The sequence below is a fragment of the Manacus vitellinus genome, unplaced genomic scaffold (assembly GCF_001715985.3).
Source record: "Manacus vitellinus isolate BGI_N305 unplaced genomic scaffold, ASM171598v3 scaffold_2_pilon, whole genome shotgun sequence".
Classification (NCBI taxonomy): Eukaryota; Metazoa; Chordata; class Aves; order Passeriformes; family Pipridae; genus Manacus; species Manacus vitellinus.
The window spans coordinates 33,902,807-34,038,059 of NW_021940208.1; the positions used below are offsets into that span (position 1 = coordinate 33,902,807).

Sequence of the window (135,253 nt, forward strand, 5' to 3'; positions counted from 1 at the left end):
TGGTAACAAGTGCCAGCCTCATCTCTCCCATTTTCCTCTACTGCCTTTCATGGTTTTAGTAGTGGTCAGAAACATGACTGAAGTAAACCAGATAAGTACAGGCATCCCCAAGTTTCCTATAATGCTGAAAACAAGGAGAGGGCATTTCCAAAATGTCTATTTCAAGTTTTATTAAAAAAAGTAAAAAGAAAAAAAGAAAAGAAGTTGCTACAGGATTAGAGGTGTAAACTGGATTAGAGTTGAGAACAGAAAGCAATAGTAATTAACACTATTTTTAAAGAAGGTTTAACAGGTGTCCAATTTCAAAAGATTGAGAATCTGTTCAAGGAAAACACACCGACTAGGAGGAAGCACACCGGGGAATAGACAAATACTGAGGAGATTACGAAAAGGTTTTAGGAGTAGATAAAACTGTGGTTTGCTGAAGGGAAAAGAGGTGACTGGAAGTAGAAGATTAGAAGATTGAATGGTACAATAAAGCTAGATCAAAGGGAGTCAAAAAGTTACAAAAATCACTTGCTCTGACATTTTCTAGTGCTGATGACTGAAAGGGTAGTAGTAATTTGAGAAACAGTAGGTTTTAGGCTATAAAATAACTAGAGCTATTGAGTTGCATTTGTAGTGTAGTTGTACTTATACACATGTTAATTCTACATTGCTTTCTGACCTATACCATCTGGTACATTTAAACAAAAATGCTATAATAATGAATTTATTTATTGTTTCCTTAACCCCAGCATACCTAGCTAAGTCAAAATTTGCTTTGCTACTGACTTCCTCTATGATATTACTTCAGCTACTGAGTAGTTGTAATGCCTTGGATATTTTAGCAGCAGTCAAGGTTGAGAGACACTATGAGAGGTGGGACAAACTGGCTTACTGGAGTGTTGGCTGTAGAGGATGGAGCATTTTACCATATACCATTTTGGAGACTTTACATGAAAGAAATCAAAGGGTACATGAGAATGTGCTTAAAATTTCCTGGGAAAACACAAAGAAAACAAAATATGATAATACCATTTAAATACCTTAAATAACATTATCTGAGTGACACCAAAGTCAGCTATGTAGTATCATGGATGTAACTGCTGAACTATAGCAGTCCTGGCAGCTTTTGAGAATCAACTGAATCACGTATTTGGGTGTATAAAATTCTTAATCATATTCAGTATTCTCTAGATGTTGAATAAGAAGCAACAGAAACCAAGAACTAGTTGGTGTCTTGGCAGTCAAGTAGGAGAGACTCCAAACAAAGAAATAGTTAGAACAGATCTCTGAAAATGAATATACTCTACTTGAACAGATAGATGAAGCTGGGCAATAAAAACAATCAATTTTTTTTCAAATAAAAACAATTGAAAGACTACCATTTGAAGTGTCAACTAATCTTGATAATTTGTCTCTTTCAAAGTACTGTAAAAGTTGTATTATTACTTTCTCTAGATGTTGATTTTCTGAGTGCAAGGTATGTAAATCTCATTACCTGTGCAAAGTAACACAATGAACTTGTAAACTGTAGTGGATTACAACCTGGAGGATAATAATTCAAGTGAAGAAAATAAGCCATTTTGACATAATTGGACATTTTTCAACTGATTTGAATACAGTCACAGCCTTACTGCCTGCATCTAAATTTTTAAAGCCTAATAGCATGTGTTCAACAGTGGCAAAATGTCTATTTATCGACAGAAGTACAGTAACAGAGTACCATCATATACCATTATTTTTTGTAGTACTCTCCCAGACTCCAATTTTAGTGCACAGACTTTCTTTGCCAGATACAGTTTCTCTGTGTTTTGGAATCCTCTTTGGATTTTGGTTTCATAAACTCATCCAATCTTCTGTGTAACCAATAGATAATTTTAGCATCTTCAAAATCCTTCAGCAATGAATTCCTCAAGTAACTGCCTGGGGACTCATTAGCTCTTCTTTTTTCTTGAACCTGACTCTTTTTGCCTTTGTTCAGTTGCTTCTGGGTCTCATACCTGAAAAGCCAGTGAACAATTAAGCCGTGTCTGTCCTTTACTAATTATATAGACCCATATTACACCTTCCATCTCTAATTCTTTTAGAGAGTGAAGATTTGTGTCTTACTTTGTCATTCCACTTCTGGGAGGCCTTGTGTTTAATCATTCTGCTGCCCTTGTCTGAGTGTTTTTTGGTACTACTGGCTCCTTTTTTTGAGATAAGTAGCCTAGAAATGCATGTTCAGTCCTTTGTGTCACTCTGAAACTACAGATACGCATACATTTGCATTAGTGTGAGTGAAGCAAATTTTGTTTGACAGGAAGTGGCATAGTAATTAGAGAAAATTCATCTTATCTTTTGGGAACCATGAGTCCAAATCGTTTGCCTTGTCCCTTTTTATAAAAGAAGAGTTACAGAGTACTTTTTTTTTCTCTCAAACCAACTTGGCAGAGGTAGCTAAGGCACGTGGGAATATAACTGGTCGTGACTTATTTAGGCATAGACAAGAAAGGAAGATTTGTAAATTATCTTGAAGTTTGTTTATGGCAGTGTATTTCAATGCTGGGAGCATATCTTCTATTCTTCTAACTGAAGTAAAGATCAAACAGCTCTGAAAAACCTGAATCATTATCTTGTAGAAATGCTTGTTAATGCTAGTAATCAGCTCTTTTAGTTCCTGTACATGTGTTAAAATTCTCCTTATTACTCACTGTAGCATATGGATTTAACGCAAATTGTAGAAGAACTTTCACTATTCACTTGAACTTTCACTGGTTTTGCACTCTAATGAGTCTCTGCCCAGCTGAACTTGTCATTCTGAGTTTGTTAAAAATGTATCTCAGGCTGTGGAACTGTAGAATTTAAGAGAATAGGAATTTACTGAGTCATATAAGACTGAAGATAAGAGTAGGGAGACTACTCACTGAGCCATGGAGAATCCACTGTTCTTTTCTCGCTAATTACATGTATCACAAAGTTACAATCCCACTTTTTCTTCAGACTTGAAGGGTATATTTTAAGTGTATGTGTTTCTCTTCAAGACAGCCAAAGACAATAAATAAGAGATTCTTTAACAAAAACTTAACACTTCAGTTGGTTTTCCATTTTGCCTGTTGGGAAAAGGAGTCATCATTTAAGCTCATTTCTCTCACATCTACCTGAAAAAAGTAGAATTTATAATATTGTACTGTTGAGATGCATTCATAGTCAAGTTCCTCTCAGTTGACACTGACAGAAACATAACCCAGCCATGGGCTAGGACAATTCTGATTTTCACCAGAGTAATGTTGATAGTATTGACATAGATGGTACTCTCTGACAACATTTCTCTGCCCAAAACCATGGGACATCACACATTTGTGCTACTCTTTCAGAAAGAAAAAGGCTCAGCCTGTATTGGTTCATTTGGGTCCTTAGCAGAGGCTTCAGTCCTTCATGTACTGTTCTAGTGTGGGTCCCTTCCACTGGGAGTAGTTCTTCAGGAACAGACTGCTCCAGCACGGGTTTCCTCCAGGGTCACAGCCTCCTTTGGGCACATCCATCTGCTCTGCTGTGGGGTCCTCCATAGGCTACAGATGGATCTCTGCTCCCTCATTAAATCTCGTGGATTGCAGGGGGACTTCTCATTCACCAGTTTCTCCCTTTTCTTCTTGATGTCATTGTACTTACCTGCAATGGTCCAAAGCAGATGTTGTTTATCCTGAAGAAACACATTTTCTAATGACACTGTTATTATTGACAAAAGCACATTATAACAAAGGGATCAGACTGATTGGTTGCATCTTATCTAATTTTAGGAACATGAATAAAGAAATAGACATCCAAAATTTTAATTATTCATTGGTGTAAAATTAAAAGTAAGTATCTTTTCATTTTAAGGCTGCTTGGGATGAAATAGTATTTACACATACATTTTGGAGGTAATTATCAACAGAAATTATTATCTTGTTTATGAGAATCAAGAGTGAGTCACAGAGAAACAGGGGAAGAAAGAATTCCTGTGAGCCAGACAAGACAGACCTCTGCTCCATCAGCACTGCTAGAAGCGTATCTAATGAAGGAACAAACCGCAAAGGCAGACACTGGAGATATATTCCCAAGCAAGGCATCTAGATCTTGCAATTGCCAAATATGGTCTGTTTATGCTCATCATAAATGTTAATGCTATGACTAGAAGAGAAGAGGGAAGAAGAGGGCAGGACAAAACAGCAGGAGTCATTGCAGTAGAAGAACATGGAGTAAGTCATCCTTCCTGAAATGGATTGCTTATGTTACAGGACATGAGGCTATTTCTCATTCTTATCACCAGATTATGCATTTGCAAGGTGTCGATAATAACTACGGTCTTGGAAAAAATTACTGTACTTTATACAGGGACATAAAATTTGCAGATGAGCATGGTTGGACTGCACATTTCACTTAGCTGACTGTAACAAGAAAAAAATACCAAAAAGAAGAGTCAGAACCCATGCTGAGTTAATGGTTGAACTCAGTGATCTTAGAAATGATCGTAGAGGTTTTTTCCATCCTTAATGATTCTATGAGTCTGTAGTTTGGATTTTTCATAGTACTTTTAGTATGTGGTACGAAAAGTTAAGAACTGAAAGACAATATATATAAAAAAATATTGCCAACAGTTACTTCCAAGACAGAGACTGTACCAGACTTACAGCAGGGAACTCTATAAAAACCCCTGTAGTATGTGGGTGGTGCTACTTTTGCCATTTATAGACAATAAATATTATTTCCCTTTTCTTTAAGAAAGAACACTTAAAATTGCAAAATAGTTGTCACAGTATAACCAAGAAACCATCTTTTAGAAATGGTACTGTATTGCTTGTTGTTTATAGCTAAAGAATCGAACATTAAAAAATTACTTTTTAGGGACAATATTTCTAGATCTTTCAGCCCCAGTCATATTTAAATACACGAAAAAAATTACTTGCAATTAAAAAAAGTTTAAAAATATGTACAGCCTTATTTGAAAATAATCACATCTATATTGTTCACACAGGTACCTGAACAGACCTCCAAATTCTTCCTAGAAAAAACAAACTTTTTTTCATTGAAAATTTTTTCCTAAATTACTACCTAAGGAAAGTGCTGGCTTGTGAAACGGGTACCATCTAAATAGTTTGGGAGAAGAGATTCCTTTTGTGTACAGCTTCCTTTCATTAGCAATTATTATAGAAAACCAGCATTTTTCTTACAGAGTTACCATTCAATAACTGTATATTTCTGAACATTTTAACTTAATATTCAGAATTGTTTCAAACATTACATAAGATGAGCATCTGTTTTGTAATTTCGAAAATCTCTATGTACTGGGCAAAGCAAAAATTAAGTAACCACATAAATTTTTAAAACTTTTTTTTTGTTTAATTCATATAATGATAGAATCATAGAATGGTTTGGGTTGGAAAGGACATTAAAGATCATCTAGTTCCAACCCCTCTGCAATGGGTAGGGACACCTTCCACTACACCTGGTTACTCAAAGCCACTTTCAGCCAGGCCTTGAACACTCACAGGAATGAAACATCCACAACTTCTCTAGACAACCTGTTCCAGTGCCTCACCACCCTCACAGTGAAGACTTTCTTCCTAATATGTAATCTAAATCTCCTCTCCTTCAGTTTAAAGCTATTACCTCCTGTCCTATCGCTATCTGACCATGTAAAAAGTAACTCTCCCTCTTTATTAGAAGCCTCCTTCAAGTACTGGAAGGTTGCAATGAGGTCATCCTGAAACCTCCTCCTCTGAAAAACCCCACTTCTCTCAGCCTGTCTTCATAGGAGAGGTTCTCCATCCCTCTGATCATCTTGGTGGCCCTACTCTGGACCTACTCTAGCAGGTCCATGTCTTTCCTGTGCTGAGGATACCAGAGCTGGATGCAGCACTCCAGGTGGGATCTCGTGACAGCAAAGTAGAGGGGCAGAATCACCTCCCTTGTCCTGCTGGTCATGCCTCTTGATTCAGTCCAGGATTGTCTCAAAATAGCAAGGCATGTACAAATACCACATCATATACATACATGTAGGCAACGTCTCAACAGTTTAGTCACTGAAGAACAAAATACTGTCTTATAAAGTGGTCACCCCTCTCATTTTTTCTCAGTCACAGTAGATGGACTCATATGAGCTCTTAACTTTTTGGGTTTGTTTCTCTTGTTTTTTTGTTGTTGTTTTTTTTTTTGTTTTTTTTTTAAATAGGCAACACAAGTATTTTTGATTCAGACCACTATGTCTCTGTGCATTTTGGATGCATGTACAAATACGTCCAATGGCTTCATCCTAAATGTATTCTAACTTGTGAATATTGACTTCCCTTTAAGTCTTGAATTAGGTCAATCTTCAGTTTCTTCATTAAATTCAGCAGTGGCAGTAGTGGGCATTTTTCCCCCAGCAGGAAGGAGAGAACATCTATTCTGTATGCAGCTCTTGACCCAGGTAAAATCAGTTTCAGAGTCCTGATTCTGTGAGTCACTGGGCAATGTGACTCACTCAATCTCACCCAATGGTATCTTGAATTCCAGCCTGATGCTTTTCTCACCAGGTAACTGAACAGAAGTACAGCTATTCTGAAATCTTTTGTTCCTCTTCCTAAGAGTCTCTCCTAAGCATATTATATAAGCATAATCAGACTTCTTCTTGACACAAGAACAACTGTGACTATATATGAGTGTATATATAGTTCTGCAATATGGAGCTGCTTGTATGAGTTCTTTTACTCAGTTCTGCAATATTTATGGATTTTTGGCCCTTTTAATGGAAGTGAAGGGGGTATGAGCCATTCTTCTGGAAGTAAAACATATTTGTCATTCTTAAATAGGTACTTAGGAGTTAACATGTACACAGTGAACTCAGAGGCTCCTTTACTTTTAATAGTTCATGATGAATGTCTTAATTGTCCCATGACATGATGAATGTCCCATTTAAATGTTGCAATGGGATCTGTAAGTTCAACAATTCCACGAAAATTTTTTTAGAGAGGCTTAAGTTAGATTCACTGACTACTCATTTATTTCCTTTTAATTGCCCTCCCTGCTTGCATTTTGAATGAAATTAGCTTTTCATTTGTATTAAAAGTTGCTTTTATATGGTGGTTCTACAAGAATAAGAAATCTCCACATGTGCAGGAAGAAATTCTCATCTGAATACTTTATATTACTTGGCATTCAAGGACCTGAAAATGTGGCATGTTTCTTGAAATCCTATACATAATTTTGTAGCTATATTCTAGGATGTATTACTCAGTCTAACCCAGATCGTTGTGTAGTTTCTATCTTGGATTTTTGCTTTTCAGGATACGGTAGACAGGGAGTGATGCAAAACAGAAAGCTTGTAAGTAAATGTAGCCAACAAAATGACCTGAAATAATGGTCTCCTTAGAGGTTTGCTTCATGTAAAGTAGCACAACTCAAGAAAAGATGAGAAGGCTTTCATAAGCTGAATACATTCAATCTTTTATATGCCTGTGCTTTCACAACGTCACTTGTAATGGCTTTATACAGCAGAGCCTTCAGAGTACCATTAAACCTCACTGAGATTTAAGTGCTTTCTGAATCAAGGTTAGTATTCTTCTAGCTCTGTTTGTAGGACTGTTTTTTGTGAAAACACATATACTATTTATAGTCATATTCATGTCCCACCTCTAAATTTAATTCATCACAGGTGCCATTTTAGAAAAAAAGACATTGGCCCTACTCACAGTAGCTGTGTGTGAGCAAATGAAGAAATGGTAGAGAAGAACAAAATAAGTGTTTGTTTTCTGCATAGTGTCCCCAGCAATGCTTGAGCTCCACTGTCCCTTGGGCCTTCTCACCAAGGTCTCAGTGCTAATACACTGCCCCACAAGATCTCACTGAGGTAACTCACTCAGGCCAAAGATCTCCTGCTTGTGTGTAAATCTCAGAAAGGCAACTGAGACCTGTGCCATCCATACTTTAGATACAGGCAGTAGAAGCCTCTGGTTCTTTGTGGCATGCTCCCATTCAAAATCTGTTCTTCACTTTGATAGACATAGTTCAGATAAAATAGGAAACATGGAAACACTCAGGCAACCATTAGGCTTACTGACCTGAAAAAGGACCTGGGTTTTTTTTCACTTTTAGGAGAGGTGGAGGAAGGAATGTCTCCCAGCTAGGAGGGGATTTCCTTTTGCTGCTTTCTCCAGTCAGTGATCTTAGCATCTGAACAAGTCATGATTGGTAGGACAATCCCTTAGGGTGCCATTTGGCTTTTATGGATAAAATTCTAGTTAAGATAGGATCAAATGCTGTTGGCATAGCATCACAATTATTTTTGAGGAGTCTTAGGGAACTCCATTGTTGGAGAGCTTTTTTTGACTTGTTCAGTCTTTCACTGGTTCCCTACATCACAATCCCAGCTATCTGAAACCCAGCTCCTTCAATACAGATCTTAGGCAGACTTTGTCTCTGGGCAGTGCTGTGAGTGTTTTCTAAATCGTCATGGACGACGGTCACGGGAACTTAAGGAGATGGGACCCTGACTGAGTATGGTGAGTAAAAGCTTTTACCATCTGAGTTGGTAATCATCCATGTTCCCTTATCAGGCAAAAAATATGTCCATCATGATTGGTGTCCCACATTAACAGAATCTCCCAAACATATATGCTCCTCTCTGCAGCATGCACAGGCATGAACAATGGTTTTCCCCGTCCATCGTAGTTAGTGTGCCCCCTCTGAGCCAGGCTGGGGCTTCCATACTGGGATGGTTCCCAAGTTTATTCTGACAAGTCACCACAGATATAATGAAAATTCATAAAATCATGTTCCATCTAAAATACCAGAGGGGTAGACTTTCATTCTAAGTACAGGTCTTAAATATGCAATTTTAAATTCTTCGATAAACTGGTAGATCTGGAGAATTTTTCTCTTATGTTCTCCTTTCTGAAGCTGCTTTAGTGCTGTCTTGACTGTGTCACCTTGTTTAGTGATAGCAGTTCAAGTTGCTGCCTCTTATAAGATGATGATACATTTGGCAGATTTCATCTAGTGTGGCTGGTGCAGTCTTGTAATAGAATGTAATCTGGTCTTCTTTACAATTGGAGAAACAGATGTTCTCAGGTAATAGCTATTTTCCTTTGCTGTTGCTGCTACTATGATGTTGTTTTCCTTCTCACTGCATGCCCAAAGGTATCTATAGATCTTAAATGCAATCAAATACAGCAAAATAGCCTCAACAATATCTTGTAGGCTTCAGGAGAGAAAGAGATGTGATTTGTGAGATTCCAGATGGGTGAGGGAGGAAAAGAAGAGGACATGGCCTCTTTCATGGTACAGCAAGAAGCATGGGGCTCAGAGAGTGCTGATGATGGGCAGCTCCATGACTTTGACAGCTCTCCTTTTCCTCCCCTTCTCTACACAGCAAATCCATGAGTAACTCTTCATCAGAATGGTGGCCAACACTTTCAGTCAAATAAAAGCTAGTCTCTTCTTTCACGCTTGGACTAAGACATTAAAGACAGGACTTCACCTCCCTGAGCCATCAGCTGAATTTAAATACATTTAAATTCAGCCTCAGACCTTGTTAAAGAGAGATAATCTCTCATTCAGGGAACAATTTCATCTGAGGCTTGCTGGCTTATGGACATGGAGAATACAACAATGAGCTGACAGTATGGCTGTCAGCACCACGCCCCTCAGGGTAGCAGGGGGGAGATCCCACTGGCAGTGCTGTAGCAGTAACAAAGTGCCATGTACTTGAAGACAGACCTGAAAATAGACACATTTTCTCATTTCTATTTGCAACTGTTTTAGAAGTAAGCCTTCTCACAGGGACTGTGAAGTCCAGAATTGTACCTGGATAAATACTATAATTCCTTCTTTATCATGTTTTCTTGAGTAATAACAGCAGACTGTAGAACCTCCCCGAATGCATGTCTTGCAAGGACTATTCATTGAAGTGGTCAGTGTGATGTCACTTCAGTGTGCTATATTTGAGTGTCAGTGCCATATATCACAAACATGAAAGTAATTTCCTTTAAGAATAATCAAAAGAGTAGGAATGAAATTAAAATGAAATGCTTTCCCTTTCCTGCATCTAGCTTGTGCCTCTTCTGATATCATCAATTGAAGCAAAATGTTCCAATAAGTTTATAGTGAGTTCCAAAATATTACAATCTTACCTTTATTTGAGCTGCAATATTAGAGCAAATAAGGGAAAATGTAGCAATTTTTATTCAGTATTTCTTGATTTGCTTTTCTTTGTGATTAATCCTCAATATGTAATACAGAACTGTGTCATTCCTAATTAATTTTTACAGTTAAATATTGTTTAACTGTTACATCTTTCACAATTACTGTGAGAGGAAACGTATGTCTTTTGCTGACATGTTCCCTGTGAACAGACCTGCAATTCCTCTGCATAGATCTGCTGGTCAGGCAGAAATGAAGTGTGACGCTAGCTGTGTCTGGCCAAAGGTGGGCATTGTGGTCCTCAGCTCTGTCCTTGCCTCTGTGCTTGGAGCCTAGGACTCAGGAGAAGGCTGCAAATGGTTTCACTCAAACCTCTCAGCACATGTGAGCAGAAGATTCAACAGCAGCTAAATTCTCTCTAAGCACTAAGGCATCCTGCCTTCCAGCCTCAGTGGGTCAGAGGCTTTTGCTTTCCATAACAGGGTGGAACATTTCTTGTGCTATGCAGATCCTTTAGTGATGCTGCTGCAGTGCCTTTTGCAGTGCATCCTGGGTTCTTGCTAATTCTTTCTTCAGTATAAGTGTCTTTACATGAGCAAAACAGCTACTGAGGAAATGAATGAGTGTTGCATGGTTTGCCTCTTGGTTTATTTCAGGAAGTTAAACATGGGCACATGGGACTTTTTTTTTAAAATTCCTGGTTCCATTAAGGTGTAATGAACTTTGCCTGAGGATGCTTTATGCAGATCACCTGAATCTTTTATAGCTGCTATTTGCATATTTTATATAAAGAACCTTGAATTTCTATGTGGCATTTCTCTGACTTCATCAAACAAATATGAAGTTCTTCCTTACAAGAACTAGTGGGGAAATATATGAGGGACAGAAATTTCTTTTAATATAATTTGTCATCTATTGGACTTAAAGACTATGTGAGTGCTTTTAATGAAATCACATTAAATGTTACATACGCTATATTTGTAACCTTACATTTTGATCCACAGGTCTGTTTAGTGTCTCTATTTCAGTCTTTTACAACGTAATTATAATTGATTTTTGTCTTTATATATGTAATCATAACAGAAATGCCATCATTTTTATAGCATATATAAAATATATTTATAAATATCCAAATATAATTATAATAAATATTCCAATAGGAATGCAGATTTTTTATATGGTAGGAGCACCTTCGGTAATTATAGTTTTTTAGATAGTTCATATTACAGTTTGTTCTGTGCCCACAGATTTGTTATTGTGTACTTAAAAAACAAAAAGTTAAAAAAATTTACATCATTGCATCTGAAATCTGTAATAGAAAGAAATTAACATAATCCATTCTGCTCATGAGATTCATGAATTGTCATTCAGTGTAAATCAAAGTCAGTAATAACTAAGAGACAGTAAAAATAAGACAAATTAAAATTGCATCCAACATTTAGCAGAATAATTGATATCAGAATTTTATTTTGGATGAAAGCTGCAGGGGGAGATTATTATTTCAGAACATTGAAATAATCAATTTAGATATATTTGGAACAACATTTCAAAAAGTTTTAGTTATTTGATTTTTTCTTTCATTTTAAAATTATTTAAATGCACTAATAATGTCAGAATTGTAATTTTTTTTTTTTTTGCTTTTGAGTCATCAATGTAGTCTCTTGTCACACTTCCATCTCTCAGCATTTTATCTTTTTGACTAATACTGAAATAGTCTCATTTGGAACAAAGCTCAATTTTGAAGCTTTGAAATCCACTGTAAAATGGCATCTTGATCCTCTGCAAAGCCTTGGTCTGTCATTTATTAATGACCCCAAACTAAAAGACTTTGTCAGTATTTCAGCTTATAAATTTCATCCTATTTTTTTGGCAGCACATTTTGTAACACTTTATCTAGTAAGAGTTGATTTGCACATTCATTAGCTGTTTGGACTGTTCATTTGCTGACAAATTTTTAATCTGAGTTATGCATTATTGACATAAAACATGTTAAGAATGGAAATCTGCAAAGAAGAGAAGACCCAAATAATGCACTCAGACTAACCAGCTATTACAAGTATTGTGCATTTCAGTCTGGCTTTCTGGGCAGCTGGGGCAAAGCTGCCACCTCTGGTGCAGTCTTTCCATGCTGCTAAATTTTCCTGCAAAATTACTTTGTGATAAGTAATAGAAAAGATGAACAGAGAATTGAGGGACAAACTGAATTCAGATTGCTCTAAATTTGCATGTTTCTAAAGAACCCAGAGCTCTGTGCCTCCAAGTTGAAGGTTTTCTGTACCAAGAGAAGAGAGGAGGAGAGGGGGTCAGTACACAGGCAGCGATCTGTTCATATTAGCTTTATTTTCCTGAACATTTCCTTGGGTTGTTTCTGTGCTGGGCAAGACAGCAGAGATTATTAGCTAGTACAATTTAACTGTTATACCTTCTCTCTTCTCTGAGAGAGGTTAAATTAAATGGTTCCTGGAGCTCTGTCTGCAGCAATATTCCCTGCTTGGAGCTACACCAAGGTGGAACAAATATCTACACTGGGAAATGTAAGAACAAATTATCTAATGAAAATTTAACTTTGAAATTATATGAAGAATCACAGAATCACAGAACATTCTGAGCTGGAAGGGGCCCACAAGGATCATCAAAGTCCGACTCCTGGCCTTGCACAGGACAGCCCCAAGAATCACACCATGCACCCGAGAGCGTTGTCCAAACACTTCTTGAACTCTGTCAGGCTTGGTGTGTGGCCACTTCCCTGGGTAGCCTGTTCCAGTACCTAAGTACCCCCCAGGTGAAGATACTTCCTAGTATCTAACCTAAACTTCACCTGGCACAGCCCCATGCTGTTCCCTTGGGTCCAGAGAGAAGAGATTGGTGCCTGCCCATCTGCTTCCCCTTGTGAGGAATTTGTAGACTGCAGTGAGGTCTCCTTTGTCTCCTCTTCTCCAAGCTGAGCAGACAAAGTGACCTTACCCCCTCATGCCGCTTCCCGTCAAGGCCCTTCACCATCTTCATAGCCCAAGGAGGAGACGGAGGGAAAAAAATACCAAGAAAGAAGTTTACTTTTATTGGCAGATTTGACAACATGGTGTCCCAGCTATGGTCTCCACAGGCTGGAATTGTGTTGATAACTAGCCTTTATTTCCCCCATTTCTGAGTCAAGCTCAGCTGGTTGCTGCACCATGCTATATGGACCTACGTATTCACATCACAAGCTGGAGCTTATGCTTAATTCAATGACAGCAAATAAATCCAGCAGCAAACATAGCTCTGACTAAAATACAGAGGAGAGAGGAAGATGTGTGTCTATACACTGTTCCTGTGCCATGTACATATACTACATAGGCACTGGTACAATCCCTGGGAAAGATCTGTACAGCTGTGTGCGGGCATTCACACCACCCAACACAGGGGCAGTAGGTGCTTTCTGGTAATTATGAAGGACTGAATCCATCCTAAACCTACCAGCACAGCTTCTGAGCATGTCCAAAGAACAGGGGTAGGTTATGTTTTCATGTATCAGCACAGCACACACTGTTTTTATTCAGAAAGGCTACAGGGAGTGTAATTTATTTTAGATTATAATTGCTGGGTTTCTCTTCTTTCATACAAAGGAAATAGAAAAGCAGAGATTATTACTCCAACTTTAATTAGATACTTCCACACCCTCTAGCTTTCAAGTTATTGTTTTTCCAGTAACTTTTCCAATCTCTCTTGCTCTTCTGTTGAAGTAGAGGTAGTATGTAACAACTACAGCAGTCCCTTAACAAAATAAATTCTCATCTAAACTAGTTGTACCTGCTACTAGTAGTTCATACACATAGTTCTGTGTGGAAAAAAAATGAAATTTGTGTGTTTTGTGTAGAATTAAAATTATATAAATTGAACTTCATATAAGTAGAAAATAATTTCTGTCTCAAAAACTTCTTGTCTTAAGCTATTTCTGCAAGCAGAAGTATTTTTATGCTCATGGCAGTGGAAGATGATGCAATAATTCACCTGATTATCAGTATAGCTAGTGATCTCAAATCTGAATTTGATCAAACCAGAAGAATAAGTACACGTCAAAAGGTCATGTTAAAAAATGTTTGATTTGCTAGCACACAGGTTTAAATAGAAAAAAACCAAACTAAACCAACAAAACAAAAAATGGACTCCTATTGTTCTCTACGAAGAAATACCGTAGAAGATGGTTCTAGAAATTACTAAAATAATCTCATCTGTGTGTATTACTTACTTTGGAAAATTCTGGTGGGACTTAAGAAAATAAAGATTTTTTTCCCAGCTCTGATCTGAGAAAAAAACAAGCTGGAAAGAAAGCTGCTCATTTCTAACTCAATTGTGCTTCCCCTTGAGGGCACTTCTTGAATCAATGTCTTTCACACCTTATTTAAAAGATATTCAGTAAAGAAAAAACATCAATTGATGTTTTAAGGCAAAAGTTTATGATCATGAATTTAAGACAACAATTCATCTATTTTATTTTAAAAGTAAGAATTGCACCAAAGACCCACTCTTGGAACTGTATGTAATTGTATCGTATTTGGTGTTCTGTGTTAATATATTTTGACTACTTGCAAAGTAATTTATCACTCGGTAATCAATTTAGTAATCGTTTCTGCTTTGTGTCCCATTACATTTAGTAATTAAGTAACAGTCACTGTTTTGGGTTCAAGGTCTTAATTTCAACACTGCCTTCAGTAATGTTCATTTGGAGACGACACACTATATCCACTCAGTGAGTAAATGTCACTGATTCGTTAAAAAAGCCCCACAAAAAATCTCAAAGCAGTTTCTTAAATACAATCTTTATTAAAGATGAGAAGTTAAGAATTTTGACATGATCCAGAGAGAGGGAAGAAAATATTTAATTCGTTAGAAGCCTTCAGTCTTTCCAACAGGCTTCTTGCTTAACTTTGGAGAGATGTCTTTTCAAATATTTTCCTCACATACTTATGTCATTTAGCTGGATGAGAAAGGCTGTACTCACCAAAACCCACAGTATACTTGTAAAAATGCTATGGCAAGGGACAAGTGCTTTTGTTGGCAAAGAATATACCATTAGGGAAGTACTGGAATTATTTTGCATGAAGAGTCCCCTGAAACATGAGACTTATCCCACATCCCAGTCTTCATGAAGCATATTTGTATCCAGGGTACAGTCTTCTACAGAAGGAAATTGGTGATGGCTCTCCTCCTAAACCATTGTCTTCTTCCTACCTGATAGTGAGGGTTTTCTTTCTCCACACTTTCTCCAGTCTGCAGTGGATTGCACCCTCTTTCTACCAGCTTTCTGCAGCTTCTTTTCCTGGGTGCTGGCATGTGAACTTCCCAAGCCATTTTACTGGATCATGATTCCCCCTCTCTGCAGGTCTCCTGAATCACACTCTGACCCCTTGCAGACCTGAATTAGATACGGCTTTCCATGTGAGCACATTTTATTTCTCTCAGTTTGGACTCATCCTGATTGTTGATCAGTGATCTCAGTCCATTACTGAATATATTGTAATTTAAACTAGCTGTTCAGTAGAATTTCATTATAAAATCAATGGTGTTTTTGCCTCCTGATTTAATAGAGGTAGATGCTTCTCTCAACTAAGTGGCCGTCTGAAGGTTAGCTGTGGAAGAGCTTTCTGTGCTTAGAACCAAACAGGAAATATGCAGTAGTTTCAGTAATAAGCAACTATTTTCACAGCTTATTGTCAGGGTGCACATGTCATCTGGTTGACCATGATCTTTTTTTTGAACTACAAGGTTGTTTCTAAATGTTTATTTTCGTAGTTTCCTATGTGGTCTTACTGTCTCTTTAAGGCTGTTGTGTGGGAATGAAATGTTTAGTACTGAAGGATCAGATCCAAAAATAGAAAAGAAATAGTTCTGAACATAAGCAATGATCTGGAGTACAAAGTCTAATGATGAATATAATTGTTAAAAATAGGAAATGATAGTATAAATGCTACTGAAATATTTGTTTCTAGTAACAACTTACTTGTTCTGTCTCCAGTAAGATAAGTGTCCTGGAGAAACTGTGTGAAAGAATGTGAAATTGAAGGTAGTAAATTAAAGTTTCCCACCACCATGTTTTAAAAGCTATAGTGCACACTCCATTGCAGCAGAAAGTTTGGAGAATCCTGCTTTCTTGCTGCTCTTAGGGCCAAATTATTTGCAAAATTAAAATCAAAATTTGCAGAACCTGACATCTCTTGGAATTTTCTCTTTCAAAGCTTTACAAGCTGAAAACCCTATTAATAAATGTATGGGATTTAAAATCCAGTTAATTATTTACAATTCCTGTCATACCTTGAAGGTGGCTCTTCCTAAATAATGTGTAAGAATGCTTGTGACGATGTTTCATCCCACATGCCCTCTTTCTGGAGGGGTGGTATGTGGGGCGGACACTGATGTTTCAGTTTACAAGGCAAAGGGTCATGGAATGTTTTGAGTCTTGATTTAAGCCCAGGAACAAACCCTGCGGCTGCTTGGGAAGAATATTCTAAGCTGAGAAGCAAAACATTCCATGGTCCTTAACCAACTGAAAACATCAACATCTGACCTTCACACGGTGGTATGAATGAAAGATTTAAAATCTGAGAATTGTAACATTTTAGATCTGAATTCTCCAATGTGCCTGGAATTGTCATATGGTGATGCTGTAATTTTAAGTTACATGTTGTACCAGGAACATTGTGTTCACCTAACAAAAAAGGGAAAAATATATTTTCCAGAAGGTCTTAATTCCTTTTGTATAGTAAGTATGTAAATGGCTACTGGATTTTCCAACAAAGTTGTTAATATAAATTCATTTTATATTAGATGAAAATAAAAAGAAAATTTCCTTAGAGGTACTGTATTACAGTCTCACAAAACTGGTAAAACACGTCGAGCTTCAAAGTAACTACTTTGAAAGATGAATTAAACTAAAACTTATTTTAATTAAGGTTTAAGTTACAAATAATTGATCAAGTGTTAAAACTAGGCATGTCACACTTTTTATTTTACAAATATAATTGTTGAAGTTTTTATAAAGGTTAATATTAATTCCACTATGCAAAACAACTCTAAATCTATAAATATGTATACTACAGATCTAAATTACCATCTATCCAAACACAGTTTAATACATGATTAAACCTTCTCCTGCTGCCTTTCATAACTCATGTGTCCCACATGGAAAGAATTTGTAGGCTAAATCCATTTTCTGGATGACATACTAAAAGTCATTCTACTTCATTTAGGCATGCCAAAATCTAAACAAATCAGGGTTAGCCTCCCTTGTAGCCCACAAGGAGGAATTAATTCAGGAGGAATTAATCTGATCCTAAAGGAAGTACCTAAGATGTGTGTGAGGAATCTGTAGCAGCCTATTTCACTACACTGACTGTAAAGGAGGACTCCCCTTAGTTAATCAACTAAATTTAAATAAGACTACTGTAGACAACTAAATTTAGAAAACTAAACAGGTGGGAGGAATTCCTCCACAACAGTTTACATGCCAGTTAGAAATGATGATCTCACTGTCGTGGGAAAAGATGAAACTGGCTGTTTGTCTTGGTGGGAGTGAAGACATAGTATCAGGATATGGGGAAGATTTCACAATTGCCCCATTCTGTGTCTTGAGAAGCTACTGAAGACAGGCATTAGTCACTCCAGTATGTTCCTCATGCAGTTCACTTTAAAACTGATTGATATTTATTGCATTATTATCTTTTCATGATTAGATTATTTTCTTTGCCCGTGTCCTCTCACTAAGGTTGAAATAGTTTGTTATGTTCCTTCGTTTGTTATGCTCCTAAACTGGGTACACTCACAGTGTGAATTAATGGCCAAGGAGCATGAAAAGTACAGGAAAAAATCTCAGTTCTTTTTTCCAAGTATGTTTCTGGCATAGTCATGTGATACAGCACAATTTGTAGTTCTGTTTCCTTTTTCATACATCTTCTGTTACATTCCAGAGTAACTTGTACAATAACCACCACAGTTGCTTTGTGTTTTGGGTGTTAGCTTCTAGGTATTCAGGTAAAATAATTTATATAAGTAATGAGGTATGTTTTATTTGTTAACTAGACCATGGTGGAAGTTGTAATTCAGAACATCTTATTTTAGCTACATTTTTTCTTGATTTACAAGCTTGGGATGGAGAAGTTAGAAATATTTACCAGTTGGCTGACAAAAGCTTAGAACTTTGCACTTGGCAACTGATTTGTTTGAGATGCAGAGTGAAGGTGTTATAGGAGTGGTAATTATTTGTAGTACATTAACCTGATGCAAGATGACAGCCTTTTCCCATAAAGTCTGTACTGCAAATTTGATGAAATAGTCCTTGGAGTTTTGTTATTCTGCAAAAGTCCACCTATTAAAAAAAAGTCATAACTAGATCAACTTTAAAGGTTGTTTAAGCAGCAGGAAATATCTCAGATCCCTTTTACCTGACAAGCTACCAGATGGCTTGTCATTTCGGTCTCCATTCTCCACCTGCATTTTACAAAGTACACAAGTAGAAGATTCAAGTCATATGAATGTCTTTTCAGAAGAAATATCCGTGATAAAGATGTATTTGATCCAAACAATCCCTGTAATTTAGAATACTGCTATGTCTACTGAAGCAAACATTTAAGAAGGACAAAGCTTCCTCTCATGTGAGGAGCTTTTTTTTACATTTCTTTTAGTAATAATCAGAAATAGTATCACAATACAATGTAGCTCTATTTAGGCATTTGTAGATGGTGTGTGGAGAACATGATCTTAAGAAAAAGAATATACAAAGCATCTTTATTCACATTCAGCATAGTGGTAACAGTTAAGCAGATTTGCTTTTAAAAAAATCACATGGTAATTAATTCAAAAACTCTCACAATTTCCTAGATGACAGAGGTGGTTCAAACTTGCAAATGAACATAAGCAATTGGAAATCCCTCAATTATAGGAGACTTTTCCAGATATGTTTTTAAGCATGCAATAGTTTTTCTTGTCCTACCATCTGAAGCAGTATTTCATTACCAAGGCTAACTTGCAGAATTTCTGAAGGATAGTTAAAAAGCCAGTGAATCTTTCATAGTATTCTACTCTTACCAGTCCATTATATATAACAGTTACAAAATTAGAAAAACAACCACAGAGGTTTGTTTTCAATCAGGAAGGAATAAGAAAATAAATTAGAGGTAGCTGGAGACAAGTCACTTTTGACTTGTTGTTGAGGTCAGTACAAATGGGGGATAGAGTTTAATAACTATAATTTTTAAAGTCTGTAGAGTCAGCCAAAATAGAATGACTTTTTTTTAATATTATATTCCACTTACTTGATCTGTACTATAGAATGCATAGAAAGCATAAATCCAAACTCTTTTCAATGCATGTTCAAAGTTAACATTACACACTGGCAGAGCAACATTTTGCTATGGAAAAATTATAAACAAAAAGTTTGTAGGGCAAAAATTAAATTATAATTTTCAGTTCATAGTCTCAATTTTTAGACCATGTAATAAATTTGAACATACTCTGATTACAGTCCTGTTATAATTCTAACACTGCGCTTGGTAAAAGGCCTACCTGAAGGTTTCTATTTTAGCTCCTGAGCCTTTAGTGCTAGCCAGTGCTGAATACAGAACTGAACATGGCTCTTTCAAGAAAGTGCTATAAGCACTAGTCTTTGGTATCAGGCTCTTGTCCCTTCTCCCTACTGTAATCAGTTTTGAATTTCTTTTTCAATAGTAAAATTCAGAAGGAATACTGAAAAATATGATGCTTCAGAACAACACTATGATTAGCATATTTGTGTATAAACCATCTCAGAATGTTCAGGATTTGACCCAGTACTCTGAACACTGAACCATTTTGAGAACATCAAGAATAACATGTCCTCCTGGTTTGAAAGGAGTGATCCAAGCTCATTTTCCTGAAAAGCGGATTATAGTGTCTTACTTTCAAGAGAAAGTCTGAGTGTCTTACTTGAAGAACAATTTCCTCTGAATTTGTGGAAAAGGGGAGGGAGTGGGGCAGGGGGAGACCTGTCTTTTCACAAAGAAGTGGCGTTTAAATAATAGAATCATAGAACAGTTTGGGTTGGAAGAGACTCAACACAGAGAGTAAGAACTTACTCATGTACTAAAGATCATGCTGTCATATAGGTAACTGAACCCTTCCCTTTATAAGGCCAACTGCTTCTTAAAAAAATTAAGCAATTCCATATACCAGCCACCAGAACCCATGGAAATAACTGGAATACTGTCAAGTACCAATGAAACAAGGGGGAACCTTTTTATGTATTTAATGATCAGAGCAATTTATGTCAGCACTAGAGTTTCAAATCTGAAAACAAGAGATTGAATAATTGTAGCTGTATCTACATTACTCTAGTATCATAACAGCAAAGTACCCTTTTAGTGTTTTTCCCTCCTGCTTTTCCTTCTCCTACCACACTTTGGCACTGCAGAGCGGTCTGGAGATTGTGGACTAGATTCCTCCACAGGATCCAAAGCCAGATCATTCACTCCAGGAGCATTCCTACCACACTCCAGCTGCTAACACTCAGCTTGCATGACCAGGATAGAGCTCATCTGAGGTAAATCACCTGAAATACAGGGCTTTCAGCAAGGAGATCTGCTGCTACTGTACTGTGATATTTGCTGAGGCAGATACAGTCTTATAGTGTCTATTCCTCTAGGCATGACAGCACGAAAAAATAATGCTCAAACTCCAGTGCATTGTCATGACCCACTGAATGTTTGCACATGATTTTGAGGAGCACAAAGCAAGTCTCAATAAGCAAACTAGTACTTTCCTTCTGCCTTAGTTCTGTCACATGCAGATCTGCGTGGTAGCAGGTGGTTTTCCGAATATAGCTGAGATAGCACAGCTCTTTTCATGGCACAGGTACACCTGTTCCTGCTTCCTCTTTGGTGGTTGCTCTTGATCAGCCTTGCTTTCCACAGTTAAAAGCAGCGTGGCAGAGATTAGCTATTTTAGCAGTCACACATCTGCTCTCATCAAATCAGACTGGACTTGTAGAAGTAGATCTGATCACCAGCCAATTCAGTTCTTCGCTTCCACCTTCTCACCTGACACAAACTGAATTTTTGCAGATAGGCTGCTAGCAGTGTTCTCAAGAACACTGGCTTAATTTCCTTTACACTTTCTATTCTTGGTTTAGTCTGGTCTGAGTTAAATTTTTTTTTTTGGAGGAGGAGAGGTGTGGATAAAACGAAAAGTTGATTGAAGAAATGTGAAGGTAAAGGTAGGGATAAAGACTCTTGCTTCAGAGGTGAGACATGTCACTGAAGCCATCTTATGCTGTCACATAGTGAAAATGTGACAGCAAAAGGTTGTGAATGCACTAGAAAGCTTTGGCCATTATCCCCTAGCAAAAAACAGACATATATCCAGTACACTCCAAATCTTTCTGGTTAATAGATGTCACAGATGAAAAGAACTTGGATGAGTGGTTGTCAGTAAACAGGCTGTTAGCAAAATTTACTTAAGTAGGTCAGTGTGACTATAATTAGAAGTAATGGGGTGAAAGTTAGCAAAGTAAAATATGAGCGAAATATCTGGAAAGCATTTTGAGTAGTGAAGTGTGTTGGACTGTGAAACGTTCTCTACTGGTGTTGAAATACATACATATGTGCTCATCATTTATATTCCGTGCTGGTTTGCCTTTCTAATGTGATATGATGATCATGTGTCTATGAAAATTATTGGAAAATCTTGGCACCTTTGATTTAATCCTAGCAGTATATATCTCTAGTGGGGCAAGTAGTGAGACAAATATCATAGATCAGAAATAACCAGATGGCAGGCCAGAAGGGCTCTGAGTTTGCTCAAATGTGGAGTAACAGGGTACCAAGCTGTGGGATGATAACACCTGGTTGCCTGTTAGCACTTTGTGTCAAGGCAAGACTTTAATTTCCCCAAAAGTAGAGCAGCGCCTGCAACAGCCTCATGTGTGCCAAACAATGGCTGCTAATGTATTATATCTTCATTTTCTCATCAGGTATAGATTTAATGGGAGACATTCTTGATTTTAGTATTAGTAGCAACAAGTGCATGGCAAACTCCACACGTGTAATGAGGTGCAACTCCACAGGTATCTCCCACCCACTGCAATATGTTGCCAGCAGTTTTGAACTCTCAGTCTTTGTTGACCCGCTGACACCACGGGGAAAAGAGACATGCTCCTTTCTATCCCTCTGCCCCAGTGTGTGGCTTTTTTATAGACTTCAGAGGCAGGGAGCATACTGACAGTAACACCCCTGGTGTTGCAGCTCCCTTACTGCAGACTGCATTCTTTCTTCCCCAGCTGACATCTAAACTCAGTGTGCTCCTTGGCTTTCTGGTCAGTAACTTGGCAGAGGATACCTGCCCTGGAGGCAGCCAGTTTCCTACCTGTCATGACCTTCACATGACCCAGTTCATCTCTGAAACCCTAATGTATCATCTTGTGGGCTCAGCATGCGGGATTTGCTTCCAGACCCACACAGGGTCTACATGCAAGTGCCCATAATAAGTATGCTAGGTGAGAACATAGCCCATGTAGCTGACTGGCATATTGATACCTCAGGTGACTTGAATCACTTTGCAAGTGCTGCTAGTTCTACTGACTAAAGCTGTGATAAAGTTGGCTAAAAGGTATATGTCTAGTGACATCTGAGATGGCATCCTTCTTGGATTCTACCTGTGGACAAAGAAGGATATAGTCTATCTGGCCAGTGCCCAGGGATGTCTCAGGCATGTAGAATATCTTAAAGGTCATTAGTTTCTCTGTTTAAAAAATCTAATCCTGTCCTTGTTATCCACCGACAACAGAGGGAGTTTTGGGGGCTTATCTCAAATGTCGATGTCTACATTTAGACATTTAACGTAGGTGTCTTAACCCTGAACTGAATCCCACTCACAGTTTTATCTTCCAAAAAGAAGTAGTCTAAGGACATGAGATTGCCTGAAGCAAAATGCCAAAAACTTGCTAGTAAATGATTGTCAAATATATGCAGCACTTTGACACAGCTTTCATCCAGAGAGTTGGTTGCTTTTCAGAAATAAATATAAGTATGCTTTTAGGGTCCCCTGCCACTGGGTGTAATTCTCAATTCTGTGTTATTTACCATATTCCGATGGACACATTCAGTTGCATGATCCACTACCCATTTCTTCTTGTTCTTATGTTGTTACAATTTCTTTTCTGGCCTGGTCCTGTCAGTTGCTATGCCACTGCTAAAAAATGGTGGACATTTATTACTCTTACAGATCTCTGTAAAATGCAGGATGAAGATACTCCTGTTCAGTCAAACTGAGTAATTGTTTCTGAGAAGTGTTTTATTAACAGCTGGTTTTTCTACCTTGAGGTTGACCTTATGTTTTGAGACAATTAGCTTGATTAAGTTCTCCCTGACATGCCACTGTGCAATGAGCTTTGGAACTACTCTGTAAAGGCAATATCTACTATCCTTGAATTAGTCCCATTTGTCTCACTATCTAAGCAAATGAGTGTGATTAGTGTAGAAACAGTTCTATCCCTGAAAAACAAAATTGCTCATTTTTACTATGAGAATGGTTACCATGGGAATGGTTCCATTAAAACCTTGTCCAGCATCTCCTTATACAAACAGAGGTAAGTAAGCATTTAAGTACAGTATGTGCCAATGGCAATTCAATTTTCCCCCTTGTTCCAAGCAGCGAGGGTAGAAAACTGAGGGATGCTTCAGTAACATGCTATCCATGACATCTGATAGTCTTGAAATTTTGCTGCTGTAAAAAAAAGTTGCTTTGAATATTTTGATTCCTAAAAGGAGTCTTCTTTCCATTCACAAGCATTAATTTTAAAAAGGTTTATTTTCATTTGTTTGTCCGCTTTTTCTCCTCAGAGCTCTTGTAAAACAGTATCAACTGCTTTTATGATGGATGATATTATGTTGACAGTTCCTGATTATTTGTTAAGGGCTATTACATGTCTGGAGCTGTAGCTCTCAATGGAAAGAATGTCGTAATTTTAGATTTCCTTGAATAGAAACCACTGATGTTTTTAGTACCCAGAACATCAGGGCACTAACCCACTTCAGCAGTGAGCAGCATTCAACATAGCTGTCTGTGGATGTCCTGGGGGTTAATGGGAGTCCTGTGAAGCAGCACAGCTCATCAGGGACAAATGGAGATCCCTGCCAAGGACACCGCTTGAGGTGTGGGGAAGCAATGGCTGGAGGGCACGTTGCTGTATCAAAATTTGTTAGCTTTGCTTTCAGGGAAGATGTTACTGTCAGGCCAGAATAACCTGTTCCTTATTTAGTTAATGAACCTCCTGTGTGTGGAATTTCTAAGAGTCATCGTTAGATTTTCATCATTTTCTTTGCAGTTTCATGTGTTCTTTTTTTGGTTTGTTTGTTTCAATTGCCCTACTGTTCTCCCTAAATACCTATTTTGGATATTTGTTTTTTCTTTCATCAGGTCCTGATTTCTCCATATCCTGATATGTGCACTCTTGCATACTTCATAGACCATCGTCTGTCTTGGTTTGCCTCTCATTTTAGCAAATTTTTCTGGCAACTACAATTCATCTTGGCCTGGGTCTCCTCTCTTGCACTTTCTTGAAAGCTGAAACCATTTTATTTGGTGTTAATCTCCTAAATTCCAAAATCTATGTGTAAATACTTTGAGATGTGTTCTGATTTTATAAAATACAATTTTCTAAGAGCCTGCATTGACTTGGATGGAACCTGATGTTATTTTTTAAAAATTATGTTAAAAGGTGCTTAAATTAAAGTTCAGAAACATTATGCTTTGGAACAATGTGCTGAGTGTTCAAAACATTGGCCTGATCTCATATTAACATGGCAATTTAATAAGTGAGAAGATGAAATATAAAATGCTGCAGCCGTTAGATAGTATCTAAACCTACGTTGTATTTACAAGCTCCTTTTTTTCTTAGTAGCTACACCAAACTGTTCTCATTCACATTAGTAATATTACTTTATTACAGGAATAAATTTTTTCCAGAAGTTCAGTATCAAAATAGCATTATTTCAATTTCTTCCTATTCCCTGAAGTCAGAAAGAAAGCTGAAACCCTTCTTAAAGGGAAAACAACAATGCAGGAATGCAGGTAGTCTGTCTATTACCACTAAAGATAACCTTCATCCTTTAGAAGTAAAAAAAAAAAAAACCTGAAAAAATGGAAACTCCATCACTAGCAGCTGTGTTTTAAAGAAATTCATACACTCAGTATGTTACTAACTGTGCAACGTTACCATACAGGGGACTATGGAGAATGTAGGATAGACCTGCACAGTGATGAATAATGTTAATAGCTTGCACATATGTATTTGAAGGTCAACTTCTTTATGCAGCTTAGGGTCAGTTTCATCTCTCAGAAAACTAATTTCAGGGAAAAGTAGGTATTACTTCCTTTACCAGCTATAATGAATTGTACGTATATATCCCTTGAACATGAGTGACCTTCTTTAATATTTTGGGACAGTTCATGAGATTTCTAGTGGCCACCAATGGTTTGATATGTTGGTTTAGCACAGCATCTGAAAGGGGACATGTGCCATAACTCATGGTGCAGTCCCTTATGTGCTGCTATTTGTACTTGTACATAGAAGAGAATTAGAGTAAGAAAAGAGTTTCCTGCAAAGGGAAATCTTTCCAAAATAAAATTGTCCCATAGCCTGCAGATAGGTTATTTATGTATCTGGTTTACAGTAGTGACAGGAACCTGCGTATCCCACATATCAGGAGATATTCCTGATACTCCTAATCAAGATAGGGCGTGCCGTCTTTTGTACATTTGTATTCCTTTGGTTTTGACCAAATGCAATTTCTTATTTGCCATTTTTTTCTTTTCAAAACAAACTTTCCGAACATCTTTGGTTCAGAGACTTCTTCAAATGCAGATGTTCAGGCCTAGATTCATATGCACCTATACCAGTCAAAAGAAAGAAATAGAGATTTGACTGAATTGTTTGCAGCAGAACTTTCCTTCTCTTTTTCTGCTAACTCTAGAAAGACAAGATAAATACATTCCAACTTAGAAACCTTAACAAGCTGTCTAAATTTAGATATATTGCATCTAGGTACAGCACCACTGCATATGGTTAATACCTACAGTATTTACCTCTTACATTCACTGGTATGAAGTGGATGTCATTTTACTTATTTCAAAAAAAGAGTAAACACTATAACTTTTAGCCTCTTGATGATCGCTTTTCTTTTACCTCACTGTTATTTATATTCCACCTATCTTACTCGATAAAATAAAATGGTGATGGGTATATTTAGAACAAAGTTCTCAAATATAAAGTTCATGCTGTTCACAGGGAAGGAACATTTGACATTCATAGCTACAAGAGGTCATAGAGTCAAAGACTTACTGAGTAGTAACAGAGTCAGAGACCTGTGTGAGACATCTAAGTAAAGAGAAAACTGACTAAAACTGAAGCACTGGAGAGGAAGAGGATTGCTAGAAGTAAAGAAGTTCTTACATATATGCATCATTGCAGAATTAAGTACCACAAGCATTTCTGTAATAATTTGTAAGTATAGAATTGTATTGTAAATAAATTGTAAATAAAGAATAATTTGTAAAATTATTTTTTTTCCTTTCACCAGACGTTTATTGACTGAGAACAGCTTAGGAGGGAAAGAACATGGGTTATTGGCAAATTGAAGGTTGATGATTATGATACAGACTTGAACAAGAAGATGGTAGGTTTAGAACTTAATCAAGTAAAATATCTAAGCCTAAGATAGAAAAGTATTGAAATCATTGTACAAGAATGCAGAGAGGTGTATCTTGGAGTAACAGCTACACTTCGGTCACTCAGAAGAAGTGGTATGACAAAGGCATAGTGCAAACATGAAGGAGACAGAAGGTTAAAGTCAGCTGACCACTTGTGGATGTCTACTGCCAGTTAAATGCCTGAGGGTACCAGGGGTGTGACATAAGAGCTGGAGGGGACCAGTGCTCTTTCAGGGCAGCAGCTGGGAACAGGTGGGGCATCCTGGGGTTTTCAGGTGACACCAATGTGCGAGGAATGGGCTGGAGCTGTAAAGAAGCCAGATTTGTGCAGCCTGGCAAAAGGAAGTCTAAAGAAAGTATAGTTTTTTTCCAAATATACTGGAGGAAGGATGATCCTGTCAGTAGTCCTCAACAGCTGAACTTAATTTAGGACTGAGGAAGTTGTCATGCCAGAAGAATGAGGCTTTGTCACTCACAGAAGCAGTGGAGGGGAAGGCGGGCCAAGCGGGGAGATCCCAGATACTTGTAATAGGGAGTCTGATTTTTTCAGAGTCAGATTGTTTGAGAGAGCTGCTTGTGTAAGAGGCTGGGTTTGGTGGCCCAGGAAGCCTTTTCCAATTCAGACTTCTCAGGACCAGGAAGCCATGCTGATTTTGTCTTTACCGGCCTTATGTCAAAGTTCAAATGAGATATTTTTAGTAATCCTTAGTCTGTGAATCTCTCATAGCATCTGGTCTACTTGATAGTTAAAGTATTGTTTCAAAGAGTTTCTTGTAATCAAGTTTCATTTTCCTGAAATTTTAATGTCACTTCCTGTTCTCTTCAACTTTTATTTGGTTGTCTTGCTGAAGAGGCATTTCTACATTAAGAATCTGAGTTAGGCTAGCTTGTGTTTAGAAGAACTTGTCCCTCTGGCTCGAGGTGCAGAAACACAGGTGCTTCAAAATGAAGTTGCTTACTCCCTATTTCCAGAGATAAATCTGAATGATTACTTTTTAAACTAGATGAGCGAAAAACTGCACTAAAAGCATGCAGAATTAATCTTCTCCCAGTTGGAAATCGTGAAAAGATGCATTTTCCACAGTGAAAATTTTATGTGTCAATTATTTGGTATTTTCCTGTCTGTCAAATATATTTTTTCTGTGAATAATATGCTGGAATAATGAATTATATGTTTGGGAGAGGAGTCATTATTTACAGTAATGGACTTTACATAATACTTCAGAAAGCAGTTCATAAGTAAGTGTTGAGCTAGATTTGTTGTTTAGATTTTCAAGTGACCTGTTTTTTAAAGTTTCTGTGTTGTAATGCACCAATGCATATCATTCTGACCTTTTCCCACACAAAGAAGAAAATACAAACTTCCTGAAGAGTGCTCCAAGTATTTGAGCTATTACCAATCTTACATAATTACTGCTGGGTCACAGATCTATAGAGCATTATAACAGACGTGCCTTTGTAAGCCAGGGAATCCCCATGACAGCTTTCTGGTTTCATCACCCCCTAGCAATGAGAATTCTCTTATTGTTACTATTTATATTTTTCACTCCTGTTCTAACTTAGCATGAGACTTTTAATCCTGAAATGTTATTTGGGCATAAGCATAAATGACAATTTGGCCATGTAGGCAAATTTCTGGAAAGAACTGTTCCCCTGGATTTAAGAAGCCTTATATAATACCTTATCAAGCTGTTCATTAGGGCATGTTCTGTGCTATACATTTAAAGGTCTTGAATTACATGAAGCTGTCATTTTATGACTTCTGGTAAATAGGAGTTGTCAGAGTTTTGGTTTTCTATTCTATTCTTTGAAGTCTTTATTGCTACAAGGGCAGGAAGGGCTTAGTCATCACATAAGTATACAATATCTTGAGAAAAATGCTAGCATTATTTTTGTCAGGCTTTGGTCCAGATAGTAATTAGGTTTTGCTGTTAGACTAGTTAACTAACCAAATTATACATTTGACAGATTTAAATAAAATTCTTTTGTTGGGTGTTTATCACCAATGTATAACCATTTTTTTCTAGACTTGTATAACTACATTTTGTGTTATCTAACTAATTAGATTGTGGAACATCATCTACTATTGAGTTTAAATGGTCTGTTTAAATATAAATTTGATTTTGATTTGATTGATCATTATAATTCTTTTTACTTGAGTTAGTGGGTTATTATTGGTAGGTGAGCTTACATAACAAGTTTTCTTGATTTTAGTTTTATGAAGTCCTTCAGGAACATGTATCAAAATGCACTGACTCAAGTGTCTCTAAGCAGTGAGAGGTCAGAACCACTAAGGATGTGGGTAGAAAAAGGCCAATAAATTCCAAAACCTGAACAGTTTCTCCTAACTAGCCTTTATTTATTGCCAGCTTTTGTTTTATTTTAGTTCAGCCTCTTTTGAGGCTCCCCACAAAATACACATACCACTCTGAGGGCAGCAGCCAGTACTAAAGTGCTTATGCGAGCGTATATGTTTGTACACAGATCTCTTCACAGCTGGCTTAGATACTACGAAGTGTTGTAACTTATCCTGAGGGTGGCTTCGCTTGTACATCTGAAAATGGACCCACAATGGAGAGTTTTTATTAGCAAATCTTTACTAGAAGTATTTGGGCAGTTTGCCCAAACCTTCCCTTTTCTGGCCAAACTGCATGCTGCCTGGAACTGCATCATGTGAAGCATGGGAAGACGTGGTTCTGTGTGAAAACGTACCTTGAAACACAGAAAGATCACTGCCACTTATAGCGTAATTCCCACAAGTAATGCTCCTGTCCCATATTTCCGAAGCTAACCTGCATCCTCTCTCCTTTCCTCCTCAAATGAACTTGTACAGTCAGACCTTTTCTGCCCAACCATAGTTTGATTTCTCAGCAGAAATTGTGTACTTTCTTCTCCTGTGCTTTCCACATTTGGAGAAAGGCCACCCACTCTCTCCAGGAGCAGGGGACAGCCCACTCCCCACATCTCCTGAGAATTGTTGCCATGCTGCATGACTGCTGCAGTATTACATCCACAGGGCATTAGATCAGCACTACTGTTGGAAATGCTGGAAGGCAGCCTTATGTGTAGCCAGATGATACTGAAGTACTTTCTCTTGAAAACTATTTTCGAGTGCTCCTTTAGTTTACCCAGGGGAATAACACCAGCCAAGGAGACAGGAAGGTCAGTTCAACTGGATGATGCAGTCACTCAAGATCATTATCTGTGTTATTGCTGTCTCTATCCTTCCCACCTCAAACTAGGTGCCTACTGGGTGTAGGCTGGACTCACATCGTTCACGCTCCATCATTTCAAAGAAGTTCATGTCAGTCAGTGGAAAGCAGACTTTGTCTCCTTTGCTCTGGTAGCAGGCTTAAATGCTTCACTATTCATTCCCATCTGAGCAAGCACAAATAGCTCAGGCTTCAGAGTCATTCCCATAGATTCCCAAGGATATTTGCATAATTCTACCCATCAGCAAGAGGAAACAACACATCTTGTTTTTTTCCAAACAGTATCTTTTTCTAGTTTAAATAAAACTGGGAAGATGAACTAATTTAATATTGTCATCTAATGATACTTCTGTGAGCTAGTGGTGCTCTTTCATGGGGGAGCTATCTGATTTTTCGCTCATAAAGTAAATAAAATTAGGCTCAGTTTTAGGAGTTTTTGAAGAAGGAAGTTCTTGAATATCTCTGATGTTAAAAATTATGCAGCTTTGCAATACTGCATTCCTGACCCCAAATCATCCTACCCCTCTATGATCAGTTAGTAATTTCTAATGCCTCTCTTAAAGGTTTTTTTTTTATACTTTGATATTTCTCAAACCTCAAGCTGATACCATTGCTGACCTTAAAGGTCACTGTTAAAAGAAGAACCTGTCATTCTCAACTATGATTTGCTGTGACATTAGCCCCAGAAATGCAAATTTTCTTCCATTTGGCATCAAATGAACTTACAGAACATTCGTATGCTATATATGAAGCACCATGCTTTAACCCCCCCCAAAATGCTATGAAATTGCATCCTGTCTTAAAGTTTGCAAAAAAAAAAAAAATGCCAAAACCCCTAAGCAAGTAGTCTGTGTCACTGCATCAAAGGTTTATCACATTCAGTGTCAGCATTTGCACTCTCCTGGGACTCAATCTTTTAAGATGCTCATATAAAATGGTGGTAGAGTTTATATCCATTGTCATATATCCATTGTACCTTGGCCCCTGAAAGTTGTTCTTTATAGCTGATATCCTGCCTTGCTGATTTTGAAGCTAGAACACAACATGACAGCTTGCCTCCCATCATTCACTGCAGCTGTAAGTCATCTTCTTTGCTTTACTGCAACTTGGATTATAGGGTACTTAAACCAGAGAACAAACAAGAGGTTTAGCTCTTTTCCAAAGTAATCAATGGCCTCAGAGGGAAAGTACACCATATTGAGCTATTCAGTTTATCTCCTGCATGCATGACTCAGTGTTAAAAGTCCAAATTGCTACTTTTGCTATTGTTAGCTTTCAAGTCTGAAGCTGATTGTAGTTCTAACAATGAAAAATTACTTTCAGGTGAGGATACTGTATTGCCAGCTAGAGCAGTTGTAAAATAAACAGTGCTAAAGGTGAAACTCCATCACCTGCAGCTGAAGTTGTTTGAGCAGTCCCTGGAATCAATCCAATTGTTGTCTCAGCCCAATGAACATCTTCCTATGAAATTTTCAGGCAAAGTGTGGGAGTTAGCATGGACCCCAAATTATTCCCAATAGACAGTTCTCATTCAGCTGTCCTATTTTTGGGTGAAGTATGTTTAACAGTATAGGCACGGCCTATCCAGTTGATCTCAATGCTAGAAGCATGTTTAAGTTATTTGTTTAACTTTGGTTATATACCAGTTTCTGGACTGATGCTGGGTTCAGAGATCAAAGACTTACTTGAATTTCTTTTGTGCTTGTTGAAATGAAACAATCTATTCTAGTGACTGACAGTGAAGGAACTTTATGCTTCGTTTGGACTGGGATTTATCAGAGCTACAGTCTTGCTTTCCAAAATGCTCTTTGAACATCATTTTTACTGTGTATCAAATAGGGTTCTGTGTCAGATTAAAGCTGGGATGTCACACGTCTATTTTAGAAAGAAAATTTCATACTTTCATGAACATAGCAAATGTCAGAAACTTTCCTTTGCCATGAAAATTGCATATAAAATAGTTTCAGAAGATAACAGTGAAATCAGCATGTTATTCAATTGTTGTAAGTTTTCTGGTTTCCCGAGTAGGGTGACACCATAGTAATGAAGTTTTGGGGAATGGTTTGTTTGTTTGTTTGTTTTTCATGCAAATAGTCTGAAAAACAAACTCATGAGCAAAACCAGAAGTGTGCTTTTGATGACATCAGAGAAGAAGCTATATAGTATATATGCTGCTATAGTAACAGTGGTCAATGTTGGAAATAACGTATTTTTAGAAGGGTAGTGTCAGTGAGGGTTTCAGAAATTGCACATGTGGATACTATGGAGCACATCCATGTCCCTCCAGCTGCTCATCTGCTGAAGAAGATATGTTGTCATTGGTCTTTTCCCGTCTCTGAAAGGGTTGCAATCCGTAAGCACAGTTGCTGTGACTGGCAGTGGAAATGGCTTGTCACAGAGGCCCTTGGTGCCTGTTAATGGGTCACTCCAATACGTCTCCTGCACCTGGCTATTGATAGTGTTTTGGCATAGGGGACAGCATGCAAGGGAAATGCAAGTCAGGGTTTCCTGGAAAAATAAGGAAGATATGGTCATATGTGTAGAGGAAGCAAATATGGCAAACACAGAGGTCGGATAAATGCCAAGGAATTCTAATTGCCTTTTTTTTTTTTTTTGAGCTGTATCTTTGATGGGGAAATTTCTATGTACCTGGAATTATAATGTGCATGTGTGTGTATATATATATATATACACACACAATATAGCACCAGAAGAAAATGTCCTATTGTTTATTTAGCATCAGTAAAATTCATAACATCAGACTTTCTTAGAATTATCAAATTATTAAATAATGATAGAGTGCAAATGTTAAAGGTTTCAAAGAAGGTGAAATGTTACTGTTCCCACCTGAAAAAAACCATTCCCATATAATTTGAAATAGTTGTCTGTAGTAGGTGTAAATAAAACTGCATGTTAAGAAAAAAAATGTTGTCTCATAAGAATCTATTTTCTGTCAAAGTATTACAGTTTCCTTTTTTATATACTTTTCCTGCTCAGGTGCTGATGATATTTCCTTGGCATGGCAGGAAGCACTATGTAGTTATTTAGAGAGTTATTTTGTCTTTGTTTCTTTTGAGAAGTCTTTTTATTATGTGTCTGATGTGTGGACTCTTTGGAGACTATAGTTACAATTTTTCAAGTTTTGAACCATATTTTTTTTTTCTTTCTTTTTCCTCACACTGTTCTAGTGTATTGGACCTCTTGGTTTTTTAGCCTCTAGTTCCTGCAGAGAAGCTCAAAGCAATTGGAGACTTCCTTAGCTCTGCTGGCTACTCCGAGCACTTACAGCTCTCATGATATGCCCATGTAAATTTGTCATATGCGTGCATTTACATGTGACAGCACAGTAACAGTTGTCATACAACACTATCTACCTGTAAACAAAACAAACAAACAAAAAATTATTTTTGTAAACACCCATGAACTATTATTTCTGATGTTTACATCACCTTCCAGGATCATACTGTATCAGCAATTAATCTCTGCTTTCCAATTGCATGTAAACATAGATTTTTAGTTAATACAAAACTTTATGTATGGATGATTGTCCTAGTTAGGACAGTTGAGATCAGTTCATCATGGTGGGTGTAACCCAAAACTGTATTCTATAGCCTTCCATGTCATTTCCCAGAAACTAGACTATTGTTGTCAATAGACTATTCGCACCCTCTGCCCATAGAGCCTGACTCCTCAGGCTATAAACTAGGTGTTAAGAGGCCTGTGAGATAGGAGGATGTTTCTGTCCTCACACCCTTTGTGGAACTCCCCGCCCTGAGGGGAGCACTGAACATTCCTGCCTGAACTGGAGGATATATAATCTTGGAGTTTTGGAACATTTTTCAACCCACTCGTGGGATCCAGAGGACGGCTGCATCTCATCGCTCTCAACCAGACTTAGACCACCACTGGACTGCGATCACCAGTTCTGGCCAGACTGCAGCAGCTCTCCCACCAGCAGGTTCTTCCCCTCTCCCTTTACTTTGGACTCAAACAGGGCCCAAGGAACACCACTTTGTTCAGGCCCCAGGGCACTGGGTTATACATTTGGGTTTTTGTGGGTTGAGACCAATTGTTGGTTTGTATTATTGTACTTACTGTATCATTTTAATAAATTGTTATTCTGACTTATAATCTCTCCTTTGAGTTGAGTTCATTCCCCCTGCTGGTTAACTTTTAAACCAGCACAATGATATTTTCAGGAAGTGGTGCAGGCAAGAAGGCTTAGCAGAGCACAGCTATTTGGAAGAATGACAATGCGTGCTTTTAACGTGTCTCTTTCAGAAGAGACAAACTAAGCTCAGATCTAATTTTCAAGAATCATGTGAAGGTAAGCAAAAAAGGTTCCAACAAGTGTTTTCCTTATGGCATACAGTGAGACAATAATACATCTTCCTCACACTTATAAAAATAAAGAAACAAGGAATCCCCAAATGACCCTAGTGAAATTATGGTAGATCCCATCCATAGGTTGCTTTACTCTTCTTCTACCATAAGCATCTCTATGATGCCTGGTTTCATTGATATAAGTTAATTCCTAATTTGACTCACAATGAACAGGGAGATAATGATCTGTTTATTAATTTCTGTGCTTTCAAGAGAGAGAAGTTTATAGCCTTGACCTTCCAGTTGCAGTCCCTCAGTTTGCTCCACGTGTCTATAATGTGTGTGCATTATTCAATGTCTGCCTGACAGATATGAAATAGAGTCATTATTGAGACCGAAGTCATTGTGAGGTGGCAGCTGGACTCAGGTAGGATGCCCTTCGCATCCAGTACCAGACCACAATTTGTGAGCAGAGGAATGAAGCTGTAAATCTCTATGGCTATCATGGGAATGTAGCAGCCCACCTTCCTGGTAGATACCTACTTGTGAACTTCTACACTTAAGTCTGTTAATTTGGGTCTGAACATATACTTTTTTCCTTCTTGAATCCAGTTTTGAAAGGAAATAATTAAAATCTAACTGGTAAAATAAAAGTGCATTAACCATAAGAATGTGATATCTGTTCCAGGAGCATAAAACTGTGCAATGAATCTGAAGTGTATTTTACTTAGAGTGAGATTAACAGAACATTATCCACAAACTGTGCAACCTCTAGTAGCCCAGATTGCAGACCGATACCATTTTGTTGGGAAAATTGGGAAACGTCTTGAAAAGGATTGCAATTCCCAAGCTCCTGTATTTGGATATGGAGGAGAATTTTTCTCATGTGTCTCCTTTGCTTTCTTCTGCCTGCCTCAAGTCCTGTTGATCTGCTCTGAAAAACAAAGAAAACAACTCAGTAACAGCCTTCGTACTTTTGTACTTACCTCTCATCACACTGCATAAGAAGAGTGGAGAAGATAAATTACTATGTTCCTCACTTACTGTTAGTGACTTTTTTTTTGATGAATCAAAACCTAAAAATAATAAAAACATATATTATCTTTTTAAACTAGGATCTCAACAGAGATTTTAATGACTACAAGGAGTAAGGAGTGGAGGAAAAGGCAGTGGTTTACTGCAACTTGCATTATCAGCTGAGATAATTTCAAGAAACTGCAGTTCTTCATCAGATAAACTGTTCAACCTCTAATTGAACAGCCGGGGGAAATATTTTTTGTGTACTTTTTGCTTTGAGGTCAAATTTTTCTCTTCCCTCTTTCCTCTTCCTTTTTTTTTTCTTACCCAAGTAGAAGAAGAAAGGAGAAAATCATTCTGTTAGAAGGAATTATTTTTGCAAATTCCTTGAATAAAGTATCCAGAATAAAAGGACAGACATTAAATGCTTTTTTATAAGTAAGACTTTGGAGTTGTTTTATAGCTGCTATGTTTTTGTATTAATTCTGGTTTAGAACTGAAGAGTACAGAATCAAAATTGTGACTATTATCTACCACTCCTTGGAAATTTATCTCCTATGGATTTTGTTTTTTCCTTTTGAGTTCTGAATTTTAATTTATACATTAGTAAGTGCTGCTTAGAAAAGCATTTTATGTGAATGTTTTTCTAATAGCATATGAGATTGAATCAAAATCTTCGTAGGGAAGCTCACCGCTGAACTGTGCAAAATAAGTCTTCCCACAGATAAATAGGTAATTTGAGCACTAGGAAGATGTGAATGCTAATAACTATTCAAATTCTATCATATTCTTTCTGCCCAACCTAAAGAAACAGGTAGGAAGGGCTGTATTTAGTTGTCTACACACAACCCTTAAATGACACATGGCTTCTGTAGGATATCAGAGACATTTTCATGGAGGTACCAAACGTGCACAGACTTCATGAATGACCTGAGACATGCTGGAGTACAGATGACGTAACTAGAGCATCTCAGAGAGGCCTCAGAAGCTTATACGGGCAACTGAACCAATCTCTAGGTGACATAGCCACTACAATCAAGCTTAAAAGATGTGAGTGCCCTTAAATCTACTGAGCAGTGGCAACTGTGCATGAGCATACTCTTCAACTGTGGGAAACATGAGGTAGTGGAACTGAATGAAGAAATTAAGGATGAAATGGAGCTACACTTTTGGTGCAAACTACATTGTATCGTGTCATTTCATGTTTGCCACAGGTCTAAGAAATGCATACAAGCAAATGGTATGCTGACAGATATGCTTTCACTTGGTATGTTACAAACAAGCAATATTTTGGCCTCTACTCTTGCAGATCTTAGACGTTCTATTGATAGTATGTGTTTCAACATCACTTTTTAGCATGAGTTTTAAATACCTGTATATTGCAAATATTAATTTGGTGCACTGTACCCCCTGAATTATTGACTTAATCTTTATTTTCATCTTGCAGAGACAAAGTATTAGAATGGCATAAAATATGGCCCAGTTCTACTATAAAAGAAGCGTCAATGCTCCCTACAGAGATCGTATCCCTCTTCGCATCGTACGGGCAGAGTCTGAACTGTCTCATTCAGAAAAAGCCTATCTGAATGCCGTGGAGAAAGGAGACTATGCCAGTGTAAAGAAGGCTTTGGAGGAAGCAGAAATTTATTTCAAGATCAATATTAACTGCATTGATCCCCTGGGAAGAACTGCACTCCTTATTGCAATTGAAAATGAGAACCTTGAGCTCATTGAGCTGCTCTTAAGTTTTAATGTGTATGTGGGAGATGCTCTGTTGCATGCCATACGGAAGGAGGTAGTTGGTGCTGTGGAGCTGCTGTTAAACCACAAGAAGCCCAGTGGGGAGAAACAGGTACGTGCAGGATTTTCTCTGAGTTTGTGGTCTGCTCTAATGTAAAGATAAAAATTGGGCCAAGGGAGTAAGCAAAAAGAAAAACAAAACCAACCATCATCCTTGCACACAAATATTTAAAATCAAAAAATCAGTTACGTTGATGCTGTATGCATTGTATTAATCTGTGTTTAGACATCATAGAATCACAAATTGTTTTGAGTCAGAAAAACCTTTAAAAATCATCTAGTTCCAACACCCTGACATGGGCAGGGACATCTTTCCCTAGACAAGGTTGCTCAAAGCCACATCCAACCTGACCTTGAACACTTCCAGGGATGAGACATCCAGAACTTCTCTGGGCAACCTGATCCAGTGTCTCACTACCCTAACTGTAAAAAATGTCTTCCTTCTTCCCAGTCTAAACCTACCCTCTTTCAGTTTAAAACTGTTACCTCTTTCTGTGTCATTACAGGCCTTGGTTAAAAGTCTCTCTTTGTCTTTCCCATAAGCCCCCTCTGTATAATGATAACATTATTCCTGCTGGAAAGTCTTTAATCATTCAAAGAAGCAAATAATTCCAAAAAGAATAGTACTGGTAATATGTGGTCCATTTGAATTAATTATGAAACTCCCATAAAAGTCAATGAATGTTTCAACCCCTCCATGGGGAGGTCATCATCTCCCAGCTCAGCAAGGCAACACTGGGAGGCATGACCGAATTGATCAGAACTTCAGCCCTGTCTTAAGTAGTCATCCATCCTATCAAGTACACCTAAAAAGGTACAAACTCCTCTCCCTTTCTCCTGTCTTCTCTCAAAGGAAAAAATCATTACCTACAGGCTCATTCATAATGTGATACCTACTCTGCTTTCCCTTGCACTGCCTTGAGAGACATCTCCAGGAAGTAGTTAGCCTTCTCATTTTAAGAAAAGAGTGGAGACAGGATAATATGGCCCATTAATTCTGATATTCATTGGACTCTTCTAGGAAGAAAAACCTTAAAAGTAGTTATAATATTGTATTATATTTTCATCAATTTCAAATTTTATGTATTATTGATACTCTATAAATGTATTTCAGTGAATAGTATGTTGAATGATTACAGCCCTTTCACAGATAATGCATACAATATACTTTAATTACAGTATAATGTACTTGGTGTGGATATAATTGCAGATAATAGGTAAAAAGTATAATTTTTGCTGATAAACTAACACAAATTCTATGCTTTTTTGTTATGGAAAGAAAGAAATATGGTAGGTCTTTGTACGATAGTATATGCCTGTCTTGTCTTCTAGACAGTAAAAGCAGAGCTCCTTTAAAATGACCAGAACCCAAAATGATTAGTGCACAGCCCCATGCCAAACCAGTCAAAACACCTGTCTCTCCATTGTCCAGCCTCTGTAGTGGAAGTTGCCATTTGCAGAGCAGAGTTCATGTCACTTAATGGTAGCCATCCAAAGATAGGTCTCATCTCTGATCTGGCTCCTTGGGTTTCCCTTTGCAATGGAGAAAAATGGAGATCCCTGGAAAGCACCTCATGATGGCTTTTTCAATTACATGCTTTATGACAGCATAAACCACTTTTTAGCTTTGCTAGAGAGAGTCTACAAATTCACCTTAAAATAGCTGCCTAAATTTTAGACTGTTCTTCAGACTTTCAGGGCTACTTTTTCATGCGTACCACAGCTACTATATTGAAAATGCTTGAATACAAGTAGTAAAACTTGTTTTAGGTGAGCTTCATGCTATAGCAGTCAAAAGGTAGGATTACTTTTTGGGTGCATACTACAGTGTTAAATTAGCCACAAACTGATTTGCTCCAGTCTAGAGGTTAGATCTCTGGGCTGAAGCTTAAGTTTGTTGTTTCAGTGCCAAATTCCACTGCTGGCTTGTATGAATAGCTTTGCTCCTTCTGCTCTTTCTTGGTTTCCCTGGTTGCACTTGATGGGGGTTTTACTGTAAAGCATGAATATTATTCACAAATTGTTTGAACAGAGATATCTCCTTTTGTGCCTGTAAAAGGCTAGGCTTGCCCATTGCCAATGCAAGTACTGCTTGCAAGCCAGTGCATGCAAAAATGGGCTTTAAACAAACAGGTTATTTACATGTGTATGGTGTTGTGTGCACTGGGGACCCCAACAACCATTAAGCTTCTATGGGTGTCATATGTGTAGGTAGTCATATTGGTTCATTATTAGGCCAATGGCATGCTGAAGAGAATGTAATTGTGAATGACATTTTTGCAGTAATTCCACAATGAATTCACTGTTACCAAAGGTACCTGCTGGCTGAAAAATCATTGCAATGGGCTAAAGATATAAAATCTGGACATTGAGAATTATAGACTTTTTTTTTCCCCTGGAGAATCAAGTTCCTTTTGAAACTGTTTCAAACTACAACTTTTTTGATTACTATTATTTGTAAACATTTGCCATATTGTTTAGATGATGATTCATTTTCAGACTCTTTGCTTCTTTGTATAAATCTGGTCATGTGCGGTAAAATCCTGGCCCCTTGAAGTTAGTGGAATTTTTGCCATCCATTCAGTGAGGTCAATATTTCACCCTTTCTGCTGTTTTTTTTGGTTGGTTGGTTGGTTGGTTTTTTTCTCTTGATGAAAAGTTATTCCCAGAGGGGACAGATAAGAAAATAAAGAAAAATGCATGTGCTAAATACAACCAAGCACAAGAAACAGTTTAGGTTCCATAAACTGTTGGTGATAAAATTATTGAACATTGAACTAATTGAACTTATATTTTTAGTGATAAAATTTATGAATATTCAGACGCTGGAAAAAATCTGATATGATTCACAAGTAAATGAATTAGGTCTCACTATATTTTTCTATTAATGAGGTAATATCCTACATATGATACATGGCTAATTTCAGCTTCACCTTATACAATAATGTAGCTATATTTGTAAAATGAAATCATTTTTAATCATAGAATTTCTTATATAATTCAAGAGCACATTGACAATGTCAGAAAGCTAGAAGAAAATGTCTTCTTGTACCAACAGAAAGCTACAATTCTTCAGGACTGCTGAAATGTATCTTTTGAAAGAAATGATTTTTCTCCAAAATTTAATTCTTTAAACCTGTAAATGTTGAAAAAGAAAAGGGGGGAAAATGTAAAAATGTGTTAATTCTGACCAAGAATCAATACATATAGTTAAAATAATATGGTTTTGCATTTTTTTAGGTTTTCCAGCCAACATCTCCAAATTAGGAGATGCCACTCAATCTTACTCTCTAACACTTTCTCCTCAAAACAACCCCAAACAAACAAAAAAAGAACCCCAAAACACCCTAACAGAACCCCAACAAAACCCAAACCATAAAACAACAGTCAGATCTTGTTAAAGTTAAATCTAAATTCTCTAGTCTATTGACTACTCAGCTGTAGGGCTCTACGTAATGTCCGTACATGATCTGCTTTGCATTTCAAATACCACATGGATTATAGTGGTTTTAAACTGATTATCAGTATATGGATACATCTGGTGCCACCTGGTGACTGCAGATGAGGCATATATGTTTACCAGCTTTGAATTGTCATTGAACTCCTTCTGTTACTCAGTTTGTGAATGAGGTTTTTGCGCTATACATTAATACAACTCAGGAAAAGGTTATTTTGTCACTTGCATTATAGTCATTATATTTTCTATGCTTTTTTAGCTGTACCAGCTGCTAGAGCACATGTAAAAGAGAATAGCACAAATTAATGTGAATGAGTTGAGGAAACTTGTCCAAGTACTTTTAAATTACCATTCTGCAACACCATATGTCCTGAATTATCTGCCAAGTCACTTGTTGCTTACTCTGATGGATAGCTGAATGCCAAATTAAAAGGGGGGGAAAAGTTATTCTTTTAAATTTAGTATCTGCAGAAAATGTTTTAATCTTACTAAATTGCATGCAGCATCCACAGATGGGATGGGAGTTACCTTTATGTAAATCATAATGCAAGTCCATGGCATATACAGTTTTTTTCATTGGGTTTCATGGATTTTCCTGGCAATGTCTTAAAGGCCTAAGAAAGGCTAAGTTCAGACCATTGTCTAAATATTTGGGAAAAAAATATTTATTAAAAGAGAAGAAAACCAAACCTCTGAGACTTAAAATATACAGACAGACATTTCTGAAGGACTGAAAGATGCATCATATGGGTATCAGAGACAGGGTATAAGAGTCTGGCATGTGTTTAAGAACTCGTAGAAGATCCTGATACCTTAATTATCATTTCAGTACCTTGCTTGCTGTGGTTATGTGCTTTTATGTTACAAGGAATGGCATCTGAAAGAGATGGGTGAGGTCATATGTAAGAAGATAGCAGCTCTGATGCCTTGCAAATCAGATGTAAATCCAGGAATGCAGTGAAAGGACAAGGGGAAATGGCTTTAAGCTGAAGGAAAGTAGATTTAGATTAGATATTAGAAAGAAATTCTTTACTGGGGGGGTGGTGAGGCACTGGCACAGGTTGCCCAGAGAAGTTGTGGATGCCCCATTGCTGGAACTGTACAAAGCCAGGTTGGAAGGGGACTGGGCAACCTTTTCTAATGGAAGGTTGCCTGCCCATGGCAGGTGGGTTGGAGCTAGCTGATCTTTTAGGTCCTTTCCAACCTAAACCATTCTATGATTCTATGAATCTAACCCAGTCAAACATATTCTAATAGTGCTGTATGCTCGCCAGGGACATTTTGGAGTTCACAGAGTGTGTGGTGACAGCATCTTTGCTCAGACACCAATCCATCGTTCCACATCTGAGTGTTGAAAGAAGTAGCAGAAAGTTACATGGTGGTCTGGCCGACACTCTGATCTGGGTAATGGGCAGACCAATTCCTGAGAGCTTGCTCTGGCATTTATATGCTATTCAGTGTGTTAGCAGCCATTGCAAACTCTTGGACAGGAAGAGTTAATCAGTTGGATCAGTAGGAAAGCTTGCTATCTTGGGACTTTTAAGGAGGTGGGGAGAGAAGGGGCATTATTTTGCTGTCACGGGCTAAAGTTATATTTTATAAATCTTGACGCATGTAGCTGATTGATAATTATTTGAAGTGTGGGAAGGTAGAAAAGAAGAGGAGGTGTTGATAATACAAGTTGTCTTTCACTTGAATCTACTGATGCAATTCTCATCAGAATAAACAATGACTGATCTTATGCCAAAATGTGTTTCAACATCTGATTTTTTTTTTAACAGTGTTGCTATGTAGTTGTGGAGAGAATGAAAGGATGTGGGAGAACAACCAGGGTGAGGGGTATGGTCCTGAAGAAGAGTCAAGAATGTTGTACAGTATACTTTCTAGGCCACTGGAGCACGCTTTTATGTGGATATTCAGGCACTCACCTAAATCATCTGGAAAGGGATACAGACAGCAAGGCTAGATAGCTTTGCAGGCAAAGTGCCTTCAGTCTGGCAGCACTCCCAGAAATAGATAAAAGGTCTAAAGGTGAAAAGTCAGAAAACAGCATGAAAGCAGCACAAAGCCTGAAGAATCATTTTCCATCCTGAAATGCTGGCAGCATGGATTCTGCATGTCTGACAGAGCTCCTATCAAGCCTCACAGAAGCTCCTATCTCCTTGCAAATTCCCCACATGTGGTCACGTCACCCACTCTGTTCTTTTTGTGACTCTTAGTATCTTTGGACTACTTGAAATAGCCCTTTGAGGAGTCCCAGTGTCCTGAGATGAAGCCAGTGCTCTTTGGAGCTGCACATATTGCTCAGCTTCAGTCTCAGTCAGGCTCCTCTTAATGTGTACAGAGCTTTAATCAGCTTTCGCGTATTATTTTCCTTCCAAGCCTCATGAGATATCATTTTCCCAGCCCTGCACTGCCACACAACCCAGTGGTGTACGAGGGAAAGCTGCTATGTCAGGGTTGTTATTTCATCCTGGTAGCAGCATAGGCCATCATGAAGGAGACCAGGGAATGTACACAGGTTGTAGGCCCAGCACACTTGCAGTGGACTTTAACTACAAAAATATTGAATCTGTGTTTTTTTTTAATATACCTTCAAATTCTTACCTAGTTACTGAACTGGGAGGTATATTGGTAAATCAGGGGCAGAAAGAAAGATTTTATGAGCACTGCATGATGACCTGTAGTTTTCTTATCTAAAACACTCTCTGGTAACTTTGGAAAATACCAGTCTCAATGACTTGTGTAATGCTTTTTGGCTGTTGAGATTAAAGCATCATTTTTGTTTTGAAAATATCTCCCACAGAAGTTCGTGAACTATGTGCCTTTTTTTGAATGTTCTGATTAATGACAGTCTAGCTAGTAATGAGTATGGAGGACGCAATGTAAAGATACTTTTTTGGGCATAAAGTACACATTCTTGAAGTAGAAAGGGAGAGCACAAAGTTGGTTCTTCCCACTCCTAGCTGCTTGAGTGGGTAGCTGAATATTTTTTCCCAGATGCATCTGATAAGATACTATTTTCTGACAGGTTTTAACATATTGATAGACAGAGATGAATGGAAGAAGCTGTGTAGGATATATTTCAGTTTATAGGTATAATAGCCTATCCACATGTTCAGTCTTTCATATAATCTTTTGGCCACATGAAAAAAACGTGTAGCTTGTAAGGACAGCTGTACCATAAAGGTGGAGATGACTAATTGTATGTAAGATGGAGATATGGATTTATAAAAGTATTTTTCTTTGATTTTTGGAGAGATGCTGACTGTTTTCAAGTTCAAAAAAAGCTGCATATAAATGTCATTATGTCTTGGCAATAAATCCAAACTGTATGTGTTTATATGAATCAGAGGTAAGGTGGGTGGGTGAGTAGAAAAACCTGTGACAATTACTCAAGAAATACTCCAGAAGCTGATATCCTGGTGCCATCAAATAGAGCTGCTAGCAATTTCAATATTGAGGTAGGCAATGTGTTCTACAATATGCACCCATCACCTTGTAACAAATGCTAAATCATAATATTCCAAAGTTGAAGCAGTAGCAAAAGACACGTCAAAATATGGGGAAACATGATAGCTTCTTGACCTGTACAAAATAATGAGCAATTTTTTATTGGCAACATAAAAAAATTCTGGCTAGCATGATCCTTACAGATAGATTCCTGAAATCTATGTGGTGGTATTGAGTATGACTTTCACCAGCTGTGAATCTAGTCCTTTATTTTAGCAGTTTGCAGAAGTTCAGAAAATATTGATGATAGCAAATACAGTTTTATTTTAAAGAGAACTGGTGAACCAAACTTCTACCTAAACTTGAAGTGTTACAGATTTAGAAAGACGAAATACTTTTCTGTCATTATTTACTGACTTTGTCACACTTCTTGTGTGAAATGAAATGAAAGTATTTTCTACCATGAGGAGATGAGTGGAGATTAGGAATAAATATTTGAAAATCTAAAATAAATCAACATGTTTAGAAAAAAAATTCAAAATCTTTAGAAAGTTAATTAAAAATTGAGGTCTGTGGAAAAGTCAGATTTCTCCTTGAGAAGTCACATTTTCAGTGCTGATTTCTTTTCCCTTCTTTTTATATTTGTTGATTTCCCCTTTACAGCACTCTCTCAAGTTTTAAAATCAGAATAGGGATAGCATAAAAATAAAAAAAGAAAATGTCCAAAATCTCTGCCTTCTACAGTCATCTTCATGGTCCTGTGCTGTCATCTTCACAAACCTCTCAGCCTAGCATCCATTTTGCCAAACCTACCCATTTTCCCTTCCTGACAACTCAACAACTGCAAAGATAGTTTCAACTAAAGATTTTTACAGCCTTTCAATGCTTGAAAATAGATTAAGAATCAGCTCCGAGGCCAGTAGTATAAATCTGTTAAGAAGACCAAGAGGTTAAACAAATAGAATTTTTTTGAGGTAGTCTTGTCTTCTAAGGTCTAGAAGTCCCCATTGCCAATTACCTGTACATTCGGCTGTGCAATTTAACTTATGAAGTTAACAAATTTATAAGTATTAAAAGAGACCAGTATCTTCTCTGCCTAGAGCAGCCTCTCAGTGAAGAGGACGGTTAATGATTTTGCCCTTGATACAACAGACTGAGATCTGTGCTACATATAAATAAATGTATACAGTTGCATGTATGTAAGGGGGTGGAAGTCAGCTCCCCATTCAGATGCCTGAAGCTGAATGCAATGTAGCAGTAGAGCTAGGGGTCTGTGCAGAGATGTCTCCTGCTTCAGGGCAACCTGCCTGTCCTCCGCCTGCACTGCAGAGGGATGAGACCCTCCAGTTGGTCTTGTGTCACATCTGTGTAGATCTCTCTGATTCTCTAGAGTGTCTTAAGCAGTACAGTGCTGTTTGAATCAGTCTGTTTACTGCTCACATAAAAGCCAGATAGCTGAACTCTTAGTAAGGTCAGTGATGAGCAAGAGGGTTAGCTGACCAAATGCAAGTATCTATTGTAAGCTAAGAAAAATAGTTCTCTGGGCTCCACTCATTACATCAATTAGGGGCCTAGCTCAGAAGCTCACATGTAGTGGATAAGTGAAATATGAGGCATCCTAGAATATGTGTGAGACGGGTGGGCCTGGCCATTATGACACAGGACCTGTGGGCAGCTGAGATGATTTTCCTAGGTATAATAGGAGCTTAAAAACCGAATTAACATATACAGCCTATAATTCAGTGTTTAAATCTAGACATAAATCCCATCCTGTAGGTTCTGCAACCTATCCGCTTTCTGACAATGTCTAGTTCAAAAATCTAGGAAAGATTTTAGGAACAGGACAACCAGAGCCCTACTGTTGAAAGAGACTCAAAGGCACAGCAGTTCCTTATGGACACAAACTTCCAGGCAATCCAGTGCTGAACAGTGTCTACCAAAAAATATTTTCAAAGAGCCATTCTAGAATTCTTCGTTGCTATGAGGAACTACCGTGCTGAAATGCAGTTACCTTGAACTTGCTTATGGAAATACTTCTTAAATAAATTGTATTTAGGAAGTTGGAAGACTTCTAGTTGGAAGACTAGAATTTAAAAGACTTTTTAACTGAGTCAAATATGCAATCATGCCTAATAATCTATAAAATCTTTCCAAACCTTCAGCCGTGGGAAGATCCTATGAAAATTTAAAAAACAGAAACACACCACTGTCAAGAAGCTTGCTCATATATGGCCCTGCACACTCCACCATCAGCTTTGCACTTGTCACAGGGCATCCCTTGTCAAATTGCTCTGTGAGCAGTGAAATGTATGGAATCTGATTTCCACATAGCTATGTGCATCATGATTGAATTTTCCCTGTTTTTGATGTTATGAACAGTCATCAAAGCTTTTGAAGAGACTGAGGCACTTGTAGTATCCTCTTTTGTATGAATTCTCTGGTGTCTACTCAAATAGTTGTGCTCATACTCCAAAATTTTCTTCAGATCTCAATCATCTGTCTCTTTTGGAAAACTTGCAGGAATTTAGTATTTCTAATATTCCTTCCTGTTAACATCCACCTAGAGCAGTCCAAAAAATTCAAAAGTCACACTGGACTGACTGACAGAGTCCATTAATGTGATTACAGAGGCTTTCTTGTCTTGGGAGACTACGAATTTAGCCTGTCAATTTAGCAACTGTTTTCTGGATAGAGGATGTATGTCTCGCATACTGTGCTGACAGAAGTATTTTAATTGTACTTTATACCAGTGTCAGGTTCCATATCTTCCACATCTTTGCACCAGACTGGCAGGAGGCAAAATTAGTTCCCCTTTCAACTGAGCTACTAAAACACTGCTGGGGGTTGGTAATAAAATATTATCTAAGTTTGCAGGCTTGTCACAATGTGTGAGGCCTTCTAGAAGGAAAATAAAAAGGAAACCTGAAATATCTGCCCTCAAAGCCTTACATTTATGTACTACCGAGATACAACTGAATATTTGCAGAAAATGCAAAAAAGTCTGCCACCATTTTATTTGCACCAACTAGTTTTAGACATCTACTGTAAGTACAAACAATCTGGTTGATAACATGAAATTTCTCTTCCCTGCTCAATTAGACTTCTCCTTATTAAGCCTCTGTTTACTACCATGCACTGAACTGAGTAAAAATACACTTACATAAGCTCAAAGGAAAAAACTTTCCATATCCTAAAGCACATTAGGAATACCTCTTCTCCATTCATTTCTAGGATTCACCATGTATATAAGATCTGTACAGATCGAGATTCAATCAGCTGGTAAATTAAAGAGCAATACAATGCTAAGACTAACCTGAAACAAGGAGAGCTCACAGTATTGAATGATTTGAACTAATTCATTCCCCTTGGCATCAGTTTCAAAGACTTCCTTCTAGCAATCTACCCTTAAATACCTCTAAGTAACTATTTTGCTTCTGGTCTCTCACTGCACAGAACAGCTTTTAAAAATGCATATCTCCCATTTTTCCTTTGATCTCTTTGCAGTGGAAATCCAAAGGCAATATTTTTATTTCTAGCAATCTTCTATTGTTTAACACTACACGTTTCCAAAACCTCATAACCATTAGGATTGTTCTTTTGATTCTTGTGTGCAGAGAGGGTCTTAAAGTGTTTCTTGTTAAAGAATTGAACAAAGCTAAGAATATCACTAACCCGTGATAAAAATTGGTTGTCAATGCCTCTCAAATACATTTTTCAGTCCCAGCACATCCTAGCATAGTTGCATCAGACTTAGTCTCCTCTGTGTACTTCAGAATAAATGTCCTCTTTGCATCTGTGAAATATGGAAAACTTACAGTGTGGTTCAAAAACTAGAGCTGCTGCTAAATAACAAACCACTGAATAACATACCAGGAATACTTATGAAATATACTTATGAAACAGCTTACTATGAAATTCTTCTGCACCTTCTGAAGATTTAGGAGGTTTCTTTGTCCCTGCCATACTCTTTTATATTCCTTTTTCTTCATATTTTTAAAATAGAAAAAACATTCTTCTTTAGGTGTTTTGCAAATTTGCTTGATTCCCACTGTGTTATTTGGGAGTATAACCATTTTAATTTTCTCAAACATGAAATTTACTCCACAGCCATGAAGATATCTCAAATTACTTTGCAACACTAAATAATTGCAATAAGCTGTAAAGAAGTTTAGCTACTTCCCACCCTCTGAGAAGGGCTTGTATCTCCTAAACAGTTTGTTGATACCAAGGGAGGCCACCAATCTATTACTGTTCTTTCTGCCAAAGCTCCTTTTGTAAAACAATCTTTCTCATTCCTTAGCCAGTGGAATGCCTTTTCTTGTGTCTAGATCCATGAAGCTCAGGGATAAACAAAGGATCCAGATGAGATTTTAAGAACTCTTCTTTTTCTGATGTTTCTCTCAAGACGTCCCTGTAGAAGCAAGCCAATTTTCTTCCACCTCTCTAGGTAAATATTGGAGCCATTTTGGGAGAAGGCAAAAAAAACCAGGTAAAAACAAGAGCTTTCCCACACTTTTCTAATCAGACTAGAGACACAGGTTCTCAGGAGGTGGAATATCAGACATATACTTCACTAAAATGATATTGCCTTTATGAACCATTCTGTGTTTGAGTAAAGAATCTGTGCATCCATTTAAAAACCATTCAGATGGGAGGGACCCCACTAGGTTTACTTGGAACATTCAGGAAGTTTCAGTATTGGCTTCATTCATCATGCAAACCTTGAGAGAGGTGTATATGAGTTTTAACATGATGCAAAATAAATAATTCAAGTTCTTCTTTAATCCTTTCCATAAGATCTCTTTTCTTTCTTAGCTCCAGTGTTTTTCAAAACACTTTAATTTTTTTCTTTCACTGTCCCTGAATGAAAACAACGATGTTTGCTTGTCACTTCTCATTATGAGCACTCAAGCAATGCCCAGAACTCTTATTGGAAACACTGTTCTACCTAGTTTCAAGAAGATATGTGGTGATATAGCGAGTGTAACTTTCAGAGCTGAAAACGAATTCCAAATATCCTGACACTCTTTTATTGAATGTCTACTTTTAGCAGTTTTCCACCCTTGCTCAAGGTACTGGCATTGACTGATGGATCAGCATATCCATCCACTAATAATGGTCATAGGAAAACACTGATTGAAAATGACTACTTTTTTATACAGACTGTGTTTTGGATCAGCTCTCAGAGATACAGGGAGGAGAAGAAAGAGAATAAAGAAGAGAAAGTGCTGAAGCCCTTTGACATCCATCTCACAAATGCATGTCCTAAATCTATCAAATCCAATATCTTTTCCTCTGCTTCTGTCTGGAAACTTTTATCAATTCATTTTACAGCATTTCCTTTCCATTCTCTATTCTCCTTTTTCAAATTAAAGAAATATATACTTTTTTTACATCAGGCAGGATCCTGAAGAAAAGAGTCAAACATTCTGCTTGTAAGCAACTAGAAGAAAATATAGACACGAATAGTAGTCTACCAGAATTTGCAAGAACAAATCCTGTCATAACAATATAATTATCATTCATCACCAGATAGCAAGCTCTGTATGTTGGGGGAAAGCAGTACATATCATAGAGTCTGAGTTTTGTAAGACATCGTGTACTGAAAATACAGCCTAAGGAAACCACACTCAGGGTAGTTCCTGATAGTATATGGTGAAATAGGATGAATGAATCCAACAGAGGGATAAAATTAGCAATTCTGCAGGGGTCTATACCAATAAGTACATTCATTCATGACAAATTAGATGAAATAGAGGGTGTGTTAATTCTGCAGACAACACAAAACTGAGAGGGATCACAAGGCAGGACACAGAATTCAGGATGGTTTTGGCAAACAAAAAATTACTACTGTAAAAAAATAAAACAGTTCAGTGAGAAAAAAGGCATGGTTCTAAGTAGGGCAGAAATAATCAACCAAGTATTTATGGGAATTGAAAATAATTAAGATAACAGCTCTGCAAGGGATATTAAAACAAGACTGATATAAAGACTGGACAATACCATATTACTGTGCAAAAGTTAATACCACATCTGATCACATCAAAATGAGCGCAGATCATAGTATCCTAGAATCACAGAATGGCCTAGCTTGGAAGGGACCTTAAAGATCATCTGGTTCCAACTCCCATAAGAAAAATCTGAAGGAATAAGTACTTTAAAAACTGAAACTATTTTAAAGAAATAAAGTATTCTCTGTATCCACATTTCACAGAACAAGAATTTATGGGCTTAAACTGCACGAAGTTGAAACAAATTAAGTATTGGAAACATTGTCTGGAAATGGTACAACATATTCACCCACCACTGCAGGGCTTTAAGTAAAGATTGGACAAATTATTTTCCTTAATATGTTTCATTAATGCTTTTTGTGCAGTGTGGCTGTCACAGAGACTGGAAGTGATCAGTCCATGCTATGACTATTGTGACACACAAATTGCTTCAGCTGTAATAGGATGAGCATAAAAATGCATTAGAAAATGATAGGCTCATGTCTTAGGTAGGTTAAGTGTAACCAAAAAAAAAAAAAAACCCAACCAACCTCCAAGGTTTTTAAAATTCAGCTTGTATTTGAAAAAGATGTAATGAAAATAACTGAAACTTGTAAATTTAACTTTTCAAAATTCAGACAAGCAAAAAATAAAGCACTCCTTAAATGTGACAGGGATTTTGTATTAGCTATGGCAACATCCCTGTTCCTAGTAATGTCTCAGCAAAGCTGAAAGTAAATTTTCAGCAAGATAAATGAACATGATATTACATAAAACACAGTTATCCTTTGCTAACAGTAATGCATATTAGCCCCAAATGAGAACACTTAGGTGTGATCATTGAAAATATATTATCACATATGTGATATACATTGAGAAAGACTTACAAGAAGTCAAAAATGGCAGCTTCCCTCCCTACCAATGGGAGATATATTAAAAGTAATCTCCTAAAGGTAACACGCTCAGCTTTAGCTCTACATGCTTTCTTCTCACAAACCCTGGAAAAGTGTCCAGAATGATGAATCCAGTACTTTTGAAAAATACCTGTCTCATATCTCAGCATTACAGGTTAGGAGACATGAGCCATGGTTAACTGTGGGTCAGTATTGGCATGAGATAGCACAGCTATCAAGTTTTGAGTTGGTTGGCATATGGTTTATGTCTGACAAATAAATTCTGTTGAGCTGTATGCTAAGGGAAGTGTTTACCTTACCCAAATTAAGCTATATAAAAGTTGATATGTGTCTTGAGTTGCATATCAAAGCTTCTCTCTGCTAGATGCCTTTCTTGGCTGACATGAAATACAATCTTTTCATAAGAAAATTTTAAGGACATTTTATAAAATTAATAGTTAGAGTTTTCATAATCATATTGTATAACCACAGTGATTTAATGTGAAAAAACATGTTGGGGGATTGGTCCTTCTTATTGTTAGATTATGGGCAAATTTTTGAATAAAGGAACATTTCAAAATAAAAAAAAAAATCCAGAATATTTTGTTCAAAAACATCCACATTAAAATATCTGATTCTTTAAGTTTGTTTTGTTTTTTTTTTTTTTATTATATCTACCTTGCATGAATTCATAATTGGAATTACATTAGGCTCTAGAGAAAAGAAATCTGGAAGTCAAGCATTAAAGACCTTGACAGCATTGAGGTGAAATGTGGGCATGAGAATGTTAAAGGACACAATTTGTAATTAAATCTTATGAAAATTTGCATTCATAAGAAGTTACAATATTACTAAAAAATTTACGTTTAGTCCTCAGATTGTTTTTAGTCAATTTATAGTGCCTAAGACCCATGCATACATCTGTTTCCTGCATCTGTTTCATGTCTGTTTTCTGTATGTTTTGTGGTTACATCTGTTTCCTATGAAAAAAAATAGACATGGAGGCAGAGTATTATAAAATGAAAAATAATACTTCAGTACCACAGTAAGAGTGTGGTACTTACTTTTAGGAAATGTAATGAGTTCAAAGACAATGGAGAAACTGCATGTGTAAGAACCCGGAAGACTACAACTCCCATGATTCCTTGTCCCATTATTCCTGCCGAACTGAACCCTTTCCAAGGAGGGCAGGGAGGTTGCCTATGGAAAGCAGAAAATAACAATATAGAAGGTGGCTGTTGCGTGGTTACTGTCACACACGCTGGTCTGAAACGATGCTGTCCCTGAGCTCAGTTTGGCAACTTCCATCCAGATGTCTGCCTTACACTCTTGATGGCCGCACAGCATGCCAACTGTGCAATGCACAGCGAGCAGGAAATGTTTGGCCAAAGGACTTTGGCCAAGTCTGGGGCTACCATTGCAGACCTGCAGCTTATGCGGTCTTGTGAGGATAGCTGCAACATGACTTTCAGGATTTGCTGTTTAGAGACCCGTCCAGTACTGTGACAACTGAATTCAAGTTTTCTTGACATTGTATCTCCAAGTGGTTCAATTTAGCTGGATATTTATTAGTGACTTAGTGCATGTGAAAGGAGTTGGGGTAGGAGAGATTTTTGAACCCTTCCTGGTGGAACTAATTCCTTTGTTGTAATCAGAACGTATTTCAGCTGATAAAATAATGATACAATAATAGCAAACCAAAGAAGAGCAGAACTCAACAAACCAGAATGTAAATCATGAAACTGTATATGCATAGGAATAACTTGTGTGCTGTGGACTGTACTGAAATGTAGAGCTAAGAATTTTGAAGCTGTTTGGCTGATGACAGCTATAGAGCAATAGTGCTGAAGCAACTGACACCTCGATGACACACCTTTATAATTTTAATTTCCTTATATAATGTAGTACTGCATGAGATGACATCTATTCATCTAATGTCATATGTTCTTTTTTTCCTTTGCTTTAGGTTTTTCCTCCAATCATGCTGTCATGATTGACATCACTCAGAAATTTATTCCCCTAACTACTTGAAGCCATTGCAGGATTTGCTTTCTTTTATAAACAATAGGCAAAATAGTTGTAAATAAATAACAAAGACAGGAACCAGGGAAACTGTTTGCCCAGGGAAATAGATTTACACAGATTCTGAGCTCTTGCACCTAATCAGTAGGTAAATGGGCACTGCAGTTTGAGTTTCCAGCAATGAAAGCCATTATGAGATATCTAGATGGAGAAAAAGACGCAGCTGGGGTTCACATTCTACCTTTTCCAAACTAACTTTTAAATTTTTCTGTTTCCTGGATGTCTGAGAGATCATCATCTATCAATCTCTACTTTGATGTCATGGGGACAGGAAAATGTCTCAGACCTAAATAGCATTAATTTAACTTAGATTTCTCTTCCTGTCATAGCAAAGGAGCTTCTCTTCACACAGACTGTACAGGGAACATAAACACAAATTGGAGAGGACTGTTCCACTTGGTATCTAAAAGGATTGTTAGATATCCAAGTCAGAATGATTCATTCCCACGTACAGTGAGTGCAGGGAAAACAAGTGCAATAGAAAACGCTTGTGTCCTTAAGCACTGAAGTGTACAGACTTTGAGCCATGCTCTCTTATTTTTCTATTTTGTTTTCTTTTTGCCTACTCATCACCATAAGATATAACAAGTATACACAGTCACCAAACTGGTTTGCTCAACCCTATAAATAGTGCTGAAGTAGAAAATTTTCAACAAAATTTTAAAAAGACAAGAATCCTTTGACCTGGCCAAATTTAAACAGCCTCACACTTAACACACTAACTCCAAAATTTACAATATAGTTGCACCACTGCTGAGCCTTGGGAAGTTACAGTAACAGTCAATGACTGTAAGACCTAGTAGCTCCCCGTCCTCCAGGATTTAAGGAAGATTCATATGTTTTCTGTGAGTGTTCTGTCAAAGCTTCACATTGCATGGCTAATGTCAGTGTGTACTGGTTATTTGTTTTGGCTTCTGTAATGAGAAGTATTTTTCAGTACTTTGAAAGTAAAATTCGTTATAAGGCTGATAACTTAAGAACAAGTACTCTGGGTCAACAATTAACTGCTGAAATATTCTGAGTGCCATAGAGCACTCAGAACTTCAAAGACAAGTACTTCATTTTGCTGCAGATGAGGGAATAATTTGACCTTACTGCTTTGACATTCTATCTTTGGTTTAAATTAGTAGAAAATCTTAAAATAGGAAGTAAAGGGTCAGGGGTTAAAATAATGATGTAATTAAAATTGAAGTCTTAGGGTTTACCCTTTAAGTTTAAATGTTTCGGTAAGTTAAGGCTGAAATGATTTAATACACGATTCTATATTTGGGTAAATTCTGATGGTATGAATTCCAAAATGCGTGCATTAGCCTTGATATCTGAGTTAGCTTAAGATGAAAGGTTTTGATAAGCTATGAGAAAAACAAGCAGCTTTTGAGATAATGGACCCTATGTGTAAGTCAATCATTGTAATGTTATGTTGTTTGAAGCTGTGTCTTAATTTTTCAGAGCTTGCAGCTGATGATATGTTTAAGATAGCCTTTGGTTCTGGCAGGGCTTGAAGCAAATGTTTGTTTAGTACTGTCAGAAAGTACAAAGCTAGTGACATGCAAAGTGACAGAGTAATACTCTGAGCAGTCAGTGAGTTTGAAGTTAAAGCTTTCTGTCCTTGGGTTTTCTGCCCTTGTAGCTGTTTCCTTTGCTCCCTGGTACCCTGAACCTGAGGCCATGAGGAAGTCTCACTAGTTGTGGCAGACACTGTCAGAACACAACACATGCCTCTCTGTAAACGTTTTTCAGATCTATGATGGCCAGGAATCTCCTTTCTACTAATGCAACGTTTGAACCTCTTCTACCATTTTAATCTCCTTCTAGCTTCAAAAGCGTTGGCCGCAGTTGCAATTTAGAGAGCAGGCAAAGTCTGTGTATGCATGCAGTGCTCTCTTTTTTCTAAGTCAAAGAGAAGGTAAATCTAAGACTACAATAACTAGTGAGAATTGGGATTGAAATTGGGTCTCATTTTCCCCACTGACTCCAAGAACAGGTGAGAAAACAGACATGGATTTCAAGCCCCAGTCCACACTGGACAGAAATAATGAAGCAATTTGGGCAAGCGGGCATCCCCATGTGGGCTCTGCATGGTGTTCAGCCTAGAGGTGACAGATAATGCAGAGGTGCCCTGGAGGAGACCTGACAGAGCAGTGTGGACAGAGCCAGAGTCCTCTGAGAAGACATATTCCCAGGTTGTGTTTTTTGTCCTGACCACAGCTGAGACCAGGCACAGTGCACAGACCTTCTGCTTGTTCTTATCCCCGAGTGTCTCCCCCATCCATACTTACCTTCAGCATATTCTGAGCTGGGTTCCTTATCTCCTGAGTAATATTAAACCCATGTTTCTCTATATGTCTTCACACACAACAGTATTTTGTTTGTGAGGGTGAGTGAGCTAGCTCAGTCATCCCACAGTCCTCTGATAAAACAGACTCTGTGCCAGCCTGACCCAGTGCCAAGCCAAGCGTGCATGTCTGAGTGCATGGGAAGGGAGAGAAGGGATTTCTCTGCCTGTTGACTCCACATACCTTCTAACAATCCGGCACAGCTACTCGAGGTCAGCAATACACTATGGACGGGCAGGGATTGCTTCCCTAGAAATTTTTGATTACAGTCCTGAATTCCAGATCTCCAGTCTTGACTTTCCACCCCATTCTACCACTCCCATTTGAGGGGCCACCTCCCAAAGTAATTCTCTCATTCAGCTACTTAATTCTTCAGGTCCATGTTTTACAGCCACAAACATGGGAAATCTTAGATGTGGACACTGTCCCATTGAACAATTGTGAACTGTTTTACATGCAGAATAGCTAAAAAACGTACAAAATAGACAATAATGAAGATTAGAAAGGGGGTTGGAGAGGAGATCCAGGATCTATGGATTTTTTTATATATATTTTTTATTTATTTATTTATTTATTTATTTTATATCCACAGGATACCATTTATTTTAAACTTAATTGAGTTTCTGTCAGAATCTGTGCATTTAATTTTCTCTTCTTTCCTTCCCAAGGCTCTAAACTCATTTCAACTCATTCTTATGCTGTTCTCACATGCTTTACCTTTTTCCTGTTAACTTTTCTTCTGTGTATTTGTGTTTTTTTTCCACCTGACAACATGGTTGTGCTGCTGTCAAACATTTTTTCCTCCCTGCAGTGTCCGTCTATTTTCCTAGCCTTCAGATACCTTTGAGTCAAATGTTTTCATTTTTGTTTCCTCCTAAAAGAGCATCAGTCAGAGCACCTCTCACATGTGGATTGAGTTTGTACTTGGTTATTGAGCTGGGGACCAAAGGCAGTCTGTAAGTGATGATGCCAATACCATTTTTTATTGACATTGGCTAATTACACCTGTGTGCTTAACCTTACTGGTCTAACTGGTCTTGACTTGGGAAAGACTTAAGAGCCTGGTAGTTTAAAATAAAGAAACAAGCTTAAAATGAAAGTCTTCTGAAATTCAGTCTTCTGAAAATACAGAAATACACATCAAAAGAGGCTTTAAACATGATCTCTTGGAACCCTTTTCCTACTAACTCCCCTTTTTCTACCAACTTTGTCTGTAAATAGAATATGTTGCTTCATGCATGTGAATGTAGAACTGAGCCTTAAGATGTTAAGCTCTTTGCAGCAGGTATCTGTTTCTTCCTCTACATAGTCTTATTTTCAACATTCTGTTTAAGAAAACGTTTATTTTCTTTCTCGTTTACTCGTCTATTTTATTTTATAACTCTAACTTGCCTGTGTCCTGTTCACTGCCTCCTTCAGAGAATAATGGTTATTCCCCCATGATTCTTTCTTCCCTACAAAACTGAGATGAACCATGGAGAGATGAGAAAGCGTTTCCATCTTTCTCACTTCAAGGGACCTGACAGGAGCATTTGTGTTTGACTCTTCCTTGTTTATCTAATAATTTGCTCTAAAGAATGGTTGCCCATGGATTTTTTTACATACAAAAAGGTTCTATGAAAAAGCGCTCCGTGTTTATAGTAATTTATTAGCTGGAAAAAGGCTATCTTAGCTAATTTAATTGTTGCGTTTAAAGTGTTTCCTTCAACTCTGGCCAGTAGCAAAGATCCATCAGTTGGTGTATTACCTGGTAAACCATTTGTAGCTTAATTTTCTATAACTCTTCTTCAATGAAGAGGCCTGTAAGAGTTTTTGCCTTTTTTCACAGGTGCCACCAGTGCTTCTGGACAAGCAGTTTTCAGAATTTACGCCAGATATCACACCTATTATTCTGGCTGCCCACACCAACAATTATGAAATCATAAAGCTACTTGTGCAGAAAGGGGTTTCTGTGCCCAGGCCACACGAGGTCCGCTGTAACTGTGTTGAATGTGTCTCAAGTTCAGACGTGGACAGCCTCCGCCACTCTCGGTCCAGACTCAATATCTACAAGGCTCTGGCGAGCCCATCGTTGATTGCTTTATCCAGTGAGGACCCTTTCCTTACTGCTTTTCAACTGAGCTGGGAGCTGCAGGAACTGAGTAAAGTCGAAAATGAATTTAAGTCAGAGTATGAGGAACTGTCACGGCAATGCAAGCAATTTGCAAAAGATCTCCTGGATCAGACACGGAGTTCCAGGGAATTGGAAATTATTCTTAATTACAGAGATGATAATAGCTTGATAGAAGAACAAAGTGGTAATGATCTTGCAAGATTGAAACTGGCAATTAAATACCGTCAAAAAGAGGTGAGTGTGCTGGAGAATATTTAAGCATATTCACTAGTAGTAATGTGATAGATAAGAGCCTGAAATTCATCCTTTTAACTGAGACAAATTGCTGCTTGTCTTTTACTTTTGTTTGTTTGTTCTACCAGATTTCTGCTTTTTGTATAGTTTTAATTAGATGAATTTGAGTAGTTGTTACAGTTTGATAGTATCAGAATTTGAAATGTTCTCTTATAGGACAGATTCTGTGAAACTTCTTTTTATTTTACACCTGATTAGACATAGTCTCCAGTAGTTGTGCTCTGAAGTGCTTTTCAGTAATAGGATAAGAAATATCAAATTACCTTTAGCTGTGTCTGACAGAAAAAGGAGGCTATGTGCTTAAACACATACTACAGGTACCTCTATAGAGAATTTTTCTCAAAAAATAGCTACTATAAATAGATATTGGAACAGAAGATAAGTAGCAATGCATGATTCCCAAAAATGTCGACATCGAAATTCTCTTTCATAAAGAATCCAAAGTGGAAATACCTGGGTATTGGTTTCCATGATAGTTGAAAATTCCTAAGTTTGCCTCACTGATAAATGTACAGTTGTAATCAGAGGATGTCTGCATATCTTAAATACTGAAGTTCTTTTGCATGCAAAAGCAAAAGAAGCAGATTCATGTCAGAATGTGTTGTATGATCTTATTTGGAACCTGTACTTACAAAGTCATCTGAACTGTGGAAGTCTATAGGCAAAATAAATGCTGTTAGTAATTAGTACTTGTTCATACAAATTATGGCAAACACTTAAGAAACTTCTGTGTTATATTGAGCTAGTCTGTGTTATATTGAGCTAGTCTGTCTATCACTGCTAAACCTCTGTTCTGCAAAATATAATAGTAAATGTGATAATATATTAAGTGTGTTAGAAAGGTTTGCAGAAATAATAATTAAATGTGCAAATGATTCTTTTGTCCATTTGAAACACAATTTAGTAATCCTAAGAAGCTACCATTAAGGTAAGGACCTACTGAAGTTCTGCTGGAAAAATTCTCATTTGGTATCTGACATCATAAGTCTTCTAATGAGCATTTTTTCCTCCAGAAAATGTATGATTTTATGTTTTATAGTATAATGTTTTAGAGAACATATCCACTGCCTTCATAAATTATTTTCAGATGATATTTTGCCAGACTTAACAACTACTGTTTCTGTTTCTTGAAATGCCAATGCCAATCTTGTCTTACAGTCATTTAAGAAAATCAGGCTTGGACTTCTGTTTTCTCAAGGATTCATGCATCAAAATAAAATTCTGACCTCTCATTGTTTGTTTTTTTTTCTTTTAAATCTTAACAAAGAGCTTGAATTTTCTTAATTTGAGATAGAGACAGTGATAAACATATGTAGGGTGAAATATTTTTTGTAGTTGTGTTCCTGTGCTTAATTAAGTTGCAGTAATACAGCTGATTACGATTCTTCATAATAGCAAACATTAAAACAATGCTGATTTTGTGAAACAATTACAATCCACTGGATCTTTTATGCTTTACATACATTTTTAATTTCTATAAATATTTCCCCCTATCCCTACCACTTGAGTCTCAATGAAGTAAAATCAAGTTTTATTAGATTCTTTTGCTGTGTTCTTATATGTATTCCATACTGGGTGATGGAGCAAACAGTAGCCACTGTAACTATTCAGTCATTTTATTTCTCATTACTACAACAATATTCTAGTAAGTGCAGCTCTAAGATCAAGAAACTTACCTCAGGCATAACAATTGCTTGGATTCTGGCTGTCCTGGTGCATACAGATCATGAAGAAAATACATCAGATGGGTCTTTCTATTTCTTGTGTTAAGGATGTTACAACTGACACTGAATACAGCAGCCTCCAGGGTCTTTAGATTCTTTCAGCTCGGGCACTAGAACCCAGCCAGAAGCTCTTGATAGTATAACATTTTAGGCAATATAGTCACTGCTTTTGAAGATTATTTTCAGATGGTACTGTTCCAGACTTAACAACTACAATTTCTATTTCTTAAAATGCCCCCTCAATGAAACAGCAAAACAGATAATAATGCGTTGTCTTCCCCTCTTATCTTACCACTCCTAACGCCTCAACCTTTATTCATGCTATTACCAAAGGACATTATAACACCATATTGGGGCTGAGTTCAGAGTTCCATGAGTAAGAAATCACATCTGGTTGTCCGGAATGTCCAGTTGTAAGTCCAAAAATGGCATCTGAAAGTGACAAAATAGTGATGAATGTGGACAAATAAAATTAGAACATGTGTCCTTTTATATTGTTTTAATGATTTAGAGCTCAGGAGTTAAGGATTATTTTTTTTCCTTTCAAGTTGAAAATAACACCAAAAAGTATTAGAAGCAATTCCTTTGGGCATTGTAAACAAGTGGATATGAAACATATTAGAAGTAAGCCTTGTAAAGGAGTGGAGTAGGCTTTGGATAATATGACTTCGTTTAGTCTCCACACACAGGATTGGGTGGAACAGAATATTAAGGGTACTTGTAGAAGCAAACAAGTGGATGCCGAAGAATTTTCATTGTGTAAAGAAAGGAAAGTTGACAAATGTGAAGAGATCATTACCAAGCTTGGAGTTGTTGAGGAGCTTTCCAGATAACATGGTGTTTGAAACGTAAATCTAGAAATGCCTTGTAATGAACTCTTAAAATTTAAGTGATTAAGCATTGCTTGGTGTAGTGGTCTGCAAGCCCCTGGTACCACCTGTGTTATTGTGTACGGAGATGAAGAAAGTACATTCTTTCTCAGAGCTGTCTCCATTGTTCATATTCACCATTTTGCCTCTGAAGTGGACCTTCGACAAACCAAAAACCTTATTTCAATTGGATTTGAGGTTCTCTTCAGTAAAAGTTGCTCATCTCTGCATTTCCATTCCTTTCTCACTTGACATAATACTGTGATTCTCATTCATATACTGGCAAAAGGCATCTCAGTTGTATCAATTCTTAGTCCATAGAGTCATGTCAGAGGTAACCCACTGTGTATCATCAAGAAAGAAACTTCCCCGATAAAACCATCTATGTTCTTTCATTAATAACTGATGATACTGAAAGAGATTTATGCTTTCAAGTTTACACTGTGGGATAATGTCTGGCAAGACTGTGGATAACATCTGTTCACAGTTATGTGGCAGAACTAGGGAGTATCTGCCAGGATGTATGTTTTGCGTGCTTGCCCACAGTTTCTTTTTAGCATAGCACATAGGATAGAACATCCAAGGTACCTTTTTTTTCTGTTCATGATGCTGTTTGATTTTAAGCACAGACACATTGCTGATGCTTATGGTGCCTGTTTCTGACACCTACTGCTACCTGGTCTAAAACCAGCAGCAGAAAAGGGAGATTCTCTGAAGTCATGCAGCCACCCTGCATTGGGCACAAACATTTTATTGTCCAATTATATGCTGTATAATATTATCTCAACTAAGGGAGAGCTTGGTTTTATAAAGGCTGTCACAATTTCATTGCTTTGGATTCTGTTCATTCTATTCATTCTAAGCACAGAATGTGCAATGAGAAATAAGTTTCCCATTGTTCTGAACCAAATAAAAATGTTATCTGATTTAACTGCAGCTTCACTCAAGGATGTAGAAGGGAACTCCCCAGTTCTGTGTATGATTCACAAGAAAATCTGAGCTCAAGTAAATTTCAAGCCTCTGGTGCAAAAATGCAATTAAGTAGCAGAGAATAGTAGCAGTCTTTAATGATTAGAAGACAGTTATCTTTGCCACTCATTGTGAACTGCATGTTCTCTCTCCTATACTGAGAGTTTTTAATAGAGAAATCACACCAAAATCCCAGTGTCTCTCACTCTTTAGTTAACTTTCTTTTAGCTTTGGTTCTATTTAGGTGTTAAGCATATAACTACAAAAATGTTAAAAAGTGCAATGCTTACTAATTTTCCCTTATTTGTGAAATAAAGAAGAGAGGAGATAAATAGACTGAATCAATATCCTCTTGTTTCACAGTAAGTTTAATTAGTGGAATTTAAATACTTATACAAGTAATTCATACCTCTATTTCATTTCACCTCATACTAACTGTCTCATGCCATTTAAACTGTAGCTGTATAAATTTAAACATAGTAACAGGATGAGGTTATAATTATTGGCAGTACTGTCTCATTGTGCTTTTTTATTAGACATTCTGATATCAACACGGAGGAAATATAAAATTTAAAGTATGTAACTTAACCTTTTCTCTTTCACTTTTCAAAGGAATAAATGCTAGGTGGTTTGGTTTGGTTTTATTTTTTTCTTTTCTTTATCGTTTCCATTCTTAGTTTAGGCTGATCATCTTTCTCTTCCTCACCAAATACAAGATAATTGGTAAATTTGGAATACTTTATATTATCTGGATGTAAACAGGTTAAATTCTACAGATTTCAGTTTGATGCTCTGGAAACATTTTAATAAGCTTTTTTCTGCTTTTATTTTTAAAAACCCAAAATGAATGCATAGTTTATCTAGCCTCCTTGCAGTGTTATGTATCATGTTGAGATGTATCTAAAGAAGGAAGAACTGAATTTTCTAAAATTCTGGAGGGGTATTTTTCCTGATCATGAATTAACTTTTTAAAAGGTTTGATTTAAAACATAGAACTATCTCTAATTTTTCACTTCTCCTCATGTTTACCAAACATGCAGCTGCTTAACTACTAGATCTCTTCCAAATACCCCTAGCTGACCTTCTAGCAGCTTCCCCTTCCCAGGGGCAGCCCTGTTTTGCTGAGTTGTGAGCAGCTGCAGACCCTGGACTGGCAAAGGGGCAGAGTTAAAGAGGGAGTAGGTTTAACAATTTCACACGTTTAAAAACATTTAGATTTAACAAGAGTACAGGCTTTATTAGAAAGAATTTCAGGGAAAATATTTTAGGGAAATCAGTTCAGACTAGATTAAATCTTAAATACAAAATATGATAATTGGATTTCATAGCTCAGTCTTGTTTTCTAGAAAAGTTATGCTACATGATAAAAAAGAAAGTTGTTTGTTTTGATAATAACCATCTGTTTGCTTTTGCTCTAAAGAGGACTTTTTAAAATGTAATCATCAGTTCTTTCTAGTTTTTAATGCAAAATACAGACAGTGAAATAGAAATGTTTTACATAATTTCAAAAATTCAATGAGATTTTCAGTAAAAAAACATGTCAAATCATTTCAAATGTGTAATTTCAGGTTGATGTCTAAACACTTTATTTCAATAAAGGATTTTGTTTGTCTACAGTTTCTTCTTACTCTACTTGGACTTTAACAGTTTGGAGAATGAAATTCTTATACCTAATATTATCCATAGCATATTACTATAGAAACCAATATAAGCATGATAGAAAGCAAGAATTACCTTTTCAAAATTACGTCTCTCAGCAATGCCTAGAAAAAATAATTTTAAAGTACTGAAACCAAAAATTACCATGTTCTTAGTAGTGTTTTTAATTTTTATTATAATGGATTTCTCATTAAAAATCTTTCAGATGCAAAAACCTGAATTACTAACTCTGCAAGTAGGAATTACTTTGGAAACACAGTATCTTAAGAACCATCCTATGTTTAAAAAAACCCCACACCTGAAACATAAGCAGGGACACAGCAGCCATGTGTAGCAAGTCACTGTGTATATGAATATTTGTCAAAAGACTGCAAAGGTGCACTCACAAGTCTCCCTGTAAAAAATAACAAAACCTCACAAAAAACAGACTCTGATAATATTTGGACATTTTTGACACCAAAGGAAGAGATGTTTAGTCTAAGAATCACATAACTGAGAGGAGTGATATATGCACATTTGGGTCCGTGTATCCAAAAGACCCATTTCTGCAGACTCTCAGCCACAGTATTCAAAAAGTTTGATAAACATCTTTTCAGGCAAGAGCCAGGTACTCTAAACCAGGTCCTATGTTTGCTTTGTAAATCATGTAAAAATCTCTGTGTTTACAGATAAAGACTCCACAGATTGTTAAATAGTATGAATTATGTAAGTAGCTTATCCGCTACACATACTTAAAGTCTTCCTCTAATTGATTATAGAATCATTTTGGTTGGAAAGGACCTTTAGGATCAACCAACCATTAACCCAGCACTCCAAAGTCCACCACTAAACCATGTCCCTAGGTGCCACATCTACATGTCTTTTAAATACCTCCAGGGATGGTGACTCTACCGCTTCCCTGAAGAGCCTGTTCCAGTTCTTGACAACTGTTTCGGCAAAGAATTTTTTTCCTAATATCCAGTCTAAACCTCCCTGATGCAACTTGAGGCCATTTCCTCTCATTCTATCACTCATTACTTGGGAGAAGAGACCTACAACCACCTCACCACAACCTCTATTCAAGTAGTTGTGGAGAGTGATAAGGTCTCTCCTGAGCCTTCTCTTCTCCAGGCTAAATAACCCTAATTCCCTCAGCCACTCCTCATAAGACTTGCACTCCAGACCCTTTACCAACTTCATTGTCCTTCTCTGAACATCCTCCAGGACCTCAATGTCCTTCTTGTAGTGAGGAGTCCAAAGCTGAACTTAGAATTCAAGGTGTAGCCTCATCAGTGCTGAGTGCAGGGAATGATTACTGCTCTGGTCCTGCTGGTCATACTATTCTTGATACAGCCCAGTATGTCATTGGCCTTCCTGGCCATCTGGGCATACTGCTGACTCATGTTCAGCTTCTATCAACCAGCACCCCCAGGTCCTTTTGTGCAGAGCAGCTTTCCATTAACTCTTCCCCTAGCCTGTAGTGCTGCATGGGGTTGTTGTGACCCAAGTGCAGGACCCGGCACTTAGTCTTGTTGAACCTCATACTTTTGGCCTCAACCCATCAATCCAGCCTGTCCAGATCCCTCTGTAGAACCTTCCTATTTGCCAGCAGATCAACACTTCAACCCAACTTGACATCTGAAAATTGCATTTGATCCCCTCATCCAGGTCATTGATAAAGAGAATTAACAGTAATGGCCCCAATACTGAGCTCTGGGGGCACCACTAGTGACCGGACACCATCTGGATATAACTCCATTCACCACCATTCTCTGGGCCTGGCCATCCAGACAGGGTTTTTTAACCTGTGAAGGTTAGCCGAACCAGGCCATGAGCTTCCAGTTTCTTCAGGAGAATGATGTGGGAAATGGTGTGAAAGACTTTACTAAGGTCCAGGTGGACAACATCCACAGCCTTTCCCTCAACCAGTAAGCAGGTCACCTTGTTATAGAAGGAAATCAAGTTAGTCAAACAGGACTAAATGAAGTGTGGGTGTCCCTGTGGAAGCTATTCTTATTGCTGCTAAGAAAAATGTTCTTAAATCACAGGGCACATCTACTAAATACAGCATTTAGTTGTGGTGAAGCAATTCTCCAAGAGTATGTGAGCAAATTCCTTATATGGTCAAAAGACAAAGGTATGCACAGAGGGGGATCCTGTCTGCTCAAGATAAGACTTGTAAGTTAACTCCAGAAACATCTCTCTCTTGGCTGGGTAGGGAAACAGGGTGCTTCAATTAGAAGAATTACTTCACTAGGCACTGAAAATGTAGATGTGAGTTAGACAAGTTATTGCATCAACTGCAGTTTCTACCCTGTGGTAACAGAGATTTCAAATTCTGAAGACTTAGAGCCCACCTAAGGGGAAATGAATCTCAGCAATAACTAATTAACAATGTCTCAGAAGGCATCAATAACCTTCGAATGCTATATGCTACACACAAGCTGCAAGCCTCTCATCACAGTTTTAGTTAAACTGTTCATGAACTGACAGCAATGTCTTTTTATTTTGAACCCTTGCTAGAAGTAATTAACTCAAAGAGGAGACTTACTGTTAATGAAGTACAGTGTAAATATCTCATTTCTGTTCCTTTTCCATGTCTTCCTTATAAGAAATGGTGCTGGGATGTCTGCCTCAAATAGGAACAACCAGTATTCCAAACCTCTAACCAGCAGTGCACAACTCTTTGGTTTGAAGGCATCTCTACTAATGCACCTAAAAGTTTCCCTACAAACCTGGGTAGATTTAGCACCATGAGCTATTTTTTTTTCTACTTAGAATTACAAAACATTTACTTGAGAAATAGAACTTCAGAGAAAAAAAAACTTGAACAAGGTGAATAAATAAATTATACATGTAAACCTATACATGTAGGTTATACATGTAAACCTATAACTTTAGGAGTTTACAGCCCTCTTTCCTCCCTCCATGTAATTTCTGGGGATCTGGCTGTTTTTCTTCTCACCCCTGCAAGAGCATCTAGCCCACAGCTGAAGTTATTTAGCTTGTCTGGATGAGGAGCCCCAGACTGAGCTGTTGTGAGATTTGCATCTTCTGGCTGTCTCCATTCCTGGTCTCCATTCCTGACTTCTACCAACCCTTCCCTTGTGCAGCTCTTTCCTCCTGCTCCACACACCTTTTGCCACAGTTGCACCAGCAGCTATGCTTCACTCCCCACTGCAAGGTATTTTGGCAAAGCTCAGGAGCTTCAAATAATTCTTATTATTTCAGCCCTGGTAACTGCCCCTGTAGCATAAATAGCTCATACAGGCATCTAACTCATAGAGGAGTATAGTTAAATATTTCTAATTTTCTATTCTTTCTATTTTTCCTGTCCTTAGATCACAGGACAAGGTTAAGCAACTCCTCTTGCATGTCTCATAGGAGGCCTTTACACAAAGCTTTCTGTCCTCCTGTCCAAGAAGTAACTGTGCCCTTCCTGTGCTAGGTGTAATTGGGCTAAAACTGCTTAACCAGTTGAGGCAAATCTGAACATGTTGACTGAAGCTTCGGCATGCTGTTATAGTGCAGATTTTTTCACTGCCTGGCTTTCTCCATTAAGATGCATGTTTATTGAACAATAAAACAAGAGAGCCAAAGCAAACTTGTTTTAGGCCTGTCTGCTCATTCTTTTAATCTATCTTCTCATTGTTCCACCAGATGTCTACAGAACATTCCTCTCTTCTTCCTTACCCCTTGATTTATTGTAAGTCTTAGCTATCAAGATTAAAATAGCGAAGGGCTTCTTCATCCATTGCCTCCATCAATGTGTACAACCATTATCAAACAAAAGATTTATGAGAAAAACAAATGCCTGTTAGAGAAACTCACTCTTGTGCCTCCAAAGAGATCAGAACTATGTTTGATTGAATAGAGAATAATATTTTCTAAACTTTACAAATCCAGGAGTTAAAGTAAAAAAATTAAGAGAGATGTTGAATATGATACTGGTATGACAAAAAAGAACTTGTGTTTTGAAAGTCATATGATGCTCAAGTTTGAGTGTTGGCATTTGAACTTCTAGGGTTTTTTTCATACAACTAGATGTGTTGTTCAGGCTAAAAAGAAGAATAGTATGTAATTTCTGTAAGGTGGGTAACAGTGGGAAAAAGCTATCTTTTTTTAAGTCTTGATATTCTGTTTTTCTGAGAACTGGAAAAGCCCCTTAAACTGAAATGATGAACCTGTTTACAGGAATCCCTTCTAATGCATTGTGTGATCTAAGAATCTGCTTGGAGAAGTAAGCATCATGCAAAGCTGCATTTCAGAAGTTTGGTCTGAGGGAAAAATCCTCAATTTTGCATGAAAATTCTGAAGATTAAGCAGAAAGTTTTGCAAGAGAGAACTGTTAGAGGCTATGACAGCCTGCAAGACTCCACTTGTGTTGAGGCATTTCTTCATCATTATTTCCAAAGCTGGAAACCTGTAGTGAATTTATTTGAAACCACTCAAAATCTTGAAATAAATGATAAAGCTTTAATATTCACTGAAAAAATATTTTCTTTAACTGCATGTGGCCCTATTCTCTATGTTGTAGTCAAATCAAATTAAAGGTAAGTAGCATAATAACACCTGGATGAAGGTGGAATATACATTATCATAGTATATTAAGGTTATATCTTCCTAATTGGACTGTGAAAAAATTTTCTTTGTTCTGTATTAAACCTTGGCAAAATTAGTCTGGCCATAGGAGAACTTTTTCTTTTCAGACTGATCTTTCCAGATATAATCATTGCAAATTACAATGTACATGTATGATGTTTAAACAAGATCCTATCAATACTTAAGACTATATTGGTTTTAGATTGTCTTGCTTTTCTGTTGCAACTTGCAGTTAGAGTAAACATAAGCACCATATCTGAAAACTAAGCATCATACATCTGCTTTCTCACTCTCCCCTCGTGGGATGGGGAAGAAAATCAGAAGAGTAAAACTGAGAAAACTCATGGGTTAAGATAAAGACAGTTTAATAAATAAAGCAAAAGCCACACATGCAAGCAAAGCAAAACAAGGAATTCATTCCCTATTTCCCATGGGCAGGCAAGTGTTCAGCCATATCCAGGAAAGCCAGGCTCCATCATGTTTAACTTGGGAAGACAGGCACCATCACTCAGAATGTCCACCCTTTCTTCTTCTTCCCTTTAGTTTATATGCTGAGCCTAATTTCATATGGTATGGACTATTCCTTTGGTCGGCTGGGTCAGTTGTCCTGGCTGTATCCCTTCTCAACTTCTTGTATATCTCCAGTCCACTTGCTCGTGGGGTAGGGTGAGAGGCAGAAGAAAGCCTTGACTCTATGAGGCACTGCTCAGTAAGAGCAAAAACATCTCTTTATTATCAGCCCTGTTTCCAGCACAAATCCAAAACATGCTAACTACCATGAAGAAAATAACTCTATCCCGGTCAAATCCAGCATGCCACAGAAACACCACTTGGACACTAACCAGATTTGTGGCCAAAGATATTTACCCTAAGTTTAACAAGGCTTTTGGCACCATTTCTCACTGTGTTGTTGTAATCAAGTTAAAACTTTGCAGTCTGAAGGGAAGAAAAAGATAGGTAAAAAAAATGATTGGATGGTGCTGTGGTTTAAGCCCACCTGGAAGCCCTCAAGCCTCAAGAAGCTGGAGATATGAGCACCTCCATCTGAACAAGCACAAGCAGCAAAGAAGGGTAACAATAACCTGGGCTGTAGTAAAAGGAACTTAAGTAGTGTATTGAAGATTGTCCCACTCTAATTAGCACTCATAGAATCACATCCAGCTTTGGGTCTGTCAATGCAAATATCCTTGGAACCGGATGATCTTTAAGGGCCCTTCCAACGCAAAGTGTTCTATGATTCTATGATGATTCTCTTCACAGTGTTTCATGGTGGAAGGATTATGAACAATGGTTATCTGCTGAAAGAAGAAACTTTTGGAATGAATATGAAGAACAAAAAAAAGCTTTCCACAGGAGGACAGTCAAACAGTAGAATAGGTTTCCCAGAGAGGTTGTGCTGTCTCCATCCTTGGGGATTTTTAAGACTTAACTGGATAAAACCCTGAGAAACCCAGTCTGATCTCACAGGTGACCCTGGTTTGAGCTGAAGATTGGACAAGAGACCTCCTGAGGTCCATTCTAGGCTGGATTTTCTATGATCTGATGACAAGAACTGAAGAAACATATATTTTGTAGCCAGTGTGCTTGGAAGCCTCTGTCATCAAGAATACAGAGGATGACGCATACTCATCTCTCCTCTCCTTTGGTATTGAGAAATCTTGCTACCTTACATTTTCTCAGATGTTTGCCAGCACATGCCCTGGCATCTCAGTTGAAAGCATAAAGGGAGAAGCATTTTTATAACTTCTCAACCTCAAACAGATTTTAAGGGTACAGAAAGAATAATGCTGTTCTTATTAATATCATAGCAGTACTCCAAGGACCAAGCAATAGGAGTTAAGGAAGCAAAAGGGTGGATCAGTATAAAATTATTTATTGCATCAGAAGATAGAATGTGAAAGTGTTCAGTTTACAAATGTTCTTTTCATGGGAACAAAATACAAATACTTATATTAGAAGTAAAAGTAGTAAAAGAAACAAAGTAATTAAACAATGGATTATTTAGCAAATGTATATTATTCTTCCTATACCAACTTTTCAACAAATATGATGATTCCACTTCAAAACATTTAGGTGAAAATTATTATCCTATAATTTTCAAAAAGAAAATGAAGGGAAATAAGTTCCCTTCCTTACTGCTTTCCTTCCTTCACAAATGCAATTAATGTAAATCAACCAGTCATAACACTGCCAATATAAATATTCTACCAATACAAACATAAATATTATTCTTTTAGCCATTGGTCCTTTGGCTTCTATTCTCCTTCAATTTCTGTGGAAAAGCTGGGTTTCATAGCAAGTTCAGCAAGTTCAGTACTTCAAAGAAGGAAAAACATTTCCCCAAAGCAGTAGCGATGATATATCTGCCATTAAGTCTTCTTTTCAAAATAGGAGGTGAGTTTTCACCTTTGTGAACTGTCAAGGTTAGAGAATTAAGGGGTTTGTGTGTCACATCCCATGCTGGAGTTTCTAAAATTCCCCACAAAAAATGACTGATGTTGGATTGTCCTTGAAGTTCTTATGCAAAACCCTAAAGGAGTTCACAGTTAAAACTTAAGAGTGCTGCTGCTGCTGTTTCCCTGCAAAATTATAACATAATTTAGTTCACTTTATGGTTTAGTTATGAAGTATGGATTTTTTTGGCTGGCTCCTCTCAACCTCTCACTGAAGCATTTGGATGCTGAAGAAATCACCATTTTGTTGTGTTGATAGAGGCTGGATTTGGGAGCACTACAGATTCTGTAAGGGTTGGAATTGACTGACACAAAGTGGGCAGTAGTAAGTAACAAGGAGAAACTAGGGTCTCACCACCACAACCTCAGGAAGCAGGTATTTTAGGTGTAAATTTATGAGAGGTGTGTGGTAAAGTAGATGTCTTGCATCCCTGACTACAGTATTTGATGGCATTAGCATGAGACCTTTGCAGCTACAGGCTGGATTTTGTGGAAAAAAAGAACATGACTGAAGATGACTTTAGCTCTGGAGACATCCCCCAGCCTGTCTGTCAGCCACAAGAGAAGTCCTCCACCCAGTTGATTTTGCTAAAGTCTGTATGTTATATATAGGTGCAGAGGATGGTAAAGGTACACATACAATCTAAATTTAAAATGCATTTCACATAGGAACTTCAGTGGTTTTTGTAGGTTTGCCTGAGATTTTTTTCCTCTCTTTATTTACTGTTCTCTTACTATACAATAAGTTTCTTTATTCTTAATTGTAATGTATGTCTGATTCTCAAATAAATTTCAGTTTAAAAAATCATGATTTCATGATATGATCAGGAAACAGCACAGAAGAGAACAAAGAAAACAGAAGAAAATATTCCTTCAGAGTACCAGCGAACTATCTTTCACAAGGCTTAAACAGCAGCTCTTTCTTAGAAATGTACCCTTTCTGACTTGCTGGAGCAGAATCCTGGGCATACACGTCATCCAGGCAGTGACAACAGCCTATGGAGTGTATTTCTCTTGTCAGTGAATGAATTGTCTGATTTGTCAAGAAAGAATGTAGCCTCAAACCTTCAGGGACTGAAACAACCCTTGCTTTTATCATTCCACATATGCTTCTTCCACCTCTAGCTTTTTACAAAGTATCATTTTCTTCCACACTTTAAGATAAAATATTTTCCTTTACCTTGAACTATAAGCCAATCTGTTCTACTCCATCTCCATAAGAAAATACTAGGAAAGTTGGGCAAAGAAAAGCATCTGCTGGGTTACCCAGTATGGCCAGTCTAACACAGAAAGGGATTTGTATGCAAACAGCCTACAGCAAGTTGCTGATTTTCCTTGCATAGAGATGGCTGGAGAGGTGAAAAATGGAACCAGGTGAGAGTCAATAGGTAATGGGTATGACTGGGGTCAAGTACTCAGACTCAGTCACTGATTTCTTCAGTCTAGGTGAGGCCTAAACATCCCTAAAAGTAAAGCATGTAAAGCTCAAGTAAAATGAGCTCTTTATTGATTCCTTCATCATTGGTTCATCATGAAAGAAACCATCAGTGTTCAGGCATCTGTACAGCAAGAGTAACTTCAGGTTTTCATCCGTGATACCCAAACTCAAATGTTTTGCCACAAATTACAGAGCTTCATAAGGGAAAGAACAACTCAAGGACTGTAATTATTTATCCAGGCTGGCAGATGCTGAGTATACAGAATTTCATTAACAGCTGTAGTGGGTATCTTCCCATAATGTGAAAGCACAGTATTTCTTAGGTCTGTTCACAAGAGAAGGTAATTTTCTTCAACCACAACCTATTCTTAGGTGTAACTAGCTTTTGGAGAGCAAGGCTTTTGAGCAAGCAATTATACTCCCTTGCAATACTTTCAGGGATTCATATTCTGTGTTTAAACCACAGAAGTCACACATGACTACTCGTGACTGATAAAATCGATGCAGAATAACAGAAAATCTGTTAAAGACTCACATGCGTATCTCCTGCAAATGGTCTCAGAATAGTGCTCACTGAGCATCCTTGCCAAAGACTTATCATTTCAGCTTAGTCTTTATGTAGGAACTGGGTGATTAATCTGATTTCTCAGCCCTTAACATTCTCAGATAAACACACAGCCAAGTTAAACAAGAGGAACCTAAAGATAAAAAGCGTGTAAATATTTGAAGAGAAAGAAAAGTATCTTGAGTGATTATATACATTCTGTTCCTAAGTATTTGTGAAACTACAAAGCCAGATCTACTTATGTTAATGGAGAACTTTCAAAAGAAAAATTTGCTGTTTATTGCTTTATTTAGTTTGAATGCCTTTGTAATCAGTCTGTGTTTTTATTTTTCCCTCATCTAATTTTATATTCAGTCAGCCTTCAAATTTGTGCTATGCTTTCCAGGAACTGGATTCCCACTGATTTTGGGGAACTTTGGTATCATCAGTTCCACACAAGCTTCACATCATAAACAGTCACTTCTAAAGAAACTGGGAAACCTTGGAGTTCAACATGATTCTGCTGTTGGCTCACTTAACACTTGGCTAGAACAGCATAAGCATGGAGTCAAGAACAGTTATGCTTACATCCATTTTGCATACAAGGATGCATGATGGCACCTCATAAAGCTAAGCTAACAGAGTGAAATCTACATTTGCCTGGTGCTATTGGAAAGTGATTGCCATTGTTTTCATAGAAAAGAATAAATAGTGTGACAAAATATCACTCGTCCAAGGTTTCTATTCACAGTAACAGGCAAAACAAGCCTGAAAATGGAGAAAAGAAAGAATTAAAAATTTTGTGGTCAGGTTTCTTCCAAATAGCTCAATACCCTGCTCAAATCTGAAAGGATGATCAATAAAGGAAAATGGAGCTAAGAATGTCTCTCTGCCTTGTTTGGTCTCTGCAACAAACTGCACAAATGGGGATCAGGGTGGTCTCCAGTGATGCCAATAGAAATTCTCACTGGAGCAAGAAATACCCAGAAGAAAAATCTAGCAGTTCCAAATTCTTTCCTTCCTGTCTCTCACTCAAAGCTTTTCACAGCTAATTTTTCTCCAATTAAACTCACACTGTGTTATGTTCTTTAGTTGCTTTCAACATATTTGCAGCTCCCTCATGAATTTTGAAAGGTTGCTTTATTAATTTGTAACTTTTCCTTCTGTCACGAAGTAGACAAAGTGGTAGAATTATCTGGACGTGAGGGAACTCATTGATTTTGTCATATGGTGGGCCTGTAACTAACTTAAATCCTAACTCCTTTTGGCTGCTAATGCTTACCAAAACAGGACACAGAACCATCTTGGATATAAGAAACATAGAATCATAGAATCATTTAGGCTGGAAAGGAGCTTTAAGATACGTGCTAGTCGCTCACTGGTCCAGAGGTGTGGTTTTTTTTCTTTTTACAACCTGTGTGTTGATATATGAAGTTTCTTAGACTATATATTGATTTTGGTCTACTGAAATGAACTTGAACTTTTGAGATTATAGACAAAATATGTTTATTGCCTCAATTTACCTAGTGTTAGAATGAATACTGGGAGACTGATCTGCTACTATTTCTATTCCCTTTGAGTTAGTGTATTTTGTAGAAGCTATTAGTGCAGACAGTAAACTTGGTGCCAGAGGTATTTGAAGAGTGCTTTGGGAATAATAGGATTGAAATTACAGAGACTACTCAAGTATGTGCACACTCATATTCATCCTTTTGCTTATTGGTGTCCCCAGATCTTTTCTGCAAAGCTACCCTCTAAACCATGAAACAGCCTGTACTGTTGCACAGGGTTATTCTGTCCTAAGTGCCGGATTTTGCATATAAATATCAGTCTTATTTTTTGTTTGCTATGTATTGAAATACAGCTGGGTGGGCAAAACCAGGCATCCAATATAACAGAAATAAGTTCATAGTGTATTCTCTCTGCAGATACTTACAGGGATTTTGCAATTGTTTTTCCCTGCAAAAATGTTTTAAATTGTGGTGGTTCTAACACTTTCCCAGAATGGGAACTAGAAGTATTATACCAGCATCACAGTTCTAAAGTTTGGAGCTATTTTACACACTCATCCCACAGCCCAACAACCGATTCGCTTTTCTTTACCACTGGAAAGTCTAACAGTGCTATTCATGCATAGCTGGTTCCTTAGAACTTCATTCTAGTTTCAGTTGCTGTTGCCTTTTAAAAGCAATTAATCAGAATCTCTGCAGTTACACATAATTCTTGACTTATTTAATAGATATTTAATAGTTTTCTCTGTGTTGATTCATTTTACTGAGGAGTAATGAATCACAGTAAGAGCTTCTGCTTGTGTTGATGTGGCAAATGAGAAATTTAAAATATTAAAACCTGCAATGTCATTGTTTGTATAATAATGTTAATTAATCCTTTTAACATTCAGTCTTCACTTTTATGTTTTCCTTTTGTTTCCTTCCTCCTCATATTTGAACTTAAACAATAGAATAGTTATAATAAGATCCCCAAACATTGTATTCTATTCTTGGTAAGAGGAATGTAAACTCTGGATTTTATGATGAAAGCATCTGTGCTGTGAATTTGTTTTGCTATGGAGACCTGATCTGACACAGGTTGCCCTGATGATATACAAGCTGGTGTGCTCTGGTGCTCTGATCCCAAGTGTCCTGTTTTCATCTGAGATAAAGTTCTTCTTAGTAGCTGGTATAGTGCTGTGTTTTGGATTTAGTATGAGAATAATGTTGATAACACAGTGATGTTTTCGTTGTTGCTAAGTAGTGCTTATCCTAAGTCAAGAACTTTTCAGTGTCTCATGGTCTGCCAGTGAGCAGGTGCACAAGAGGCTGGGAGGGAATATGGCCAGGACAGCTGACCCCAACTATGCCCAGTATATAAACTGGGGGAAGCTGGCTGGGAGGGGCCAATCACTGCTTGGGGATTGGATGGGCATTGGTGAGTGGGGGGTGAGCAACTGTATTGTGCATTACTTGTTTTGTTTGGGTTTTATTCCTCTCTTTCCTTTTCTTTATTATTATTATTATTGTTGTTGTTGTTATATTTTACTTTAGTTCAGTTATTAAACTGTTCTTATTTCAAGCCATGTTTTTTACCTTTTTCTAATTCTCTTCCCCATCCCACTGCGATGGATGGGTTGGTGAGCAGGCAGCTGCCTGGTACTTGTTTGCCAGGTGGGGCTAAACCATGACACCGAGCTCATTAGTTCCTGTAATGGCACAACTGCAGATAGAACTGAGAAGAAGCTGACCAGTGGTTTGTGTACAGTAAGAATCATGTTTATAATGATGGTCTGCTCCAGTTGGCACAAGGTTTAGATGGGATGGACATGAGAAGATTCATAGTAATTGGCACAGGAATCAGGGCTTCTGGCCTGAGGTGGAAAACAGACAGTATAACTATACCCAAAGGAGTCCAGAACACAGTCACTAGCTTTTAGAAAGCAAAATGTGCTGATCCAGTCGGTAATGTTAAAGCATTTAAATTGCAATTCAGTGTTATTTGTCTTAATGAAGTGGTCCTCATAGAGTAAGTGCTGAAATCCACAAATACAGCCTTTGGGGGAAGATGCAGAAAAGAACATGCAGTGGTGTCTCTAGAGGGAGAAGCAATCTAACAAATTTAGGAATCTACTTAATGAGACCGGGACTTGAATCTGTCTTTAGTGCCAAGCAAATATACTTTTCACGACCAAGAGAATTTTGAAATGTAAATTTGAAGTTAAACTAAATAGAAGAGCTTGGGTTTCTATTAAATGTCTGTGAAAATATGTAAAATATGAAAAGTAAAATGTTGCAGAGAAAGAAAAAGCAACTGAGCTTAATTTTTGTCGAACTGGAACACAATCATTGGGAACTGTGTGTGATAAAGCAGCAGACCTCAGAGCTAACCTTTCCTACCAGTACAGCAAAGAATCTGGCCATGACTTTAAAGAAGTATTAATAAGAAACTTTATGATAAACATTTTCACCTGGTTCCTCCCCCCCAAAAGATCTTTAACATTCCTGTTAGAGAATGCTATCAGGAATAGTTCTTTGTGCTTCAGCATAGCTCACTTGAACTTAAATCAGAAAGGAAATAACTTTTCCAGCTTTCATTTCTAGATGACAAATAGCATCCTTTTTTTATATAATATATACTAAACCACCTACTGATATCAGAATGAGAATTTAATTTAGACCTCAGATTTTGTTAGACTGCTTTGTAAGTGTATAAATGAGTACCCTATTATAAGTGGACATTTTTTATATCTTTGCATATTTCCTAATAAAAAATTACTTAAAAAATACTTAAATTTTGGTACAGTAAAGAACTGACTTGACTTTTTCTGATGGTATATGGAAGTATTATTTCTCTAAAGACCATATACAATAAATAGTATTACTTGTGTCATTTCTTCATCATTTCCACTGAGAGATATGTATTATAGCAAAACTAAAGATCAGATTTAATCAGCAGTAAAAGTGAAATTCTGCTTTATATATATGTTTGAATATCACTATAATCAGGCTCTGCTATTATTTATACCAGATTATTTTTGCTGGCACTGTGAATAATTTCTGTTTTTCACCAGTCTCAGGGAAGAGCCAATTCCCAGCATGACAACTAAGAGAATGAATACCAAAACATTTTCAGATGGGCAGACTCTATGAAGAAGCTAAAGATGTGAAACCAGGAATAATCATTATAGCAAAATTGCTTGCATAATTACAAACTGGTGGAAGCTACTGGAAACCATTGTAATGTGAAAATATAAACTTGCTGATTGCTAATTATATGGAGACACTGTCAAAGTTAAACAACATAATACTGACAGTACAAAAGATACTCAAGAATAGTAAGGGAATACCTCAGAATATTATATCTCCAATTAAGGAAGAAAAATTATACTACCATGAAAATATTTTTGCATAGCAATGCAGAACTGGCAAATAATGTCACAGAGTATTTCTATTTCTGCTAGTCACAAAATACTTGTGTAAAATATTTTTTTAAAAAAATTTTTAGCTCCTAGTTCAGCAGAGGACTTATATGTCCACTTAGCTTTAATATGTGATCATCTTAGATGTGATGCCATCCATTTATACAGGAATTGTCTTATGCTTGGAACTATATTTTTTCCACCCAGTTCTACTGTTTCTTTTTAATAGAAAGGTTTATAGTAGTTATAGTAGAAATGTCAGTTGACCAAAAAATTTTGCCATGAAGACATTTTTTCTTTTTTCTTTTTTTTCTGTAGAGAAGAGCTTTTCAGTGGATAAATCAAAAGTTCAAGTGTAATAAGAATTCAGGATCAGTAATAAAATATAATAACCACCAATAAACTTACTTGATCTGTAGAACTGGTTTTTACCTGTGAGTAATGTTTCTGAGACAGCCTATACAGCCAGCATTTACACTGTGAGTCCCAGGAAGGCTTCCCTGCTGCCAGTTCCTGTATGCACTCAAATACTAATTTATTACACGTGAAGATAAACAGTAGGTTCACAACATATTCCCCTCATTTTCTCTGGAGGAAATAGGTCCACAAGGACAAAAGGGAGATGCAGTGTGCAGTGACCAGCTCCCCTTCTCTGTGTGGCTGAAGAACAAGGCTGTAGGGTTCACCATTGAGTACACTTTTCTTCAGGGTGCATCAACTGTTCCCCATTCAAAAACTTCTTTCATTATTTAGCTAATGTAGTAAATGCTGATATCACTACTGAACATATTTCACAGCATATGATGACAATCTCTTGACCGCAAAAATGAAGGAAGTAGTCAAATTTGTGAAAATTAATTTGGACATTTTTAATAGCATCATACAATTCCTTGATAAATGAAACAGAAAAGCATAATTTAAAAGGAGTGTCAGCAAGAGATTTAGGGTAGTTTTCCAGTTGTCCAGAGAATACTTTGTAGTGTGTCATAGCATATCTTATATGGCCAGTGAAACGCAGAACCAGAAAGAAAAGTGAAGAGCCAGATACTTTTGTTGCTTCATGACATTGTTAACTAACCTTGCCAGTATGTTGTTACATAAAAACTAACAGCATGAAACTGGATATTTGGACCTCTCAGAAATTCATTATATCATCTGTAGGTAACATGTTTTGTTTTCTGTTATAGACCTTTTCCTGCAGTACTAGAACTGCTTCCCTATGCATGCAGCTCCTAAAATGCTGACATAGTATTTTATATGTTTGCTCCATACCATTAATTGCTTCTTATATATTTTATGTCAAGTAAGTAATTTAAAGTACGTTACCAGTGGTGCTCCCCCTGACTCTAGGCATATTGAATGTATACTCTATATAAATTTTCTCCTATAGTCAGAGGATCCAACCAGTGCTAGAACTGTCTTGTCACAGTCATATTAAATTTCTTTTAAAATTATGATTTAAAAAATTGACTCTTTGATGTCTGGGATTTGAAAGTTTTCTGCATTTACTGAAAAACTTCCTATACCTCAGAACACAGTCATTGTCTTTAACACATTGTACCTTAGCAACACAGTCCCAACGCTGGTATTAGGAGACAAGGAACATTTTTTTAAGCCTGCACAAAAGTGCTTTCTCTATTAACACTGGCAGTTTTGCATATTAATCTGTTTAAAGATTAGAACTAAGCAACCCAGTACCCACCCCTCTGTAGAGGACTCTCCAGATGGTTCAGTCAGCAAGCATCTCCTCATGGCATGAGGTACCTCTGCATCATTTCTGGTCTGCCCAGATCCAGGACAGCCCAGTACTTGGTGGACATTGGAAAAAACCCTCCTTTCACTTAGTTTTCTTGACATTACAGCATGAGAAATTAGTTCTCTTTTGGCTGTGCTTGGTAAGGAGTAGGTTACCTATACCTATCACCAGTCTTTGCTAGCCACTGAAAGCTGTTCCTTCACATGGGTCCCAAATACTGTGAGGGTGGCCCAAAGGTGTCGAGAAAGGGGGCACAGGCGAGACTTAAGAACTGGTTACTTTTAGGTGACAGGATACATAATAGGAAGATATTATGAAGTTGAGGAAAAAAACATGGACCTGGCACACTCTGGGGCAAAAAGAGGAAAATATTTTACTGAGGAATTAGTCCACAAGTCTCACGTTTTCACTAGTCAAGCAACACACTAATCTGTATGTACTCAAGCAAATTGAGTAAAAATTTTGTAGGGACACCTCCCCTCCGTTAAAAAATAACTTTGAAACCATCTGTTATTCCAGACATTTTTACCTAGAAAACAACACCCTGAAACCTTGAGAATGCATTTTTCCTAATGGAGTAGTACACTCCGTTACTCTTCTGTAAGGCTATTTTTAAGATTCTTATGGTATGAGTAAATTTTCTTCTCTTTCACAACAGTCAGAGACAGCTGGGTAAATATGTCCCTGCTAAAGACACTAGCATGACACAGGTTTGAATTTGGCTCAGGTTATCAATTCTGACAAGTTCCAGACATATATAGAAAGATGGGTGCTGGCTCTCATTTCATTCCAAACTAAATAGAATTTTCTAACAGTAGTAATCCCAGTGATTTTAGAAACTGTTTGAGAAGTTACCTATTATTCATCCCCAAAGGAACTTGGTTCCCGTGGTTATAAGTATTATCAAAATAATATAAAATCCCAAACTAGGTGCATTTGATTAGAGTTCAAATCTGAAATTATTTGGTGTAAATAAACAATTTTGTTATAAGAGAAAAAAATGTTTCTGCATAGCTTTACTATATAATTAATCCAGTGTATGTATGTAATACACATATATGTGTAAGTGTATTGTGTTTGCGTGGCAGGATTTTGTTAGTGAGGGTAGCTACGGGGGTGGCTTCTGTAAGAAGCTCCCTTCCCTCATGTTTGATGCCAGCTGGCTCCAAGACCTGACGCTGGCCAAGGCCAAGCCCATCAGTGGTGGTGGTAGCACCTTGAGATAGCAGATTTAAGAAGGGGAAAGTTACTGCACAGGAACAACTTCAGACAGGGAACAGAGGAGTGAGAATATGCGAGCAAAACAACTCTGCACCAAGGTCAGTGGAGAAAGAGGGGAAGGAGGTGCTCTGAGCATCAGAGCAGAGATTCCCCTGCAGGTGGTGAAGAAGACCATCTTGTGGCAGACTGTCCCCGTGCAGCCCATGGAGGTCCATGGTGGAACAAATACTCACCTGCAGTCCCTAAGGGACTTCACACTGGAGCAGGTGGATGGCCAAAGGAGGCTGTGACCCCATGGGAAGTCTGCACTGCTGCAGGCTCCTGGCAGGACCTGTGAAGAGAGGAGCCCACACTGGAGAAATTTTTCTAGTAGAATGTGTGACCCCATGGGGGATCGATGCTGAAGCAGTCTGTTCCTGAAAGGGCTGCACCCTGTGGAAAGGGACCCACACAGGAGCAGCTCATGAAGAACTGGAGCCAGAGGGAAGGACTCATGTCGTAGTCATTCACGGGGCACTGTCTGCCATGGAAGGGACCCCACGATGGAGCAGGGGAAGAGTGTGAGGATTCCTTCCCTTGAGGAGGAAGGAGCAGAAGGGACAATGTGTGATGAACTGACCTCAGCCCCCATTCCCCATCCCTCTGCACCAGTGTAGAGGTGGAGATAAAGAATTCTGGAGTGAAGTTAAGCCTGGGAAGAAGGGAGGGGTAGGAGGAAGCTATTTTTAAGATTTGCTTTTATTTCTGTTTATCCTACTCTGCTTTGATGAGTAATAAACTAATTTCCCAAAGTTGAGTCTGTTTTGTCTGTGATGGTAACTGGTGAGTGATCTCTCTCTGTCCTTATCTCGACCCACTAGCCTTTCCTTATATCTTTTCTTCTTCCCCTACCCAGCTGAGGAGTGGAGTAATAGTGCAGTGTTGGTGGGCACCTGGCATCCAGCAGGGTCAACTCACCACAGTAACAGAAGAAAAATGCTTATTTTCTTTCTTTTCTCTTTTTGTGTTGTTGCGGGTTTTTTGTTTGTTTTTTTCCCACTTATTTGTTTGTTTTATGCAATTGGTTTGTTTTTTTGTTGTTTTATTGTTTGTTGTGGAGGCTTGTGTTTGTTTGTTTCTATTTTATGCGTTTTGTGTCAACTCTAGGATAGGGTTACTCTGTGTCCCCTTTATAAAAGAAAACATTAGGGAAACAGGAACTAGTGATCAGTGAAAGGTATGACATAAAACCTTGAATATACTTAAAGCTCCTGTAAAAAACTATCTGAAAAATATTAAATATGAGTTTGAGGTTTTTTGATGAAATTAAATTTTAAGGATCAGACAGAGCATAAAATATTGCACAGGACAGGAGTATATCCTGGCAAGGGTTAGTGAAACAGTGGGGAATGCTAGTGCTTAGTTCCTATCGTGAAAGACTTTAGTCATGTATTTTTAAGAGTTTTGTCAGTATTAAAACATGTAAGCCTGATTTTTAGAGAGTTAGCAGGGAACATACTGAGAAGAGTTTGTTCATGGCTGTGGAATTCAGTTTCACTGCTTACAGATTTCAGTTGTGCTGTTCGTTTCATATTGGCTTCCACCTCATGTTCTGTGAATTCTCCAGAAATGTTGCTGGTTAAATAATGGAAATACTTGTGTTGCAATCTTTTGGCTCCTTGTATGGGGAAGTCAAGCTTTACTGTGAAAAGTAAATGCTGATAGCTTTGTAGTATACTTTTTGCATTGAAGGAAAGGCAGGCTGACCTGGCCCTGTCTTACTGATATTGTCAGTGTGGGTGAGCTTGCATAGGCTATGGATTTTTTTTCTTTTTAAATCTCTATCTAAAAATTACTTAACGGACGTAGCATGCAAAGAACTTTGCAGAGGTAACAAAAAACTAATTGTCTTCCTTTCTTCTCTCTGTAGTTTGTTGCTCAGCCCAACTGCCAGCAGCTGCTCGCATCCCGCTGGTACGACGAGTTCCCCGGATGGCGGAGGCGACACTGGGTTGTGAAGATGTTGACATGTGTTGTGATAGGACTCCTTTTTCCAGTCTTCTCTGTGTGCTACCTGATAGCTCCTAAAAGCCCATTAGGGCTGTTCATCAGAAAGCCATTTATCAAATTTATCTGCCATACTGCATCCTACTTGACTTTTCTGTTCCTGCTGTTGCTTGCCTCTCAGCACATCGACAGGTCAGACCTGAGCATGCAGGGACCGCCACCAACCATCGTCGAGTGGATGATATTACCGTGGGTCCTGGGTAAATGTATTACTAAAGAAAATACAGTGAAAAGTGTTTTGACCCCTGCAGTTTTGCCATGCATTCCTGAGGCAGAGTACAGTAGAGTTCTGTCATGAGTTATTGACCTACCAAAGCAGGAAAATGGTCCGTCTCCTCCAATACCTAGCAAGAGTAGTTGACAACATAGACAAACACCAGAGTTTAAAAATTCAAAGTTTCACCATCTGATGTATTACAGTGAGGGGGAAAAAAAGTATATCAGGGGTTCCTTCCTGTGATTAAGCAGAGCCTGAAACATACATATTGTTATTCTTTTTAATATCTATTTTCTTCAAGCCAGAAATTTTTCTGATTCTTGTAAGTGTCCATTTTTTTAATTTGTTAGTCTACTTTAAAAAAAGGATCCCTTTGCCACAATAATTATTTTTCATGTATTGGAATGAGGCATAATGTAATTTCTGAAGTGTTATTATTAACCTTAGTTACCTACAGTATGCTTCCTTCTAATATGACAGACACATGTATTGAAAATATGATGACCAGCATTTTCAAGTGAGTATTTTCATTAAAATATGCATGCAGAGTAATTTTTCTGTGCAAGAACAGTGATGAGAACTTGTCATGCAACTTAAAAGCAAATGTTCTACATCAGAAGGAATAAAAAAATTCCCTAGCACTTTTAAAAAGGAAGAAAATATTACCACTCTATCCTGATAGTTTAAAAATAAAAATTTCAGTCTGGGATTATTGGAAGCCTACTTTGTGTGGGCCATGTCATCCTTAAATGTCTTCCTGTGTGATTTTTCCTTCCTGTCTTCCTGTGATCTTAGAAGTATCCTAGGTCCTCCCTACCTTTGCCTGTCTACCTCTCAGTGTGCAGTGGTCTCTTCCCTGTTTCTTATTTTAGGAATCAACATAACTTGGACCAGATGAGGCCAAACACACTGAAATTAATTTATAGGAGGGATTTAGTAGTCTTAACTGCAAAAATTTAAGTTTCATATATTCATTAAAATCATCATCGCATAGACAGGTTCATGCACAAACTTTTCTGAAATTTTGGAGGGATTTTGATACTGTTACCTCTCCCAGAGCTTCCCATTAAGATAGTGTCTCTTCTCTTTTTCCCAAACACCTGGGTTCTTTTAGAATAATGAAACTAACAAGGCTTTTGGTATCATTGATCCTATATAATTTACAATGCAGTGTTGAATACATAATACACTGATTGGCAGTGCCTGATGTTCCAGACAGCAATAATTTAGTGGCTTTTTCTCTACCTTGGTAGAGCACTGTGGGAAGCAGGAGGTCTACATCTCTCTTTCATGTAGGAGAACAAATATGCATGACTGGAAACCCCGTGTACACTTACTTGTAGAGAGCCTGTCAGAAGGACCTGCCTTCCACACGTGAACTGCTTTCTGAGATTTCCCCCATGGTAGCACAGCTGTTCTCACCACCAGCCCTCACTGTAAACTGTGTTGTCCTTTGCTGGGTGACATGCCAAAGTGAATGGTTTCATTAATCTGTCTTTTAACAGAGACCAGAGAAAAAGGCACAATTTGAGAAGGTAAAGGCAGTTCTAAAATTTTGGCGATTAGCTCCTCTCCAGAAAACATGCAGTGGGAAAAGGAAGAATCTCCATCGCCCTCAACCTCTAACAGCATTGTTTACTTAGGAAGAGGTTTGAGTAACCCACATCCCAAAGCACTTGGTTGAAGAAGCCATTAACCCTGAGAATTACGACTGTCAAGATGCATATCATTTCTAAAAGGAGCTTTAATATTTGCAGTATAGACACATATGGCCAGATTACACTAGTACTGCCTGTTTTGAACAAACCCGTCATCTGCAAGCAGTACAGGTCAAGTCCCGGGAAACTCTTGCGCAAACAAAACCTCACAAGCATGGGTAAAGATCAGTAGTCAGATACCATGTGGTTAAATAGTTTGTGGTTAATCTGGACTGTGGTGTTCAGAGAAACTGCACCTTCCAAAATCTCTTGCATCTAAACTGATGTGTTTTACACAGTGATCTCTAGTGTTTCCTAACTAGTGGTTTCCTGTTGTTCCAGTTTCACATTTTCTATGTTCAGCTGTCAGAATTTGTTTGCTGTAGTGCCTTAGCCCACCTAAATAATAAGGCCTCAGATTCACCCATTGTAATCTCAGGCAATTCATTAGGCACCTAAATTCCCCCTGTCTTTGAAGGAGACAGACACACATCTCCACAGGACATTTCAGTTTACAGCATGTGGTGAATGTGTCTATTTTAGCTTTTTTTGTTTGTATGGGTCTTTTTCTTTTTTTTTGGTTGTTGGGGATTTTATTTCAGTTGGTTGGTTTTGGGGGTTGTTGTTGTTTTTAAAGGAGTGATTCTCAGCCAAAACCTGCTCTTTTCCTGTTCACATAATATAGGCTGTAATCTAATTATTTTTTAATAAGCTTAATACTTTCCTTAAGTCCTTATCAATAAGCTAAGGTTAGTTTACAGGCTATTTTCAAACCATACAGTTAAGCAGTATCCTTAAAAAGAGTCTCCCAGTTACACAAGGGAGACTAAATATGACATACATAGAGATATTTTGCCATTTTCTGGATGTAGACAAAAAATTTTGTCATTTGAGTCAAAACTTATGTGGCTCTAGGGTGATAGTTTTTGAAACTGGAAACATGACCAAGTAAATACTTTCCACAAAGCAAAGGTTATCCTGGAGCAGCAACTGCATGTCAAAACTATTAACATTTTGAACAATAGAATTCTTTGCTTTTCTCTGAATTCAAATAGCTCTGCATGTAGTTTGCATTTTAATAGTTATCTCTCTTAAAATGAAGAGAGGAAGAGGAGCTCTATGTTTCAGCCTTCTTGTCAACATGAATTTCAGCATACAAATATTTCATAGAATTTAAGAAGTTTCAACGCTGTCCATAACAATCTGAGCTCTCCAGAGATCAAATAGTATTACTATGTAATAGAAGGCTGACTGTGCATAATTAGCACATGTTAAAAGTGTTGCTAAAGTAGTAGGCTCGCAAGAAATGTCTGTATTTGTTGCATTTCCATGGAGACTATCGACTTTTTAAGAAGTCTCTTAAGGAAACTTCTGCATTAATTTTGTCTTTTACATGATTAGATGATTACGCAAGTGGTGCTCCAGTGTGTGGTGATTATCCGTGCAACAATAAGTCAGTATAACAAGACTGTTATAACTTTAAGAAGTAGTTGAGGAAAAATCTCTCAGTAAGAAGAGTCAAAATCTCCCATCCTTGCATCTAAACAAAGCCTTGGCTCATAAGGAAAATTAATTCTGTTCTTCTTATTAGCTGTTGGTTGAGATCTCCCAAGCATGAAAGATGCTTCACACTACAGAAACATAGGCCTATGTGCTATGCTTGAGAATCCATCACCACTGAAAAAAAGGACAGGAAAATCAAGAATACCATATTGGGAGAAAGCAAGGAAGAACAATATTTTCCATCACCAAATTCCCCATCCAATTGCTGAGTAGCCTCTGACCATGATAGCAGTGATGCAGAGGGGAAATGAAATGAGACCCAGCTTCACCCTCTGTATGCCTTAACTGCAGCTCACATAAGGATCATATTGATTCCTGTAGACTTTTCATACCTTGTTCTTCTGCCCTAAACCATGGCCTCAAACCTAGCAGTACTAAACATCCTTGCAGTGAGCATTTGGTTCACCAGAGAATGATACAAAATTCAGAGGAGAAAACCATCAACCTGACAAACTTAGCGTTCAGTAGTTGTCTTTAAAAAGTTCCCTTCCAGCTGATCAGGGTGGCTGCAGCAAAGAGAACATTTTCTAGGCAAATTTGTTTGGTGAGTTTTTTGCTCTTTTATGGGCATACTTAAATGTTCATTGTATTTACATTGTTCAGAAGACTGCATGGAGCAGGAATGCAGCCTTACTGGGTCTCTTGAACAATGCATTCCCCATCCTTTCTGTCAGAATGGTTTATGCTATTGGAGTATGTGACTCTATAGAGAATGTGGATGTTTGGGAACTGTGCAAACTGCAGACATTTGTGGTTAGCAAACTGCTGGTGGGATATATGAGTGTACATTCTTGTTAGTACTTAGCACAATGTACATGCAGACCTATGGCACAGCAAGACACTTCAGAATAATTGATCATAAGGGTGCCAAGTACCTTCTGCATCATCTTCTAAATTTGGTCAAGAAAGTGTTGTGTAAAAAATTAAATAGTTAGTATTAATTGACACGTGCCAGGGAACAGATGTAGAGGATAATATGTATAGATTTATTTTATTCTTTGGCCGTTGGTGATGTTGGCTGATATGTGGCTTTTTGTACTTTATGATTTGATCTAGAATGGTCTTGCCATTTCCAAAATGGAGGGAAAAGGAAAAATGATTTGTTTTGATGATGAAAAAAAAGCCAGAACACTTTTTCTTTGGGAAGCACTTTCAGTGGTGCCATGATCTCCAGTTAAATATGGGTAGCCATGTGCATTTTTTGGTATTCTAGTGAAAATCAGTGCTAAATTTAAAAAATATTTATAAATATATGAGTATAACTTTCCTGGAAAGAGAGATCGGACATAAATGGTGCCTCTGGCCTCTTTGATGCCTCTTTGCCTGTCCGGATGCAGGACCCAGACACTGTGCATGGTTATTCCCCTCACAGACAGCCATTTCTGCAGGGAAAAGCATAAGGCTTGTGTTTGATTTTGTGCATGTTCTCTTGAAATAGCTGTACTCTGTTAACAAAATATCCCACAGAGATTGGGAGCCCCTGAATTATGCGAGGATGCCTCTCCACTCCTCTGTTACATTCATATACCTTCAGCAGAGATCAGTTCATCAGTCCAGGTGTAAAGCAGAAGAGATATTTCAAGCCTCATCAATTCTCACTGAATTCCCTGGAATGACTTTCTTTGTCTTCAGAGAGCTTTAGATCATTAGCAGCTTGTCTTACTCCTTGTAACTGTGAAAAACTCTATACCACATAGTAGGGCAAAGTTAATTTTGTCAGTTAAATGATTTCACAGCCCAGCAAAAATATGTTCTCCAAGAAACATACTGAAAGGTTGTTGTTGATCTTGGCATGCAGAGACTGACCTTGAGGAACCCCTTGCTTCCCATCACTTAATGGTAAGGAACAAAAATAGCACAGAGCAACCAACCTTTTGTGGGAAAGGTAAGGCCAAAATTAGCTAGGGATCCACAAATCTTTTGGAAAGCAAAAATAGTTCAGGATACTGGCTTTCATATCTTTCTCTGGCAAATTTTGATGTTATTATTCACAGACTTTAACCATAATTATAATTATAAACAACAAAAGGCAGTGTTGCAGAGATGGCATAAATTTTTGTGAAATGCCACAGTTTCTGGAAAATTGTTTTTTTTTTTTTCATTTTCTCAGGTTTCAGTACAAGATAGGAATTTAGACAGGGTGTATCTAAATATTTTTGTCTTAGAACTTAAACCACCTTTAAATGGATTTCATTGGGAAGTTATTTGTCATTTGTATCTTTTTCCTGAAACTGAAATGTGTTCCTTAAGAGTAAAACTGCAGGTCTGGGTAGCTATAATGGATCAACAGGATAAATCCAAAATATTTTCCCTCTGAAAGTTATCTACCAGCACAAAAAGATATTGTGTCTAACCCAAGGCTTTATCCAAAGAGACAGAGAACTTTTGTGAAAGTGTTGAGCTGCTGCCCATGCTCAAAGTTGCAAGGTTTGCCAACAGATCCTTAATTTATGAGAAGAAAAGCAGGTCCATATTTTTGAAAAGACATTTCAGTGTCTATTATCCAAACATTTCAAGACTGGAAATACATCTTCAAACCCAAAATCTCTAGATAAATATCTGAAATAAAAGCTAGTCTTATCAGTGTATATGTATTGACGTATCTACACTTTAATCATATGTAGTATGTGATACCTACTACTCAATTCCTAAGAACTTTTTTAAAGTGTTATAATTAAAATTAAAGATGTTATTTTTCTAAGAGCATTCTTATTTAAGTGCCCTTTGTTCTTCAGTAAGAAGGATTTTAATTTCTATACATTTTGTTACTTTGAATAAAATTTACTTTTACAATATGTAGTGCTTTTTTTAGAAGAAAGAACTTTTTTCATTAATGTTTCAAAATGTTTACTGCAAAAAAAAATACTTAGCAAATACTTAGCACACAGATTTCATTTTTTTTCTGGTATATTTTAGTTCCTTTCTTTAGGCAAACTGAACTTCAGTCAAATGGTTGCATTGATCAGTTTGCATGTATCACAGTGCTTTACAAAACCTCTCCATGGTGTCTGTCATTCCCAAGGCCTCATGTGGTCTATGGGATTCCTGCCCTGAATTTATGTCTATTTCCTCCCATTAAAACCATGGGGCATTTAATGAAATTTGTTTCTGTCATCTCAGTCTGTTTCAAAATATTCATGCTGTTATTTCTCTTTTACTGCTACAATATCTAGTTATAAACAATGCAGCAAGTGTTTGAAAGTCTCACCCTCAACTTTTCAATTTAAGTCCTTGATTAATGAGGTGGAAGAGTTGCATAATGTGGATAATTTCCTCGCAAGTGGCAGTAAATGATAACAGCATGGAATGGATTAGTGAGGGTCTAAGAGGCAGGTGTGACATCTAGCTGGTGTGCTGAGATAGGAAAGACACAGTTGGAGCAAAGAGACAGATTATATCAAAAAGTATCCAGCTAAAATAGTGAAATCTACTCTGAGTGGGATTATTTCAGCTAAATAGAGGCACCTGGAAGTTAGACATCTCTTTTAATTCAGCCTGATCCTCATAGCTCCCTTTTCAGTCAGTGGGAAGATTGACCCACCTGCAGATGACAGGATTCTTGCCTTGGAGATGCTTGTTTCCTCCCAGAGAGGTAAAGGGGGCTTTGGGCAATGAATTGTCCCCAGCCTGACTGCCTAAAAGACTATTACTTTTAGATCTATCCCTTGTATTTGGCTGGTTTCTCCTTCTTTTACCCCAATACCTGTGTGCAAGCTGGTTATGTCCCCTCTGTTTTGTTGAGACATCACCTTTCTTGTTGCTGAATACATAGCTCTGACATGAGCTCTAACAGCATGTGATAACGTTGCTGCTTTGACACATTAATAAGCAGGCAGTGCCTGGACTCTAGATGTCTTTCCTACCTGTAACAGTGCCTCTATTAGACAGTCTTGCCACTGCATGTCTTCTCTTATGTCAGGTCATGTTTTGGAATTGCCCTAAAGTCTCCTTGCAGAATAAAGTCAGGTACGATCCAGCTATCCATAAATCTTCTAAATAGAAAATGAAAGTGTGCAAGGTCAGAGATAATGCTGCTCTGATCTCTGGATTTATTTTTCTTTTTTTTTTAAAATACATAGATTTCCCTAGTTTTTTCCTGATTTTCCCAATTAATATAACAGAACAAAACTGGTGTATTGTGTCACTGGGTGAAGATAAGAGTTGACTGACTTCTTCCCCCCAGACCCTTCCTTCTTGCAAAAAGATACAGTTATGATCTACAAGATTTCAAGACTTCTGGCTATGTGACCATAAATCAAACCTAAGCAGCACAAGTGGAAATCCCTGAGGTTTGTTGCTCAGAATAGCTTCATCATGTAAGCTCACTGGGCCTTAGGGAAGTCATCAGCTTTGCATAAAGGCACTGAGATTTCAGAGTATAGTTTTCTAGGATAGCCCTTCAGGTACACGTGGGAGGCTTTACAGAACTCCAGAGATCCCAGTTCTCCCAGCATTCAGTTCTCCAGTTAAGCACCCCTAAGGATACCTAGCCACAGAGACCTGATAGCTGCAAAGGCTGATCACAGCTTTCATGGTGAGATTGCCCTGGAGCTGTGAATTTGGGCAGTCAATCTTAGGACTTTGTACCAAGATTTTCATTCAAAAATTCATGTCTAGGAAGCTCTGCTGTGCATACATGGACTGTGTGTCTGTCACAAACATAGCATCCATCCATCAGCCTAGCTTCAAATTCTCTGGGGTCACATAAGATCTCAGTAAGTGCATTTATATATGGAGTGTGCACTTAGATGCTTTGGCTGACAAGAAGATTAAGCTATCACCATTAAGCTATCACCATTAAGCTATCTCCATTACAGCCAAAAATGTGGGATTTTTGGTTTTCCATTGATGTTTGTTTGGAAAGAACAAGCCCTGCGTCAGGATGAACATAAAAGTTGTCTTGAACTAAGAAAAAATTAGAACCACCACCTTTATGATGTCAAAGTATACTCAGAATTTTCAGCTGACAAATGACTTCAAAATTGCTGATAGCTTGGATTAGTTGTGTTTCTAATTCAAAATTATCAAATTTAAAACAGCCATGTACTTTCTTCCATTATTCTATAATAGGTCTGTATTTCTCTGTTAATATGGCTTTACAATTACATTTCATTTTCTGAGGCCCAGGAAGTGCTTGGGAAAACAGTTTTCACTCACAAAACAGATCAAATGCAGCAGTGTTAGTCAGCATTTCTTTTTCAATCTCTACATAATCCTATTATATTTCAGGCAGTGCTGTCAAAGCATATGATGCTGAGCAACAATCTTACACAGAACAGCCCTGTTGCAGTCTGTGTAAGTTCATGTCTTTGGTTGTGAACCATGGAATATCTTGGCAAAAGACTTTAATGAACCTAGAGCCTCTTGTTTAAGCATTCATCCTATTATTCATCCCAATCTATTTATGCTCTGTTTTTAAAGACTATTTTAAAGAGAATTCTTAACTCTATTGAGTTACGAAAAAACCATTTAATTCTATGTGTATGTTGATTTCTACAAAACCTTTTTATTTGGAGATCTTCTATCAATCCAGCTGTCTGCTTTCTATGCCATAGCAGTCTTCCCAGTGTCAAGATCCTGCAATTATATCTGTATTTCTTAAATGAAAAAGAGCAAGGCACTGTTCTCTAACACTGAGACTTAGGGGCTGTATCTATATTAGACAGCCTTCAGCTCCAGATCTTCTCTGAGCCTTGAGCCAGGTCGCCTCCTGAGCAGAGCAGTGATTTGTGTGTGCTATTCTGCAGGTGAGGCAGGGCTGATTTAGAGCAGTGTCTGAAATGTGAAGGATATATTGCAGCCCACAAACCAGCTGCTTTTATGACCTAACAATGCTTAACATGTTATACGTGAAAGGTAGTAGAAGCGCAAGCAGGGACATTTGTAAGTTCATGGCCTGCCTGGTGAAGGTCGGAGGGGACTGTGTAGAGAAGGAGGAGCTAGAGCTGCTGTCACCATGTTCATACTTACATACATGGGTCATGAGTGACCAGGTCTTTGAAGAGTAAGTGGTTAAGTCATTTCACAGGCTGAAACAGGCAGGCATATAGGAGCCTGCCTAGTAGCCCTGTGAAGTTGTGTTCCCTTTGTGATGGCACTTGGGCAGTTAACAGCAGCATTATACAGTGTAGCATTATACAGTGGATATTGACTCCTGCCATGCAATCATATTCATCTGTTTTCTCACTGTGATGCATCATGATTGCAGCTTGAAAATAAGTGTTACTTATAGCACTAAAATAACAGTGCTATATTTTGTGTATTAGTTTTATCTACTAAACTATAGCTAGAGTTGCAATCAACCTGTCTAGGCTGTTGTAGACAGTAAAATTAGTATATCCCATATTTCTGTCCACGTGTTCCCAGCATGGTCCTTTCGCAGAATGTGTTGCCCCAGATCTGCAGAATGCTGAAATGGTGATGTGGCATGGCTGAAAATGAATCCTATGAAGATAAAAGTTACTGATCAGTCAGATGATTGAGATACTCCTGAGGCTTTGTGGTTACTGTGATGATGAACAGAAACAAGAAGGGATCATGTGTCAGAGGTTTGAGGGCAGAAGTTGGTGAGGAAGGGAACTTTTCTTTTTGAAAGCAATCAGGAGACAGAAAGGTCAAGCCAAACCACTACCAAATTAAATTATAATAACTCAAAAACCTACTTGGCACAAACAAGAATAGATCAGGTATCACTTCTTAGGAATCATGTTTGCGAAAAAATCCGAAGTTTTCCATCCCGTCAGCTAGAACACCATTAAGACAGAACGTTAAGGTCCAAGGACAATTAAGCTCAGACTAAGGAGATATAGAACTCTATAGACTCCTGCACAAAATCTGCTCAAAATTATCTAAAAAAAACATATGATAAGCAAGTGTAGAAAAACCATGTTGAATTAACTGTATCTCAACATCAATGTGAGAGACTGGCCTTATTTGTCCCTTTAATAAACATGAAAGTAAGAAATTCCTATAAGAAAATAATTAACTGTGAAAAATTAAAAGCTGTAATGGTATTGTTCTTAAAAAAATCTCTGTAGATAATAATATGAAAAATGCATCTAAATGTTCCATGTTGTTTTATTACCATATGTACTGATTTCAGCCGGGGTAGAGTTAATTTCCTTCACAGTGGCTAGTATGGATCTGTGTTTTGGATTTGTATTGAGTGCAGGGTTGATAATGCGGAGATGCTTTTGTTACTACTGAGCAGTGCTTACACAGAGCCAAGGCCTTTTCTGCTTTTCGTACTGCCACGCTGACAAGGAGACTGGGGATGCATGGGAGGTTGGGAGGAGACACAGCCACGACACGTTACCCAAACTAACCAATGGACATATGACATCATGCTCAGTATGATGAGCTGCGGGGAAGAGAAAGGAACAGAAGGTTTGGAGTGGTGGTGTTTGTCTTCCAAAGTAACTGTTATGTGTAATGGGTCCCTGCTTTCCTGGTAATGGCTGAACACCTGCCTGCCCATGGAAAGCAGTGAATTAATTCCCTGTGTTGCTTTTCTTGTGTGTGTGGCTTTTGCTTTCCCTATTAAACTGTCTTCCTCTCAACCCATGAGTTACCTAGCTTTTACCCTCCTGTTTCTCTCCCTGACCTGACTGGTGGGGAGTGAGCGAGCGGCTGTATGGGCCTTGGTTGCTGGCTGGGCTTAAACCACAGCACCATATTATACAATAATGTGGAGTATCTTCTTCAGAGAGGTTTTAATGTTTATAGCATTAAAGAGTCTGCACACAGTTGTCTCTGAAGCTGTTAAACCAAATTCATGTCAAACAACTTGCAAGATTTCCCATTGGGATTGAATATTTCTGTTTCACTGTGTCTAGCACAATGTATGCTCTGCTCACCTGGAAAGCAGTTTCCATTCCTTCATGTCCCAAAGGAAGGTATCAATAAAAAACATCCTGCTGAAGACACTACTCTTTCATATGGAAAAGCAAGACTTTAGTTCAGGATTAAGAATAACAATAGAAATTCTCTTCCTTATTGTATGGATTTCAATCAAAATAAATTAATGTGTTGGATTGACTCCTGCAGTAATAAATTTTCTAATTTGAATTATTTTACATTGGTTGCCAAGAACTGAGTTGGCACTGGTGACAGGTTTTAAGACCCTTTTTTTACTTTCTAAGATACCGTGAGAAAAAAGAGTGAAGAAAACCAAAGAAATTGCCCTTGTACAAGCAGAAGTTTTTGGTTTTGTTTGGTTTTGGGGTTTTTTTTTGGTTGGTTGGTTGCTTAGAGTTTTTTGGTGTGTTGTTTATTTTTGGGGTTTTTTGGGGGGGAGGGTTATTTGTTTGGTTTTTAGAGCACTTATCTACCTACCCTTTATACTTGATGTAAGGAGAATCAATCTGTAGTGTCTAGATCTATAAATAAGTGTCTAGAATAGTCACAGCCCTTTTTATTTAATATTCATGCTTAATGAATTGTGTTCTATTTACAGGTTTTATCTGGGGTGAAATTAAACAGATGTGGGATGGTGGACTACAGGACTACATTCATGACTGGTGGAACCTCATGGATTTTGTAATGAACTCCTTGTACTTAGCAACAATCTCTTTGAAAATTGTTGCATTTTCAAAGGTAAACTTTTTTTTTTTTTTTAAATAAGCAAAATTTTTAAAATAAATGAAATGAGGCTTCTTCAGTCTTTTCTCTGTATTTGGAGTTGCCCAGGTTTAGCAATGCAAGAGATGCTCATTGAATCCTCTGCAGCAATGACAAGAAACTAAAAGAGTATAAAAGCAAAGAAAACATTGGGTTTTATGCTTTTTTCTTCTTGGCTCATGCAATCTTTTGTTATTTTGTCATGAACTGTCATACTGTTATTTTCTTGTAAAAGGAAAATTACTAATAATGTTTTATAATGTTTGCATACAATTATGTTTTGTGTTAATATTTCATTATTTTTCAGTAAGAAATTATTGCCCCTAAGACACATTTACACACCATGCAAAACTTTCAATCAGGACTACTAGCAACATATTTACTCAAAATTGGGGGGGAACTAAAGTGTAAGACTTTAATTTGTTTTGAAAATTTATCATAAATGCAACATGAAAAAGTAAAACTGAAATAGATACAATGGTCACTTGAGGCTGGGTATGTTCATTTTTTTCATCCTTTTCTTGGACTTGTTCTGAATAGTTTTATATTTCATTGTTTGAAGTATCTTCCAGCAGAACAGCCTTTCTTTCCAAAGCCACAGAACATGTTGTATGAACATTTTGTATTGCATTCAACGTGAATCCATAATATGATAGAAATTCCTCATAAAATGAACTCTTTTAATCAAAAAATGGTCTTGAGCACAAGGAAACCACATCTGAAAGGAAATTAAAGCATTTCTTAGCATCTGTCACAGAGTTTTTATCACATCCAAGTAAAGATAAGCCCATTTTTGCTGGCCACTGTATCAGCATTATATTTCAGCTTTTTCAAGAACCCTACCACCAACTACCCTGTATGCATGGAAGGAGAGTCTCACCTCTGCCAAGACACTTTTGATTGGGTCAAGGAGAGAGCCATCAAGTAGCTAGTTACAGCTTCCTCTCCTCAAGCAGTAGCTGTTCTTGCTGCAGCCCTGCCATAAGCGTAGAGGAACTTAGGAGCCTCTAATTTCTATCCTCTTGTGTCTGTTCACAAAGGTCCATATGTCAGCTAGTCAGGAGCAAATACCTGGGATATCTTGACACACCAGACTTCTCCTTTGACAAAAGGTTTCTGGCATGCTGGGTCTCTGACTGCAAACTTCTGGAAGTCTCACTCAAAGAAATCTGGAGCTGTTGCCTGAAAGAGGAAGGTGTTCCAAAATGTGGAAAGCTGTCATTTAAAGCTATTGAAATGCCTTTTTATACACAAGGATGCCTTATAAAGTGACTGGAAGTAAATAGTCATTTCACTTTCCCATGTAACAAAGTGAACAGTTCATTGAAAACAGATGCTTCCAAAGTATTGGAGTTGACCAGTTATTTACTTTAGAATAATATTAATTAGAAGACATTATAATCCTTTCATCTCCTAGACAGCTTCTGCTTATGGTAATCACATTCCAAGGTGACAGTATCTATGCATCCATTACTCTCCAAATTGGTGCTTACATGTCTAGGATAATCAACACAGTGCATAAAGCACTCTTTGGTGCTGGCAGCTATTATTTTTTTACTGCATGTTCAGTGTTGTATCTAAAAACCTTTTTGTTCCTTTGAAAAGCCTCAGTTTTGGTAGTCAACTGTAACATATGATGATATAATGAACGGAGTAATACAAGTGTGATTTAATACCCAGCCACATTTCCTTCACATACCTACAACAGAATTCATTACCGCTATGCTAGATGAGATTGAGAGGATGCCAAATGTAACCAGTATGTTTTGATGTAAAGCTTTAATTTTCTTTTCTTAAGCCTTGCAAGATAGGTTTTCCTAAGTTACAGTTTTTCTGTATTTATTGATTCAAATATATAAACTCAGATGAATCAGCTCAAGCCACCTAAGAAAACATTTTGACTAGCTCCCTTGAATAAAATTATGAGTGCCCTCATGCTACTCTCCTCTGTGATAAGTATTCCCAGAGTAAAACATAGTGTTTATTGCCTATTTAAGTCTCTCTGACTGATGCTGTAGTTGGGTAGATGGATATTTACAGCAACTGATGGGATAGTGTAAATTACACCAAAGCATTTAATTTCAGGATAAGAGGACTGCTAAGATAAAGTTATCAGTTTCATTGCCAGTATTCAAAAAAATGAGTACATCATATAATTTGTAAAGGGCTATGCTTTTTGTCTCTGTGTATCAACATGTGAGGTCTTACTAAATTATCCAGTACATCCACTGAAAATGCTTTATTCTCCATAAAAATGTCATAATAAATAATGCATTGTCCGACAGTTTTTGAAAGTACAAGATAACAAATTTTAAGCAACACATTTGTTTTGATGGAGGGTTATGGATAGAAATCATGGTGCTTTAGGAAAAAATGGTTCTTTTTATGGTTTTGGAAGATAATTTATTATGTACTGATGTGTAAAGTTAGGTGCAGTGCCAACTTCTATGCAGAACCTGCTTGCTTTATCTTAAATATTTGTTAAACCTGAGCATTGGACCTAGTGCTGTTTCTTTCCAATTCTGCTAGAAATTACATGCAAGTTCATATTACTGATAATGTGTCTCAGCTTTGACATGAAGAACAAGTAGAGAAACATGTTGCTATGAAGTCTGAAAAATAATTAAAGGTACATTATTTGTCTCAATATTTACTGGTGTAACGATCACTGTGTCAGGTCTACTTTGTTCAGTAGTAAATAAGATTATATATCTCCTCTGCCTCCAGTTCTGCAAAAGCTAACATCTTCTTACATATTTGCATTATAAAATGGTTTTGATTGATATTTTACCAGATTCACAGACCAAATGTCCATTTATATAGGAGGATTAACACCCCTCTGTCCCTGAGAAATGGACTCAATTCTTCACTGTAGTTACAATTTAAAAACTCTCTGCAAGGCCTCCTACCCCCTTCCTACTGCTGCTCTGAAATTCAGCATAATGACTGCAAAGATTGGGTCGTACATTTTAAAATAGGAAGAGTTCACATTTACATATGACCTTTCAGGGAAGGATTTAAAATACTTTTCCTGAAATTAATAATATGTAACTTTTCTTTTTGTGGTCAGAAACAAGGCATTCACCTTTGACCAAGGTCCAACAGCTCATTAAACATTCAAGTAGCCTGATGTATATGTCTATTTGCTCTCTCTTGGTGCTTTTGTAAGATCTACAGATCATGTCTTTTGTTTTAATGTGAAAACAGTGATCAGTCAGCTTTTTTCTGATTTAGATTCTGATTATTTGGTTCTGATATTAGATTTGCATTAGAATTCCTTTGGGTAAGGATCAATTGTTATCTTGTATGCCCTGGGTGACATCGCAAAAGCATCATATATTTGCCTTGATACTCTAGTTTATATGCTGCTCCATTTGTTTTTTTCTCTTCTTAATTTTCCACTGATGTGCCATGTAAATTTCTTTCCACCAATGAGCCAATAATAGGTATTATTTAATCACATTAAGTGATGGTTGGCTTTGTTACATGTCAAAAGGTTGTGTTTGCATTTCAACTGGGGACAGAAATTCATCAGGGTCACAAAATAATAGAGGACTGCAGAGTATCAACGTCATGATTTACAGCAAGCTCAGTGTTGCTATATTTGCTCTTACCATTTTCCATTCCTTAGAACAATAACCATTTATTTATTCTACATAGAACAGAAGAACAAATACTTCAATTTTGCATGTTTTGGCTTGTTTGACCTTAAGATACAGTTTTTCTTCTTCTTTTTCCTTTTTTTTTTTCATATTATCACTGTTCCTGGTTTTAGTATACCTTGTCTTTTTGCTTCTCTTTTTTATTTTCCTTTTCACATGGAAGTTTCTTTGCTCTCTAGATTTTTTATTGATATTTCTAGATTTCTTTTCAGCATCCTCTACTGTAGTTAGTGAAATCAGTAGGGTTTTGTTGCTAGAGCCCTCTTATCCTCATTATTTTCTTTCTGGCTTCTTACAGTTAATATATTTCACAGATAATTTCCAAATTTATTTCTCAGGCCTTCATCTTTCTCACTTTTTTTCCACCAAGTATTTCTAGTCTCTTACATAATGTTTTGTCAAAACTAAAATAACAACCATCACTCTCTGCTTACAACCATGACACCTTTTGAATTGTATCCACACATGCAGGAAGCAGTTGGGCCCAAAAAAGGCAGAGTCAATTAAACTGAAATAACATAGTTGTGCCTTTGATTTCCATTTTTACAAATAGGAGGTTTTTTGATCTTTTATGAATGTTTTAACAAACAAGTTTTGTGTCTTGATCCAGGACATCACAGACAAAGTCCTTTATTCTCTCCTTTCTCCTCAGCATCATTTCTTTTAGAAAATGTGACATTAGATACATCTAGCCAGACTACAGCTGTAAGACAGCCTCTCCCCTTCCCCAACCATCAATGAGGAGAAAATGAGAAACTTAAAAGAGCAACTCATCTGACCTGTTTGGGATATCTGCTTTCCTACTACTCTAGAAATTCTCATTTTTCTTTGCTGACTGTAAAACTAGGTGACAGAGAGCACAGACATGGCTATCCACATCTGATTTGTTAAACTTCATCCTTGCTCTCTTGCTGTGTCTTATGCTATACTTATTCAGTTTCCTGTACTTCCATGTTTTTCTCAGTAGGGTTCCTTAGTTTTCTCCTATCTCCCCCTCTTCTGTAACTTCCTTGGAATCTACCACTACTTACTCTCACCTAAAATGTCTGCAGTTTGATGCTTTTGATTGTCTACCAAAACCCCCATTTCTTCTGAGTTCCAAATATGTTCTTTATTTTACTTTATTCCCCCAGCACACCCAGTGTTCTTTTCCCTAATCTGAGCATCTACTCAGATGCTCAGGTTTAGGTTCAGCACCTAATCTTTGTTTGTACCAACAGTTGTTCCTAGTTATTTAATAGGTGCAGGTTTGCAGATATGACGGTTATAAAGTGCCATGAGAATCTGCGGTACTGTGCTGTATAACATTATTCAAAGAAAAACATTATAGGAATCATGCTGAGAAATTTTCAGCTCTCTCTTCTCAATAAACATGGAAAAAATTTTCTTCTGCTTTTTCTTTGTGTTTTATCTCTTAGCTGTTGTCTCTGTTAACTAAATTCTGTTTTCTTCTGCCTGTTTTTCATCACTGATCTTGAATCAATCAGAACTGAACTGAAGGGCAATAGTGGATGAGGCAAAAGAGCATGTCTCTTGAAGCTCTAATTCCAAATGCAGTAAGACTTGATTTTACAGCATGATCATTAGGGAGAGGATAGTCTAATAAAGAGAGTACCAATCTATGACTCCAGCAGGTCTAGATTTAACTCTTTGCTCTGTAGAGAACAAATATTACTGGTGAATGAAATGTGAGGCTGAATAATTCTTAACTCTTTAATCGACTGTTCTCCTATTTTGCAGTTCCCATCTACAAATCCACAGACCTATCAGCTGCTATGGCTGCTTGTATATGAGTAAAGGAAATTGTGCCGAGGATTGCTGTTGGGCACTGGGACAGTTGCACAGGCACTACCTGTCACTTAGAGAAACCCTGGTGTGGTGGAGTACTGTGCAAACTATCAGTGTCCACAACAATGTCCAGTTCCCATTACAATTTGAATCATAGAATCACAGATGCATAGAATAGGATGGGTTGGAAGGGACCTTTAAAGGTCATGTGGTCCAGTGCCTCTGTAATAAGCAGGGACATCTTCAATGAGATCAGTTTGCTCAGAGCCCCATCCAACCTGACCTTGAATGTGTCAGGGCATCTATCACCTTGCTGGGCAACCTGTGTGTTTCATCACCCTCATCATAAAAAATTTCTTTCTTACATCTGGTCTGAATCTACCCTTTTTCCGTATAAAACCATAAGCCCATGTCCTATTGCTACAGGCCCAATTAAAAAGTCTGTGTCCATCTTTCCTGTAAGCTCTCTTGAAGTACTGGAAGGCTGCAATAAGGTCTCCCCAAAGATGCCTTTTCTCAGGCTGAACAACCCCCACTCTCTCAGCATTTCCTCAGAAGAGAGTTGCTTCAACTTTCTGATCATTTTCATCTGGACCTGCTCCAACAGGCCCATGTCTTTCCTTTACTGAGGATGCCAAAGCTGGATGCAGGTGTGTAGTAGAGGATGTCCCTCTACTCTCACCAGAGTACCAGACCACCTCCCTGGACCTGTTGACAGCACTTCTGGTAGCCCAGAACACAGTTGGCTTTCTGAGCTGTGAGCACATGATGCTGGTTCACGTCCAGCTTTTCATCCACCAGTACTCCATCTCCTCACAGTCCCTTCATTCCCCAGCCTGTATTGGTACTGGACTTCCCCAATCCTGGTACAGGACTTTGCACTTAGTCTTGTTAAACCTCATGTGATTTCCTTGGCCCACTTCTTGAGCTTGTTCACATCCCTCTGAATGGCATGCTGTCTCCTTTTGGCACATCAACTGCACCACTCAGCTTAGTATCATCTTCAGATTTACTGAGGGTGCCCTCAATCCCTTTGTCTATGTCATTGATAAAGATATTAAACAGTACTGGTCCCAACACAAATCCCTGAGGGATGCTACTTGTCACTGATCTCCAATTGGACATGGAGCTGCTGTCCAGTTCTCTGCAGATGCAACCATTCAGCCAATTCTTTATCCACCAAAAAGTTCACTCACCAAATCCATCTCTCTTCAGTTTAGAAAGAAGGATGTTGCAGGGGACAGCGTCAAAGGACAAAAGATGACATCTGTAGCCCTTCCTTTCTCCACTGATCTAGGCACTCCATTGTAGAAGGCCACTAGATTAGTTAATCAGGACTTGCCCTTGGTGAAACTGTGATGGTTGTCTTGAATCACCTTCCTGTCCTACAGGTACTTTAGCAGAGCTTCTAGGAGGATCTGTTCCATGACCTTCCTTGGTACAGAGATGAGGCTGACAGGTTTGTTGTTCCCAGGGTCTTCCTTTCTCCCCTTTTTAAAAATGGGTGCAATATTTCCCTCTTTCCAGTCACCAGGGACTTCACCTGACTGCCATTACTTTTAAAATATCATGGAGAGTGACTTGGAAACTATATCAGCCAGGTTCTTTAGGACTCTGGGATGCATCTCATCAGGTCCCATAGACTTATGTATGTTCAAGTTCCTCAGGTGGTCTTGAACCACTCTGAGAGTGGTCACCTTCTTTGGAGGATGAGTGTGGTGTTGAAATGCTGTGGTGCCTGTGTTGTCTCATCTTGCCCCAGTGACACAGAGTCCCTTTCCTTACTGCTGCGAGCATGCACAGCAGCTTTGAAGGATGCAACTGTGTGGCCGAGAGTAGGTAAATACAGACTACACCATAGTCCCTCTTTGAAAGGGGCTTTATATTATATTATCCCTTCTTTTTAGAGTGCTTCATAGCATAAATTCTGTCCTCTGATATGTTCCATAAAACAGATTATTGAGATGAAATAAATAATAACGAGTCTGCAATAGTAGTTAAGCCTCAGTTCAAAGTAATATCTTTCATGTTCAAGAAATTTTTGGTAGAGCTGGAACAGGAAAGAGTCACAGTTCCAGGGATCAGACTCTTTGATAATGAGGCACACAAGCAGTTTGCCATGGTTCATTAATAAGCAGCTTTTTCATCACTGGTCTAGTATTAGTGATTAAGTGATATACTTATTCCTTGATTGAATGCTTTCTTCCTACTTGCCAAATTTTTTGTGAGTTTCTATCCATAATTGTCAGCTCTGCACTGTTCTTCAAAGAAATCATTTACCTGATATTACAACTGGAAGTTTCTATAATTCTAAAAATGCAGGTGTTCAAAACTGTTCCTTTTGTTCTGTCAGAATTTTTAGACTTGGTTTTGTTACTGTAAAAATTTATTGTGATATCTGCAAATTAACTGAACAGCTTATAAAGAAACTGGCATATTTGTTTATGCATAAAAATAGAGGAGTGATTTCTTCCCTTCTGCTTGTTTTCAGTATAGTGGGTTAGTTCCACGGGAGAGCTGGGACATGTGGCATCCAACCCTGGTGGCTGAGGCCCTGTTTGCAATCGCAAACATCTTTAGCTCCCTGCGCTTGATCTCGTTATTCACTGCAAATTCTCACCTGGGACCTCTGCAGATATCTCTAGGAAGAATGTTGCTGGACATTTTGAAGTTTCTCTTCATATACTGCCTTGTGCTGCTAGCTTTTGCAAATGGATTGAACCAGCTGTACTTTTACTATGAGACAAATGAACCTGGCAACTGCAAAGGAATACGATGTGAAAAGCAGAATAATGCATTTTCAACGTAAGTGTCTGATCTATTTCTATCCTCCCCTTCTGCCTCAAATATTTTAATCACTTTGATGTGGTTTACAGGAAAGAGGCTCCCTTTTTCTATTGGTATTACACTGGTGTCCTGACAACCACATTTAATATTACCCTAATTAAAAAAAAAAATAAAAAATTTAACACTACATCACTCTGTAATAACTTCATCCCATACCACAGTAAAGTCCATACAATTCAAGATATCTCAAAAGATAAAAGGTAAAATAAAGGTAAGAGGAAGATATATGAGAGTAGAAGGTACATATTTAGAATTAAAGTCACCAGATCAGAGGTTACTTATCCAGGCAGCTGTAACTCTGCATTTCTTCTGTGTCTACACGTGAGCATTAAATAAGTCTGCTGTCTAACATGAAGATTTCTTGTAAATGTGATAAACTGAGGCAGGAAAGGAACATGCAGTCCAACCTTCTACTGACCCTACACACAATCAAATTTCTATTCTAATTTTTGTTATAAATAATTTATTTTTCTTTCACTTTAAATCAATTTTACTTCATTCTGGTTTTTAGTTCATCTATAGTACCAAAATACTACCAAATTAACACTTATTCTCTATCCTGTCTTTCAGGTTCCAGCCTGAATCAAACTCCTGCTATAAATGTCTGTTCCCTACTTACTTCTGTGTATCTAGGCTGTTTTTAAAATAAAATTATTACCAATAGCTTGCTTCTCAAGGTAGATAATTTTATAAAAATAGCAGGCTTTATGTCGTATTAATCAACTATGTTTTCTCAGGCACAGCATATTTATCTTGCATATTAATAACATCTATGCAGGTCTAAATTTTATGTGATCTGAACAGAAAAGCACAGGGAAATTTTTCAGAGCTCAACTTTGAGGGAAGCAATATTATTAATTTGGGAAATAGCAGGGCCTATTAGTAGTAGTGTCAGAAGATCGTGCCAAGGCAAACTGTGACGAGCTTTTTCAGCAATTGTGGGGAGGGTAGAATAGTGGTTGTTCAATTTGTGCTCAGACAAGTGTAAACCATACAAGAGGCTCCAGAGCTGTACTTTACCACTCAGATACACCATGTTACAGGAGCAGAGATTCAGGACCTGCCCTCTCAGGTTCTCTCTCTAGGATAGAGCTGTACTGGTTTGCATGGAAACATTTCACAGATGATACCATATGGTGGGAAGGAGACCAAAGGGTTACATTTTGTCCATCTCTGGACAGTACATCCCAGAGTGTGGGATGCAGGGTGATATGAGTCCCTTGAGTCCCTGCAGTTCAGCAGCCTCCCTGCTCTAAGTGCAGTAGGGTTAGCACTGGTGGTCCACTGTGGGTAACCTGCTTCTGGTAAAGGAGCAGGAGAGAGACCACAAGGAAGATTCACTCCAGTTAATCTCAAGATACGGGCCTAGATATGCAGAAAATTTTGCTCCAAACTTTTGAGAAGCAAAGAGCATCGCTAGGGCCATGCTTATAACACTATAGTGTAGCTGAATATTGCACAAAAGTGAAAATTTTTCAACCTATCTAGGATTATTTTCCAAAGAGGATTATTTTCAAAAGTTCATCATTGTTACTAGCTTCCTAGCCATTGTCCTAAACTTCCCTAAGGGAATATCATATACTTTAATTATAAAAGAACGTTTCTTTTGAGAACAGCATGCTTGTCTTTTTTCTGTCTCTCTTCTTTGCAAAACAAAACATATGCTAATGATACTAATGTCTTTCTAATTATCCTTTCTCCTTTTATCTTACTGACTCTCAACACAAACCAATATTGCATAAACTGACTAGGTATGAGGATACCAGACTTCTTCAACAACATGGTGAAACACAAACATTGAGTAACTTGGATCCTTATTTTACCCCCTTCAGCCAAGGCAAAGGGTCAAAATGCTTTAAAGGAAGATGTCCATCATAAGATCTCTAAAACTATATTTGTCCCTCTGAAGTATGGACAAAATCAGTGTTTTGACGACAGGCTAATTTCTAGATTCTGTATTATTTATCTAGAGGTTCAGATATGAAACATTAAGCTGTTGTTTTGCTAGAAAGGTATTCCATCTATGTTGGCTATACTGTGTGGTAAGCATCATTCACCTCAGTCAAGTCAAGGACTTCTGTGTGTTTTGCAAAAAACTGAACAATCTGAAAACTAAATGTGTTTTATTATACAGCTATTCCTTTTGGGTTTTGTTTTTCAGATTATTTGAAACGCTACAGTCATTATTCTGGTCTATATTTGGACTCATCAATCTCTATGTGACCAATGTGAAAGCAAGGCATGAATTTACTGAATTTGTTGGGGCCACCATGTTTGGTACCTATAATGTAATATCTCTGGTTGTTCTACTCAACATGCTAATAGCCATGATGAATAATTCTTACCAACTTATTGCTGTAAGTTGTTCCTTATTAGATCATTTACAATATATGCCTTCTCTCTGTTCCTAGATCCTGTTTTTCTGGCAGTAAAACATTTTACAGACAGGACATTGGGACAAATTTTCTGATTTGTTCTAGTTCTTTTGGACTTTTTTGGAAGGATGCAGAAACCAGGCCCAAGCTGGACTGGGTAGAGAGGAATTTCCTCACAACACTGAATAGGAAAGAGGTGACCCTTATGAAGAAACCAGCTTGTGGGTTGGGAAGGGTGTGCTGATGCTTCTGGCAAATGATGGACTTCAGCCCTGCAAAAGCTGCACTGTACAAGACCTCTTCTGAAAAAGAGACTGCCCAAGATTGTTCTGTCTCTACTTTATATTTGTTAGCATTTGAAAGACTGTTATTTTTTATTTGTATCTGGCATGAATATACATGAATATACAGTTAAAAGAAATTGGATGCCCATGTGCCATGGACAATTTTGGACCCATTAGCAATTCATCAAAATGTCATGTCTTCTCGTTCAGCCATGTCCTGTTTTCTCCTTTAATGAAAACTATCTTTATCCTTGTCAGAGCTATTTGCTCATTTTTATTTCTCAACTGTCTACTAAGGAGACTATGGGAAATAAACACTGATTCATCATATGATAATTCAAATATAATCATGCCAAAAGCAAACAAATAAAAGAAAGCTTCAGTCTTAAGATTTTAAAATGTGCCTTTTTTTTCTAATTTGGAAATTACAAGTTTTTCAAAAAGAAATACTGACTACCTGTATTTTTATAACACTTGTTGGCAATGTCTTGTGTGCAATATCACAACACAGTACCATTTACCAGAACTTGGGCTGCAGGTAGTATACTTTTGCTACTACAACTTCTAAATTTCTGTGTTGATTACTGTATGGCTAGGGCTAGACCTGGCTACTGTGTTTGTTACCCAAATCCAGTATTAGTGATTTAAACTTTTATTCAGCTGCTAGGATTCAGAAATATTTCCATGGACTTTAGTTTTGATTTTTCCAAACTTTTCAGAATTATATAATACTATATAGAATCCAAAGGAAATAAAATTTCAAATAAAAGTTAAAGAAACCTCCCACAACCTATTCCCAATATAGAATTCTGAAGTAGAAGGAAAAAAAAATAGTTACCTTAGCAGTTTTAGTAGCCTTATGATTTGTTGGATAACTTATTTGTGAATTTCGGGTGCTGACAATTACTAAGAAAATACATGAAACTTACTGACTTGTTGAAGCTGCTGCAGAGCAGTGTAATTAGACTGATCTATGTGGAATAATGATGTGTTGCTTTTATAATAAAACATTTGTTCCAGAAATGTAGTATTTTTCTGCTCGTAATTACCCTTTCAGTTTTTCTGAGAGACTTTTAATAATTTAAATGCTCGTAACAGGGAAAGAAATGCTTGTAAGTGGATATATACTTTACATACCAAGCATCTCGTTGTAAAGCAGCTTAGCTTTGCTTTGCATTAAAGACCTTATGTCAAAGAAGATGGCAGTATTTTATCAAGACAATTCATTAGTATTTCAGGGTTATTCTAGTTTTAGTTTTTCAGATTTTTGTAGAGGTTTGTTTTACCTCTTTAATTACAGCAATATCTATGTTGATGTTGTGTTTCTGGTGTGCAGGATCATGCAGACATTGAGTGGAAGTTTGCTCGAACAAAGCTCTGGATGAGTTACTTTGAAGAAGGAGGAACTCTGCCCACTCCTTTTAATGTCATACCAAGCCCAAAGTCTCTGTGGTATCTAATCAAATGGTTATGGAGACACCTTTGCAAGAAAAAAATTAGAAGAAAGCCTGAAAGTTTTGGAACAATAGGGGTAAGTAATGGAATTTACTCTGCCTTTAGTCTTCCTCTTTGCTATTTAGATGAGCCTTTCTCAGCCTTATAGAGCATCCAAACAGTCAAATAATGTGCATATGAGTTAGAGAATAATTCTAGCAGAGAATGTTTACTTTTTACATTCATGTCAGTGTATTTTACTGAAGACAAATCATCATATCCCTGTGCAATGGCAATATGAACCATGACTGTGCCTTTTTAAGAGATAATTCAAGAAAGATTAAAAGTGATACAGAATACAAGAGATCAAATGTGTATACCTGTCTACCAGTCCCAGAATTTTTGGTTGATGATCTCCAGCTCCAAGTGCCCAATTACCCACTGTTCAGGTGTAATTGACGTATCATGAACCACAGGCTCACTATAAAGTATTCGTCATGGGATATTCTCTGTGTCTCTGTCTCCTTACATGTAATGAAATAGGTTTACCATAAAAACATTCTTACCAAAAGCTGTTCTCATTAAAGAAAATATTTTGAGAGGTAACAACATTTACCTGGACTCACTTACTTGAATTTACAAGTAGCATTATTTCAGAATCACATTGGTATACTATTCTAATAGTGCTGGTTAGCAAGGAAATTTCTAGAGAAAAAAATAGAGGGGAAAAGATGCACAAGGAGACTGAGAATAGTCCTGCACCTGGATTGAGCAGGTGCCTGTGTGATATCTCAGACGCATACTTTCTCTGGTAGCAGGAGGTAAAGCAGATTTGAATTTGTCCTTCCTAATTTCATCTAGTTGAGATAGCTCAGTCAGCAACACAGTTTTTCTACCTTGGCAGAGCAAATATCCAGGCAACATCCTAACCCACCAACAACTAAATCTCTCTAGTTATGTTTTCTGTATTTCCCAACAGCAAGTCAGTACCTCAGTAACTAGACTGCATTTAGGCAACTCCAGCATAAAGAAAACTGATTTGGGTGAGATGTGAATAGTGGCACTTTCCCTATATCATAGGGGTTTATAAATGAATATAAATTTTTTCAAGTCTGTTAGGAACTCAGATAGCCAAGCATTAAGTGAGAGTATAAGAGTCAAGTGTGGGTAAGGGGAAAAAGAAAAACTTCCATCCATTTCAAAAAAACCAGGGAATATGAAACAATTCTTTGATGGACCATTAGTATATCAACGTTTTCTTTGTATTTCTTCACTGTTTCTTGATAAGTAAGTAATAAGGATAGGTTTTTCCCACCTATTCTCATGTCATATCCTGGAATTCAGTTTAATTTGGAGCTATACTTGGAGGAGCAAGTTTACATGGGTGTATAGATATATGATAAAGAGGAAGAGTGACATATAAAACTAATTCACAATTACTATTACTACTGATGAATGAATTTTGTCCTCTTTGTAGAAAGCTTCCAATCAGCCTTATTGCAATATACTGATCTCATTGGCCAGTATCTATGTTGTGAAAGCAAAATTGCTTCACTTAGCTGTCATACTTGTACATAGCAAAGAAACAGCTAGAAACAGAAGATTGTAAGCATGAGAATGACATTAAAACAAACCAGTAGTGGACTACAAGAAACACACACTGAATAAAACCCATTAAAATTAATATGAAAAAAGCAGTGAAAAGAGACAAACATTGATTCATATAGAAATTTTAAAAAGAACATGAACTAGCATAAGTGGGGAATAATTTTAAGGATAAACATCTCTGTGTGACATAGGAAGTAAAAGAAGTAAATGCAGAGGCTTACAGGAAGAAAAATTATGAGATTTTGTTAGAAAGAGAAAATCAAGAGAGAGAGTGATGTACTTGTGCGTGGGGGAGAGTGCGCAATGCTTCCAGGCATTTGTTAAACATTTGGCAGGGATGATTAGGTAGTGTAAACTGATAGAATGATATTAAACTTAGTGCCATGATGCCAGTGTATAGCAGAGGGTTGGAACAAAATATCCCTGTTTGACTGAGACACATCCAGAATACCCTTATACATCCCAGCTAAACCTTCAGAACAATATTTTTTTGTCAGACTTTCCATCCACGATAAGGATTTTTTTTTTTCCTTTTTCTTACTCTCTCAAACTGCAGATCTGTGGGTAAACTCATTCCTGGATCTGTGAAATAATAAAGAAAAATACAGGGTGCTCTCAGCCCTATGTTGAATGGCATGATGAGAAAGGGGATTCAGAAATATCACCTCCTGCTTCCTACAGCTACCTCCTGCTAGAATACATAAATACCACCTTCTAGAAATCCACATCTTAGATTTGGGAAAATTGGTGCAGCAAAGAGTCAAAGGGCAGGCAGTCTATTCACAGAGCTGCTTGAGAATTTTTTCAAATAGAATTTTCAGGTTTTTTAATGAAGAAAGATTATAAAATCTGTAACCTCCAAGCTTTTTCATTAATAAAATCCAGTTTCGAAGAAGCTTTTGTTGGAAAAGACTTTTCAGCTTCAGGATGGAATTACTGTTTGAAGAAAGAAGGAGCAGGTGCCATGTAAAGCAAATAGCTTGGGCTAAGGGAGACCCAGGTTCACTTCTATTCTCCAGTGGATATTTAATTATCTACCCCAAGCATAACAGCTCTGGCAGGAGAGATTTCCATCTCGAGATCTTTAAGAGCCTGCAGGAGTTAAGGTGCTGTCTTGAGAGAACACAAGAGAAGGAGCTGAACCTGGCTTCCTTATGATTTGAATGTGAACCACTAATTACTAAACTGTCTGAGAGACATTCTTAATTAATTTCTGTAAAGTTTTTTAAAAAATGGTTTGATGAAAGTGAATTCCCAAAGCATATGAAACAGTAGGGCCATATCCATCACTAATTTCCCCTGCAGAATAGGTACTTAGTTGGAAGTAGAGCTGAAACCCCTCTGAAGCAAAGAGCTCACCAGCAGAACCATCATGGCAACCAGACTTCCAGCTGTCTGGAAAAAGTGAGTGGCTGTGGCTTACCAGGCAGATTCAGTCCACCATATGGGCATCTCATAAAACTACAAAGTTCTTCAGCTGTCTTCTGAGCTTGACAGAAGCCCCATTAGGGCTATCTCAATTTGGAACATTTTGCAATTTCCAGGCCCAGTTGTGCACCCAAGCTCCAAAATGGAGTAAGATGTGGGTATGCACTCTGATTTCCACATTAGATAGATGCAAACCAGATGCAGTTAACTGGATGTTCCCCAAGAGGTGAAGTCATCAGAGAACAAATGGACGGACTGCGGTGTTCTCACAGTTTGTCCTGGGGGAATGCAGTGCTTTCTGATTTTGAAAAACTTATTTCCATCACCCACAGTTCAGCCTTGTTTTCCTAGATCTTTTTCAATTGTCCCAACAAGCTACATCACAAATTAAATTTAGAACCTCTATGCCCTTTGAACCAAAAGTAAATGAAGAGTTTTCTTTGCCTTTTGTTCAAGGATTCCAGGTGACAGCTCTCTGCCTCTGGCTCACTGGAATCTCCTCTGTAATAACTTTGGCCTCAGAGCTACAAGATAAGCTTTGTTGGGACCTACTCCTTTTCACTGAGTCCTGCATTATAAACTCCAATTCCTTCCCTACAACCAATACTGGAAAAAAACCTAACAAAACCACTATAAACTGATTTTCTTATATTAGCTGTATGGATATATAGATGCCATGTTGTCTGTAAGGAAGAACTCAGATGTCAAAACGTTTTGTCCTGAAATCTCTAAATGTTAACTTTCCTATCAGGAAGCGCTAATCCATGGTGACATACTATGGTGTTTTCCAGTAGAAAAAGCAATAGCATGCATCCAAAGGGTGAATCAGTCCTACAGGATGCAAAACAGGTAATAGAATGCAGCTGGCAAGCATCATGCATGATCTCTGCACAAGAAACCTTAGTACCAAAAAGCCAGGAATCACAAGCTAGGACTGAATCAAGGATGTATTGCATGTCTCAACAATCCACTGTAAAATCTTTATATGTGTAAACCTGAGAGTTCAGTATATGCAGACAGAACATGTAAAGAAAGGGTTCAAGATCAGAATAGTTTGCAGCACACATGCTAGTGAAAGGATTTATCTGGCTCATAGGAAGAAGAGAAATGTCAGTAAAAATAAGTATGATGTGGTTGCTTGGGAGGACCATCTACATTGCTGTTTATAACAAAACTATCATGGGAAAGAACAGGGTCTGTAGGCTTGTGAGGTGCCTCTGAAGAAAGCTTATTAATTTGCTTCTCCTTGGATGTCAGTTCTGTGATTCTTTCGTCCTTTGTTGCTCTAGGACATGTGAAGCAGTGGGTGGTAAAGTCAAGGGGAGGTTTTTCAAGGGAGAGTTTTTTTCTCCAAAGCAACACAGTGCACAGCCATGCTGATGGCAGCTTCTCTAGCCACAGTTATATCTGAAGGAAAGCCAGGATGCTTACATGTGATTTACTAGGATTTCAGTTCTGCTATGAATCAGACAGAACTCTTCTACCATTCAGAGTTCAGCATATTTTTATGTTCTGTCATTTTGACATATCCCAGGTATGCAGCATTCTCTTTAGCTATTATCACAGTTATCTCCTACACTTAAAACTCTGAAATAAAAGTGTGTGCTGCTCTTTATATATATATGTGTGTATATATATATATCTATAAAAATATCAGCTCTGTTAATTTTGTCAGGTCACCTTTGCAAAAGTCAGATTAGTAATATAACTCTATTGATTATGCTGATGTTTCCTGACTGTACAAGACTTTGGGTTTGTCAAGGCTACTCCTGTTGGCCATCTGAAATCCAATGCTATTTCAAAAAAGAATATATATAGGAAAAGAAACTCTAATCCCACTGGAATAAATTTTAGTGTTTTCCTCAAATTATATTCTCCTTTATACCTGATCAGTCACCTAAAAGTGTTTTACCTTTTTTTTAAGTATTTAAGAGGAGAAAATGGAAAGGATTGTCAGGTGTATCTTCAGTAAATATATTTTTTGTGCATCTGGTGTTTAGATAAACTGTTTCCTCTTTTCTAGTTGTCCAGATTTTATGCCATTTTCCAAGTATCCTGCATGATTTTATTATCATTTGTCAGAGAAAATCTCCTTTTCCCTTCTCCCATTCTTTGTTATCCCAGTGGAAAATGATGCAACTTCTAAGTGAATATAAGCATTTTCTATTTTCTCTGTAATGTATGTTATGGAAAGTTGAGCAAAGAAATACCTTCCACCTGGCATGGAAATTGGTAATCTGTAGTGTTTGTTGTATAGCCAAGGACCATCCCATGGAGAAGCCTCTTTGTCAACAGAGATAAATTCTAATCCTTTTTATGTGATGCTTCTGTTCAAGATGAGGAATATATCCCATGATTTCAGACAATAGTTTTTTGGACCTTTATTACTAACTAGTACTCAGTAATTATCAAACATTTTCTGGACCTTTATTACTAAGTAGTTTGAGGTCAAATGCAGACATTAGATTTGAATTTCTGCTTTATGAAACACTTCAAAGGAAGTAATTCAACATTATCAAATTTTTACTGCTAAAGAGATTTTTCTTCCAAACAATGCAAATTACTAGGAATGGCATGAATAGGAAGACAAAAATAAGTATCACTACTAGTGGAACTACTGTTAAAGCTTTCTAAAGGACATTAGTGCCCCCTTTTGGAAAGTGACAACAGTATCCCCTTCAATTTCATTATCTCATTCCACATTTGTCATTAGAAGAGTGTTTCTCCCTTGTTGCTATTTTTAGTCAAATTTAACTTTCATCCCTTTGTCGGCCATAGTTTTCAACTTCTTCAGGCAGATAGCACAATGATTACTCAAAACGAATTTTGAACCACAAATTAGACTATAACTGGGTAGAGGAAAGCAGGCTGAGAACTGAATGAGGACAATATGAGTGTTAGTGACATTTTATTTATAGTGAATAGCTTGATTTTCAGATGTGTTTGGGCAAAGATTCATTCTGCTTTCAAAAGAAATCAAAAGATGATTATGAACTGGAGACTGAATCCAAACATTTAAACAGGAGATAGAAAACTGATGGGGTAATAACTTTGATAAGTTGCTTGTATGCATAATTTCATGTGCAGGATGTGGCTTTATATGAAAACATAAAATGAAATCAATTTTCTTTCAGCTTCTCAGTGGTATGGAAAAATAAATCTTTTTAGATAGTCATCCTAAATTGCATTTGTTGGCATTGCACTGAGTGCAAAAGCCACAGCCTCTGTTTCAGGGAGTTTCCAAAGTGGTTGCAAAAAGAAGATAAGCAAGGTATTTCTTGTTATAGGTACAGAATTAAACCTATACATTTATTTCACATTTGGCTGTAATCCAAGCAGAGCAGACAGCAGCGGCAGAAAGTATTCTGCCAGACAAGAATCAGCATTTATTTTATTTATGAGTTATTAATTTTACCTGAAGTGTGTTTCAATTACACCTTGAGGTGTTTTTCCCTTTATCTGTGAGTCAGATTTGTTGAGAGCTCTCTTAGCCACCGACTCCCTTAGTGCTCTCTCAGCAGGAATGAAATATCTCCATCGTGTGGTCAACTGCAAAAAATGAGTTGGGTTTTTTTTTCTAAAAAACGGCTACAGCTGCGTGTTGGGAGGGTATCAGCCTTCCCATGGCTGCCTTGCCCCCTCTGGCCCCAGTGGTGGGCAGACTAACGCATTCCTCCCCCCTTTTAAACACAAGGAGTTTCCATCTTCTCTTTGGATGAGGTATAGATACAGAAGCGTGATCTGGAAAAATACTGAAGACAAGATGCTTGTGTATAAAGCCCTCCCCCGGTTGTTCAGACTGATTAGGAAATAATGATTTTCCCCCTATTATTTTTTGCCAAGCCCAACCACACAGCCACTGCATCCCTCAAATTAATTGCAAACAAGAAATCAACCTTGAAGTGTAAACTGACTCCAAGTACAGGGAAATTGGTAATCACTTCTTTCAAATAAAAGAAGATGACAAAATAACTTACTGTGTCTGCCTCATTATGCAACCGAGGTCAATTTTAACAAGTCTCTTGGATGTCCTTTTGCCCTGTTTTAAGCTGTTGTAAGTGTTCCGTTTTGTAGAAATACAGTCAGTGGTCAGACACATTCTTTTCTTGTCAGCAGCAGATATAAGAACCCAAGTTAAAGCTGTAAATCTTTCTTTCACCAGTCAGGGATAATTAAGGTAGAGGACAGGGATATGTGACTCAGTGTGCAAGTGAGGACAACAGTAATTACAGGAAAAAATAATTCAGGCCTTTTTTTCTCCCTCTGTCTTCTCCTGGACAGCCTCTAGATATGGCAGTATAATCTAATTCAACGCCTGCTTGAAATCTGTGCCATTATTTCATCCGACCACATTCCTTTTTGCTGCTCCTCTTCAGAGTTACTGTCCCATTTACCCTTCTTCCTTATCAACAGCTAGCTATGTTGAAAGCTGAATTTCTTTCTTCCATACACCTCTCTGTGACTAAGTGCTTTTGACAAAGAACTAAGCAGGAATTTTCTCTTTGATACAGTTTATAGTGCAGGTTTTGGTTAGCTTTATCTTAAATGAGACATTAGGAGCCACAGTAAGTGTCTTGCTAACATCATGGTTTTACTAACCCCACTGTGTTGATGATTTTCCATACAGAATTTCCCTTCCTACAACTCATGTCTATTGACTTCTGTTCTTTTGCTGCACACCTCCAAGAAAAATCTAACTTGATACAAGTCAAACTTTTCTCAATTCAGTAAAATATTCTTCAGCCTGTGCAAATGAGTGACATGATTCCATTGTTCCCTTTCTATCTCAGATCAGAGACCTTGGGATCAGAGACTCTGGCAAGCAGTGACCTGGGTGCCCACCACATCCATGACAATGCTGGAATAAAAGCATTTTGATGAAAATGTAGAAAATCCTCTTCCTGATAGCAGCATTCTCCTTTCTGTAAAGCAAATAATAGGCTTTGCTCCAACACTGTCATTTTTCAAGACTTTGAACCATTTCTCACAGCTTGGTAGATACCTTATAATGCACAGACCTACTGTTTTGCTGTGGCTAAGTATTTTGCTTCCAGACAGGGATTAATAGCTTTTTGGTTTTTCTGTTTTCAGAGACGTGCAGCTGACAATTTGAGAAGACATCATCAATACCAGGTACAAATCTGTGTTTACTTTTGGGCAATTCTTTTTTCTATGCCTCCAGAATGTTTTCATGAGGGGAAAAAGGAAAAAAAAAAATAAAGAAAGAATTTAATGGAAAAACAGAAAAGAAAAATAAAAGGAAACACAAAATGCATACTTATTTCACCTTAGCAAACAAGCTTAGTAATTTTGGTGTTCAAAAAAATCTTTTGAGAAGTATGGTTGTCTTCTTTTAGGAGCAAAAGGGTATTTTCTAGAGCAATAACGTGCTAACCAGTATTTTGTCCACTGTAACATGGAGTACCTTTAAAAAAAGCAAACACATAGCCCAACTCCCTGCCAGGATTCATCAGGAGCATATATGCAGCTCACTGATGTGCTCCAACCTGCTCTTCATCTCTCCAGTCCCCCATAAACAATTTCTTTTCCCTTAGTAACCCCTCTGCCTGGGGTTATTACAGGATCCCCTGTAATGAGTTCTTCTTAATCCTTCCTTCTTCAGCTTCTGCTTTTTTGAGATCATTGTAACACAATGAATAATTTTCAGCTTTATTTTGAATTTTGTTGTGTTAAAAGGGCGGCAAGTTAAACAACATGTAGGCTGTAAGTTTGGTAATAATTAATTTCATATGGGAAATAACTAGAAAAACTAGGACTTTTCCAACCTGAAAAAGAGACAACTGTGGAAAGTAAAACAGGGATCTGTACAATTATGGGGAAGGTGAACACAGAGCAGCTGTTTGCCATTTATCTGCAAACTGAATACCACACACGTACTGTGCTGCATTAGTAAGGCTGTAGGCAGCCCTTTGAAGAAAGTGATTATTCTTCTCCAGCCCACACTTGTAGGACTCTATCTGGAGCCATGTGTCCTGTTTGGGCCCCGCACTACAAGAGAGATGCTAACAGACTGGAAGGAATCCAGCAAAGGGCCTCCAAGATGGTTAGAGGACTGACAAAAAAAAATCTTGGATTTCAGCCTGGAGTTGGTTAAGGGGAATATAACTGCTGTCTTAAATAACATAGTGGGTGGTTAGAGAGAATGAGCCAGATTTTTCTTCAAAGTACACAGCAAAAGAACAGGAGTCAGTGGGCACAAATTGCAGGAAGGGAAATTCTGTAAGGTAAGGAGAAACATCCTCACAGTGAGGGGAGTAAAGAATTGGAAAAAATTGTTCAGGGAGGCTGCAGCTTCTTCACTCCTGGAGATATTCAGCATTTGACTGGACATGGCCCTGAGCTGCATCAGGCAGCCTCCAGGCATCTTTTCCAACCTAAGTAATTTCTAGGATTCTTAGAAGTAGAAGGCAACAGTGGTAACTATCAGAGTTCAGGTTAAAAATAAATAAAACCCAAATGGAATCTTAGTCCAGCTATACTGTAGAATTAATTGGCAGAGGATTTCTGCATACTGAAAGTTTACATGAGTTCAAAATGCAGAGGAAAACCTGTCACAGCCAGTTAAACCTAGAACTGTCATTTCTGATTCAGAAAGTCACTGAATCTCACAGCTCGGGAGGCTTGAGAGAGAATATCTGGAAATAGCGTTATACAGCCACACTAGACTTAATCTCCTCATGAGGCATCAGCAACTGCTCAATGTCAGTCTGCACATTACTGGCATGAGACATACCCTTGGTCAAACCCAATATAGCCCTTCTCACGTTAGTAAACATTAGTACTTTCCATGAAAAAGCGGAACCAATTTCTAAACAGATCTAACGCTTATACATTTTTTGTCATGTTCCTAAAACACAAAAAAGCCCAAGCAGAGCCAATGAATGTAAGTTTAGTAACTAATACCAAGAAACCTAACACAATGCTTTATATTTTTAGGAAGTTATGAAAAATCTAGTTAAGAGGTATGTTGCAGCAATGATAAGAGATGCCAAAACTGAAGAAGGATTGACAGAAGAAAATTTTAAGGTAGGCATTTATTTTTATGTTTATAGGTGTTTTTGTAAGATATTATAAGACTGTGAATCATATTTCTCATACTCAGTTGTTCAGGTGGCTCTAGTAACTTCCTAGAGCAAGTTCTTCTACCTTGAAAATAACAGGTGTTATCCAGATGGTGAAGTTTATTACTAATCCCTGCCATAAGCCTTTTTTTCTATTTTATTTTTTTTAATTACAAAAGGAAAAGTCAAATTAGCTTTCATGCTCTGATGTTTCATCTTTCTTCCTAATTTTTAGGAGTTAAAACAAGATATTTCCAGCTTTCGCTTTGAAGTCCTGGGTTTGTTGAAAGGAAGCAAGCTGTCTAATTTGCAGACTGCAAAGATGAACAAAGACACTGCCTCTCTGTCAGAAAATGAAGAAAATAGCGAGAGTGAAGGAAACAAGAAAGGAAAGAAAAAACCCTTCAGCCTTTTTGACATAACAACGATGATTCACCCACGATCAGCCAATATTGCCTCTGAAGGGCATAATGTAAGCAATGGCTCAGCAATGATGGTGTCAGAGTCCACTCAGGAGAAACAAAAGCGTGTGAATTTTGTAACAGACATAAAAAATTTTGGGTTGTTTCACAGACGATCAAAAACAAACTCTGTGGAGCAGAGTACAAATAAAATATACACTGTTTCTGAAGAGGTTTCCCGTCAACAGGCAGAAGAACAATGTGAGAAAACTGATGAACTGGAACAGGGAGAGTTGACCATGAACTGTGAATTAAATATCCAAAATCCTGACAAAAAATGTGTGTTAGCTGATTCACAAAATAACAGCAACTCTTTGGATTCACAGGAAGAGGGAAGTATTTGTATTTTAGAAACAGAGAAAATGGAGTTACAGAACTCAGAACCTGCCACACCGCAGGATCAGCTGGACAAGGCATTAGATATTAGCATTGACTCTGCTGGAAAACAGGAAACAATTATTCAGGGTGACTATGTGATAACAAGGTTGTGATGCTTACAGGAGGAAGCATTTACAAATATATATATTTTGCATAGTGCTTTTGGGGAGGGGGGAATGTTTTAAGAATTATATTAGCAAATGCAGAATTACACTTTATAGTACTCAACTGTGGCACTTGATCTTGTAACATAATAGTCAAAAGAAAGATAATATGAGGACCTTCTGTTTTGTAGCCTGCTTTAGCTTTCACGATTTGTTTTACATTTTTTAATAAATGGAAGCATCTTGTATTCTTGTACTGTTGCAATAACCCACAGAAACTTTTTAGCTATCTTTTTCAATTACAACAAATGCAATTTCTGTCATATGATAGTTGACTCCTATGATAAATATTTTTCTATGCAAATAAAAAGTAGCTTAAGAGACTTGTAAGCCTTTATTTAACTTTGTAGGTTCTTAAAATATTCTGGGCATCATAACAATCATACGTGGCTCCTGTCAGCATAATTCATGTCAAGCTATTAGAATCATTTATTTAAATTGCTAGAAATTTAATTTGTTTCAAAAGCTATACAGAATCAAAAGATAAATTATATTCTTTTATTTATTGAAGGAACATGAATACCTGTAAATTATGAAAGATTGGTCTATTTGATTATTTAATTACAGCTTCTCCCTCACAGCAACAGGAGTATCACTGTCCTGATACCATTGCTAGAAATGCATTTGCAGGGTTTGAAGACTGTGAAAAGTGTTTCTTGTAGGAAAAAAATATCTGTGGTTTGCTAAAAACTGATGATGGATTACTCCCCAGGAATCCATAATCACCACAGTTATTGCTTCTTCAATGATTAATTTTTCCTAACATGAACAACCTATGCACTTTAATATTCAGCTGCTTATTAGCTTTTGCCTTTACAATACACTTGCATTTGCTAAGAGAAAGATACTTCAGGACTAAGCAAGCATACAGTGATCCCCTGAGTACCTGGAAAATATGGCAATTTTTTGAGAAGTTTTAAAAGGCAAGCCTTAAGAGAGTTTCTTTGACAATTTCAGAATTTAGGGCAACCTGATTGGATGTTTTATAAAAAATACCTAAATGTATAAAGAAAACCTGATAGTATTTTTAACAACTGATGAGTGAGTTATTGTCTTAGTCAAAACCAGTATTTTTTAAATTAAACAGTCTGCTTCTTTTTAATTGTTGACTGGTGTCCTACATTATTAAAAATGTAATTTTTCAACTGGCCTGAGAATGACCACCCTCGAACTCTCATTCTTTTCCTCCCTGAATATACCAAATAACTTAACTTCCCTAGCCCTGCCATGATAGATTTTGTAGTTCATATTAGCCTGTATTAAGAAAACTCCGGATCCATAGTGTACATTTACATTTCAGATTAAATCTATCACATGTTACTTCCACCTCGTAGGAACTGATCCAAAGCCATATCGTTCTGGATCTAAACTGTCCTGATGCTGAACTGAATTTTGAAAATCCAGGCAAATCCCTCTCATCTCAATACTTTTAGGTGAGTTTTCCAGCTCTACTTTACACTTGTGCTACTCTCTCTGAGCTCACATATTGAAAGCTTTCTTCCTGCATATCTGTTTGTGTCATGGCAGATATAGTTGAACCACAGTGGAAAATATGAGCTGTAATTGGAAAATAGTTTGTATAGCTTTGCAGTAATGCATTCAAACCATATTTGATTCATTAATTTCCATCTTGGCCTCTTGACTGCTCTGTAGACCCCCTCCACGTCTCTCTCCTTGTCCACCTTTAGATTGTAAGCTCCTCGGGGCAGGGCCTGCAGCTTTTCTGTTTGGAAAGCACCTGAAATATTACAAGTATAAAAAGAAATAAATAATAAGAAGAATGGTGGAATACCTTCATATCATTTTTATTAGGTAAACTCTTAGAGAGTTCTCTCTTCTACTGTGTGCTAAAAATGCCATAAAGCAATGGTGTCACATGTTGTCACAAAGTTTTTTATATCCAAGTTAACAGTCATTCTCCACCACTGATTTCAGTTTCTCATTCTTCATCACAGTTTGTAACACTTTTAAGTCCTAAGCTTACTACCCTTTCACTAGCCAAGTTCAAAATAAACAGTGCTTACTCAAAAGGGCTTTCAATACATTCCAGCCACATGGTTTCTCTCCAGATAAAATGTGCTTGACCAGGGTATTTGTAATGCCAACATCATCATTATCAGAACAAGTTAACTCCCACAGGTCTGACCTCTGTGTATTCTTCTGCCATCATTAAAGCCTGTACCTCCTGTGCATGAAGTTCCCAACACCATACAGTTAACCTGAAACATCAGCCACACCATCACATGCCCACCCCACTGTGCTGGGCATCAGTCTAAGTCTTGGAGTAGATACAAGACAGAACAGTGAGTACATCACAGGTGGGCAGGTTACTTAGTCATAGGGACATGAGGTTGCATTGTGTAGCAATAGGTGGTCAGTCTTCTGCTGCTTTTTTTTTGTTTTTATAGCTGAATACTGAAATGTAGGTCTATTAGATAAAGCATACTCAAAATCAACATTTGCTCTATTTTTTGCTGTTTTTAAGCATCAGAACTTGACACCAGTAAGGACTGATGCCACTCCATTTAAATTTAATGGCAACTAAGTACCTCATTCTGTGAAATATATGAGCCCAAAATATATCCTACACTGAAATGGTACTTTTATTGCTTTGCAGGCAGCCAAAAAAAATCCCAAACACTTCTCATCGGATGCCTCTCAGAGGACATCTGTGCCAAGAAGGATTTAGAGGTGCACAGAGCAAGGTTTGTAATGCCATGGTAGAGGCATTATTAAGCTTAGCAAAACTGAGCATACTTTCTCCTCAAGAGAAATAAAAAATTCAAACCTACCTGTCCCTTCCTGCAGCTTCCATTAGTGTCAGTATAGGAGGAACTGGGATATAAACCCCTGTGAAAGACAGTCTTTTGAAGCAGAGTTTAAGATCTTGAAATGTTTCACAGAGCTAGAAAATTGACTAAATAAAAGGTGTTTAATACCAATATTAGGTTGTTTAGAATGTTAAGAAAACTTAGTTTAAAACATTTTTTAAAACTCCGCATGCTTCAATGGCCCTCAAGGGCACTGCAGAGGTGAGAGCCATGCATCAGAGGGTTCAGACTGAAGGGTCCCGTGAGCCAGCTGCAGACCACAACACTATCTATATGTGGTACAATATCCCCAGAGAGCAAGCCAGGTAGATGCCTCTTCAGGGAGGAACCATGGCTCTGCAGTTGGTTTTAATCTTGCTTTCTTGGTCCATAGATTTGAGACCATTACATTGACTGGTGTGAGCTTCTCACTTCACACAGCATTCTTTTTTGTTTTCATAGGTCAGGATTTAATGAGAAATTCTATGACTTTCCTAATTTGAGTTTTTCTGTGAATAATTAGTGCCTAGTTACAGGAGAATGTATATCTTCAACATAGCTATAGCTGTTGGGAGCTGTAAAAGGTGAAGTTTATGGTATTTGGGCACTCAAAATTCTTCAACAGAATGTTTGATACAAGACTGTCTTTCTTAACAGCATCCTTTGACTAAGCAGAACTCATGAAAAACTCTTCCACTGCATGGAATCAAGGGTTAATTCATAAGAACTTGCATACTTTCTTCAATGGAACTGAAAAAGCAAGAGTAGCCCCAGCTATATCTGTTTCATATGCTCAGCTTTTTAAGAAACCCAAGGCATTCACAATAAAATCCTTCCATAGATTTTTAAACAGACAATAAAAGTTCACGGTTAATGAGCAAGATAAAATAACCTTCTAGAAATCCATGTGTTTCAATTCAGCTGGTTAGTAAAATGACTTTTTTCTCCTGTAGTAGCAAATCTTTGCAGATTGAAATACTGTATCCCTAAACTCCACTTCCCACTTAAGAACAAAACAAAACCAAACCCTGCAACCCCCCAAAAACCCCATAGAGTTTTCAGATTTCAGAGATTCATGAGCTTTTTTAGTATAATTAGTACCCTAAGAACATCTGAAGGCATTGAGCTAACCTTTTGTAAATTCAATGGACAGCATAGACTGCTCCTTAAGTGTGGCCAAGTGAGAATAGTAACTTCAAGATAACTCTATCTGGTTAATGATTAAGCCTTTTAGTCTACAGAATAGAGTTTACAAGTCAGGACATGCATGCATCACCATTTTCTGAGTCAACATGTCTCAAATAAGTATTCAAGCACATTCAGAGAAACTCATAAAGTCCTAAACAATTGTTCATTTCTGTAGTAATTTTCAGTCATTTTTCCTCCTCTATTCTTCCCTATCTGATGTTTTGTTTTTACAGAGAATGTGTTACTTCTCTAATAAAGATAAATATCTTACATTTTTCTGCTACCTGTTTCTAAAAATCGACAGTAAGAGCAAATCATGCAATATTTTATGTTGCATCATCTCAGCATAACCTGGGACCTTGTCCATAGGATTACAGGATAGTTTACTGGGGAATACCAGAAATAGTTTTATTTGGATGAATTACATGTGGTACTGAAAAATATCATCCAGCCATATCCCAAACGTGAATACCCATATGCAGCTACCCAAGCATGGAAATAGTCTTTCTCTATGACTAATTTAACTGAACTCAGTTCTACACCAAGAAAAACAAGTAAATAGAGAAAAGAAAAATGAGAGAGATCTGCTTTTATGAAATTAGAGTTAGCATAGTGTTTATTAATATTCTTAGTTACCTTCACTTTTACTAAGTAAATTTAGAGGGATTTTTTTTTTCAGCACCTATTTTTTAAATGATACAGTGGCTTCCTTGGGTTGCTTTGCAACACATCCAGACTTTGTATTTAGTAATTTAATAGAATTTCATTAACTGAGAGATTCTGTCAGGAAACCATTATGAGAGACCTCATCTAAGGACTGGTTCTACTGATTTTATTTTTACAGGATTGTAACTTCCCAAGATATAAAACTCCCTGACCATTTCCCAAATGAATTTATTTTCCTTGAATTATGTGGCTCTGATCTGAAATCAAATCCACATGGAGGAAACGTCAGGATTTCAGCTGAGAAATGTGCTCTGCTCATTTTAAGAGTCTACAAAAATTATTTACTTACCAAATCATTAGGTATGATTTATAGCAATTTAACAGTCATGTCTAAAGAATAATAATGATAATACAAAAAATATAAAAGCACAATATATGTGAGAGAGTGTTTCAGTATTTAAGTCTGTCTAAAACAGGCCAACCATCCAGAGTTTTAGAAAGTCAGACTCTAACCCAAATCTGGCCCACATTTCCCCAGAGAAATGAATACTGAAAAAGTTTATTCATTAAGGGCCATGTATGGTGGGGAAAGAGCACTTAATTTTGGGAGCTACTTCTTTCTTTGCTTGTTTGTTTGTTTTCTATTTCTGCAGAACATGAATAACTTCTGAAACCTTAAATATTCCCACACACTCACACCCTGGAGCTGATGAAGAGAGAACCAGATGTATGATACTGAGCCAAGTTTTATTCAGCATGGTCAGGAGAAGTAAGTGATGAAAGATTAAATAAAAGCAATTATAAACCTGGAACTGGCTGTTAGTAATGCAAAAGGCAAACTTTTTTGTAAGAAACTAGGAAAAACCCAATTTACCTGGGAAATCAATTTGCCACATAAAGACAGTATTAAAATATCATTTGAAGTATTTTCATTAGTCAGCTTTGGAATCTCACATGGGATTTTCTTGCTGATCTTCTGTGACACTGTCACCAATATCAAAGAAAGCATAACAACATTGACTTATCTCCTGGCTGTGTCAAAACGATTCTTGAAATTCAGAGAAATATGTCATGCTTTTTTTTTTGCTTTTTTTTCCCCTCCTCTCTGGCATATTTCTTTCTCAGTTTAAAAGATATGGAAGGAATACAATTGGAAGAAAGACTACTTAGTTCATGTCCTTATACTTCAGATGAGATTATCCCATGAAACAAAGAAATAGGTACATTGCAGAGCAAGATGGAACATACCTCACTACATCTGTTTAAGTTAATAGATGTGCTGGAAAATTTAGAAGTAAATTCCAACAATATTACTATGTATTATCATTGTATCTACAGGCCAAGACTTCTGACTATTGGAAATATTTTTATCCACAGGCACTGCAGTTTGACAGAAGACTGAGCTGTGTGGTATGAACAGGAGGGTTATGCCTCAGTTCCCATGCCATCTGACTGGGAATAGCCATAGTGAATTGAATTTATTAGTCAAAAACCAGCATGCTAAGTCATGTACTCAGCAACTACTTCAGAATTCACACAAAATCATTCAGTAAATGACATAGGTGAACAATATACAAACCTCTGTGCTCACTTTGGTTCTTTCTTTTTCAAGTTTCTATCTGTTATTCCAAATTCTCTTCCTTTATGTTTCTACATGTATTTACTACTGACATACTGACATACCTCAAAATTCAGTCCTTCAGTTCCACCATTTATTTTCCTGTTTTCACATCTCCTAGTAATTTTGTATACTTTCTTTCCCTCCTCTGTCCTTGATGTGCACTCAGTCAGTCATTCAGTCACACAATTTCTGAGCTAGTATATTCACTCTTCATATATCACAACAATGCAACCAGTCTTTGAACCTGATTAACATATTCTTCATCTCACATGTTGTGTGACTCAAAACTATTTTTTTGCAATCATTTTGTCAGTATTAGGCATGAGACAGAACACCAAAGAACACTTTTTGTGTCAGGACATCATCCTACTACATGATCTTTTCTCAGATGACTTTGGATGTGATGCATTAAACAAACACTACGAATATTGAAGAGTAATCTAAAAGCCTAAACTGAGAATAAAGAAAACCATATGCAACTGAAACTGCAGTTGGAATTTATCTCTAGTACAGTTTGGTTAAGACATTTAGCCTAATATGCCTATTCACAGAATAGGATGTCTGATTTTTAATGATGGTAAGCAATGAGGATTTGAGATTATATTTCATCCTTCTAATTTCCAGCTTAGAGCTTATTTTGTGTTTTACACCTTCCTGTCTGAGATTCATACTGCTTTTTTCAAACATAACCATTTCAGTAAATGGAAAGAGGAAGTGAACATGAAGATGACTGAAGAACTTCCACCATTTGCTGGAAAATCTACTAACTGATTTTGTTTCTTTTTTAACCTTTTAGATACAAATTGATTTTAAAAATATTAATTGAAATAACCTAATTTTTTCTTTTAGTTTCTTACTTTGATTATTGGCTATGAAACAATACTTAACTTTTCAGCTCTTTCCCAGAAATGTTCTACCCTTCCACTCTCTGAGAATATCTTGTATTTTAGTAACATATTTTCCATTCTTAATTATGTTTTGTTTGCTAATTATGACCTTTTGATCTTTATATTTTTCCAGTAAATTACTTGGATGCATTTAGGTTGTGTTCTTGATATGACATCAAGCATATATTTTTAATATCCAAGCATGCTTCCTGATGCCTAGACCATGTCTTTTCACAGACTGAAACAGTCACAACAGGGGAGAAGCTAACATTTGCTTTATTGCATTATGGCCTTTTTAACAAAATATTGAAAATAAAATATTTCACTGCTATACCTGGAAGCAGACTTAGACATTTCTATTAAAAGAAAAGAAAAAAAGTAGATATTTGCTATCTCTTTGTTTAGCACACAAGCTTCCTTCATGATTTTTAAGAATTAGAAAGAAAACCTTCAAGTATCAAATCACTTCAGCTAGTCTGGGGAAAACTGAAGAGGCAAAGGGGAAGGAAGTGTTTTCTTCTGATTTAGACTCTTTTGTGAGAAGAGCACTGGTCATCTTTCCAAAATATTAGTAGACCTATTTTAGAGGACACTCAGCTTAGAAGAACAGGTTGCAATTCTTGCTCTCTCTGAGATGCACATCTACAAAAAGACTGTCGATACCTCAAGGATCTTTGGCAGCCTGGAGGAATCTTCCCACTCTTAGGTGAAATATATACTCTAAAAGAAACCTAGATGTCCCAAAGCCCAGCTAAGCACTCTGAATGATTTCTCTATTTCTTCTCATCAAAAAAAGATACTTATAAAATAGAACAAGTCTAACAGGATGCTTAGTCATATAAAATAGCCTTAGTGCTTTTGGCATTTGACCCAGCTACAGCACACTGTCTCTGATGGAACTTTATCACTGAATCAGCAAGTAGCTAAGTCTTCTCTAGACTACTCAAATTCTCTCAGGATTATCCCAGTTTGGAATGAAAGGGTAGGAATAACCCAGACCTAGCTGGGAAAGTGCTTGGCTTGACAACACCTTGTGTCTCTCTGGCACAATGGACTTGAAGGTGTACCTTAGCACAGGCTGCAGAGGGTTCTCCATTTGCATAAAAGGGCAGACACTGAGTGAGTAATGTTTTGACTTCAACGGCAGCACCTGCACAATGAACTTGAGCCCACAAGAATTTCTGAAATCATCTCAGCCCCACCCACTAAATTCCTGGGAACACAAATGAATCAGTTGCTCAGCTCAAATACTGGAATTGGATTCATTTGAATCTCATAACAAAAAGGGTAAAAGATGGCTTGAAATCATTTCTCCATTGTCTTTCTTTCTGCCTTGAACAAATTCAGGAGATTGATTTCTAATATTCTGTGAGATTAAATGAGCTGGTGTTTGAAGTATTATATTACTAGTTTGACATTGCCTTTGAAAAAACAAATCTAGCAAGAGGTTTTGGTGACTTGTTAATTTTGCATCCATTTTTTATTTGTCCATTAGTTTTTGATGGCTTAGTCTTGATGCTTATCAAGAATTACTTCTTGCCTATTTTTATCACTTCAGTCTTTTAAAATTTAATTTCAAACTGAATTTTCAGACCTTTATAGAGAATCTACAGACCCCAGGTAACACTACAGTAAACAAGAAAACATTTTCCATGCATCTAACAGTCTTGAAAATGTTCACAATACAGGAAATTTTTAAAATCAGATAGCATGAAAAGTATTATGAATTAAAAGAAGTGTTTTCTACATACCTAAAATGACAGATACAAGGAGGGGGGAATAAAACAAAACCAAATGCTGAAGCAGTGGAGTAGCTATTTTTGTCTGAGGTCCACACACTTAGAAGTCCAAGACCTATTTCTAAAAAAAATTTTAGCACAAACCCAGAAAAATAATGTTGATTTTCCATAGCTGGATTAACTTAGACTCAAAAACATGTCTTCCTTTTATAAAAAAAAAAAATTAAAAATTGAAAAATCTACACTTACTATCCTGTGTTTATTGCAGATAACGCTGTTATTTCATAAAACTTTTGGCAAAGAGGTTTTTTCTGCTCTTTATAGATGCTTACTCTTACCAAGAGTAAACAGTCCTTAATGTACAGACACCGCATGCTTAGCTTCCACATAACATGTACTCCCACGGAAATTGAAGCTAGATTGAGCTATGGATTGAATGTACACATACAGCTGCCCCTTGCAAAATGACTGGCCTTGTTTCATTTTCACATTGCCATGTTGACACGAATCAGTCAATGAAGCAACAAAAGTCTCTCTGTGCAGTATTGCAGGGTGTCATCGCCTGCTCAGCTGATTGAAAACCACTAATATCTTCAGGAAAAGGGCAGTACATTATTTTTAGTTTCTTACATTAAAAGAGAACATGATTTAGCCTCATAATCAAATACAGAACATTTTAAGTCTCAAAAATACTTTGCCCCATGAAACTCAAAGGGAGTATTTCCCTGCAAAAACTGCTCCGAATTTTGGTTGAAAGCTGCAGGCTTTAGCTCTGATATTCAGAGGCTGTCATAGATTTGTGCTAAATAGTTTGTTGTGATATTTCTGAGGTTTCTCCTTTAACACAAAAGAGCTCTCCAAGCCACCGAGAAAAGCCAGGAATGTGAAATACAGTGAATCTTTACAGAAAAGGCTCCAAAAATTCTTACTACTATTCTATTTTTCCTTTCGGACTAACAGGTCTTAATTCTACTTTTATAATTGCAATTTGTCACAATGTATTAGGTCTCACATCCCTAGGGGCATATAGAAGCCTAGAATGACCATGACTGGGGCTCTTTTTGTTATGTTGCATTGCACAGAATTCTGCTCTTTCCTTAGGGCCTACCTCTAGGTAACTATTAGAATAAAACATGGTCCATCTATGGGTGCTGCTTGGAATTCATATTTGGATGCAATATGCTGTGCATCAAAAATAATATCAACGGCCTGGTAGTGTTCTATGTTGTAAATACATCAATTCAAGATTTCAGCTTTTAGCAACGCTATTTTTTTATCCATTTTCTTTCTTTTCTATTTAAACTTTCATCTCAGTTTACATCTCTCTTTTTGGAACAGCAGTGTTGGGCCAATATGGAGGATGATTATATTTGAGCTCAGCATTACGTCTTCTTCTGGAATAAGTATTTCTAAGTAATCCTAAGATGTTATGATAATATTTAAAGTGTTCCTCACATATAAGAAAAGTAAGTTGACATGCTAAATAGTCATCTTTACATATTTTAATTATATCTGGTTCCCATTGTGAGTAAAGACATAGGTTCAACCTTGTAACTGGGAAATAAAAGGCTTCATCCTACACAGACTTGATCCTACTGCTAAAATTAGGAGGAGAACAGGAAGATATTATTACAATAATGTCTCTATGACAGTCTTTACATGTCATAAGTGTGGAAAAAATAACTGCAATTGAGAAAAATATTTCAGAGAATTTTTATAGAAATCTGTTAGATTATGAAGTTTCCTGTCTGAGAGTGGTAAGGGAAAAAAAAGGAGTCTACACTGTTTCTGAGTGACATAATTAAAACATTATTTTCTTTTCATCAGGCACTATCTGAACTGTTACAGGTTTTTGAGACAACCATAACCTAGAAAACCAGAGCAGGGGAGATCCTAGTTTAAATATACACCTTCTAAAACTATTGAGTTGAGCAAAAGACAGATTTAGGTGACTGTAGGATTTTTTTAAACATATCATGGACTTTGAATTGAGCTTTTACCAGTTTACATGCATCTTTTTTACATGGGCATATAAATTTACCTTAATAATTTTTAATTAAACATTATTAATTTACTTCATAACATATGCTTACATGACTATCTCCCTTATTGCTCTGGCCATACATTTCCTGTTAGCTTATTTAAATTATATAAAACTAACCAGTTACTAAATCTGGTGAACACAATTTGGGCTGTGCATGGTATATAAGCAGTTTCTTCTGTGTACTCAATATCCAAACCTAGTTTGGTCTTGATTAGCTCTCATGAGTCACACCAAATTCATAGTGGCTGATCCTCATTAAGCTTTCACCTACCAAAGGCAAAGGAGGAAAAGTGTTACAAACAGCTTTTAAAGTTCATTCATATCTAAAAAAGTGTGTTAGTGAATATGTTTTGAGTAGTTCTTTTGAAACACATTTAAGATTTGGGACTTTTATTTTGTATTTTAAAAAAGTAGTGTTGTGGTTTAACCCCAGGTAGCCACTAAGCCCCCCACAGCCCCTCACTTACTCCCTCTGCATTAGGGTGGGGGAGAGAATTGAAAGGGTAAAAGCAAGAAAACACAGGGGTTGAGATAAAGAGTTTAATAGGTAAAGCAAAATCTGCACAAGCAAGCAAAGCAAAACAAGGCATTAAATCCCCATTTCTCATCTGCAAGCAGGTGTACAGCCATGTCCAGGAAAGCAGGGCTCCATCATATGTATTGGTCATTTGTGAAGACAAACACCGTAACTCCAAATGTACCCCCTTTCTCCTCCTTTCCTCAGCTTTATACGCTGGCATAACACCATATAGTATGGAATCTCCCTTGTTAAGCTGGGGTCAGCTGTCCTGGCTGTGTTCCCTCTCAACTTCTTGTGCTTCCCTAGCCCACTTACTGGTTGGGTGGGATGAGAAGCAGAAAAGGCCTTGACACTGTGCAAACACTGCACATCAGTAACAGAAACATTTCTATATTGTCAACCCTGTCTTCAGCACAAATCTCAATCATAGATCCATACTAACCACTGTGAAGAAAATTAACTCCACCCCAGTCAAAAGCAGCATAAATGTTCAGATAATTACAGTACCTATTTATTGAAATGTATTTTGGCTTAGCTTAAGATTCATGCCTTCTCTTTGAGTTTAGAAAACGACTGTGTGGAAGTAACACAGAAAAAAGCCACAACAAATTAAATTTGCTGAAAACACACTTTCATTTTTGTCAATTCTGTGACCAAGAAGCTGCAGTCTGCAATAATGAAAGGTTAATATAAAACAAATGAAATTGAACCATTATAGGAGCAATTATCCTAGCTGAAGGCTTATGTTTTCATGTTCAGAATTCAAAGGGAGCGTAATGTGAAGTACCCTGTGCTACATCTGTAAGGGGAAATAAAAGGTCCATTACAGGCCTTTTAGCAATATGGCATTGGGCTTAAATATGCCAAGAACCAAGAACAATGGTTGAAAATCTTTCATGCAGATAAGTTTTCATGTTCATATTTTCTTGTTTCTGTTGCCATTTCTTTAATAATAAAATGATCACTCAGCTTTAATATTCTTGGTTCATCAGTTCAAAAAAACAAGAAAAATCACATTCTGTTCTACATAAGAAGAAACTGAGTCTCTAGATATTTTTGGAAAGAACTTAAATAACTGTTTTTTAAAAAGCCATATAACTAATGGAAGGGTGTAAAGACAACAGACACCCAGTGGTGTCTAGTAAATGGAAAAGAAGAAATAAGCAAAAACTGAAATACGGGAAATTCCATTTAAACATAATAAAAAAACTTTTATTTTGAAGATGAACAAACACTCAAACAGGTTGCCCAGAGAGATTGTGGAGTCTCCATCCCTGAAGATAAACAAAACCTGACACAGCTCTGAGAAACCCAGACACAGCTCTGAGAAACCCATTCTGATTCTGCTCTGAGCAGGGAACTGGATGAGGTGATGCCTGAAGCTGACTTCTTCAGTCTTTTCTATCTGTCTTCTTTTAAAACAGAAGAGCTTGAAATTTGAACAGCACAGCTGGAAGAACTGCCATACGTATTATCCTCTCCACTGACAATTTAATTACGGACTTTCTGGATTTCCAGTTGTGGTGGGGGGAAACAGTTTTCCCCCTGAAGTTATAAAATGGTAAAACCCCAGGGAATGGTGACCCTTGGAGTTTTGAGGTTTTACCCAGTGAGCGCTTCTGCAAAATATAAACATATCACAAGCAGAACGGAAAAGAAGGTAGTTGTAGTTGTTGTTGAAGAAGTAGCCATGTTGTAAGGCCACGAGGAGAAAGGGCAGGAGCACCCCTGGGGGGCTCTGGCCCCCCAGCCCCCGGCTGGGGGCTGCAGGGACTTGGAACAGTGTAAAGCTGGGCTAAGTACCTGTAGCTAGAAAGCTAAAGAAGTTTTCTCCACTGTAAGAAGCAGCAGGAGCAGTGTCCAGAGAGCGGTGGCAGAGAGCCAGAAGAGATAAGGAGCAGCAAACAGCATGCAGCCAAGGAGGACACAGAGTTGTCTGAAGAGAAAGAAAGCCAGCAGCAGAGAGAGCAGACCTAAGCTCTACAGGCAGAGTTTTTGAGGTAAGAACTGAACCAAAAGACCCCAAACTCCTTGAAGACCCCTCCTAGAGAGAGGAGGATGATGGACTTTTAGTCTTGGAGTGCTACAGCACTGCAGGAAGGAGCTAAAAAGCTCAGAAGAGGAATGTGGAGGGGGTGACCTTGGCCCCCCCGCTGCCTTGAGACAGAGCACAGAAGCTCTGTAGGGAACTTGAATCCCCTGAAGATAGGGACCATCACGAAGACCCCTGAGCTTCGTGATATGACGTAGTGAAGTGACCCTTGTCCCGGTGAACACAGCCTACGTAAGATAAGACCCTCGCTTGGAGACGAGTGGCCAAGAGGGCTTGGATACCCCCTCATGTGTACTGGCAGAGATCCAGCTACAGTTGCTGCATGGAAGAGAGAGAGACAGACTGCTACTCTGAACAGAGAATGCTGCTCTGAAAGCAGAAAGGATCTGTCCTTGTTCCCTCCTGGACTTTTATTTGGAGGGGAGAAGAGATTTGATCCATTGTAAATACTTTTATGTCATGGTAGAAATAGTTAAGATTGTATATGATGTATTATACTATTTATTTGTGCAGTCATTGTAATATATATTCCCTTTCCCCCATTTTGAGTCTTGTGTGGTGTCTGGAAACCCATCTCATGCCAGGTTGAGATGTGGGAGGGGGCTTGGACTAGGGAATTGGATTTTGGGGATCTCAAACCATGACACCAATGCAGTGGGTTTCTGGAAGCCTCCAAGAAGGAACACTTTAAAAATTGAAGAGTTTGCTTGTAGACAGCCCAGGATTTAAGTTCTCACCTCTCACTCTCCACCTACAGTGAGAACTGTATGGAGTGATGTAGGCTACTTTGTGGTAAGTGACATCGGGTTGTAATGCCTGCAAGGTATCCTAGACCGAGTACAAAGATTGTACCTCTGAACTCAGGGAAGCCACATGACCAGTCCTCAGCTTCTCAAAAAGCAGAAACCCATCCATCCCTGAGAGGTCCAGCATGGTCAACTCTCCCTCTCTGAGAGCAAGCCTTCAAAACATGATATGGGAGTGTTAGTGGCAAAATACTTGATTCCTTTGGTTCTTCTAGTCTGTGGGATCCTCTTTTAGACTGGCATGTGCTTTTTCTTATAAGGAGGGTGGACATAGAAATAGTTTTGTGCATTTGAGGAGGTTAAGGTTTAAAAGTCCATGGTATTTCTACTGCAGCAGATGATATTTTCCAGATAATCTCTAATCATTGTCACAGACAATTCTATAGTAATGCATTTGTTCAAGGAATTGTCATCGACTTCATAAACTGCAATGACTCATTTAAAACTCTTGCTGTTTATTATGTCAGAGGATACTTATTCACTTCTTAGAGGACCCCTACCACAGTTAACTATAGCTTTTCTTTGTATCATTACCCTATTACAGCATCTGCAGTCCCTAGAGGAATGTTTACTTCACCAATCAGTAACTTGATAAGGCTATAATGTATAAAATAAATGAAGGAAAACTCTTTGCTCTGGAACATAACATTCTTTAGTAGAGCAGGTGCCTTTCAAATTCCTTTTTAATGTTTATGTGTGGTCACTTATTTTTAATCTAAGCCAACCATGACTCAGTTATAAAGCTGAAGAGCAAAATAAGTTAGTTTATTTTTAAAAAAAAACTTTTTGCTAAATTTAGGGGTGTTTATCTGACAATAATTCTAAAATACTCAAGCATAAAATATTTAACCATGAGACTTCCTTTTTTTTTCCATTCAACTCATATCGAAGTGCTGCTGGATTTAGTTTTTTGGTAATGACAAAAGGAACTCCTCTCACTTCTGTTTGGTTTGTGTGTTAGATTAATCTTCAGATTTGTGTCCTCCTTTCTATGACATTCATTAACAATTATGGACTACAGAAGTTACACAAAGGGTAAATGCAAGACATCTGATTGAAATCAACTTCCGCATTGAGTTTCCATTTATAATTTCCTGATCCCAAGCCATAGTGCCTGCCCAGGCTCAAGAAAGGGCAGCTTTATCAGTTCTCAGTAGCCCCAAAGGACTAAGCAACACAATCTGTATGCAGCCTTCCGCAGACAGCTCTTCAGTCACAGCTTTTACTCTGAGAGCATTTTAAGAGTAATGGCAGCAGATCTATCTGGTTGATGTTCTTTGCAGTCCCTTGATGCTTCATGGGATGGGAAAGATTTTTCTTTCTCTGGAAGAACTGACTTCAAACTCAGATACTGAGCTCCATTTAGTGTAAGAAAAACAGTTTTACTCACACAAGAAAGTGAACACATTGTAATATAGTGTAATAATAAGAATACCACATATAATTTTCTATCTTTTTTTAATTTTATTTTACTGTTAAACATCTTTGTATTTTAAGAATCATTGACTTAGGGGTTATTTACTTAGCCAATAGGCTTTCTAATAGGCTAATCCTTTTCCAGTAGGATTTCTGCAGCTGCTAAGGATTTTCAAGCACAATGTATTGTTTGGCATTGGAATGCAGGTGCTTGAGCAAGCTTCTCTGTGGTCTGCACACCAACACAAGCATATACAACAGGCACTAATCCATACATCCTGCCTCTGTAACAGGTGCCAACAGTATCATGACAACCAAGGAGTGCAAAGTTCCTTGGCTCAGCTGTTTTTACAGAATGCATTCTACCAAAATTATTTTTCATAATCATTCTCTGAAATGCACCAGTAAATATTTGCTCTTTCCAGAAGCTTTTTCTGCAAAGAAACCTTGCCTGCAGAAATAATCACAGTTGGAACACAACTCTGATGTCTTTAGATATTCAAGATCTATAAAGATTGGCATCTGTTTGCCTTCAATTTAACAGGAAAATAAATAAAACAATGTTTGGGAACCAAAAGTGCACCATAACTTGATTGATTTATTTGCTGAAATACATGCACATGTTTAATTTTTCATTTCAAAAACCATAGAGCTCCAGGATAGCTGCTGAAAAGATACCTCGTGAGAACCTCTGTACTGAGAAAGTCAAATTAATCAAAGTCTTATGGAGAAGAAAAACCCTTAAGACATCTTGTAATTTAAATCCAAACAAATACACTCTTGTCTTCAAACACAAATAATTAAAAAGAAAAAAAAATTTTATGAGAGGAATCAGATTTATCTTATGGTGTTAAACATCATTTTTTAAGACAGGTAAAACTACACAAAATGTAAGAATTCACTGTGAATGCTCAGAAACACAAAAAGATGTACAACACACGCAAAACTTTACCTTGTTAAACAGAAGTTTAAGTACGATTTGAGCAAGCAGCCTTCAACTCTACCCTTTCCTCTCCAGCTGTAGGGACCATCACACACACACACACACACATCGTCAACAAAACACTATCCTTGACCTCCACAAAACACAAAACCAGGAAGACAACCAGGGTCCTTGTCCTTACTGGATGGGCTGTAGAACAAAAAAACAAAACATGGTACAAAGTTTTGGTGGACATGGGGTGGGTGACGGGCAGGTTTTGTCCACTGCCAGCAGTTTGAAAACAGCTGTGACTGGCACAGGGCAGCTCCAGACTCCTCTGGCACAGCCCGCCTGGCAGCCCCACGGTCTGATGTTCGTTGTTATTTAATGACTTCTGCTCGACGTGGTCCCAAATGTTTCTTCTGGAGAAGAAGAGCAGCCATGTGCTGTATAAGAGCTTAGTTCTCCAACAACCCTTTCTCTTAAATCTCTGTCTGAACCCTTAGCTGTGGAGGGGTGTTCTGCAGACAGAAATTAGGCATTTGAAGGACCATTCTGTATGACTTTCTGAGAACCAGACCAAGTCAGGCACCATTTCTGATGGCACCTTAGGCAAAGAGGAGTTTCCTAAACTCAGTATGCACATGGCTCCCCAGTACACAGGGCTTTAGAGTCTGGGTTGTGCCCTCTGTCACACATCTTATACCTATGCTTGCTTCAAAAGTTCAAGACTTCAAAGACTCCAGCTTTGATGGTGTCATGGTTTGAATCTTGTTTTCCCCCAGAGGCTAAGAAAAGTGGTAGACCCCAAGGGGTGGAAACCCCTGGAAGTTTTGGAGTTCTGTCCAATGGGCGCTCCTGCAAAAAATGTCAACATCCCACAATCTCACCGGAAGAGATGAGTTGTAGTTTGGTTGTTGAGGAGAAGTGGCCATGTTGTAGAGCCACGAGGAAGGGGCTCTGAGCCCCTTGGGCCCTCTGGGGCCTCCCAGCC

At 37.5% G+C, this 135,253-nt stretch overlaps 1 protein-coding gene across 1 annotated transcript; it reads left to right on the forward strand.

Moving 5' to 3' along the window:
- The first annotated feature begins 34,289 nt into the window (after positions 1–34,289).
- On the forward strand, positions 34,290–119,356 carry TRPC4 (transient receptor potential cation channel subfamily C member 4). Its single transcript, XM_029960989.1, has 11 exons — positions 34,290–34,377; positions 36,838–37,242; positions 57,230–57,748; positions 81,844–82,180; positions 93,913–94,052; positions 102,018–102,331; positions 104,535–104,730; positions 106,369–106,563; positions 114,594–114,635; positions 116,460–116,549; positions 116,820–119,356. Exons 2-11 carry the CDS (start codon positions 36,865–36,867, stop codon positions 117,534–117,536), a joined length of 2,928 nt encoding a protein of 975 aa, XP_029816849.1. The 5' UTR covers positions 34,290–34,377; positions 36,838–36,864; the 3' UTR covers positions 117,537–119,356.
- Positions 119,357–135,253: the final 15,897 nt, after the last annotated feature.

Excerpts from the sequence above, each read along its gene's own strand:
- TRPC4 (XM_029960989.1), top strand. The coding sequence starts at position 36,865 with ATGGCCCAGTTCTACTATAAAAGAAGCGTCAATGCTCCCTACAGAGAT. Across the intron at positions 57,749-81,843 it reads TTAAATACCGTCAAAAAGAG|TTTGTTGCTCAGCCCAACTG; the intron begins GTGAGTGTGCTG and ends TTCTCTCTGTAG. Across the intron at positions 114,636-116,459 it reads GAAGACATCATCAATACCAG|GAAGTTATGAAAAATCTAGT; the intron begins GTACAAATCTGT and ends TTATATTTTTAG.